This window comes from Acanthaster planci, linkage group LG04 (genome assembly GCF_054643075.1).
Source record: "Acanthaster planci isolate LZ-2023a linkage group LG04, COTS_SCS, whole genome shotgun sequence".
In the NCBI taxonomy this organism is placed as follows: domain Eukaryota; kingdom Metazoa; phylum Echinodermata; class Asteroidea; order Valvatida; family Acanthasteridae; genus Acanthaster; species Acanthaster planci.
Genome location: NC_141780.1, coordinates 14,767,990 through 14,912,168, shown reverse-complemented (window position 1 = coordinate 14,912,168; position 144,179 = coordinate 14,767,990). Strand labels below are relative to the sequence as shown.

At 43.2% G+C, this 144,179-nt stretch overlaps 5 protein-coding genes, 1 long non-coding RNA gene and 1 pseudogene across 11 annotated transcripts; 2 read left to right on the top strand and 5 right to left on the bottom strand.

Moving 5' to 3' along the window:
- Positions 1-1,852: 1,852 nt before the first annotated feature.
- On the bottom strand, positions 1,853-50,706 carry LOC147799415 (ATP-binding cassette sub-family C member 8-like). 3 transcript variants are annotated; one of them, XM_087135920.1, is made up of 32 exons: positions 50,500-50,706; positions 36,752-37,373; positions 32,468-32,704; positions 31,879-32,076; positions 30,390-30,539; positions 29,656-29,811; positions 27,178-27,312; positions 25,988-26,150; positions 25,629-25,669; positions 24,979-25,227; positions 23,876-24,028; positions 23,350-23,425; positions 22,641-22,746; positions 22,070-22,168; positions 18,608-18,773; positions 17,839-17,979; positions 17,017-17,236; positions 16,028-16,251; positions 15,669-15,829; positions 14,676-14,745; positions 14,000-14,157; positions 13,366-13,458; positions 12,880-12,982; positions 12,083-12,199; positions 11,065-11,176; positions 10,454-10,584; positions 9,906-9,984; positions 9,535-9,643; positions 8,740-8,843; positions 8,003-8,136; positions 7,561-7,623; positions 1,853-6,882 (listed from the first exon to the last, which is right to left on the bottom strand). In XM_087135920.1, exons 2-32 carry the CDS (start codon positions 37,364-37,366, stop codon positions 6,745-6,747), a joined length of 4,701 nt encoding a protein of 1,566 aa, XP_086992046.1. In that variant the 5' UTR covers positions 37,367-37,373; positions 50,500-50,706; the 3' UTR covers positions 1,853-6,744. The 3 variants fall into 3 exon arrangements, with proteins under 3 accessions (XP_086992046.1, XP_086992045.1, XP_086992044.1); XM_087135919.1 differs by lacking the exons at positions 29,656-29,811; positions 50,500-50,706 and adding exons at positions 29,428-29,583; positions 40,048-40,319; XM_087135918.1 differs by lacking the exon at positions 50,500-50,706 and adding an exon at positions 40,048-40,316.
- Positions 50,707-51,250: 544 nt separating this feature from the next.
- Positions 51,251-58,727, top strand: LOC147799414 (origin recognition complex subunit 5-like). 4 transcript variants are annotated; one of them, XM_087136244.1, is made up of 9 exons: positions 51,251-51,324; positions 52,004-52,115; positions 52,660-52,956; positions 53,391-53,583; positions 54,770-54,900; positions 55,076-55,215; positions 56,120-56,345; positions 56,937-57,047; positions 57,855-58,727. In XM_087136244.1, the coding sequence occupies exons 2-9, from the start codon at positions 52,023-52,025 to the stop codon at positions 58,014-58,016; spliced, it is 1,353 nt and encodes a 450-aa protein (XP_086992370.1). In that variant the 5' UTR covers positions 51,251-51,324; positions 52,004-52,022; the 3' UTR covers positions 58,017-58,727. The 4 variants fall into 4 exon arrangements, with proteins under 4 accessions (XP_086992370.1, XP_086992371.1, XP_086992368.1 ...); XM_087136245.1 differs by having other exon boundaries at positions 51,291-51,560; positions 52,744-52,956; XM_087136242.1 differs by having other exon boundaries at positions 51,292-51,560.
- A 36,409-nt stretch (positions 58,728-95,136) lies between these two features.
- On the bottom strand, positions 95,137-100,390 carry gpr61 (G protein-coupled receptor 61). Its single transcript, XM_022225481.2, has one exon. The coding sequence runs from the start codon at positions 99,441-99,443 to the stop codon at positions 98,016-98,018; it is 1,428 nt and encodes a 475-aa protein (XP_022081173.2). The 5' UTR covers positions 99,444-100,390; the 3' UTR covers positions 95,137-98,015.
- A 1,343-nt stretch (positions 100,391-101,733) lies between these two features.
- On the bottom strand, positions 101,734-143,830 carry slc6a1 (solute carrier family 6 member 1). The gene is made up of 14 exons (XM_022225330.2): positions 142,698-143,830; positions 128,557-128,688; positions 124,220-124,427; positions 123,182-123,314; positions 121,094-121,228; positions 119,687-119,790; positions 118,981-119,105; positions 118,512-118,624; positions 117,567-117,698; positions 117,337-117,439; positions 116,743-116,843; positions 116,235-116,402; positions 106,948-107,151; positions 101,734-106,505 (listed from the first exon to the last, which is right to left on the bottom strand). The coding sequence occupies exons 1-13, from the start codon at positions 143,002-143,004 to the stop codon at positions 106,990-106,992; spliced, it is 1,923 nt and encodes a 640-aa protein (XP_022081022.1). The 5' UTR covers positions 143,005-143,830; the 3' UTR covers positions 101,734-106,505; positions 106,948-106,989.
- Positions 108,857-109,871, bottom strand: LOC110974028 (histone H2A). Its single transcript, XM_022225331.2, has one exon. It carries the CDS (start codon positions 109,507-109,509, stop codon positions 109,132-109,134), a length of 378 nt encoding a protein of 125 aa, XP_022081023.1. The 5' UTR covers positions 109,510-109,871; the 3' UTR covers positions 108,857-109,131.
- On the top strand, positions 109,902-110,345 carry LOC110974029 (histone H2B, gonadal pseudogene; annotated as a pseudogene).
- LOC147799413 (uncharacterized) lies at positions 110,406-116,228 on the bottom strand. The gene is made up of 2 exons (XR_015425027.1): positions 112,787-116,228; positions 110,406-112,291 (listed from the first exon to the last, which is right to left on the bottom strand). It is a non-coding gene; the product is annotated as an uncharacterized LOC147799413 (long non-coding RNA).
- Positions 143,831-144,179: the final 349 nt, after the last annotated feature.

Below are 144,179 nucleotides of genomic sequence, written 5' to 3'. Positions count from 1 at the left end.
CGAGTTGGGGCATTCTACAGGCTGTCCCTGAATTCTGTCCTCCTGGTCCCGTATTTCTCATCAGGGGCTCTGGGACGCTGCCCCTGGCGACCATCTGCCTCATCTGAGGAGTCATCATCCCCAGACACATCACCTTGATAGGGTGCACTGTCTGCGCTGCGCGAGCCCAAGTTAAGAGGCTGTCGCTGTGGATGGTCCTGGACAGCATCCGATTCACTGCTGACATGTGGCCTCCGCCTCGGCCTGGCAGGCGGTCTTTCTACTGCCAGAGGCTCCTCCGGACGCATTTGGTGCTGTGGCTGACCGGCCAGGATGTCTTCCGCTGGTCTGTTGTTGATGATGAGGTTCAAAGCTGGCATTGGGGGTGGCGGTGCGACTTGGTCTTCCCTCCGAGCTGCAGCAAATCCAGATAATTAACGGGTGACATGCATAATGTTCATTCTTGCACAGCATCACATCGGCAAATATTTTAACCTGAAGTAGTTATCTCATGAATTACTGCTTTAGTGCCAGTATAAAACATACACTACTCAAAAGAATTAAAGGAACAAGAGAACAGTATGTTTCTGTTGTGGTCTATATGGGCTACCGTTAGAACAAGAGGCATTAAAGTTATGTGAAAATCATTCAGGTGTTGTCACATAAGTTTAATGCCTCTTGTTTTAACGGAAGACCATGACAAAAACATACTGTTCTCTTGTTCCTTTCATTCTTTTGAGTCGTGTATAACAATGCCATTATTTAAACTGTTACAAGTTGATGAAAAAGGCCTTAAAAATTGTTCCTTTCAGCTTTCCTGACAATTATCCGTCATACTGCACAAAATAACTGCAACAGTTCACACGATGAAACTGCACAGACTTTGATCCAGAGTGTTTGCTGTTTATCACACACTCTACAATTATCACCCAAAGGGGCTAACCTATCACAATCTGACAGGAGATATCGATGGAAACTTTGCACCCAATTTTCAAATAAGAAAAAAAAAGACGTTAAAGCCTGTTCAAGTTCAAAAGTTTGATCACGGTACATGTATCGCATGCCAAACAGAAAAAGGAAAAAATGTCTTTAACAGCAGCCCATCATTTTGTCAAGTTCTTTTTTAATGCATAAGTTTCTGAATCATGACACAGTTGACAATGTAGACTTAAATGCACACTACTTTTAAAAAAGGGTAAAAGCAATATGACCAAAATTCCTGTTACTATTCAAAAATTAAAACAATGCAGATTCTATGGTGACCTCTGATTTCCCGTGGCCTTAGTTTTTGCCTACCAGTGCTAAGTAGACTACACTGGCTTGTCAGCATAGCTGACAAATAATCCAGAGCGCTGAACAAATTTTCAGTAGCTACCAAACCACAAAGTAGTAGATACACCGCTGCTTGAAGTGAAATGAGAAGCAAAACCAGTCACCAACTGAAGGGGAACTTTTGGAAAACTTTGGCTGCCCATTAAAATAGTAGGCAATATGAGAAGGGTCTATCAGAAGAGGAGGAAGCTATATGTAGACCAGTTGCTGTGCCAAAAATTATAATTTCTACAAGGTGCTCATGCTGCATGAAATAAAACAATTTTTTATCAAAACTTAACATTAAACCAAAATGCCACACAAATTTTGCATTTATGTCATGAGTGCTCTGACTTGTAAATCTGGGTTCAAGTGAGCCATAACTTGATGCAATCCTTGAGTGTGAAATTCTTCCTGATGAAACAGTCAAAATTTCATGAATTTATTACAGAACTAGCAATTTTCTTTTCAACTACAGTACACTACAGTAGAAAAAAAAAGAAGAGAAAAAAGAGACTCAACAAAAAAGTACCGTCATCTACCACTCCGTTCAAAAACCATCTGAATGGCATTCAATACTTCACAACTCACTGGTATTATTCATGAAAATACTATTTCAATATACAATTCATCTGCAAACTACTTTCTGTTTAACATTAAGTAAATCGATATCAATCAAAAACCACACACATACCTAAGAAAGACGGACATTGCATATCTTTCACTAAAAAGTACAAAGTAACTATATTAGAGGAATATTTCCAAATGATATAACTTTCCTAAAGATATGAAGCATTTTGTACAAAACTGACAGTGAATAAAAGAGGCAGTGGAACAGAAGCTTACATTTTGGCACCGCCATGCAGTCTTAGAGACCGTCAAGATTGTCTACAGTCTACGCTGTCAGAAACCCACAACTTCAAAGGAAACTTAGAATACTGTAATTACCAATTCTCTTGTGCCTGAACCCAGATGTGTGGAAAATGTTCCCAAATCTGAATTTTTGAACGTATCTGAGCAGAAAATGACACTTGCCATGAATTGGAGAGGTGATAAAACTTAAGATGAGATGTGATGAATTCTGGTCTAGTATTACACATGTACATGCAAACACTGTGGTCCTGTCATTCTATTGCTACTATTCGTGTTTGGGATGGACGAGAAGACCGTTTATACTTAGTCCCAATTTTATGATGATTTACCATGTGACTGGCCTATGGCAGTGAATTCCACAGTGCTGCTGAGAAAAGAAATGTGTGTTAAGTAAATGATATATATGCTCAGCAGAAACAGGATACTAATCAAAACACAGTGCTAAGTCTATTACTTGAGACCGGTACTCTGCTTAGTCCTGCTTAGCACAAAAAATGTGCTGAGCAAGTTGAGCATTGGGCTGGGTACATAATCCCAAACACTTGAGCGTCTGCACATATTTTCTCAATGACCCGTCGGAGAGCTGAAGGGTCGACTGGCCTCATGCCTGAATGTGAGAAGACAATGTGAGATGTCTTCAGTCCAAAACATTGAGTAAACTCTTGGTTCTTTTCAGAACTACACATACTCATAAGTCATATATTCCTTCGCATGGTGCTACCGCAAGCCTTTCCACCTACTACAATGACACGCGAAACATTCTCTTGAAATCCGGGACAAGAAATATTTCAGCAAAATTGATTTTGTGCAAGCTAGCAATGTATGTATCCTGACACTTACCACTTGTTACAATAAATGCTCACTAACCCTAACAACCCTCAATCCTTCACCTGTTGGAGGATTGAGGACTGTTAGGGTTAAAGTAGCATAGTATAATTTGAAATGAAAGTTACACCGCTGAATATTGGCACACAGTTTACTGGAATGAAGAAAACAGACAAGTAAACGATAAAAAAGTATGTATGCAGAGGTAGCACATTATGTAAGATTAAAACAGAAAGAAAACAGGAAACAAGTCAAAAATTATTTTAAAATTATTTACTAAAAACAAAGAAGACAACCTGCATTGCATTGAAGACCTTCCCAACCATAAAACATGTAGGTCTTCAAAAAAAATCTAAACTGATAAAACTAAATAAAAAGGAGTTGTTGTATTAAACAATTTAGAAGAGATCATTTGGAGGTTCTTAAAAAGAAAAGACAAATCTCCTTCAATAACAAAACCAAAGTTGAGTCAAACCCTGTAGGTAGAGCGGATACCTGTGCTCACTGAGGAGAAATCTGTGCTGGCCTGTTGTTTGGCCGGCTGCTCATGCAACGCTGTTTACCCTGCTTCTACTTCTACCTCGCATGTGAAAGCAGACTCTTTGAAAAGTTAGAGCAATTGCTCCGAGGTACGAAATTGAATGTCAGTTTGACAAAGCTGCTAGAGATTTTTTTCTCACACAGTTTTTTCTTTCTTCAAAATCCATGCAGTCAAATCAGCATTTAGGACATCCCCCCAGAAGGACTGTTTCAGGAAGCCCTGTGTATTGATATCATTTCAGAGTGTTTACGCAGTGCATGGTAAGATGGAGTGGGGGTAAATCACGTGGTCTACACGGCCCCCTGCGTGTGCTGTGAGTAGGGCAAATGGCAGACATACAAGTGACATTCGATAGCAAGTAAGTTTGAGGTGCAATCTTTGACCAATTCTAGTTGTGGAAGATAATTCCTCGGACAGTTACAAAACTGCCTTTTGGAAAGTATCCATGTGCTTATAATAGCAGCGTGTTGGCAATAAATGCACCGATGTCTCATGGTCTATCCCATTCTGAATTGCAGTAAACACAGTAATACATCATCAATACAGAGGGCTTCTACGTGTTCAAACAATCTTTTGTTTTTTGAGGACTGTGGTACTTGATATATTTGACAAAATCAAAACTGAGCTGAAGATCTCAGGCTTGGAAACATTTCAAAGACACTTTCTTGGGCACAAAAACGTTGTTACCTGCAGTGGACACTGCTTGGCAGAAACAAGGTTGCCGGTCAAAAGTCACGAGGTGACATTAGTAGTGACTGGTATTTAGCACAGATATCAGCTAAGCAAATATTTAATCGTGTGCCAGGAAGGATGTAAGCGCTTGTGCCCTTTGGCCCGTAAGAATGATCACTTCCAAAAAAAAAAAAACTTTTTCCCTGCAAAAGGACATTTGTATGCAACTGTTTTATTTTAATGAATTATAAAGATTTCTTTGCTAAAAGTAAAAAAAATCCCTAGTCGCGTTATAAGTTGTTCCAAGGTTGTTTTTGGTACAGCCCGTGGTGATTTTGTGGTTCAATTTATCTGGTTTTTACTAAATAAAGAGAATGTGTTTCTTACGCCCTTTTGCCAGGAACATTTTTTTTTCCTGCTGTGATCATGTTTCCCGGCAAAAGGGTGTAAGCACGCTTGCACCCTTTTGCTGGGCAAACGACGATTTGCTGATTAACTTGCAACTGGGCCCGGGAACCCTGAAGGAGGTTGAGGATTTGTATTGGTTTTAATTTATACCAAAACCGCTACCATTCCGAAGATGACTGTATTGGTTGAACCAAGTACTGTAAGAATATTATAAACTCAAAGTATTGATGAGAGTGCTGCTTTCACACTCCACAAGAATTTGACCTATCATTTAGAAGACAATAACAAAGGCACCAATAAGTGATTTTTCCGTTTTGAAACTTGGGTTGTAATACATATTCTTAAGTTGATGTAAACTTTGTACTTTTGAAAATGTTTAAACTTTTCAAAAACACTACATAGAGGATTACAGTAAAAACCTAGGAATCAATGCAAGTATATACAAAATGCAAATCAAAATATCTATTATATGGTTCAAAAGACTGTCTGCAAAGAAAACTACCCTGCCTAAAGTCAACTGATTTTTAATGAGGACCCTTTCTATGAATAAACTACCTACCAAAACTAAACTCACTTTGTGATCTCAAAATATAAACTCAAAACTCAAAAACCACCTTCCCAAAATACTATAAAACCCTTTCATATTTCCAGTCCGGAACCCTGCTACATTTGAAGTCCTTACGACAAAAGACATCTTGAATAAGTGTTTTTCTTTGACCAAGCTGTGTTAAATTAGGACAGAAAAAACAAGGCAGCTACATGTATTTCAGCAAGTGCATGCCAGAACTTTCGTATCACAGGCCAATCGGTGAAATACACCTAGGGCGTATCACATCTCTGAGTGCATTTTTAACAACGAACTTGTAGATTTATCAAATGGCAGTGCAATGCTTGAATGTACACAACAACCCATAACAAAGCTGGACATTCTGTAAGGTGGGTGCACTGAACCAGTGACATTTCAGAAGCCAGCTCAATATCCCAACTACGTACCAGGTTGTCATTCTTCGATAATTCTCACTTCGGGGCAAACACTGCAGATGGATGTACACAATCCCACAATAATATGTTCTCATTGAAGTACCACTTGGCTGTGGAGTGAATCCTTAAGGGCCGTTTCAAGGATATTTATCCTTGGATGTTTAAAGGTCTCATACCAAACGGAAGTTTTTTCAGGGATTTTGAACAACTCCCAATTATTCACCAATGGGCAGGGTTACAGGCCTTTTTAAAGATTTCTCCACACCTAACCAGCAATAGGATCAGTGCTGGCAACAGTAGGTGAAGTAATCAGAGTTTTATGTAGAGCTCAGCAAAGGTCACCTTATCCTCAAATCTAAGGAAAAGGGTTACATCAATGGATTCTAAAGGATCCAGATGTTTACAGCGTCTATGTAGCAATGGTGGATAAATCTGCATTCAAAACAATAATTTGGATAATAGTTCTCACATAAATTGGGAGCACTGAAGCACAGAGCTGCCTACAATCGCAGTAAGTTTTGTACTTACTTCAGGAACAAGAACTTTGCTTCAATTTTGTTGGTAACCTCAGTAATTCTGAATACATGTCGTAGATCATTAATCTCCAAAGAGAAAATTATCGAATGATGTGCATAAGCGGGGTTGGAATACTGAACTAGCCAAGTCTCAATGACCAACCACAGAGTGCCAAACTTAAATCATACGAAAACCATATAAAAAAGGGAACTTAAAGCTGAGTGCTACTGTCCCTTAGCATGAGACATGACAATAGTTCTTGGAAAAATTGTCAAAAGACGAGGTATTTGGGGAAAATAGAATACTCTGTGGGTATTTTTTTCTATCTACTCAAGAACACAGATGTTTTAAGAAAATTTCAAGAAGCTGTAAAGACTTCATCAATAATCGTTAGTCAGAGATAACAACAAACAAATTAAGGCCTTAATAGGAACCAACAGTTTTAATTCTCCAAACCACACTGGCAATCCAAACATAATCATTTCCCCCTGGTTCTGACACTCACATAATGGTCACTTACGACACGGTCATTGCAAAGTTCTTTTCATACTTCCCCAGTGTTCTGAAATTGAGCCAGTTGTACTACTTTTGTGATGAGTGAGGTTTAAGTCAGTGTCTTCGCTTCAGGAACCACCTCCTTAACTTCCAGCCCTGACGAGAGAGGCAAAGATGCTGTCCTCTTGAGCCAGCAGATTCTGTGGCGTGTCATACTCGGCGATCCGACCCTCGTTCAGAACCAGGATGTGGTCCGAGTCCAGGATGGTTTGCACACGGTGCTGGAAAAGAAGGAAAGGATTTGTGTTAACGAGTACACTTTCCTGCACCAACGCCGGGACATCACGCAGGGGAACTGAATCAAAATCCACTCATGAGATATCAGAGAAACAGCCGACACATGTACAAAGTCCTTCTCTCTTGTAAGAATTGTTATTGGGATATTATAAATTCTCACATCACAGTTTTCAGAGACTAACACCACCTAAAATATGACGCATGCTCTTGGCTTTTGTTTCTTAAGAATTCAGCCCAAACTTTATTTCATATTGAAATAGTCCATCTGTAATGTTGTAAGGAACTGACTTTCAAGCAAACTAGAAATGGAAAGACTCTAAGGGTGGAGCCGCAATTCCAATTCTGAGTTTCCTCTGTGATTCTGAAAGGAAGCTGTCCAAGGCTGAGGGCTGGTTCACACCTGCTGCCAAAATGAAGCGGCACAGGATTTTGTGGCTTCAGATGAAAACAGTCACACTGCCATTTTCCACAAGTTGAACACACTTCAGCTTGAGTAAATTTTGCCGCAAATGCTTTGTGACTTCAAACTCGCTTCACTTTTTCAACTTGTCTGAAGTATGAACTGGCCTTAACGGGAGATAAGAGGATTAGAAGAAAACGATTCTGACTGTTCACAAAGGATTAATTTTGGAAAAGGAACTGCACAGATGGCTGGTCCTTACAGCTATGGTGAGTACGGTCCTCTCTTTAAAGGCAGAGGCTACAACGTCTTGGAGAATGGCATCCTAGGAGAAAAAACACAAATGCCATGAAATCAGTGAAAAGCAGTTTTTTAACAAGTTTTTCAGGGTTGGTTATATTAAACTCATAAAGTGCCATGCAATAATAAGAATCCATCCACATACTGCTGCATGATGGACAGCAGTTTCCTGATCCTATTTCAAAATTCTCAGACTTTTTGTGAGAAGAAATCAAACTGACAAAAAAAATCAATACGCAGCACCTCGACAACAAAATCTTTTATTGTAACTTTCAGGGAGTTTCTACCTTAGTCCTACACAGGAGCGTGAGAGAAAAATTCTGTTGTTTGTGCATTCTTGTAAAACCGATTGTAGCCTCAGCCACAAGTAATTAACGGTTGAGATCACTGTTTTCAAGACTCACCGTTTCCAAGTCGATGGAGGCAGTGGCCTCGTCCATGACAAGAATGCGAGTCTTCCTCAAGAAGGCACGAGCTAAACAGAACAGCTGACGCTGACCCACGCTGAAATTCTCACCTCCCTCTGTCACCATGGCATCTGTCAAAAGAGGAAAAAAAAGTATGGGGAGGGCGGATTATCCGTTAGATGAGGATGAAGAACCGACAGAGACAACGGTGAAGAAATTACACCTGGAGAAGACTGGAGATAATTAAACTTTCAGTAATACAGTCTTGGGGAGCATGATGAATTTGAGAGGCAGGGTCAAAATGGCTCTGACCTCCTATTTTAATATAATGGGATGCTTTCCAAAGACACATATGCAATAAAGACAGGAAATTAACAGGTTCAAAAACAAATTCCGTTACATGATTCTACAATCCACTTGACCCCTAGGGGCAGAAGCAAGAAAGGTCTCAACCCTTTCCCCAAATCTTTCATCTGTCCTTGGAGACAATACCAAGGGATTATGGAGTGTTGAACACGTCATGCGCACAATCATTTGCAAAAAAAAGGCATAAGCACGAGAACAAGCTCATGAACCAACACGCGCGTACTCCATTAATTTGCACTGCACTTCCTGCTTCAAAATGACCTTCAACACTCTGGAACTCTGTGCCATTTTCGGCTGATGAAACAGAAAAAGTTGAGAAGCAGTCAAGGGGGGCAAATGACAGTATCTGGGCAATACTTCCTACTTACCCAGTTTGAGGTCAAGATCTGACACCACATCTTTCAGCTGCGCGATCTTCAGGGCTTCCCACAATGCATTATCGTCGTGCTCACCCCGTGCATCCAGATTAAACCTGGAAAGAGGAACAATAAGCGTGAAAGTTCCAACGGAAAATCCAAAGTAATCGAGAATTTACAGTGACAACTTCTCCGAGAAAATGCAACTGAGGCCTTAGATTAATGCATTGCAATCTTTTTTTGGGGGGGAGGGGTATTTTAAATGGATGTGCTGAATGTTCTAGTCACGTTCAGGAAATGTTTGCAGAAGTGTGCAAGGAAACCACAGAAAACCATGGAAACGTCTTTGACGGGGAATGCCAATGAGAGCAAATCCGCCTGTCAAACTCACATCTCAATCTATGTGGCACTGTGCCCAGACCAATACTTCCATGCTTTGTAGAGCAGACACCTACCCCTTTATGACCCACCAGGCTTGTTGAGATCAGTCCACCAGTTTAAGTTAACAAAGCACTGAGCATTCATGTAACACGGAGTTGTTGATGGACAGGAACCAACTTTTAAAGTTAACTCTGCTCCACATTCCATCCAGCCAGGTATCCACAGAAATCGTGGACGTTAAGCAACAAGATGTCTGCTCTAGTCAGGTCATAGGTTATAAATTTGAGTCTCACCTGAGTGATCATGTGATTATTTTTCTCAAAGGTTCTTGGAAAGCATTACGCTTAAATGAATGTTAACCACTTCGGGCTGGGGGCATTTATAAATATTGATTCTGCTGGGCCAGAGTATTCTTATCCACTTTACCTGATGGTGCCTGTGAAAAGCACAGGGTCTTGTGGAATGATGGCCAGACGGCGGCGGACTTCAACCAACGGCAGGTGGGCTATGTTCATGCCATCTATCAAGATTTGCCCTGTCGCGGTCACAATAAAAGCAAAATGTCTTGACTCAAAGAGTTTGATTAGTATTAAGGAGAGGTCAGAGAGCACCGTTCCATGCAGGTTCCAAATCATAACGTCAGAGCAAACACTCAAATTATCCTTCTTCAAGAGTTTAAAGATAAGTTCGTTTTGAGAAATAGATTTTGGAATCCATGCACAACCGCATGGTCTTGCACTGGTTCAATCCTCTTTAGGGGGATGTGTCGTGTTTGGTCAGGTGGTGTCTGGGCTCACCTCTGAACGTCTGGATGATTCTGAAGAGGGTCAGAGTTAGGGATGATTTGCCGCTCCCAGTCCGACCGCAGATCCCGACCTATTTGTGAGGAAAAACAAAAATTTCAGGGTCTCTCTTGCACTTCAGGGCTCTGTCCACAGCGCAAATTAACTTGTTAACCCCTATATTAAATCCCTGGACATTTTCTGATGGCTGAAACACTTTTGAGAGTGCACTTGTGAGATCTGAGACATGGAAAGAAACCCTAGGAATGACTGAATGGTGGGGCATTCATCAACCCTTGCCCTCCATGAGCCATTAAAATCTAATGGCTGATTTCTTAGGACTTTGTAAGATTTAAAAAGAGCCCAGCCAGTAATCCTAATCCTCCATCGGTCCTTGAAAATCTACAAGGATGTTTTGGAGGATTTTGCAGGCTTCAGGTCGTGAGACAAGACCTCAGCAAATGTTTCTTGTCCTGCTGCTTGATGCCTTGAAAAACTGGAGTACAAAGAGTTGTTGGACGGTTCCTAGCGAATTAGGGGATAAAGGAGCATGTCAGCGTTACCTTTTCTCCAGCCCTGAAGTGGATGTCGATGTCGTGGAGCACGGGCTCGAGTTCAGTGGCGTAGCGGGCCGAGACACCCTTGTAGAGGATCTCACCCCTGTCGGGCCAATCGCTGCCTGGCTCTAGTAAGCCTGGTCATCAGTGACAAAAAGGAATAAAGTTACTCCTTCGACAGATGTTGAACACACAAGGTGGGCAAAATCTTTGGTTGCCGATAACGAGATCCGTGTAATAACTCTCTATAGGGGGTTTGCACATTGCGAGACCAGATCCACTGCAGCCTATGAGTAACAGACTGTCAAAGGTGAATACTACTTTACTGGAGTCCCTGTCATCACTCTTCTTGTAAAGGATTTGTTGGTTTGAGCACATTCGTCCCCTCAGCTCCAGTCATGGTCACGCCAGCCAATCACTGTCACTATCTTAGTCACTTTTCAAATTCTGTAATGAAGTCACCCTGTGCAAAACGTGCAGTTTTCAATTATTATAACCGTTTACATTCTCATGGCCAGATCTACCCATCGAAATAATCTCATACAGAACTTTCCAAGCTTGTCATTTGTCATAGTCTGTCGCTTGTCACAGTCACCTGTCGGTCACTTGTTGCTTACCGTCATAGTCCTCTTTCTTGACAGACTTGTAGTACTCCACTCGTTCCATTGCGTTCATCTGCATCTCTAGATTGGCCGACATGCGGATCACCCAGTTCAATTGGCTAGAGATCTGTGAGCCAAACACCCATGTCAGCGTTAAAATGTAACTGGGTAGAAGTTAGGCAATGTCTAAACTACATGGCTATGGCTAGAGATCACAAGCGTGCTATGCAAAATGCAGAAAGCCACTGGCAAGTGGCTTCGATAGGCGACTGTATTATTCTCAGCTGTAGCCAGGAAACTTGGACAGGGCCTCAATTACGAATCTGCAAAATACGATTGGCACATGAAGCCATAAGAAACACTTTGCCCACATCAGCAATAACACACAGAAATAAACATCAAAATGAGCATAATGCTAACAAAATTCAAAGTTTTACACAAAAAAGTAGAAATGCTTTCTACTACTAGGCTGTCATCGGCTGGATCAAAATCCACAATGTCACTTCAAAAATCCATAAATCTGCGTGCAGATTTATACAACAGCTGAACAAATCCTGTCATCAGACTGACGAGTTGTAGGTCAAGTGTCACCGACTTGCCTGGTATATTCAATTGTGTGACCAAACTCTACGTAGCGTACGATTGACTTATGCATGTGCATGAAAGGCACAGTCATGGCTCTCCACATAGCTACAGAGCGTTGTGCCACACAAGACACATGGGGTACCGTCAAAGCTTTACACAGAAAATTCCAGTCATCGCGTGCAAAATGAAATCTTCATGTTGGGGTTTTACACCAAGCCGAGAAATTAAGTGGTGGCTCCGGAACAAAGAGAAATCTATTCAGGCATTGTATATAAATGCAGAATAAATGTTTCACATTAATGCATTGGTAGGAATATTTTATGAGGTGACAGATACAATATTCCGTTCACCTCTGCCTCACTTCATGCAATAGGCCATTCGATCTGCTTCTCCAGGAAATCGCTGTTATCAATGCACTCATAAAAATTCCTTTCGTGTGATCGCTTACACTGAGAGCATAGGTGATTGCCAGGCCAACCAAGCTGGGTTGAAGACTTCCCCCAGTTAAGGCAGTGACCATGGTGGCCAGTCCAGCAAATAACACGATCGAAGCTCCGATCAAGTCCTGCAGTATTCCAAATTGGAATGAAAAAACCTAAGACTCGGGGAGAGTGTTCCCTGTTTCTTGAGTCCGCTCCACCAGTAGTAGTGTGTGAAATGGGACTTGTATAAATGTGCTGGATATGTTACATAAATGTGAAGTGTTTCTTTCAAAATTAGACATATCTGAGCATACGCCGTGATTGGAAGGAAAAACTGTAAAAACTCACCAAGGGAACCTTTTGTTTCAATATAAAATCTCATTATCATTATAATATGTTGAATAATAGAGGAGAAAAATAAAATATGGAATTTCAGAACCAAAAATGGTAACACTTTAGAAGCTTGTTACAAATACATAGAAATGTCAGTAGTAATTCAGATCACCCTCGAGATATTTAATGTCAGTCCTCCCTAAGAGTTGACCTGTAAATCATTATCTAAAACTAACTCTAGTCCATTGGAAAATTGGACCATGCAAAAATAACAACCAATTAATGTATCGAAATTTCACCATTACAAGGGACTGTAAATGTACCTTTTTGGCCAAAACCTTTCCAAAGATTCCAATTAAAAAAATGACTTTCCTGGTTTTTTGGGGCCATTCAACAGAGCTTTTGTGATATAACTGCATAAGAGCAATTTCTTTTTGGGGGAACAGGGAGGGGATTCCAGTTATAGGGCTGCTTGTCAAGTAACACTTACCAGTCGGCTACCCAGCCACCTATTTCCAGTGTTCAGATACAAGAAAGTCAAGTTACTGGACTCGATCTTTTTGACGAGGAGTTTCTGGAAACGCTGCTGCTGTCTGCGAATGTACAAAACGGTCAGGTGAACTTTTAAAACTGTGTGTCAAATATAACTTAAGATTCTCTTCCAGGCATTAAACATTTCAAACAAAAATCCTGAAATATTCAGAGCAACAAAGTCATCAGAACTGCAAATTTCATATATCAGAAAATTCCAAGTGCCTTTTAAAATTGTGACTCTACTTCAGCAGTTACATATTAGAACAGCTAACTTGAAGTAAAAACAAAGTTTTTCTGACAAAAAATTCCACATTCTCTGGGCTGAACTCACAACAGCATGTTAATTAAAGTGTAAAGGACTTTTTAAACAGACAACATCTGTTTGGCTGCCTTGGACAGGGTAACGGTTTCTGCTTTATGACTCGTCAATGTTTAGACTTACTTGTAGGCTCTGATGGTGGACAAGCCTCCCAGTGATTCCGAGAAGTGAGCGTAGACTGGTGACTTACTGATGCTGTCCAAACGTTGTAGCTCCCTGGTGGGGGACAGACGACATACACACACCATGGCTTTTAACCTCATTAGCCCCTCAACAATGATACTTTTAAACTTTGTTCACACCTCGGCAGATAAATGTATTTAGAAAGAACCTTCGATGTCTTTCTTGGTTTTTTTTTTTAATTATCTTGGTTAAAAGCTTTGTATCTTGAGCAGACTTCCCTGTTATCTCTAGCGGTACTAAATATATGTATAACTTACAAAGAGCGATTCACTGAAAAATTGTATGTACCCATCTGATACAAACCTTTGGTGGATTTTATAACAACAAAATTCAATAGTGGCACAGGTCGACCTAAGTTGACTACATAGCAATTTGCAAAGTACGAGAGAGAGCAAGGGCATTTGTGTTTGGGAACATCACAGAACTGGGGATTAGCCCTATGTGCATATATACTTGTGATCGAAGTATTCAATTCTGCTACGCTGGATTGTTCAAGGACTTCGCACCACCGGACAACGACCAACACACCTTCACCAAATTTGTGCCCAACTTTCAAAGGAGTCTTCATCGTTACCTGGATGTAGTGATGAAAACCTTCATCAGCAAGATGTACAAGAAAAAGATGGGGATCAGCGCAATGACAAAGTACCAGGTGACAATGGCGTCCACCAGCACAGCCGATATACAGTTCAAACTGAAGCTCAAGAAAGTAAGTAGAGTCCCTCCGAGTTGCTGCGGAATAACGTTGAACATAACAATATTAAAAAAGAGTTCATATCTGATGACAAAACTTAGCAAGTGAAGCCTGTCCCTTCAGTTTAACATGTTGTCTTGGAAGAAACAGAACATTTCAGAACTGCTTCTAAACTGTCCACTAAATTCTGTTGTATTGAGCACAAATGATCATTCCCCCCAGAAACAGATCAGACACCATATGGCCATATTTCCTTTTTCCAAGTTCTTTACTGCCCTGATGAAAGTTTTTCCCATTTTTTAAATTGGAGTCGTGAAGCAGGTTGTTAACCTTCCGCCAAATCCCAAGGGGGGAGGGAGGCACCTTCCACCTGAAAAGCCCTTGAAAGCTGATAGCTTTAACTTTCTGTTAGACGGCGAGGTGGTTCTATTGTGTTTTTTACAAATGGGACAGCACCCTCTAACTTTCTGATATTCGGCTAATTTGGCAAGTACAAATTACAAAACGACTCATCCTAATAAAGGACTTCAAAGAAATGTGCACTATGATGCATTACCATGTCAATGACAGCTGTGTCTGAAGAGAACCGATTGAGAACACGCCCAATTGGGGTAGTATCAAAGAATCTAATAACAGAAATGACAAAAATTAATACAAAGAAAAACAAAATGCACACCTCTCGCTCCAAAAAAGCCACTCTTGATACACTAAGCACAGTGCAGAATGAATAAATTAACACATACAATAAAATAAAATCAACACAAAGGAAAACAAATCTTAGAAAACAATAGCTAATGTAAAAATCGTAAATGTAAAGGTAGCTATTCTTATCACTGACACTCTGGGCTAAATCGCACTCAGTTTTTTTTTTTTTTTAAGAACTACCTGCTGCCCACCTTAACTGAGCAAGTCACCAACTAAATGAAATCCACTCCTGTGGGCAAATTCAATTGGCACGATTTTGTACTCAAGCTTTACAGGTGCCCTGAAGCCAATTGCGGATGGCTTTTATTTTGGCTACAGATTTTCACATTCAAAAAGGCACGACAGAATGGCCAACTTTGTCAGCAGATTCATCTCCTCCACACTGGCGAGCATTTCGAGAGCAGTATTAGTCCCAGAGAGAGATATGAAACATTGCTGTGGGCCAGAATGAAGGAGAAGAGCCTCTCCACCAAAATATTTGCCACTTAAAGAAGAGCAAACAACCCTTCCGACATCCCGCCAGATACAGCAAACACTGAGTTGCTATGGTTATCTGAATATTCTTCATATACAACATTTCTTGCAACAACCTCATATCTGCTACTACAGCAAGGCTGTACACAGTCACCCTCCACAAGATCCGTCAAATTTTGTCTTTGAGTACAAACCAAACAGAGGATCATCATTTTAGACATCAGGTGGAGGGGAGTCGAGCAGGCTTGGCATCTGACCCCGTCAGTTGTGTCTGCAGATAGCCAGATGGTACTTAACCATGTCCATCCTCAAGAACAAAGTGGTTGAGCCCCAAAAACTAAAGATTACAGAAACAAACTTGCTCCCTCACCTAAGCGGGGCACTTATGATGGTGTTCAACATGCTGTTGTGAAGCTTCTTTGCAGCTATCAGAGAGCCAATGTACAGGACCGTTGATGCGGCAGCTCCGATGATTATATTGGCCACAGAAAGACCTGCGTAGCCACCCAGGTAGTAACCAAGTAGAGGATCCTGCGACAGAGGATGAGATAATGAACTATGACTGCGTCCCAAGCAATTGGCTGTGGCTGAGAATAGCACACGAGTCTATGGTACTGACACCAGCCGCTTGTCAGAGGCTCCCATAGACCCAAGTATTGAAGCGAAGTGTTACAACGCAGGAAATTCCTTTGCCTTTACACACCATCCAGCGTGAGGTGCTTCATTTACCTCGGTTCCGTTCTGGGAGATGTTGAGAGTGTTGCCGTGTTCCGACCAGGCTGCCAGCCAGTAGTTGGTGCCTATACTCAAACCGTTTCGGCCCATCAGCAGCAGCAGTTGGAAGAAGAAGACCCCGAAGCCTAGATGCCTGATGTAGACTAGGTAGACGCGCCAGGACACTGAGCCTTCTGCCCGTTCTTCTTTCTCAACCAGTTTGCCGGCTGTTGATTTCGCTGACAAGACAAAAACACACAGACACCTGGAATAAGTGAATTAATTTTCAATACATCTGTGTGCTGATGATGTCATAACACATGCATGTTTTCCTAGAGGAGCCATGTGGAGAAAAGCATGCATTGAAATATGAAAGCATTCCCTGAACAAATATGCAAAACGTTTCTTCAGCATCACTGATAATGTCCAAGCTTTCACGCGACATTTCCTACTTTACAAGTGAATGTAATTTGTGTTGGTACACATGCACAACGCCCTTCCACACGCAGGCTCGTCACAGACGAGGCAGGCTCGTCACAGACGAGGCAGGCTCATCACAGACGAGGCAGGCTTGTCACAGACGAGGCAGACTGAAGATCCAGCCTGGGACCGTGGCTGATGAGATTTGGCCGCTGATCACAGCCGGTCAGTCCTGCCCCCACACGGGTACAGAATTCCTTCCAGTCAAAAACAACCCATTGCTAACTTTACCCTATGGGCAACTCCAAGCAAAAGAGGAACGTAGCATTGCCATTACCAAAGCTCATAACTTGCAAATGATAAGTTTTTATAAATTGAAAGTGAGGCAAAGTAGTAAGTACATTTGTTTATTTCTACCTTCGTTTTGGGGGAAAGATTGCTTCGCTTGCCAATTAGGATCAATAAGGTTGGGAAGGCTTAGCTTTCAACTTTCATGTGGGGTTTCCCTAACAGGCCTGGGCCCTGGGGGTGTCTCCCTCCATTGTGTATTACAACAATCATAATGAGAAGGTCCCCAGACTAACATCTGGCCAGCTCGGCTTTCTTCTCCTCTTCCATGATGCTGGAGACCTGCCGCACCAGCTTGGCTCGCTCTTCCTTGACCTGCTCTTCCCCTTCCGACTCTGACTCCTCCATCGCCTCATTGGCTGTGGCCGTCCAGTTGGCCACCAACTCTGGGTTCTCCTCCCGGATCTCCTCCAGCGTTCCCTGGTGCTGGATCTGGCCGTCCTTCATGTAAACGATCTGTGGCAGAGAGTACAAACCACAGAGCAAAACCTTGCCGAGATTACAGGAAGTCACACACCCTTATCTGCCCAAATTTGAAGGATACCCTCACTGGTCTCTGGTGAAGGAAATGGAGGGGGGGAGGGTTTTCAACTGAGCTCATGCACACTCCCAGTGCACGAGCAAGACGAGTAATTCAAACACAATACACCTCACTTCAAACGTTAATAAACCTGTGCACTAGCACGGTAAGTACCCATCAAAAGGACCGTCTCTTCCATGCTTAAACCTTCCCTTCTTTGTTCTAGGACTGCAGGACTGTGAAGGATCTGGTAGTCGCCTGGGGCGATTACAGAGGAGATAACAAAGTCTCTGTAATCTGCTTAGACAAAGCCATTGTGCCATTAAGGTACTGATGGGTTACAGCATAATGGTCAACGCATGGTAGAGCACTTGTACAAATCGTATCTAAATAACTTAAGTGCCTACCAGCCAGTGGCTTCATGCAGTTTCAGAGATAAAATCGCTATCTCCACCCACGACCAAATAATTCAGGCAAGGCTTTCCCAAGCGGTCACACCAATCTTTGGACCGTTTTGACCAAAGTCAAATAATCCGACCTTGTCCGCCTTGTCGGCATACTGCAGCTGGTGTGTGACCAGGATGACCGTGCGCTTGCTCTTCTTCATGAGGTAGTCCTCAATGCCTTCCTTAAAAAGGTGACTGCCCACATGCATGTCCAGGGCGGACAGGGGATCGTCCTGAGAGGAAGAACACCAATGAAAAGGCGGCATGAAAATAAAATCCACGGAGGAACAGAGTGAAAGATACCTCAGAGAGGCGCCGGATTCTATACTTCAAACTGGACGGTAGAAAAAAATTGGCAATCTAGGGACTAAGGCTGTATCCAAATCTGCTGTCTAGAGCTAGGACTAGATCTACACTCCACAGGAAATATGAGGAGACGTGCAGACAATAGACCTAGCCATAGCTCTGGAAGCCCGTTTGGGACACGTCCTCAGACACATCAAATGACAGCCTCTCAAACAATGATATATTTGTGTGCTACTGCACCTGTGTCATCACTACAACCAACTTAAATAGAGGGGGGGGGTGAGCGACCACTTTAGCAGGAAATTAAACACGCCAAGGGCAGAAATTTCTTTGAAATCTGCTGACTGTCAGAGATTTGAAATCATGCAACTCTGGCAAAGCCATCTGAAGTGGATGAAACTGGGTACCATCATCAACAGGCCGCCTCTTTTGTCAAGTTACACGAAGAAAATGCCCACGTTGCTGGCCCCCAAAAGGGCAATGAAGCACGTCACCCACCATCCCCCCAGTGCCCCTGATTACACCTCATGATTAATGACAGATGGACAGACTCACCAATATGACGACCTCATTGTAACTGTACATGGCCCTGCCTACGCTGACACGCTGCTTCTGCCCACCGCTCAGGTTGATTCCCTTCTCTCCGATCTCCGTCTTGTCTCCACCAGGGAGAATGTCGATGTCCGGCTGCAGCGAGCAGGCCGCTATCACCCTCTTGTACCTGGCCGAAATAAAATCAGGAGCTGCTATTGTTGCACTCCTCTGAGCTGTTCACTTTTACCAAATCTTTACAGGTATCGAGTGATTAGATATATCAAAGTACGTGAACATAGGACAAGTAACTCTGTTTGATATGTATTGCTATCTTAATATTCATAAAGACCACACCCCAACAAAATTGCTGAAGCAATCTGTCACAAAAGCAGCCCGCTAAATGTGGTTATCTGGATCCAAGTCAGTGTTTAGCTACACAATTTGGCATGCAACACAGTGTGACCTAACTCAAATGCAAATCCAAGGTGTGAATAACAATGGGTGAGAATCTCTCTTCACCAGTTGCACGCATACGCACTCGATCTAGATACAAGAAACTTGACCAATGCCACCGTGCTCACATGGACCCTGAGTAACCCTAACCCCTTAATAACCCGAGGGCTTCAGAAGGATATAGGGCAGGCTTTCCCCCGGGGCATTGATATGTGTGAGGGGGGTTAAACCAATTTTGACTGAATTCTAGTGCCTAAAGGAAAAGGGAGTATTTTAAAGTCTGATAGTAAATTTGCTACAAATTTCCCTCCTAAAATAAATTGATCTTGCATTCTGTGTCCCTCTTTACCATTCTGAATGATCCAAAGCTGATCTATTTCAAAATATCCATGCCTTTCCTTTCATCTTTGTGTAGTTTACATGTACATGCAAGGTGGTAAAATTCAACAGAACAGCCTGAGGTGGTCACTAAAATCACTGAGGTGGGCCACCTCACACTTCAATAAATGGGCAGAAGAAACCCTGACACAAGACCTCAAGGGTTAATGACAACATACACAACTTAAAGTATTTTGTTGAATTATTAATATATGCAGAGCATTCAAAAATTATATGATCCAATGACACTATGAAATTTAGATCAGTTAAAATAGGGTTAAATGTAGTTTCTCGGTTAAAATGTATTCCACCTTAATTTGAACCCTGTTTTCAACTGCATAGATCAAGCCAAAATGTTCACTCATTTTAACCGTGTTTCAACTGAACCCACCACACTTTGTTATTCAATCCTTCATCCTCTCCTGGTCCATCGACAGTCCAAATGGACAGTCACCCGTTTTAACCATGTTTTAATGGTGGAGAGATGGTGTGCTACAAACTGCAGTGTCCTGTTGGGTAAATCCACTTTTTACCTGATTAAAAAAAAAGGCGCGGTTTGGGGGATATGTATTTTGTTTACACAATAAATTTGCTGATTTTTTACATATAAAGCAATAAATTGATCAAATAAAGTGATACCTGTGTCCGGAGTAGTTTAAGTTATAATAAACAACTGAAGTTTTATTGGTATAGTTACCGTTCATTAGTCCTTAATGACAATTAATCAGAAGTGACTGTTTTCTGTGTGCACAAAATCAATAGCGCTAGCGCTAAAATTCAAGATGGCGGTGCCCATAGTCGATGTTAACCATTCGTCAAGAGCGCAGAAGCTTTTACTGATTAAAACTCCCCAAAGCACCTTGGTACCGCCGGCCCATAATCCCCAACAAATTGGCAAGAACCTGGTAATCCAAACCATACCGGAATCTGGAATAATTCATCCCAGTTTTGAGGACGAACTTCCTTGTTCCACAATTTCTCCAATGGACAGTGTCACGGCTAATGGGCCGACTGCTTGGTACAGCTGCAGTTCCACGCCCATGTGCTGAATCGCTGAGCTGGTCATGTCATGTGTATACACAGTTGACTGCCGTGTGACACGTAATATCGAAGGCAAGCTATTCTGCACGTGCACGGGCCGGGGCAGATAAAAAGGTGCACAGGGGCGGATGCAGACATGAACAGATATTGCGGCAGGTGACGATCACCTTGACCGGCTTGCGTTGGCCAGCCGTCAGTATATTTTTATTCAAGGAATAACTCATTCTCACCTTCTTCAAATTAAACCTTACATGGCACTTTTTGATCCACAGTCTACGGCGAATTCCTGGTTAGATCTCTCTCGATCCCCCCGGTCCCCAAGTTTAGAACATCCTTTTCATTATCGTGTCGGCCAATAGCAAGAATGAAAAAGACGTAACATGCAAATGGAACCGTACCTCTACGGAATGTGAAAAAATACATTTTCCTCTGGAGTTGCCATCAATCAAAATTCATTTTGAACGTCCATTTCTAATTTTATTGGCCAAGTATGGAGCGTAAGAGCGTGCATCTTGGAGATTTGCATGTATAATGCTTTTTGGAATATACATCAGCACAAATGTAATGAGAATTTAGTATTGTAATACGGCCAAAATGCCATACCTACATGTACATGTACATTGTAACTTTACATGATAAATTCACTGATTTTTGACATATAAAGCACTGAATTGATTGAATAAAAACGATACCCGTGTCTGGAGAGGTTGATTTTGAATTCTCACCATCCTGTGATGCGGGGCCATGTAAGTTTACTGTACATGTACATAATACATGTAAATGTACTTGCACGTGCGCATGTACAGTCCCGAGCTAGCGCTGGTATAACTTATTTTCCTGTTTCCGTTGTCTGTGTTTTCTCAATGTTTCTTGCAACTGCATGCATTTCGTTTGCTATCAGTGTCATGTCTTATCAAAGCTGACCATTCAAACCTAACAGTGTGGGGCGGTTCGGTTTGAAAGTGCCATGTTAGATGATTTTGGGTTCGGTTCTGCAGTTCGTTGCATTTAATGCATCGTTCGATGCATTAAATAAAATGTCTGTATCCTGAAATACATGGGATACATGAAGCCGGAAAACTGATACATTCAGGTACAGGATAGGCCTACGAAGAACTGAGTACCAGTGTAAAGAACCCACTTGTATCAATCAGTGGTGATTAAAAGTTATTTAGTATACCGTTAGGGATTAGGGCAGGGCGGCCTATTAATGCGATATGATCGCCAAGCACAAGGAACTCATCTGGCCTTGGGGATTATGCTCCACAAAACTGAGGGCAGAGTGGGATTCCCTAGAAGATCCCTGTTTAACCGGAATAGCCGGCCTTGCTATTCGACCACATAACTGACAGCAGAGTTAATGAGCAGGGCTCCTTACCAGTTTCCAGAAACAACCCCATTTTTACCCTTGTATTTTTGCTGCACCAAGTTTAACCGAAAATGAACACGGTTAAATCGAGTGATCAGACGGCATACACCAGTTTTAACCAAGAAACTGCAGTTTAACCGAGCGGAATTCATAGTGTGAACTTCCCTGGCTAATTATGCACTGTAACATCTCGAGTCTTGAAACTCTACGATGATGTGGTTACACTCCAGATGATGTTTTACCTGTCATTTTCCAGCTGGTTGCCAAAGAGTACATTCTCTTTGAGGGAAGCATTTAACAGCCAAGCCTTCTGTGCTCCGTAGGCCACGGAGTTGTACTTCCTGAATGGATGGGGAACAAGTTGGGAAAGCGTACCAGCTGACTCCAATTCCCATCAAAGTAAAATCATGTGATGTTATGTTCTGAACAAGTTGCATCCTCACTGCAGACAGACCATGATGTGAGGTTATCTTCTAAACTAAACTTGAATCCTCCCTGTAGGCAGACTGACTGTTTCTAGGCACACAATGGGCTTCTTGTCTTGTGCCACTTCAACTACTGTACTAGATGCACTATTCAAAACAATCCTGTGTGTACATTTGACAAGGATGACGTGGCTGGCTATGTTTGCTGGAATGAAAAGATTTATAGCTTCTTTTCCCTGCTCATGCTTGAAATTCAAAAAAAGGTCATCACTGGCGATCTGGCACGCAAGATAGGGACAACTGCTTAGAAAGGCTTTGTCCAAAGCACTTGACCGAGGAATGATTTGAGAAGAGCCAAGAATCTTTTGCATGTTTCAGGCCAGCATACCTGTTCCACTGGACGCGGCCCGAGACTGTGGTCATCTCCCCCAGGATGGCCGACAGTAAAGAGGACTTGCCTGAGCCGACCTGACCCACAACCATGGTCAGTTTTCCTGTGGCAGAAACAAAGAATTTGCTGACATAAAATGCCGTGACAAAGAAATAAAATCTTGCAGTTACAAGTGTCTGATGCATACGTCATGTGAAACGTTGTTTGACAAATCTGAAACACTAATAGTTTCCTAGAACACCTGAATAAAGTCCCCCTACTACATGCTGACATCACCTTGTGTTTAGAAATTCATGCAATCTTACACGTGCAATAGAAGGTTCTATTAACTAAACACTGTTGACTGGAACACACAATAGAACCCCCTGATTAGATGCTGCGGATACTAGGGGCGAGATTGGAGGAAAGTGAATTAGCCACAAAATAATCAGCAGAGGGATATTAAGTGCCCCACAGTAGAAGAGGATACATGGTATGCATTTGTGTTTGCCTGAAGGCACCCCGAAATACCCATGTCTTGGGTTCTGTATGTTTTATACATAAACCCTTGATGGTAAACTCAGGATTTTTCAGATTTGGAATAGAAGAGATTGGTTGAAAAATCCTGAAATCAGGAAAATCCTGATGAAAAAATCCTGAAATCAGGAAAAATCTCACACCTGGGGTACCGATTAGACAACAGGGCTTTGTGATGTAAACCACCTACCAACTGGGATATCCAAATCGATGTTTCTGATGGTGGGTGTACTGGCAGTCTGGTCCCATGTGTAGTCCCCTTGGATCTGCAAGGGCAATGAGGAAGGAAGGAAACCTGACCCAAGTTCCAATAAACAACCGGCTGATCTTCAAGTAACTTTTCTTGTACTGAGCTAAAATTGAAAGGGTTGCGCAGTGATTTATTGCAACTTTCAAAATGGACTTCTCAGCAAATGGTACATACATCCATGATTTCTACAAACTTTATGGTCAACTTATAAATTTTATGATCAATGTTAGTTGTAAATTTCCCAACACTACAAACAGCTATCGAGTCACAGAAGAGAGAAAGCTTGTTGTTCTTATGACCTCTGACACAGGGTCGACTCACATCACAAATGCACAAACAGGAAAAGCATTCCAAGCTATTGAATCGATTTGAACGCACAAGTCTACATTTGTGCATCGACCAACAGGCTATGGGTCGTTTAAGCTCGCCAATCAGCGACGGGGCCTTGGGCGAATGCATTTCTCACCCTTATTGCAAGGTTGTCCGGGATGCTGGGATGCACTGGCGAACGTGAGACGCTGTGGATACCCTCCATCACCCCGTCTTCCTCGTCCTCCATTGACGAGAGCAACCTCTGCCTGTCCTCTGCACGATGGCGTTTGGGTTGACGCACGGCAACCTGGGTGACAAACAGTGATGTCATCAGGTACTTTTCGAGTAATGATTTTACTACTGAATATTAACCAAGTAACTATAAACAAAGCTAGAAGAAATGCCAATTGGGCAGCAAATTTGGAAAGGTTTAATTATAAGAAGAAGTCGAAGACTTCAAACTGTCACAGCTGTTTAAAGTTTTCACGACCAAAGTACTCTCTACTCTGCTGAAACTACTGAGATTTTGTCCACTCAATAGCCATTTTTGAAATAAAAGAATGATCACAAGACAGATGTTTAACCCCTTCACGGCGGGATTATTTTGACTGCGACTGCTGGGCTGTGGTATGCCCTGAATGGAGGGCTTTGTCCAGCAGCAGGCCCCATTGAACCAGCAGCTGCATGGTGAATAGACTGTATGCGTGGTATGCACTAATCCTCGAAAACAATGGTGCGGTAGTAGCAGTCCTCCGTAGCAGGTGTTGAGACTGTGCATAATGAAATTGAATGTTAACCCTAACCCTCCCAAATCCTCCAAAATCCTCTTCCACAAACTGGAGGAATTTGGAGGATTCAGGGTGTGTGGAAAAATTGCATGGCTGATTTCGAAGGTCTTGAATTAGACCTTATCTTGTCTGTGCTTAGTCAAGCACAAATTTAGCTTGATATTTCTTTTGAATCAACCGCACTGCTCAAGAATGCCATTCGCACTGCTTCAACACAATGACAGGAATTGCCGGAGGATTTTGAAGGATTTGGTTTGTTAAGCACACCTCTAGGTAACATTTTCAAGAAATATCGGAGGATTTTTGAGGATTTGGGCTGAATGCAATTTTTTATGTTAAAAATTGGAGGATTTCGGAGGATTCAGGATGGTTCCTGGTAAAAAGCCGGGGGGGTTAGGGTTAAAACAACTTGATAGCAAACAATGCCTTCAGTGCAAGCCTGGCACGTTTTGGAGGACAAGACATCTACCTTTTCATTGATGAGTCCCTTGCCAGCCTCGATCTCGGTGTCCCCCTCGTCCAGCTCCAGTGTCTCGATCTCAGCGGCCTCAAAGAACGCCTGCAGCCGCTTGGTGCTGACCACGGCGTTGATGTGCATGACAAAGACCATGGGCATCAGGAAGAGGGGGAGGGACATCTGGTTGAAGACGGAGAGGGCGGCGAAGGCCACGCCCGAGGTCAGCGGCAGGCCGGTGAGCTTGGTGTACAGGCCGTAAGACTACAAGAGAGCAGAGTACAGTTTGTGTGTATCTGAGTAGTGGTTTTGAGACAAGTTTACGCTACGGCTCAAAATATGGATCCACAAACCCTTGAAGAGCCAAGTTATTTTGGACCATTTCACAGCCGGTTTGACTCAAGAGCAAGACCACGAACAGGATCAGTCAAAAGTAACAGGATGAACAATGGCAAACCAAAGCTTTTGTCGTAATTCATCAGCACAGCTGGTGACTTGACTTCAGACTGGAGGTCTTGTGATGGTATGGGGGGTCTTGTGATGGTCTCAAGAGATCTTGACTACAACACTGGATATCAATCAACGATGAATTGACTCTACCTTTCCCTAGAAATTTCTCTAAAAACCAATTCCAGCAGATGCTTTTTATTATAAGCACAACTTACCACAAGAGTCACCATGAGTGGGCTGGCGCTGGTAATGGTTGCTAGATTAGGCAATGGAATAAAAATGAAAACAGTTGTTTAGATGAACAAATTGGACAGCAAAATCCTGTACACAAGGTCTCTTATAAAAGGAATACTTGACAGCATAAATGACCATTGTCACTAAATTTTGGTCAACTCTGCTCGGGTATAGTAAGACTTGTAGCGATATCATCAAGAAAAGCTTGACGGGAAAAGTCTTTGGGCATTTTCGATGCACAGAGACTGGTTAGTGCCAAACATGAAGCCTATGAGACTGTATCACACAATTTCAGCCGACCGTTGAAACCAGTGAAACAAAAACTTCACTGCCAACTTACTCAACAGAATCCGCCAGCCCATTGCCTTCATCATGTTTAGGATCTCCAGGCCTCGGACCTTCTTGATGGCCGTGTAGAACATGTCCTCCCAGCCGTACAGCTTGATCAGCTTGATCCCCTGCAGCAACTCGTTGGTTCGCTTCAGACGCTCGTCCGATTTTTCCTGAGGGAACAAGAGTGCGTGTGTTGAATTCGCCTGGCCGACAACCTGGCCGAGGCCCCGGACCAATTTGAAGAACAAGAGCGATTCAGTTTCATAAAAAGGAGAGGGCTTGGGGAATTTTGTCTACATTTTGTGCTGTTTGGATGTCAAAAATGTCTCCATGCTTTGAACTGTCAATCTACCAAATCTCAGAGCCCCAACATTTTTTTTTCCCACATTTGGCAGTTTTGCAAAAAGGTGGGTGGTGGCCTGAACACAAGGGGGATCTAAGATCGGGAGGATGGGCCCAGAACTTTCACTATAATCAAAAAGGAAGAGCAGAGGGGTTCAATTTCCCATGTCTCCAAAATTCAGCGAAAGTTACATGAAGTGAACTGAATCAAACTTGGAGCTGACACTGAGGAATCTAAGCAACCACTCGAAATGCCAGGATCCATTTGCATGAAGGGGAGATCAGTTTCATTAAGCAGAAATTATCGTCTACAAAATCATTCATCTGTGACCTGCTCTGTGAAGATGAGCAAGAAATCTCCAGAGCCACTCGTGAGCTTTAGTCCGAATTGCAGAAGAGCAAACTGAGCTCTTTGTTTTGATGCGCCACTCAGTTTGGTGTCCTGATAACAACGGGCATTATGTGGATGAAAAATGTTGAGAGTTCCTACGAGCCTCCAGCTGGACCATGAGAGGGTGCAATTTTCCTAGCAATGAAGGCTCCTTTGGTCAGAAATTGCTGTTCCCAAACAATGAGATGCACTTGTTAGGGGCCCGTTGCCACCAGAAAAATGAACACTCCCGACCAACATGGCCCGTTTCAACCGACGAGGGGGTGCTCACTTTCGTAGAGCAGGCCAGATGTACCATATCTATGTACTATGCCAAAACCAGCAGGTTGCAGTCATGTATATCAACCATGAGTTTTGGGGTTTGGTTACCTTTTTCTCACTGAGCAAATATTTCCTATGCTTCGCAAACTTCCGAGCTCAGCAGCCCTACGAGAAAATTGGATACAGTTGGTAAAGCAGCTTACCATGATAGCCTTCTGGTATTTGGCCGTCTGCCTGGCTATGACAGCTTGGATCGGTATGGTGATGAAGAAGACGACGCAGCCAATCAGGGAAGCCACTCCCAGCTCAAAGTACAGAATCACCATGTAGCCGATGATCTGATGGCAAAAATACCGGTAGGGAACACCGACTTCAAGTGAGCGCAAAGCATGGAAGGCATGAGAGCCAATGTCAAGTTGAGGTACTTCACGGCTGAATCCCCCCAGGTACTTTTGTACCGTATTAGGCGGGATTTGGTCATGTCCAAATGTCTAGGGCTACGGCAGTGTCTTTTGTCAGCCTGTCACTTGTAGTGTACATCTCTAATCGGTGAAGACCTAAAAAGCTTGCCATAGACATCAGACTTGGATGCAACCTTAGTGTGGAACTCGCTCCATGAGCAAGTAAATCCCCTTGACACAGAGGATAAGGTAACAGTTGAATGCCAAGTAGACTGGTGCAGCATCTTCAAATACCCTAACAGCACTTCAAGAATTTATGTGCTAAGCAAAAAATCAGCTGCGAACCAGTCAAAAGACAAATAGAATGCACGACATTTTAGTTGGTAACCCGTTTCTGCTCAGCAGAAATTTTGCTCGCTCTACAGATTTCTGTGCTTCAGCGAGCTCTGAGAAGCAGACCCCAGGTGTGAGAAATTGTTCAGGCGTATTCTGCGCTGGACATGCATAAACAAGAACCCATGAGTGGTGGATCGCCAAACGGAAATCACTGCTTGGTAAAGCATTCCCCCGCGTTTATGAATACAAGCTATTCAGGAACATGGAGAGAGGTGCTCAAGACTAAAGCCAGTCAACATTCTTGTGAAGTTTTCTTCAGAGCTCAGTGACATTTGCATGCCCAGCAACTTACGAAAAAAAAGCAAGCATCTTATCAATTTCAAAGCATGTCAAGCATTATGGTTTCTGTTTACCAATAAGCTTTTGCAAGTTACATTTGAATAAAATCTGGTACACCAAACTCTTTAAACTCACGCAAACATTACACTCTGAATTCTCCATACTAAAGACACTGTTGCTATACCTTGTGATATGGGGCAAGCTTTTGCTTAGTTACATAAGAGACGCCTTGCAACAATACACTGTTCTCAATGGATAAGAAGGACACAAAGGGACCAGTCCATTCCAGAGATGATGGTCGCTATGGCTTGCCATAGGCTTGCCCCGAATCACAAGGCATAGCAACAGTGTCTTTAGACAGGGGAAGTCAAATTAGTATGTTTATGTGCAATAAAATGCCACAGTGTATCAGATTTTATTTAAATTGAACTCGCTAAAGGCTTATTGAGAAATGCCTCAGAGCCACTCCCAACATGTGCCAGAACTAGGATGTGCAAGTTCAGTTCAAAACTTCTTCTCTGCATTCGCTGCTTTTAAGATGCAAACCAGTGCACAAGTACATCCTGTGCTTTCTGTGGCTGTGTCCGAATTAATTGGCTGCGGCTTGAAAGTGCACCGGACTGTATGGGTAGCAGCTACAGCCGCTATCATAGACCTGTGTGTAATTTCAAGCCCTAGCCATCTAGTTGGGACACCGTCTTGGTCTCCCGTACAGGGTGCAATGTGGCTCCTTACATGTAACTACCATTTCGATACCATCTGATACGAACGAAAATCACATTAGGAGTGAAAAGTGACGGAAATGTGAAAGGACACCATGAGATTACCTGCTACCCACTTGCCGTTTAATGAAAATTTGGACTTTCAAAAAAAAGCGAGTTCTACATTGCAGCCAACCATTAATGTCAAGCCAATGCCACAAATACCAGTTCACTGGAGTCATTTGTACAGTATCTGTGCTATCTTTCCTACCGCAACCACAAATTTTGCCACATTCCGGGCATGCCCACAGAGTGATATCTGCTATCAGAGCCCGTGAGAGCAGCCAATTTCGAGTTCAATACACGGTCCACCTCTTCCACTTCCCGCGCATGTACAAAACAGAATGAGGGATTAGCGAATTCAGTTGCGGAGGTAAGTTGAGGCACACTTGATCTTTTGACCCAACAGCCGCGCCCGTGTATACAGATAGCCAGATCCTGTTTACATGTCCTCAAGCCGGAAGAGTACACCTTCAGAAAAACGATGAAAGCGGAAAAAAAAGCAACCTTCGTGAACTGTGAACAGCAAAGCAAGAGTCGACATGTTAAAAGCGGTCGAGTGAAGAGTGAGCTGGCACGTTATGTGTCGTATGCAGTCCCGGACACCCATACATACCAGAAAGGGTATGCCCCACACGTATTGGATGTACTGGATCGAGGTCTGGATATTTGTGGAGTCCACAGACATGTGATTGGTAATTTGGCCCATGGTCATAGCGCCCCCTGTCATCGTATGGCTGGACAGTCGCAGCGCCTTGTCATAAATAGCAGCCTGTTCGACAGATCAGAGGACAGTTTTTAAAAAGGAAGGCTCAAATGAAGGGAAAGGCCTTGCGGCACGTACCAGGAATGGAATGGACCAGATGTAGTGGACCCACTGTGTGGAGTTGAGGATGTTAGTGGTATCCACCGACATGTGGTTGGTGATCTGGCCCATGGTCATGGAGCCCCCGCTAATGGTGTAGCTGGAGAGACGCAGCGACTTGTCGTATATTGCAGCCTGCGTTTTACAGAAAAAAAAAATGTTACATGTATGTGCGCACAATGGGTCTGTGGTCTCTCGCCGAGAAATTGAACTTACCCAGTTTAAGAGTGGCCGTCTAGGAGAGACGCAAACACCTGCATACGGAGCTGCTGTGCAATGCAAAACCAAGTTCCGAGAAGAAACTCACAGTCTTATACATGCATCTCAATCTCCATGCAACAGGGTTATCAAAATAGCTTATCTTTCGGGGGGGGAGGGAGGCAAGAACAACAGGGAAAATACACCTGTTGGTTCTGACTTGAGCCAGTTTGCGCCCACACGTAACAATTTCTCTGAACTCTTTACAACATTATCAATTCTTCATATCATCGAAATATACTGTCCTAATATTTGCAGTGCATTGTGGGATACTTCCTAAGTAACCAGTTGGGTAGGTGTTTATTTGGGCTTACCCAAGCAAGCGTTGGAGAAGTAATCACGCGCGTTGTATGTCAAAACACACTATGTGTGATTCCCACACCAAAGGGACAGAGGGCATGGCTCTTAGCCTATGTTTAGCTTGGAAGGAGGGGAGGGCAGGCTCAATTCCCTACCTGCATGGAGGACTTCAGGTGAGCCGACTCCGTGATGACAATGTGGTAGTGACCCTGCTGAGACAGCAGCTTGACAATGTTGGACCAGAACATGATGATGATCAGCACAAAGCCGTTACTCAGAAACTCCTGCACCGAGACGTACTCGCCCTGAAAAAGTGTCCGGAACAGCACACTGAGGACGTTTCAGATATTTCAATGACGCCCAAATGTCTTCAGTTACAATTCCCATAATTATTGAGCCTCGTCTAGTATACAAGGGGTTTTTTTGGGGGGGGGGCAGACTTATGCACATATCTTCTAGTGGAGTTTTGAAGTTCCTTTGAAAGGTGACCAGAAGCTGGTGCAAAGCAACAGCGTGTACAAAACAACTTGTACATGTACCTGGGGTACAGCCTCCACAAGCAGGTGACATCTTGTGTCAACAAGCTCAAGAGGCCAGTGGTTTAATTCTTTTTCGATCTTAATTCTTATATTTCTGGGTGAGTTTTAACCAGCGATCAACTTCAAGAAATATGAGTTTGAACTGTAAAGAAACTACTAAGGTTTTGCGTCTTTTGTTACCACTTTTCAATTGCATGCTTCAGTGCTTGAAAGCAGAGGCAGGCAAACCCCTGTTTGTTGGTGTTTGATTATGGATTACCAGTTATTGATTGGTGAAGGGATTAACCACTTGCTGCCAGGTGGATTTTTCTTGAGCAAGACAAGATGCCAGCTCATTTTCAAGATTTTCCGTTTTCAAAATTCTTCAAAAATTCATCATTTCATTTAATGGCCGTTTATGCCAAAATGAAGGACTCTTTGGGCACTACTCTGAAGCTGACAGGTAAAATTCATCGACTCCTGAATATTTCAGCCAGGCCTGCAGCCTTGGGAAAAGAGCCCAGATTGTGCGGTGTTACGTAAGATTCTTTTGTTCCCGAAACCGGCACAGTGCACTGCTGACCTCTTTTCAATAGGGGCCAGATTGGCGTGCAGCGGTGCTGTGTGGCTCATCACTGCGGTGGTGGGAGTTTTTGTCCCTGGTGGTAATCCACTCGCTCTAAATGCCTCAAACCATGGTATACTGTTTAAAAACAAGACTGGATTATCTCCTCTATTGAGAGCGAAAAAATGACGCTAATGCCCAGCAGCTCAGTCTTTTGTGCTGAGCACGGTCTTTTGTTATAAGGCCCAATGCTTTTGTCCCAGTTCCGGGCTCCCCTGCTCTGCATATAAAGCCTATGTACATGTACTCGAAAATGGGTCGCCCCGCAAGGAGTGGTTAAGAAGATAACAAGCTGGGAAAGGTGTTGAACCTTCAACAACACAAAGGCAGTGGAAACCTTGCCTATCTAGTGGAGTGTTTCCCTCATGAATCATCAATGGTTTCTCACAGAGAATATTAGTCATTTGGACTACACTACAAGCCACAATGCTACTCTGAACCATCTGCTAAATGATATTTCTATCAAGCGAGCGGAGTTCAATAGCTTCATTCCAAACTTACCCGTATGTATTCCTCCTCCGGTGTTTTGTAGAATATTTTGGTGACGTAGTTGATGGCTCCTGCCAGTGCCAGGGGTGGTATGAAGGTGGCCGCATCGCCAAAGAACTTGACAAAGCCCCCGACAAGGATGCGGAAGCCGAAGGCTCGGGCATAGACGCGGTAGAGGCTGAGCGATGTCTTGTTTGCCTTGGCTCTCTCCTGGGGTCAACCAGTGGAAGAAGGTGAAAATCAAGACTTTGACTCACAGCAACTTCGTAAGGGGCTCTTTTGGTAAAACTATATCGCAGCTGAGAAGAAATTAACTCCGCCTGGAAGTTTCAAATACTGGGCTTTGCTCGGTGAGCAGTACACGTACACGTCTTCCTGGCATCTTCAATAAACTGCTAGGGTTTTTTTCCTCACATTTTTGACCATCTGAAAACTTACAGGGGCATACTCAACCATACGGTGCTCCACTAGTCCTGCTTCCGGAGCCACTTTACATATGAGGCACAAGTGCTATCCATGCCGATTCTAGAATTTTGGTATCTTTAGAGGCTTAGTGGTAGGAATTTGTCTACTTGACCCCTATCTGGCATGATGCTTATACCTGCTCTTTCCTGAGGGCTCTGGTGAAGGCGTCCCTCTGGTACTTGGTGGTGTGAATCTCGGACAGGCTGCCCAGGTCTGACATCTCTAGAGCTTGCTTGTAGCCCTTCTTGAAGATCCAGTTCAGCCACCAGTAGAATGCCGACGACAGCAGGCTGGTGTAGCCCTGCAGATAATGCATGTCGTCCTTCTTCAAGTCCTCTGGAAACTTCTCCTCTTCACAGCAACACTTGAAGATCTTGAAAAAGCAGCAGAAAGGAAAACTATTTACCGATTTGGACACTTCCATTGTATGAATGTACATGAACTATTTCCATAAGTTTTTGACCTTTGGCATCTAACACAGGCCATGCCATGTGCGTGTATTCACACGTACTTCTTCATGTACGTGTATTGTACATATACCAATATTGACAAGCACTGCAGAGCAATGATTAAGTAAGATTAACCCCAACACTCCTCAATCCTTCACCTGTTGGAGGACTGAGAAGTGTTAGGGTTAAAATATGACTTTAGTTTACTACTTGAACTGAGCCTGTACGGTACTGGAATTAAAGGCTAGTGGATTTACCAAGCATTAAAAAAAAACCCCACAAACTTTGGCATAACCGGCTTAGGGTTAACCCTAACCATCCTCAATCCTTCAAAATCCTCCAGGCGGTTTTGGAGGATTTTTGAGGAGTGAGACTGCACGGCAAAATTGCATTGTTGATTGTGAAGGATGCAATGCCACAAGATTATGTAGGTAAGGCCTTGTGTTGTTTATGTTCAGCCATGCATAAACTCATGCCCACATTATGTGAAAACTTCCCTAATGCTCCAGAATACCATTCGCACTGCCTCAACATAAAGAGAGGACTTGCCAGAGGATTTTGAAGGATTGAGGCCGTGGGCACCCTTCCACAGAACAAATTTAAGAAATATCGGAGGATTATGGAGAACTGAGGCGGTATCCAATTTTTTCATAGGGTTGTTGGAGGACTTTGGAGGAAAGAGGGTGTATCCTAGCCAAAAGAGCCAAGGCGGTCAGGGTTAATAGATGAGCCAATATGTCATTCAAATAAGTACCTGTACATGTACATGTATGGGTCACTCGTGTTAGGAGCTTTTTCATATTTTTTAAAATTTAGGTTCTATTCACCAAAAATACAAAGGCTAACAGAAAATCATATTGTGTTTTTATTCAATAAACAACCTTGTAACATTAAGTGAGAAATCCTTCTCGCAAGGATGTACCCAGTGTGAAGGTGTTGGACACGCCATTGTTTGTCTTTAACCAGCGATGCTGGGTGCGGCAGCCACAACAGATCTGACTGGCATGACTAAAGCAGTTTGCCTTGTTATTTTGGAACTTAATACAAACACATGTACCGGTACCAGGGTTGGCACCCCATCACAGCAGACAAAATTATGATGTATATCGATTGCTGAAATCACTGATGTCTTTTTGAACTTTCCAAGTCACTTCATGGAGTCCACCAGAGCTTCATTCCTTTTACCAACCACTCTCAAATTTCATACAATGTACATGTACATAAAATGCTCAAAAACAGAAAGTCCCAGAAGTGTATGGTAAGGCTTTATATAAAAGGTCAATTTGGTATTTACTTTGTCAGAATTCACTGTCCTGGATGCAAAACGTGTTTCCCTATTTAGACTCAAAGTTTCAACATTTGCTGTTGGCACAATCGTCACAACAGTTTGTTTTGTGAACTCAGACTTTGACACTTCGGCGTGACACACTAAAAAAGGGCGGGGTATGAATCTCTTGTCCGATGCAGAATAATATTCTGACACTTGACAAACATTCGAGAAACAGAGAGTTTGAGTTGTCTTTGCGTTAAAATGAAAATATAAAGACTTGCCATAGAAAAATCATTCCTTGTGCTAATGCCCACAGTAATACTATCATTTGCAATGTAGCCAACAGATTGCCTGTCCCCGATGTCCAAAACTACATGTACATGTACGGTCTTTAAGTGCTAAACTCTAGGCTTATGGACATAATGTATGTAAGTGTACCGGTACATGTATCTGCACATGAATGTCTCAGCAAACTGCGTACCAGTGCATTAGTTTTTCCATTGGCAACCAAATAAATGGCCAAAAATTCATCTGCAGGGTCTGTGGATAAAAGCAGATACACTCAAAATATACTACATGAACATTGATATTGGAGAGTTCTGAGAGCCATGGAATTGGAGACTTGAGAAATACATGTATGGCAATGGACCTCTGGCCTGGACGTAGGGCTTCCAATTCTGAGCAGTTTGGATGCAACTGGGTCCGAGAGTGGCACTAGCCATGTTGTGGAGGGATCTTTCATCAAAATGGCTGATTTCCAGTTTGGGACACACCATTCATTTTCGGGGTGGTCTGCTTCGGGAACTGGGAGAGAGAATCTCTCCAAAAAAGTCACAGGTCAACCTGCCAAATTTTGAAAGGAAAATGAAAGGTGACGTGTTTATCATCATATTTCCTTGTAGCCTGAACACCTGTGAGAGTTGAGAGTAATTTTTTCAAAGAGGAATGAATGCGGATTTATCACCAGTGACTTTGGAAATGTACATTTGCTTGGTGGCACCCTTATGCACAGGTCTGCCATCTTAAATAGTCAGGCAGCTACTGTGAATAGTTTCTTAAAGCTTCAAAATGTGAGAGAACAGAGATGACTTCATACGGGCAACTTATTGATCGTCTTCCTTGTGCTATAATAGTAACTTCAAATTGTTGCTTAAAAAATACACATGTAGATTCCAAACAGAAGCTATGTGCACATGTACCGTACCTTTAATTATAACAGAGGCTCCTTCCCATTTAAGAGAGTTCTACACGTATAAAGTAAAGGTGGACTCACAAAGCAAAATCTAAAATGCAGTCTCATTAGAAAAGACGATGGAGATGGCCATAAGACAGCTGCCTGGCCCACGTGGTCCAAATGACAGCTGCCTGGTCCATGTGTGCCAAAAGACACCTGCCTGGTTCAGTATGGGCCAAAAGACAACTGTCTGGCCCATGTGGCCAAAAGACAGCTGTCTAACTCATGTGGGCCAAGACAGCTGCCTGGTACAGGTGCATGTGGGCCCATGTACATGTAGGCCAATATACATGTACAGCTGCCTGGATCATGTGGTCCAATATACAGCAGTCTGGCCCATGTAGGCCAATATAGAGTTGCCTGGCATATGTACCAGCCCAAAAGACAGAGCTCTGCTTGGCCAACATGGGCCAGAAGACAACTCTAACTCTGAGAAAGCACTGCCTTTTCAGATTTTTTATTAGTTTCCACTGTTTATCTTGTGTCAACAAGATTCAGAGGCTAGTGGTTTACTTTGTTAATAGTAATTCTTTATCTTTCTGAGTAAGTTACCCACATAACCAGTGATCACCTTATGAGTTAAAATTGTAACGAAACTACATAAATCAGGGCTTTGCATTTTGTGATACCACTCTAGGAACTTCAACTCTGGGGGAAAAAGGCCACAGCAACACTGAGAAAGCTAGTTACAATTTTATGCTTCAATGACCGAAAGCAGTGGCAGGCAAACTCTAGTTTGTTTGTGTTTGACTACTGATTATCAGTAATTGTTTGGTAAAGGGATTAAAAAGATAAACTGGGAAAGGAGTTGAAATGTCCACAAGGAAAAGGCAGTGGAAACCTTGCCTCTCTCTCTTGTGGAGTGTTTCCCTCATTGGCCCTTATGAGCCAAGACTAGACAGCTGCCCGGTCCATGTGGGCCTACACAACTGTCTAGCCCATGTGGTCCAATATACATGTACAGATGCCTGGCTCATGTGGTCCAATATATATGGCTATCTGGTCCCTATGGGCCAAGACAACTGTCTACTCCATGTGGGCCAATATGACAATGTACAGCTGCCAGGCCTATGTGGGCCCAGGCTCATAGGCTTTCTTTTCCATTTTCATGCATCTTATCAATAATTTGATCACTAGGTGTCATCCAATACTTTTTGAGCTTGGGACTGAATTTCATGGAACTTAGGCAGAAAGCACAGACGAGAGCAAGCCAAAAACAACACACATGTACACGTACTGATACATGGCATTTTAGCTGGTAATCTTACATACCGGTACATCATGTACATTAATTTGCAACTTACATGTCCATACATGTAATTTCTATAATTTGCCCATACTTACTAAGGTAGCTTTTCCCAAAATTGAGTTCCAATACCAAGTTTAAGTCCTACAGGATGACAATTACTGAATTGCTCCCTGAAAGTACAATTTTCTAAATACAGCTTATATTGTACATGTATGTACCTTTACTCGGATGACATTTAGCTCCAGCAGAAGGAACAGGCTGTAAATGGCAATAGCTGCCAGGTTGAGATCAACCCGTAATATGGTGAGATCCACCCCCAGATCATGCAGGAAATTCAGGAGTCGTGTCACCTCGCCTCCCAGGGCCAGCGCCCAGTATACCAGCAGCAGCCAGGCCATGTGCCGGCGATTCCAGGTCTCCATCTGGTTGTAGTAGAACATGGCCAGGATGGTGCCCACGAAGACCAGCACTGCGGGGACGTACAGGTGTGGCCTGGTGGGCTGTCCGTTGTAGACCTCCAGCTCATTCAGGATGCCTTCGGCGATCTGGCAGAGTAGCAAGGAGAAGAAGATGAAGTTGATCACCCAGCGGCAGTTGTGGCCTGGGTACTGGATGAGGTACCAGTGGCGCTCCTTCCGGATGCGGGTGCAGCATCCCAGGATGAAGAGAACCAGGACGCCCAAGACGATGAAGATGAGGTGTGGCAGGGTGTAAGCCAGATCCACAAAGCAGGCATTGTACAGGGTGTGGTTCAGGTCAAAGGTCAAATTATCCAGGGTCTCGGTGTTGTTGACTCCGCAGTACCAGTTGAACTTTCCAAGCACCTGGTCCATGCCGACCCTGTGGATACATGTACAAGATGAGTTACTCAACCATGTCCTTCAACAAACGCAAACAAAAGACGATCAGGGCTGCACAGGTCTGAGAATTAAATATGGTCTTAAGAATTTTTTTATACGATTGCCAGGATAGTGAATGGGGAGGGAGATAGTGAAACTTCCCAGAGGGTTTGAAATACCGGTGTTTGATAGATGGAAGAAGGCACAAACCAGCAAATGTGAGCCCAAATGGTGCTGTACGGGGCTTCTTGCCACTTTTTGAGAGTTTAAACATGAAGAGTGTGTCACTGGTTTGCCCTGTAGTAAAGCGGACAACTTTTGAAGGATTCACACACGTTCCTTGCTAAAATACCTAGGGGGCTGATTGGACTGTGGCCTTTTCAGTCCACATGTAACTGCAACAGCAAATACATGTACGTAACCTTTTCATCATGAAAATATTGCTTGAAAGCATACGATAAATTTGACACAGCGTGCCCATACCATGTACACTTGCACACCATTCTTGGCTTTTTTGCAACTTTACGAAAAAGACATTCTTTTTGTCATATTTTTTTCCTTCCCTCTTCTTTTTCTGCGCAAAAGTCCATTTGGTTTGTGCACGTTTATTCTGTACACAACTTAAGTGCTTTTGCAACTTTGTATCTTCATCAAACTTGTACCAATGAAGGACCCTTATGCACAGACGCGTCAAGAAACATGACGTCATGACGACGTCATCAAGTAATTTATTCAAGTTATTTATTTCAGCCCATTGACTTTGTACACATTTTCAAGGCAACATTTTGGTTGTTCAGCAATATTCAAATGTCATCAAAGTTACAGCAAGGAAAAACCTCGAAGCAAAGATAATACTCAAATAATTACGTCATGATGACGTCATCAATTGATTTATTATTAAATTTTTTATATTTAGATATTACGTAAATTATTTTAAAATCCATATAAAATCAACCGTGGCTTATAGCAACATTCTGCTTGCGGCACATGCCAAGTTAAAATTGGGTCTTCATTTTATCTCGTGTGGGTCAAATCATGTGACCCTTCCTTCCGGTTGAAACCGGAAGTGGGCTTATTGTTTAAAAGTGATAATACATGTAGGTATCAACTTGCTTTCAACGATGTTAGTCGATGGGGATATAGTATTCTTCAAATCACCTACAGATGATATCATGTAATTGTCCAGCGCCCTCTAGCGACAGGTTGAAAATTCTGAAAAATGAATTTTGAGAAGATGTCTGAGCCGAAGTTTGTCCGAATCACCTGAAAATTGACGTATATGATGATCTTTACCAAGTCAACACATTGTGAAATTTAGGGCCAATGACGTCATCTGATCGGAAGTTATGATAAAAAGTTTTTATTCTTCAAAATTTGGTAAAAGATCAACCGTAACAGATTAAAGCATGAATTGTTCATTAGATGATAGCTAAAACATGGAAGTCAACTGCATGAAGTGCGTAAGTGGTGTACTTCTTCACACAGATGAAGCGCGAAAATCCCCTTACAATATTTGCGAACTCGAAAATCCGTTTCGCATACTGTACATTGGCTGCTGTGTGCGTGGACGTGCAATATCTGCCTGTAACGTGAGGCAGGCAGCGCACAGTGCGTAGGGCATACTCAAGACCTGGCAAAATGCCGAGCACATGGTGCGGAGAGCAGATCGCATTGTATGAAATGCCAAAAGAGACAAATGTTTAAAATCTCAGATCTGTGTTTTTCCGCGATAACAATGTTGTGTATTGTATTTCGTTTGTACATTTTATTGTAGGTGATGACAATGTCATCAGCAAACGAGTCACATGACGTTAAAGTGCACTGTTTAAAGCCCCATATCTCCTGGAGTCCACATCCCATCAATTTGAAACTTTGCAGATATCAAGGAAAGGACGAAAATTTACCTGATGTGATGATGACATGAAATGAGGAGTCAAATTACATTTTATTTAAAACAAGTTATTTCCTGTAGTGCATGCCTGATTGGGTTGAAACCTTGGACCCAAACAGTCATGATGAAATAATTATGCCATCAGGTTTGTGTAGTAGATTGGTAGTTCAAATTAACCAAGGAATGTGAAAAAGCCCTCTGTTCTGTTGGCCAACGGACAGCTGAGCTATAGTTGCTATTATTTTTCTTTTCTTCTTATTTCTGCCAAACCAAATACCGGTACAGACATGCACGTCCTCACATAACCTGTTTGTTTCAAACAGATCTGGATCTCGATCAGTGATCCTAACGCTGGTGCGCGCTGGTTCGCACCATCCACTATGCCGGTTTATGTGTACGTAAACTTATGATGGATCACTGATCGTGATCCGAATCCGTGTGAAACAAACATGGCCAAAAACAAACAAGATTGTACATGAGATAGGAAGCTGGTACAACCTGTAGAAAGCTGGCCTTGACACAAATGGGCCAGAAAACATGTACATGTACATGCATATGCAGTAACTTTACTGCTGAATGCTGATGCAGTGCCGCGGTACACACTACTGTACACTGTAGCAACACAAACTACATGTACATGCATGTACATGTACTGGTACACTGCACCAACACAAAACACAAAAGACTCCTGAATGCCCCTCTGATAATGGTGAAATGCTGAACTCCAAGCACAATTTTATGCACTGTCAGGCTAGAATAAAAAAAAAATGCACATGAAACCTACATGTTATTTTCACTTCTCAGCTGCTTTCAGTCAGGAGATGAGTCACAATTATTTTTTTCTGCATACATGAGCATATACTGTACATATATTACATGGAAAAACTAGAGGTGCATGACGGTGCGTAGTACAAGTACATGTACGGTACCTGTACCCTACGCATCCAATGATGTCAACCACTTGCAGTCAGTAAGGTACAGTATGCAGAGAGTCCCGGTGATGTTGTAAGGCAATTCTAATCCTGTTTCTTTAGATTACATAACCTCTCTTTCAAAGCTGCACACCTTTATTTACACAGCCACTTTCTGGCAATTTTGTTCCCCCCCCCCCCAAAAATGCTACCATCCCACCTGAAGGGCTTTACCACAAGTGGCAATGACTCTGTACTATGTGCACAACTGATTGTGGAGTGTTTGATCCCAGAATACTCCTTGCACTGCATATACATGTACCTTACAAGACTTGTGTGTGACAACACTCGAACAACAAACACACATACATGCCAGTGGTTGGTACATTTGCTTCACACCTGCATGTACAATATGACAATTGCACATTCCAATTTCCTGTCTGTCCCTGTTTATGTTGTACATGTACCTACCAGAACTACCCTAAATGTACATGTGTGTAAACCCTAACCAGAATAAATCTTTACTTGTAAATACATTCCTATTGGTCCAGAGCCCATGATACATGGCCAGTCTTAAATGCTAGGTAAAGCGCCGGCTCATAGGGGAGCGCATTCCGTAACGTGCCTTGAAGGGTGAAATGTAAGTAACATTGTTAAAACACTGGAAATTTACATGTAATATGTTTTACAAACTCTTTTTTGACTTTCTGACTTGGAAGGCATGATGAATGGGAATAAATGTGTTTGCCCGGTCTTAATACTAGTTTCAGTCAGGCTCAAGAGACTAGACACTGATAATTACCGGTACTTAGTACCTTGCCTTTGGCTCAGGTCATTATTAGTGAGTATCCATTTCCCTCGAGATTGGCCCACTCGGCAATTATAATAATTCCCTCAGTAATGTTTTTCAATGGGTTGGAAATTGAGACAGGCAAAAATTATGTACATGTACAAGTATCACAGCTGTACTTGCCATAAAATGTGACTAGACGGTTTGATAAATGGACATAAATGTATGGCATATTGTTTTTTCTGTGAGCCCAGACATGGGGCTAAAATTAATGTTATCCAGTCATATTTTTTAACAGTTTCTGTCAATGATATTGGAGAGTGTAATTTCACTTTTTTTCACTTACATGACAAGTGATATACATGTACATGTACGTACATGTGTTGTATTATTCGTATAATGCATATTTCCATAATGTTGCAAGATTCACAAATCACTTACATTCTTTTTAAAAGGCACAAGTTTTACTTGCAGATTCATAACAGATTTGCACATTCACTGAAACTCTCCATTATGCCCAGCAAAACATGGGACGGAGGGGTACCCCCCCCACATGTCCAAACCCGTAGACACTTTCGACTATTGTTACCTAACATGATACCTAACACATCCTATCTAGACGTCTGAAAAGAATTCTTGAGATTCCAGTCACACTGTCACACCAGGGGTCCGACTTTCCCCTCAGTGGACCAAAAAATAACTAACCAGTATGGTAGTAGGTACACAAGTTTTTGGAGGTCAAACAATCATACTTCAAAATCGATCAACCGTTTTTTTTTTTCCATTAGACAAGGAACATTTATTCTACCAACCCCCCCTACCAAATAAAAAACACTTGTACCCAAAACCAGTTTCTAATCGAATTAGTAAAATGTGTAAATACCTAATTATATCCCCCCTACGGCCATTTCGTGAAAATAAATAAACAAATCTTTACCACTAATTAGTTAATTATTCAAGCCCCACCAGGCCACCTTCATAACAGTCAACAGTTTGCATGGGTGGAAGAATGCCCACGCCCGTGTACCATGCAGTTCTCTGCAATATGTCTGCCAGCTCCTTGGAGTAAAGCTGTCTCCAGGTGGGTGCACGGATGAACATCAGCGCCTGGGCTGATCTTCCAGGAAGGTCGAAGGATGGTTCTCCCTGCTGGCCTGATGGTCGGCCTTAAACCTCTCTGTACTGTTTCACCTCGAGCTGGGTGGGGTGGCTAGTTCACTAAGAACTGTGGAGCGATACTGGTGCTCGTTTATTCATAAAGATGTTTGTTCACTCAGAACAAATATAATGATCCCTTCGGAGTGACGGTTGTTCACTCAGAACAAATGACTCCCTCAGAATGAAGTTGGTGCACTCCGAACAAATGGTTCACTCAGAACCAGCAAGGTTTTAAGTTCCCCTCAGGGAAAACCCTTTGAAAAAGAATCCAAATAACCTTCAATAATTTTTGGCCATTTAAACACATCTTTTAAATGAGCTTACAATTATCTTATACAAAATAAGCATAAACATAAATAGAAACCAAGTAAAATTAACTTACAGTTTGATTTCCAAACTGATTTTTCTTCAGGGCCACGCCCTATGTACAGTACATGCAGGACATGTACCTCACCACACAGGTGGACTACCCTTCCATACACCACTAAGGCTGCATTGGTAGTGCCTAATAGCACACACACAGGGGAGTGCCTTGGACTAAAGTTACTCAAGCATGATTAATTTGCATAACATTCCTTGCCACTATGTATTCTCTGACAAATTTGGTTTTGAATAGCCATCTACACTCTGCAGTAGGTGTGTGGGGACAAACTCAAATCTGAAAGTAACTCTTAGCCCAATAATTTTTCTTTCTACCAATATTTATATAACCACGGTTTTCACACATTTCCCAACTTGTGATGTTAATGTAATATAAACATGATTTATAAACTTCTCACATTGTGACAACAGCCCCCATCTTAAGATGATGACTAAGTGAAGTTTTATCATCAACTTTATAAATCTGTTATATAAATCAAAGTCTATACTAATTACTACAATTACAGAGTACATCTGCTGAGGTAGTCTGGGCCCATGTTTTGTGATCCTCTGATGGACCTGATGACAAACCTGTATGGCTGTAGGCTAAGGGCCCATCGCATGACACGATTATTAATCATCTTGGCCTTAGACAAATACGACAATGGGTGATGATCTGTCTCAAGGATGAACTCTGTTCCGTACAAATAAGTGTGGAATTTTGATATCGCCCAAACAAGCGCAAGACATTCTCTCTCAATAGCCGAAAAGGCACGCTCACGAGGCAGTAATTTCCTACTTGCATAGCAGACAGGATGATTTAGGCCATCTCGGTTCTGCATGAGAACTGCGCCAATTCCCACGTCCGACGCATCTGTTGCGAGAATGAACGGCTTTTGCGTATCGGGGAGAATCAAAATAGGTTCTGATTCCAACCGCGACTTGAGCGTCTTAAATGCCTGTTCTTGCACTGACTGCCATTTAACCACATTAGGTGCACCCTTTCTAGTGAGATCAGTAAGGGGTGCTGCAATTGCCGCAAAGTTGGGGACAAATCTTCGATAGTAACTTATCAACCCAACAAAGGATCTTACCTCCTTCTTGGTCAATGGTCTGACAGCATTGATGATTTGCTGGATTTTTTCTGGCCGAGGTTTCACTGTCCCTCTGCCCACCACGTGACCTAGAAATTCAAGAGACTCAAAAGCTACGAAACATTTAGAAGGTCTGGCTGTTAGCCCTGCCCTTCTCACTCTCTGTAGAACCTCCCTCAGGCGCTCTGTGTGTTCTTCCCAAGTCTCTGTAAAGATCAAAATGTCGTCAATGTAATTAATTACATGATCAAGTCCACTCAACAGTTTGCGCATCATCCTAGAAAAAACGGCCGGGGCATTGACCATCCCGAAGGGTAGTACTTTGAAGTGGTACAGGCCCTCCGCTGTGACAAAAGCAGTTTTCTGCTTGTCTTCATCTGCAATGGGAATTTGCCAATAACCCTTTGACAAATCTAACTTGGAGAAATATCTGCCTTGTCCAAGCTGGGCCATCAAACTCTCAGCATTTGGGATCGGCTCGGGGTCAAACACTGTGACGGCATTTAGCTTCCTGAAATCAATACAAAAGCGATTAGTTCCATCTGGTTTTCTTACTAAGACAATAGGAGATGCATATGAAGATTCAGAACGTTCAATCACTCCCAAACTCACCATATCTTCAATTTCCTTCTTGATGACTTCCTGAGTAGCTAGGGGTGTAGGATATGGTTTGGACCTGATAGGAAGATCCGTTGTGAGGTGAATGGTATGTTGGATAAGATTCGTCTTACCTGGAAGATCGGTGAATACACTGTCAAATTCCTGCAAGATGTCAACAACTTCTTGGCGCTGGTCTTCCTTTAGGGCCTCTCCTGTCTTGACATCTTTCCTACTTTCCTTTGCCTCGACTGGAGGAAGGACAACTTCCACAATCTCATCCATCTCCTCGGAATCCTCTACCACGAACCCAACTCCTGCCATATCAATAGCCCCCATGGCTGTGACACTATTTTCATTGCCACGGTCAACATACAACTTCAATAAATTTGCATGATAGGTTTTCTCCTTGCCTGCCACTTCAATGACGTAGTCATGCTTCGCTACCTGTTTAAGTACTGGAAAAGGTCCTGCCCACTGCAGTAGCAACTTATTGTGGTCAGTTGGTCGTAAGAGAAGGACTTTGTCTCCTACCTTAAACCTCCTGTCACTAGACTTGGCATTGTAGTATTTTCTATACCGTTTTGACGCCTTTGCCAACTCCTCTTGAGCCATCTCACAGGTAGACTGCAATCTCTCCCGCAAATCCACAACAAACTGGTATGTCGTCTTTACTTCCTCCTCTACTTGTTCATCTGACCAGATATCCTGCAGAATAGAGAGAGGTCCCTTAACAGATCTTCCATACATCAACTCAAAGGGAGAAAATCCCAAACTCTCTTGGGGTGCCTCTCGATAGGCGAACAATAACGCCGGAAGAAACCTGTCCCAATCCCGTGGTCTTTCAGCACACATCCGTCGCAACATCTTCTTCAACGTGGCATTAAACCTCTCCACAAGACCATTGCACATAGGGTGGTAAGGAGTCGTCGTGAGCTGCTTTATAGCCAGGAGCCTTCCCACTTCTCTCATCACCTCAGACGTGAACTGGGTGCCCATGTCTGTCAAGATCTCTTGTGGAATACCCAATCTAGAGTACACTTCCAACAAGGCCTCGGCCACTCGCTCACTCTCTATTCGAGGTAAAGCCACCGCCTCCGGGTAGCGGGTTGCGTAATCTACCACCACCAAGATATATCTGTTGCCCTGATCAGTTACAGGATGTATGGGACCCACTAAATCAACGGCTATCCGCTTGAAGGGGGTATCGATTAATGGCATCTCACCTAGTGTCGCCCTTCCAACTCTCCCCTTAGAAACCGTCCGCTGACATATGTCGCAAGACCTGCAGTATCTTTGCACATCACCCGAAACACCTGGCCAATAGAAACTTAAGCATAATTTGTCAGCCATCTTCTTGACACCAAGGTGACCTGCCAGGGGTGAATCATGAGCAAGTGACAAAACTTTATCCCTATACTTTTGGGGAACCACCAGCTGTCTTATAACTCTTCCCTTTTCAACTTTGGGAGACTGGAATTCCCTGTAAAGCAAACCTTTGTGTTTCACATATTTTGACACATTAGCCTTACCAGTCACACGTGCGGGATCATCATCATCAACATGCTTCCACAATTTTATTAGAGTCGGGTCTTCCTGCTGAGCCAATAATATCTCATCTCTGGACACTGACTTCTCATCAGACTCTGCAACAAGCAACGGCTTGAAAGACTTCTCTTTCTTGGCTTACATACCCCGAGTCTCCACAGCTCCACCTGGTTTCTCTTCTGTCCTAGGAAGTACCGGCACTTCTGTCACGCTCTGGGTTGCAAGAGGATGTCTTGATTCATCCGGACGGTGTGGTTCTCTCGCTCCTGAGACATTACCGATAATCAAGTCATACAAAGGATTATCCATGCAGAGAGCCTCAACCTTTCCTACAAAAAATGGAGTATCCACATCTATACTGGCCACCGGTACCCTTCGTACCGTACCATCTAACAGAATACAAGGCTGAATACGACCTGTCAACTTGTCTTCCTCTACAATATCCCTACGAACAACAACAGTGCTACATCCAGTATCTCTGAGGACTGTAACAGGTAATTTACCAACTACACCTTTTCTCACTGGCATTGATGGTTCAATAGTACAAGCAGCACTGATGAAGGGGAATGCTTTGTCACCAGTCACCTCTGCACATCTCGCTGGAACTTCCGGCGACACCTCCAGGCACGCAGCTCCAGTCTGTGATGATTTCTTTTCTTCCAATTCAACTTTCATACCTGCAGCTTGATTCGGTTTATTTGTCTGCTGAGTATTAGTAGGATTTGTCTTACAGTACTGCGCAATGTGACCACTCTTCCCACATTTATAACATCGTCTATTCATCTGAGAACTTCCTACTGGGTTCGTGCTTGGTTTTGGATTAACCTTGGGCAAAGGGGGAGTGGATCGGTAATAAGATTTAGGTCTCACCTGCTCTGGTTTTTTCTTTGGCCACTCGTGTGCTTCTAAGTACTGGTCAGCAATCTGAGTTAGGGTTTTTAGGTCCTTTGGCTTGCGTTCCTTCAAAAACAGGGCTAGATCTTTATCAGCAGCTTCTATAATCTGTTCAGACACAAACAAATCTATGACAGAGTTATAACACTTTTCCACGTCTGCCAACTCAATCCAACGTTCAGCATATCCCCTGAGTCGATCACCAAACTGAACATACCGTTCCCCTGTCTCTCTTGTTGCCGTTCTGAATTTCCGTCGGAATCCCTCGTCCGTCAACCTAAATCTATTCAAAAGAGCTTTCTTTATTTCAGAGAAATCTCTCGCCTTTTCAGCAGGCAACCTCGAGTATACCTCTAATGCTTTACCTTTGAGTAGGGCACTGAGTGCCATACCCCATTCACCTTCTGGCCATTCATTGAGTTCTGCGAATTGTTCAAACCTTCTTAAATAAGCATCTAAATCATCTGTTTGTTCATTGAACACGGGCAGCTTTGGAATCTTTGCACTATGAGATGATCTAAAAGTACTCTGTGCATTTGGGGAAGATCCTCCGTTGGCATGTTCCTGTTCTATACGCAACTCATATGCCTTCATTTCCTTTTCATGATCTCTTACCTTCTGTCTCTCTTCCCGCTCAATTCTCCGGTCTTCTCTCTCCAAATGTTCACGCCGCTGTTTTTCCTGAGCTGCCTCTCGTTCTTGAGCAAACCTAACTAAATCCAAACCTTCCAAGCCAATCTCCTGCCCAAGCTTCAAGAACTTTTCGAACTCCATCTCAATCTGAAACATGGAAATGGTTAGTAACAAAACACACAAACTTTGTACAAACATGGGCGATGCCACAACTAACATTCGTGCAATTGCTGCATAAGCTGAGGCAACAAGATCAGAGTTCGCGCCGCGAATCGACCCTAACACGAAAATGCCAACACCTACTTTCTCGAGAATTTATAAAAAAAAAAAAACAGGTAAGATGCGAAATCGACAGAGAATGTCTGTAACTCCAAATCTCTAATCACTCATGTGACACTGGAACAATGTCTAACTGATTGTCAACCAATTTTGCGCAATCACACTTTGTAGGGAATGCAAGGGTGAGGGGACCTATATCCCTCCTGGAGACAGATACTACTGTTAACCCAAAGTACCGTTTCTAATCTCCATTTGGCTGCATCCAATCTACAAACTAATAAATCATGAAGTGATTCCTACACTACCTGCTGATATAAAGACTTTACTATTTCAAAGTATCCGTTCTTTTTCCCGGACAAGCCCCCAATTGTCACACCAGGGGTCCGACTTTCCCCTCAGTGGACCAAAAAAATAACTAACCAGTATGGTAGTAGGTACACAAGTTTTTGGAGGTCAAACAATCATACTTCAAAATCGATCAACCGTGTTTTTTTTTTCATTAGACAAGGAACATTTATTCTACCAACCCCCCTACCAAAAAAAAAACACTTGTACCCAAAACCAGTTTCTAATCGAATTAGTAAAACGTGTAAATACCTAATTATATCCCCCCTACGGCCATTTCGTGAAAATAAATAAACAAATCTTTACCACTAATTAGTTAATTATTCAAGCCCCACCAGGCCACCTTCATAACAGTCAACAGTTTGCATGGGTGGAAGAATGCCCACGCCCGTGTACCATGCAGTTCTCTACAATATGTCTGCCAGCTCCTTGGAGTAAAGCTGTCTCCAGGTGGGTGCACGGATGAACATCAGCGCCTGGGCTGATCTTCCAGGAAGGTCGAAGGATGGTTCTCCCTGCTGGCCTGATGGTCGGCCTTAAACCTCTCTGTACTGTTTCACCTCGAGCTGGGTGGGGTGGCTAGTTCACTAAGAACTGTGGAGCGATACTGGTGCTCGTTTATTCATAAAGATGTTTGTTCACTCAGAACAAATATAATGATCCCTTCGGAGTGACGGTTGTTCACTCAGAACAAATGACTCCCTCAGAATGAAGTTGGTGCACTCCGAACAAATGGTTCACTCAGAACCAGCAAGGTTTTAAGTTCCCCTCAGGGAAAACCCTTTGAAAAAGAATCCAAATAACCTTCAATAATTTTTGGCCATTTAAACACATCTTTTAAATGAGCTTACAATTATCTTATACAAAATAAGCATAAACATAAATAGAAACCAAGTAAAATTAACTTACAGTTTGATTTCCAAACTGGCTTTTCTTCAGGGCCACGCCCTATGTACAGTACATGCAGGACATGTACCTCACCACACAGGTGGACTACCCTTCCATACACCACTAAGGCTGCATTGGTAGTGCCTAATAGCACACACACAGGGGAGTGCCTTGGACTAAAGTTACTCAAGCATGATTAATTTGCATAACATTCCTTGCCACTATGTATTCTCTGACAAATTTGGTTTTGAATAGCCATCTACACTCTGCAGTAGGTGTGTGGGGACAAACTCAAATCTGAAAGTAACTCTTAGCCCAATAATTTTTCTTTCTACCAATATTTATATAACCACGGTTTTCACACATTTCCCAACTTGTGATGTTAATGTAATATAAACATGATTTATAAACTTCTCACATTGTGACACACACAATGACTAACACAAATGGGGGGAGGGGTTCTCTCTGTCCCATATATATCTTGCATCAAATGCTCTCTGTGGAGTCCCCTTATGAATGAATCAATTCCTCCTTCTAGTCAGGGTAAAACTTGAAAAGTTGGAATATGAGTTTCTTTACACACCAAAAGTGGCCATCCTTACTTAAAGGACCCCACTATCATACATGTAACAGATATACAGTATCTTCAACCGCCATTATATGTAAGAATTCCACACATTTCCAACATGTATACATCTTCTCCCATAATGACTTACTCAATCCATCCGGGAAGGAAGCCTTCTAAATGCTGCAAAGATAACTTTGGTCTGTCAATATACACACACCTTGTGAGAAGTTTTTACAAAAAATTGTGCGAAACAAAAAATGTAGATGTCCTAAAAGTAAGAACTGCCCAAAACTTGTACTTGTACAATCACGAATACAGACTATTTGGGACAGGCCCCGGAAGGGGAAAAAGCATGCCTTTGCACGTCCAGGTAAAAGTTGATACCTCATTTTAAATTAAAAACACACACTCATGTGTAGCCATTACACCAAATGAAGATTTGCTTGTGGAGCAACAAAGCAAAAGAAAACAAAGCAAAGTTGAATTCAAAGCCAGGTATTCAAAGCAGCAAATTGTTATCGACCCATTGACTAGAGTGAAGTTTGGTCCCAAGGATTTACAGGTGCAAGAGAAAAATTTCAGTCAGTCAGTCTTTAATTTGTTACATATGTTAGCCATATACGAGTATATGTACAGACATGACAGAGGTAGGAACACATACTCTAAATTATACATGAAAATTTGCAGATAACTTTGCAGAGTAGAATTCTAAAATAGAACTTGAAGATACAAAGTAACCATGCTGACTGACTCCTGCAAAGTTTTTTCAAGTAATATGTAGGCTACCCTTAAAAATGCAAAAAATGTCTGACCTACCGGTACATACAGCGTACTCGGGCATTGTCAGGCATCGTCAGGTACTACTGACTGCCATTTATTGATGAAAACAATGCCTACTTTTTTTATTGACAACTTTCCAGCGCAGGAGACCATTTGTCTACCACTACATAGACTAGTACTAGTACATGTACACATCTAGCCTTGGTTGGACGACGTCTCGACTAACGTATACGTCGTCCAACCTGGGCTAGTACACATCCAGATACTGGTATGTAGGCCTACACTGGAACATGGTTTAATTTGAAGATACAGTCTCTAAAAATTAAACGTTTAAGCCTAGCCTATTAACGCCAGCACATCTGCCTATTTCTACCTCCATGGTTCTGCTCACCTTTCAACGGTCCGAAATTTTGTTGGCCAAAAACGCAAGAGAATCAACTTTCAGGCACGTTGGGCGCTCCACATGACTGTCACAACTTACACAATTTAATGTAGCATAGCGCGCCGCGCGCCTAGCCGGCACCGTGTCATCGGGATCGGCCAGGATCTCAGCGCAGCTCACATCCAGAGACCTTGAGCTCGCGCGCTCCAGAACTGTCCTGTGGTTAATGTCTGTCAGAAAGTTTCTCATGTCCCAATTAGAACATGCAGCCTGAAAGAGCGGAACCATTTAGACCATTTACGGAACTTGACCAATTCAAAGTGACATGGCATTTCGGGATATTTATATATTTTTTTACCTGAAACGATGACAAGTTGATTTATGAAGGAATAAATCCATCTACAGCTTGCTCCCAGATTTACGATTAACTTACTTATTTGTACCATATGACGGAGGAATAAAAAAAAATATTCCTCACGATACACCATGCATTTTAAACTAATAGTTCTGATATTACCGTAAATCCTAGCCCCTGTGAAGCAACTAGGGGAGGAAGCGTGAGCACTATGAACTATTTTGGGGGGTAAATCCCCCCCCCCAAATATCAGATCCCGGTTGCGCAACTATTCTACAAACTGGCTAAATGAACTGCGTTCACTGTCTCCCCATGTACATTCGCGAATGGGATTCATTTCGTATTTCGTCAAGTGAACAAAGGGGCAGGTGCAATGCACATGGTGTGCTGGGCGCGCGCATGATTATGCCGTCCGGACCCATCATGATCATGACTTGCAGAATTTCCTGCATTGTGGTGACGTAATTAACGCGCGCCGGGTATGAAAGCATCAGCTAAGCTTCATGATCGATCATTAGGAGCTAATAAAGAGTCACTCGTGTCCATTTATTATTTGAATTCTTCAGTCAGTTTCAAGTTAGAGAAATGAAGGCCACATACGATCGGTTGATCTGCATGGTTAATTGATTGCAGCTTGCATGCACTGTGCTTTTTGCTGTGGAGGAAACCTTGGACTACTGTTTTCCACAAGGCAGTCAGCAAAATCGTCAGATTGGTTGGCAGTGCGACTAATCATACAGTCTAACCAGTTACCCTTATATTATACATAGCAAACATGTATTTAGAATTTGCTCGTTGCTTGTGGTGTTTTGCATTTATAGAGTGCTTACATGTACTGGGACAGTTTGCTGTCATTTTGGGAGGGCAGTTTTTGTAATGTAAACTCATGACGACGAAAGCCACACTGCAGGAATAGTAGCTTCCCTACCGGCTGGCGGGCTGTGTAAACCTCAAATTACAACCACAAAGTTGGGCCCCACCTTCACAAAGGGACAGGCATTTGTTAGGAAACCTCTTTAGGAAAATTGGGAGAGTCTTTCAATGGCAGAATATGAATAGTTTTTCATCACTTGGTTATAAAATCATTGTGAATGATTTGCAGCCATGGACGTATTTCCTGTTCCATAACAAGTAAAAATCCTGTATCCACTTTTGCAGGTTTTGAAGAGAACTCACGATGGAGGGTACCACAGCGTCAGAAATGGAAGACCCACTCAGCATATTATGTCGGCAGAAACAGATAGCATTGCTACGTAGTCTTATGGGAGAGGTGGGTGTGGTCACTGGGATTCTTAAGGAGGCTATTTGTTAAGTATATATGCACGAAGTGTTGACTTTTTAGCCCCCGCCCCATGGTGTACAGTGGCTCCAACCCCCCATTCTTATACCCTTTGACCTATCAGACTGACCAGTGCTGGTAATGCTTAGCATGGGGTGCAAGATGACATATTATAACCATTTTCGATTCATAGAAGTTGGTCCCAGTTGATAGAAATAGGAGAAAGGGCATTTTTTTGTCAGTCAAAAACAACTTATTGCTCTGCATACTTGTATGTGTGCGTCACCTCAGATTCCCCTCAGATCAACCCTCCCCCCCTTCCATGTGTACATATTCTACGGCCATTCCGTAAGAGGTCTTTCTGTAGATCAGTTAGAGTTGAGCAGAAACTTCTGTTGGGTGTCACTGCTAGTTTTGTACTCTTCAGATCAAGGGCTTCAGCCTCTATTCAGAACTTATTTAGACAGGGAAAACAGTGTCTAAATTACCCTCAAAACGCCTTAGCTAGGTATTTTGATGTTTTAAATTTCTGCAGCCGTCCCATCCTACCTACCCGTCTGTGTTCATATACGGGCACGCCGCAACCGGTAAAACGCTTGTTGTTTCCACACTCCTCAAGACGTTGGCTCTCCCCCACGCCTTCGTCAACTGCATAGAGTGCCAGACGACACGGCAGCTATTGGACAGAATCCTGGACCGGGTGGCCAATCACGAGCCCAGTCCCGAGAACAACTACTGTAGCTTGAACCGTTGTGAGAACATGAACACGTTTGTGCGACTCTTGAAGAAGACCACCGAGGACAGGGGAATACAAAATCAAACTGTTTATATTGTGAGTCTTACCTTGATGTCTTTAGTGTCATATTTTTCAGCCGTGCAGTATCAGTTTTGCCTGAATTCGGCATCTGCGACACGTTCCCATGCTCAGTCAAATACAGCTTCATGATATCACTCACTGAACATGCAGACAATTTATAGTAAAAACATGTGCATGTGCGTTATGTCAACGTTTGTGAACATCTGATGGCAATTTTCATGCATCTTTAGACACATCGCTGGAAGTGGCCATCTCTCATTGTTATATTCTAAATGACAGCTTGCCAGAAAGACTTATTTCACAGGGAGATTAGTCCCATAGCCATCTATCAACCAAGTATGCTGTCATTTATAATTTTTGTCAGGTACTTTTGGGATAACTGCAAATGATAGACTCTATCTTTAAAATATGCGTAAGTTTGCTTGCACGAAATCTTGCCACCTTCCCAGGTACTGGACAAAGCTGAGCGTCTTCGCAACATGGACGGCAACATTCTGCCGGCCTTCCTCAACCTTTCCCAGTTGTCCGGGTGCAACGTGTGCGTTCTCCTCCTCAGCCAGATTGTCTGGGAGAAATTCCTCTTTGGGTTCGGCTCCAATCATGTGGAGCCCTTCATCATCCACTTCCCAGATTACACAAAGAGTGAGTAGAAAAAAGTGAGGAACATGCCTATCTAAAAGTCAAACCATATGAGTGTCATATGTGAGTGGTTACTTTAAGTCAGCCCGGGGGCGTGTTTTTAGACCCCTAACCAGAAACATGTTTATGACGTTACATAGTAACCTGGAAAATTTTTAAGAGCGTTTTCTAAATGAGTGGATTCGTCGTAGACTTCTGTATCGCTGGTTCAAGTCGGAGCTTGTGGTTCCGAACGCTTCTTCTAAATGGCTGGAACCAGCAAACCAAATCCACTTGTTTCGAAAACACTCTAAGATGGCGTGCAAAAATAAAGACTGTTAAACAGTGGCATATTTCAAGAGAAACAGGGTACAAGGTAGCAGACACCATTACTGGCTTACGTCATTTTCTCAATGTTGGGTACCCACTTTGGTTCGTTGCCTGCAGCAACAAATTCGGGGATATCTAATTCACTGATTTTGGAGACAACAGAAAATTGTCTTCTTATTTTCTGCCATTTTGAAAAGACAGTGAACTGATTCCATCCTTCAGTTCAGTTTGAGGCCACAGAGGCTGAGCTGAGGTCAGAAAGATGCTCAAACCAATGGCCAAAGCAGAAACGTGTTTCAGTACACTGTTGCGAAAACACTCCCCCGACCACTTTTGTTGTTTTTGTAATACAAATGTTGGGGCTCCCCGCCTGGTTCCTGCCTCCACATTACAAGTTGAGAGTAAGAAAGGCTATAGGAGGGATAAGGAGCAGCCTCTCTCCCCTCCCCCATATACACCATGGGTTCAATAGGAGCCCCAGCACAACTCATGTCAAAGGACTGAGTTTCCCTTTGGATGGCAAAGTGCAGTATAGTTCAGAGGCCCTGTCCTGGTAAATACAAAGAGTTACTTCGGCATGCACATCCCGTCCATTTTCATTTCAGAGTAGACTGTCAAACAAAGTGGGGTTTCATTTGGGTCCCCTCTCCCAACTTTATTCATGTCTGAGGTGAAGACAACCCATCATCCTATGTTAAGGAACAGGGAGAGATTTTAAACGTGTGAGATGAGGCAAATATTCGGAGGCAGATTTCTGTCCTGGTGACATTTAACATTTTTAAGGATGCATACATGCTGTGTAGTCCAAAAGGAACGTGGCAAGTGGGGGGGTTGGTTAATACCAACACTCAATTCCACCCATTTGTTTGATAAATTTCAGGTGAGTTGTTGGAGATTATTGCCACAGACTGCCCTGAGGGTTACTCCGTGGAGTTCTACTCGTCCTACGTCAACTTGCTCATGAGTATCTTCTACATGGTGTGCCGTGACCTGAACGAGATTAGACACTTGGTGAGTATTTCATCAGTGGATGGGCTTCCACTGGTTTTTCCACGTTGGACTTTGATTGATCTGGGAAGGTATTGACTAAATGGTAGTGATGGTGAACATTATGGAGTGCAAAGCTCAGACAAAGATTAATCATGCTGTTTGGGGATTACTGAATGAATCATGGTACGGTCAACAGGCTCAGCTGAACTTCCCAAAGTATGTTGAGCCCATCACCAAGGGGGAAGCATCCGAGAAGGACTCGCACAAGCTGTGGCGGAACATCGAGCCGCACCTGAAGAAAGCTCTGCAGACGGTCTATCTCAGGGAGGTCACAAGGTACTGCCGATCCAAAGTTGGAATGAACTCAAACGATCGGAGCCACCTGTCAGGAAAGGAAAGGAAATAATGCCTGGTGTTCGATTTTGGGAATTTTGTATGCACAGTTCTTTTTCTTGAGGGATCACTTGGATAACGTTTCCAAAAGGAGTTTTAGAACAGAACTAGTTTTGATTGAGTCTCTTTGTCATTAGTGATCTGAGATCCTTTCTTGTTAAAGAACCTGTAACCAGATTGTACAGAATGTTTTTCTTCACAGTCAAGTTTTATCAGATTATTAATGTAGTAACTTAGTTTTTATTCAAACTAAACACTGGTCTGTGATGCCTATTCTCTACTTGAACCGTCCCATCTGTCAGAACCTGACATGTGCCCTGACTTTGCGAACTTGTGTGATATAATAATTGCAGGCAGTACCAGTGTGACCATAGCTCTGATGAATAAGAAAGATTTGTCAGATATAAGACACCACAGTGGCGTATTTGTCAGCAATTTTAGTACCCAGTCATAGGGTTTGGGCTTCGAATCCAGCAGCCGGTTACATTTTACGATCTTTTGAAAGTCACTTCTCTCCTACGTGCCTCCCTCCACCCAGGAGTAGATTGGTACCTAATCCCTACCCATGAGGGCAGAAAAAGGTTATTAGGTTCAACCATTTGTGCCTGAAATGGCAGCATTGGGTTGTATACTCTGCAGCGAGGTGAAATGGTTTCAAGAATATTTGGTTGCTGTTAGCCCAATTAGCAGGCATACTTGATAATATATAGGCACTTTTACAAAACAGATTAGCGTTAGACACTGTGCGCCTCATAAATACTCTGATCCTATTACTTGACGTGTACTTAGAATATAAACTTCAAAATTCACAGCCTTTGAAAATGATCTTGCCCTTGCTTCTTGACAGCGAGCAATGGGAGAAGTTCCAGCGCGCCGAGACCGGCCAGCCCGGTCAGCAAACCTCCCAGCCAGGCATCCTGTCCGCCAGGGCCCAGATGGAGCTACCCTTCTACTCCAAGTACCTGCTGATTGCCGCCTATCTGGCCTCCTACAACCCGGCCCGCTACGACCGCAGGTTCTTCTCCAAGAACCATGGCAAGGTGAAGAAGAGCGCCGTGAATCGCAAGAAGGAAGTGAGTTTACAAAACACTGAAAGGTGCTACACAGCAGTGATAATGTTAAATTTTTCATTAACAATTCCAAACAGCGAAAGGGCACTGATTGGTGTTGTGCGTATATGTCTATATACATGCAAACTGAGTACCCTATTGAGATAAAACGTGGCTACCTGGGTACCCTTGAAATGAAATCTAACCCCATAATTCAAAGAAGAAAACATAACAAACTGTTAAGAAATGACTTCAAATTGCCAGTTCTGTCCCTGTCAAAATGTTCATCAGCAATCTTTGGACTTAAATCATTGGTTTCTGTTATAAAATATTCCCCAATCTTCGGAGGCCTTTCTTCTTCCTTGTCAGATAGAAAGTAATTTTCAACATTCAAATATTTCGACTTCACAAGCTGTTATGGTTTACTTTAATTCCACCCTGTGTCAGAATTCACAAATGTATGAGGTGTGTCTTGATACTGTGACAACTACCATGACTTGGCATCTGAGGTTCGAGGGGGTAGGGTTAGGAATGGATTCAAATGTCATGATGTTCCCAATCCTCGCACTCAGAGTGCTAGCAATTCAACCTCTGCATCTGTGATCTCCCTCACAGACCAGCCATCAGCTGCTTGGCCCCAGGGCATTCCCACTTGACAGACTGATGGCCATATTTTACAGCATAGTGGACTCCAGGGTTGCCCCTACAGCCAACATCTTCTCACAGGTAACAGTTATTGTTTTCCACAGAACCCCATCTTGCCTTCCGATGTCAGCCCCACTGTCCTGTCTATCTAATTGAATCTAATTCACTCCCATCTAGTTGCAACACTGCCAAAGCTTATCCAGTCTACTGAACCTGGTCCAGTGCAGTAAGTGGCCAACTTGGCCTGGCCATGTGGCCAGCCCCTTGGCCAGTTCAGTTAGCTGTGGTCAGCCAAGCTCTGCACAGCCCAACCCTGGTCCGTCTCGGCCTAGTCATGCTTATCAGCCATACCCAACCTTTCTTCACCCAGCCTAACCAAACCCAAACTTTCTCTACCCAGCCTACCCTGCCTAGCCAACCCCATCTGACCCAAAGCCCATCCTGTTCAACCAGTGCAAATTACACACAACCCAAGCCCAACCCATGTCAGTCTAAGCCAATCTAGCTCCAGCCAGCTCAACCAAATGCAATCCAACCAACCTGTGTTCAACTCTTCAAATACCAACCTTGAGCAGCACATCCCAAATCAACTCATCTTATATAACGGGTTTTGCCCTTACCCAACATATCTACTGATTAACACTATATGCTCAGTGCTAGTCCGGTTAAGGGTAAGGACAAAACCTGTTATATAATTTAACATCTCCCCAACGTAAAATTACATCTTGAAATCAACTCATCTTTCCTGACCTTGACAATCATCAATTTAAAACATACTTAAGATTTTTCCACTTGTGAACTTACCACTCTGTCATGTCTGTGCTGGTGAATTGCTGGACTAAGATAACTTATTAACATGGACCCTCTGTTCTGGTTTTCTCCCCGCAGATTTCTTCACTGGTAACCCTGCAGCTGTTAGCACAAGTAGGACATGAGGACCAGTTGGACACACCGAAATACAAGTGCACCGTGTCGCTGGAATTCATCCGTTCCATCGCAAGGACCGTGGGCTTTGATGTCATTAGATACTTGTATGACTTTGTAAAATGAAAGGCAGAATCGGTTACCATTATGTGTTTGGTTGAGTGAGGACATTTGGGTATTCTGTCCAACGAGTGACATCCTTACCTCATCAGAGCACCAAATATGGATTCAATATGGGCCTGACCAAATCAAACTGTACAAGAAGAGCCCAAAGTTGCTAGAGTTGGCATTGTCTCAGCTATTCATAAGCATCGAACCAAAGTCTGTTGCAGCTAGGAAATTACCTCTCGCACAAACTTAATCTGGCACATGTTAACAGTCATTCAGGTTTTGTTGTCAGACGAAAACTGACACGTATATGTCTGTTATCAGGTTTTTAGGGATACTTTTTCCAGTGAGAAATCTCGACCGCCCCTGGACCTGTAGTGAATTGATATACAGATATAACTGAATTTCCAGTTTTCCTGCAGTACAAATGGGAAGCAACTGTTGCACATGGCTTGTTTGTCCGATAATGAGGTAGTCAGGTACGCACTGATCAGGGCAGAAATATGGCAACGTTGCATTCCCTGCTCAGAGTAAATAAATGTTACATTGTTTTATTTTGTGCAACTGAAAATATGAATGACTGAATTGCTCGAGATTTGTCTCAATTCGGAGTTTGTGAGATCTCTGTTGTGCGATGAAATTCTTTCTTTGAACTGACACAAGAACAAGTTGTGGAAGATTGTTACATTTTCCACTCGCACGTCTTGAATATTAAATTTTGATATTGAAGTTTATTTTGTGGACTACATTTATTTTATAATCACGAATTTCTTTTAACTGGATGACCAGGTAGTCCAGTAGACTGGCCCCAGTCTGGGGCTAGGCTAGCAGTAGCATACATTTCAAATTAAACATTCTCTAACTTTTAGAGCCGCTTAGCAGTGGCGTAACCATAGGGGACAAAGGGGGCATGCAAGTGTCCACAGCGCATGTCCGTGTCCCCCCCCCGTTAAAACTTTGAGACGTACACAACGTATGTATAAGCCGCACTTCGCCGGTTGGCCCTCTGAAATAAGTGCGCCCCCAGGCTTCCATTGAAATCTGGAAATTTTCGACCCTAGTTATTACGCGTGTGCCAGTCAGTGCTGAATCCCCTTCTATAGAAATCATCGTTACATACTTAAGGCGCCTTTCCATATACGTGTATGTTTTTATGGTGCGTTGCGTAGACGATGCGTTTCACTTTCACGAACACAAAAATCAACTTCATCGACAAAACACACGAGTGCGTTGCTTTCGGCTGTCAAATCGCCCCGGGAGCGAATGACGGACACGCAACGCTTGGAGCAAGTGTTGACGTGCGTATGGCAAGGTACCTCAGAATTTCTAATTCTCCTGGGAACTTATAAATTACTTAATGGATTTACTGTGTAACGTCCACTTAGAATTTTCACGTTAAAGGAGTGCATCCCAGAAATGGTGTAGGCTTAGTTTCAATCCGGTTTTCCCGTCCTTTCATAAACATGCATAGGGGGCCGTCCATAAAGTACGTACCCACGAAATGCCCACTTTCCAGACCCCTTCCCTCCCTGTGCGCATGGCTTACGTAGTCACGGCTCCAACCCTGTACGCGTGGCTTACGCAGTCACGGCTCCAACCCTGTACGCACGGCTTACGCAGTCACGGCTCTAACCCTGTACGCGTGGCTTACGCAGTCACGGCTCCAACCCTGTGCGCATGGCTTACGCAGTCACGGCTCCAACCCTGTGCGCATGGCTTACGCAGTCACGGCTCCAACCCTGTACGCGCGGCTTACGCAGTCACGGCTCCAACCCTGTGCGCACGGCTTACGCAGTCACGGCTCCAACCCTGTACGCACACGCATTCCACAATCCCGGAAGACACTGCCGGTCTTTGTGTCATGAGTAATGTTGCGGTTTACTAATAATTAGCGTTGTCATGGGAGGATAAATGGTAGAGTTGACGATGGAGGATTCTGGTATTGAATGTGTATTGATATGACAAAGATTCATTACAAGCAAATTTTCGGTTTGCGTACGGTACGCCCTGGCTTGAACCCCCTTCCCCTCTGCACGCATGGTGTACGCAACGGCACCACCCCCCCTGCGTATATTGTAGGCCTTCTTTGTGGACGGCCCCTAAAAACACGTTGGATGTTTATAAAGATGAATTTAGTGAAGACGACATAAATCTTTAAGCGATATGCATCTGCAGATACCTGGCTATCATGCCGTCCACGGTATTTGGGACCTCTCATGTAGAATTCATCATCTTGCACGAGGAGAAAAGCATCCTCTAAAACGCCAAGTTAAACTGGGCGCTGTGCACTTGCGTGATAATCACCAAGGACCCAGAGGAAGTCAGTGTCCGTCTTCAAGGGCCGCGCTGCGGCCCGGGCTATTAGGAATGATCACGCAGCCTTGCCGCGGGATCATACCTCGCTTCCGCCCGACGATCAATCTAATAGCAAGCACAGAGAGTATACGTGTTATTTCCCGGCTCATTCATCTTTCATAATTTTGTCAGTATTGCAAGTACCCTTCGGTCGGTGCATGCATGCGCGAGGTCGCTCTGGAAGGCGCTGCCCTGGCTACACCTCGATCCTCGTCGCGGGGAACTTTGACGCATTTGGGAAAAGTCATTAAACGGACCCATCTACTTGAAGGAGGATATCAAGTATGCGTTTCTATGAATATATCACAGCAGGATGAGAATGGCCCCACTAGACTTGAATAGTTAGGCTGTGCTTGAAAGATATCTCAAGTTAAATGGTTAAAGACAGCATAGTCTAGATGAATGAAAGCCAGAATATCAATAGAGACGGACAACGAGCCGATTTCGGCGCGAGTGCGCGCGAATGTGAATTTGTAACGTCGAGTCGAAGGGGTCACTCAGCTATCAGCACGAAAAGTTAGTGATCACAAAAGGCTGACGTTGCGAATTCGCAAAAGTTGAAAATATGTCACCTCCTGCATTATTTTATTTGAAAATTGCGCTTGACGTTTTGCATTTGTGCCATTTATGGACCAGCTTTTATGTGGCATCTTTTTGATACACATTTTGTGCTCGTAACAAGGCCACCAGACCTTTCTTTTTTGCCTATATCTTTTGACTGGGCGGCCAAAATTGGCAGCAAGGGTTTGCCTCAGAATTGAAATTTACTCCCGTAATAATTGATTAAATATTTAGAAGAAGCATAGTTTTTGTTGGATGTGTTGACATAGCTGCGTGAGATTTTCAACACTTTATCATTTTTTAGCGTTTTCACTGACGGCAATCCGTGGTGTCTTACCACAGGTATAGGAAAAACTGCGAGTGTGACGTAAAAAGGGACGGATATAAAACTTCAAAACGACCAACAAACCCAGTGTCATGCTCCACTGTTAGATTTGTGGCGTAGACCCTGTTTGCCGTGTCCAGAGCACGCCCCGACATCCCCACAAAACTAACACAAAAACTTCAATCTAAAATTAAAGATTTTTAAGACAATCAAACGTACTCGAATCCTCCCTCCCCTTTATCAGCATATAGGCCGCATTCACTGTACCATTGTCCCTATGGGCACTAATATCACAGCGCTGACAGGAAACGCTGGAACTTCGCATGCCATGCTAAGTTCCAGTTAATTGTACTGAACCAGCTAATCTGAAGCTTTCCATGCATTGAAATTCAAGCGTTTTATTAATTTTTCGTAGGCCCTAGGCCGAGTGCTTACGGTGTCTGTTGGGTAGTCTGACCCTCCCCCATCACACGCACCCTCCCCTCCCGTTTACGTTGTCTGTTGGGTAGCCTGACCTTCCCCCATCACACGCACCCCTCCCCCCCGTTTACGTTGTCTGTTGGGTAACCTGACCCTCCCCCATCACACGCACCCCTCCCCTCCCGTTTACGTTGTCTATTGGGTAGTCTGACCCTCCCCCATCACACGCACCCCTCCCTCCCGTTTACGTTGTCTGTTGGGTAGCCTGACCTTCCCCCATCACACGCACCCCTCCCTCCCGTTTACGTTGTCTGTTGGGTAGTCGGACCCTCCCCCATCACACGCACCCCTCCCCTCCCGTTTACGTTGTCTATTGGGTAGTCTGACCCTCCCCCATCACACGCACCCCTCCCTCCCGTTTACGTTGTCTATTGGGTAGTCTGACCCTCCCCCATCACACGCACCCCTCCCCTCCCGTTTACGTTGTCTATTGGGTAGTCTGACCCTCCCCCATCACACGCACCCTCCCCTCCCGTTTACGTTGTCTGTTGGGTAGCCTGGCCTTCCCCCATCACACGCACCCCTCCCTCCCGTTTACGTTGTCTGTTGGGTAGTCGGACCCTCCCCCATCACACGCACCCCTCCCCTCTCCTAATAAAAGGAGACAGGTTCAACCATCGCCAGGTTGCTACGCAACCGTCATATGTCACCAGGAGGAAACGATGCCAATCAGCACACCTGCTGTTTGTTTTGATCTTCTCCGGCATGAGTGTCACGTATTTTTCCCGTCCTTTGCTTTGTCTCGATGGCCGCGGGCGCTGTAATTCATTGTGCGTGAGCGAGCGGTATACCATCAGACGCGCTGTGACGTGCGTCACGTCTCTGTCCTTTATCACCTGTCTGGTCCTTCGGGTAAAATGCACTCTGCATATGCACCCTAGGCGAGCATATACGAATTTCGTCAAACTATAAACACGTGCGTGAAACCTTTGCGAAATTGGTGTGGTTTTGAACACGGTTTCGTTGTGACTGGTCTTATGAAGTGGATTTTCCCTCGTGTTTTTGAAAGTTGGTCTTTGTTCTGAACTCATCGCGGTACATTCAGTGGCTTCAAGCAATGAAGAACCCAGCAGCAAAATGACAAACACACACCAGTGATGAATCCGTGATGTACCCAGATGGAGGGCATGTTACATTGATTTTAAGAAAATGAAAGTCTCGACAATTTAATTAGAAACGCCGTGCTGTAGGTTACATACAGCGTCTTCATACAGAGAGACAGAGAGAGTGAGTGTGTGTTCATTCCCGGATGAACAAAATAATAATCGTTTTCAGAAAATAATGCCCCATCCTCCCCGATTCAAAACTTAGACGCCATTGTGCGCTCTCGTGCCGACACAACACGGAAATGGTGTTAGTAGACAGCAGACACTCTCACTCAACTTCTTGGGGAGTATACGCGAAGAGCACGGTTGGAAGACAAGCTGCACATTTCGTCGGCTTCTTCGGACACTATAATCATCACGCCAGGAAACTGTGAATTTCAAACGACTTGGCTTTGCCGTAAGTTGTATTAACCACCACTGCAAGAGCTTGCTCAGTATATGTACTTGAGCCAATGACTTCCTGCCTCTTGATACAGACATCGAAACGACTCCACCACCAAGCCTGCCCAACTAATTTGAAGGCTGTGAGACTTTGGACTTCACTTCCGTAAACTGTTGAAGAGATTCAGTTTCAATTAACTTTTCCACGGCTGTCGTTTATTTTTCAGCATTGTGTCCGGTACCCTTCACAACAGAATCAAAGCCAAATCGACACTGATGCACCTGCCATATATTGCTATTACTAACAACGATGCCTAACCCCTATTTTTACGGATAGAATCGACCAATATAATGCGATTAATGGAGGATCCAGGGTGGGTAGGGCCTAAAGGGGGCCGGCCATAACCCCATCCCACAAAGAGGGTTTTGGGTTTTTTAGTCCTTAACAATAAGAAAAAGGCGATTTATGGGGGGGGGTTGTAACTTCGAAAAGCGTGTAAGAGTCCCTACATACGCTCGTCCCGCATTGGTTACATGAGGAAACTCTCAGTTTTGCCCCCCCCCCCGTGGAAAATTTGTTCGAGATCTACCTTTGATAGAATCATTTTGGAAAACCAACTGCACTCATTTGCTGCGACGTTTTTATTCCACAGAGACTCTCCTAAACAAATTCGGGATTTGGTGGATTTCAGTCTGATGAACATTTTGATCCTAGCTCCAAGGCTTGATTGGAGATGTAGGTAACCGGATTTGCGGTCATAGCGCGTGTTGACTCTTTCGAAATCCCAGACGTTGTTCATGTGCCGAGCAATTTCTCTTGACAGTGTCACGTTGCATGCGCAAATCGTGCGTTGAAGTTACTTCTGCTGTTCTTATACACGGTCTTTGTGGCTGCACAAGTTACAGGGCAGTGATTTAGTTCTATAGAGTATGCAAAAAGAACGTTTCCCTGGGAAACAAAAGAAGTGTCCTGCAAGATGGCTACCATGCAAAGCCTCTATGGTAAGTCATGCAGAAAATACCCACAAATCTAAATGAAAATAGCCATTTCCGTAAAGGAATTTTTTTAATCTATTGTTTAGTCTTATGTTCCCCTATTCTTTGAAGCAACACTTCCGAATAATCTTTTGCACAGAAAGTTCCTTTTTTGTATTTAAAGCACTTTCTTTGAACTGATGCAATATGATGGAGTGCCACGTGTTATTGTTTTAGGAAATATAACTGATAAGAATGTCCCCACATAGACAAATAAAGATATGGCCAGATTCGTGCGTCATGTGTGGAAGCTTGATGAGTCTTCTTAAAAGCCACTTTCCCCCCCTTTTTTCCGTCTTGCACGCATCACCGTCATTCGCGCAAGTGCACCCAAACATGCTATCGCATTGGCCTGCACGCACGTAATGAATCTGAATATAGCCGAAGTGATTGGCGGTTGCGTAAAAAATCAATGGCTAACGGGAGCTGGGTTTTTAAGCCGCCGATCAGCGAACCGTCCAGCAGAAGATCCCTCACGGTCCCGCTGACGGAATCGATTGAAATGCGAGATATTTGAAATGAAAATTGAGCTTCGGGGGGTCGTAAGAGCAAGTGAGAGGCTATTTACCGCTACCTTTGACGTCAACCGATCGTGCGTTCCGAATAATAAAGAAGCCGAGATATGAGGCGATAAAAGCTCCCCGACTTTCCATATGCACGAAAGAATTTTAGCAACTTAAGTGATCTACACAAAAATGGAACATGAAAGCAGCCCGCTATGGAAAGGCGCTTCTTGATAATTTGTGAAGAGCTACATAGTGTCGAAATTTTCCGAAGCGACGCAAGACGACTTCACCGGCACATCACAGACCATAGCTCCTCTCAATCTTGGTAGTGATTGCAAGTCGAAGAGCCCGTTTCCATGACAACCAATGCACTTTTTGGTATTGTTGGAAGCCCCAGGCAGAAGCTAATTGCTTGTCGTGCGTCTTTGCCTTTCGAGACATTTCACACGTTGTTTCAGGTTCAAAGTACCCGGAGTAAAAGCCTAGCGGTTGGATGTTGTTTTTGATCCCAGGGCTTTATCGACGCGTGTGCGATGCAGGCATGCGTGGAAAGTCTGGTTCAGATGTGAAATATGTGGGAGGCGTTTATATGTCTCGAACTGAAAAAAAATCACGTAATGACATCTGCTGTACACTGTAAGATTTGATCTTCTTCAGTTAATATCATTTGGATGACAACTGCTTCAACATTAATGAATATTATGGCCAGGTATCGCGGAGGTGCCGGAAAACGGTCAAACTATCTACTCGACCACCTCCATTTTGTAACTTGCGCACGCAAACACTCCTCTTTGAACATCAGATGACAATTTGTCAAAAATTTAGCTTCCAAACTACATTATGTAAAAAACGGTTTTAATTGTTCTCGTTTGATTTCTTGGTGTCCTTCCTCCCTTTGGTGCAGGTAGTTTTGAGCTGGAGGACCCCATTAATTAAAAAACAAATAAAAGTGTCAAAGGTGAAACATCTCTGGGAACGGGTGTCATGAGTTATGCACAAATGATAATGCCTGTATCAGAATGAATATAATTTTGCAACTGGCGGATTCAGGACCTGTTATTAACTCTGAAGTATTAAAGCAGTACCTTAGACATTATAATGCCGAATATTGCATTAATATTTAGATACCACAAAAGTTGAGGACCTAAACACAAATGGAACTACATTCTAGCTATTTTGGAAATATCAATGGTCCGTGTGCGCATCCACAAGAGCCCAAAATGTTGCCAGTGCACATAATAAGTCCTACATGACACTTTGGGATTGATCACTCTTTTCAACAAAACCTTTATATTTCTCAGTTGGAATCGTTAATTCGATTAAAAATTCACTTCAACTGAAGCAAGATAGTTCCAACTATTATCTCGCCGGCAGAATGTCTTCAAAGATGAGGGTTTTCTTTCTAGAATAATCACTGGCACTGAGGGCGTGGGCCATTGTTTACTTCGCATGCAGGGAAGAAAACAGTGCTTCTGTCCAACTCTCTCTTTTTTTTACTCCAAAGTCTTAATGGCTGACCGAGGTGATCACAGCTTGACAACGAAACACGTTTCTCACTTGAACGCCCCCTGTGGCCGATGAAATTTGACAATTTAATGAAGAATCGCCCGTGTTCGTTAAGTCGACGGTTTTCCGGGTACATATGAGATTGGAAAATCGAAGGGCACCGTGCACACCTGACCTAATCTCGTCAAGGAGAAATGACGCGTTTTGCACCCCTTCTTCCAATATCGGGAAAGAAAAAAGAAGCGGAAAGTAGGTCATCGTTCTAGCAGAGCCGTAAGGAAAAGAGAGGAGATCGCAGTGAAATGTGATGAGATAATCGACATGAGTGCTCGGCCGTCCACCATGGAAAACGGAAGACAGCTCAACAAGCTAGGCAGGAAAGATCTCCTCCTTTGGCCCGTCAGAATGGTATTCTTATGTCATTGGCCATGGAATTGGATGTATTTCGAACTTTGGGGGGTTTCGGTCATGCAGAAGTTTTGGTTGGTGGCGATATCGTGTGTCATTCAACGATGATGCGTCAATACGCCATTTGCATGTCACGAAAGCAAGTCATGTACTCCGTTGCGTTCCTGTCTCGGTGACATGGAATTCCTGCCGTCGCCCGTTAACGAGTAAAGTTACGTCTGGAGTAACTACAGTTATCAACTTAGCAATACAGTCTACCCCAATATAAATCTATTTTGTTAATTTCGTTATACGGTTATCTTTTCCCATACACGTTACTTTACCGATGTCATTCTTTAAAAAAAGAAAGGATATTGCCTCTTCCAAGTGGAGTGCGTCGCAACTGGAGAATCGAATACATAATCCTCTGGGCTAAATGAGGCATGGCGGATCGATCGAACAAGTACGTGAAAAGATCAAGGGTCAGAGTGGAAAATAGCAATGTGCAAGCGTGACCCCCCCCCAAAAAGCGCCAGACGACGGGCGAATGACAATCACTACCTGACCTCCAGCTCGTTGTGGCCCGCTTTTTAATTAATTAGTAAAAGCAGGCAGGTCAAATGGCGTGGTTTATGGGTATTCGCCCTGGGAAAGTCTCTGTTTACTGTGCGAACGTCTATTCCAATTCTCTAGCTGCATTCAAATTGGTTGTCTAGAGCTAGGTCTAGGTCTTCGCTCCATTGGAAAAACGCAAAGGCGTGCTGAAAGGAGACGCAGGCATATAGCTCCGACAGCCCGTTTCGGATACGGCCTATGAGTGCTTAACTAATCGCATTGAGCCGGACCAATCAGCGAGCGCCAGATCTACTGAGCAGCGCCTTAATTGGTCAGCCCACACGTCACTGAAAAACATGGCTTTGACACTCAACATATGGGTGTAAACAAAATGAAGATATTCGGTGTCAGTTTTTTCCCGTGGCATAGACAACACAACACAACACAATTAATGTGAACAAAATACCCCATCAACTTGTTTCAAAATGGAGCAGTTTATTATCACGTAAACAAACGCGAAGACACAGCGAGAGAGACTGATATCAAAAAGTTATTTTTACCGGAACAGTAAATTTGTTCACTTCCACAAGGTACACGCCAGAGGAACATGCCTGTGTTTGTGTTGCTGAAATAACTGGCAGAGAGACTTAATTACCTCCTACTTTTGAGTGTGGATTGGCCAACATCGTTTCAAAATTTACAAGGCTCGCGTGACGGTCGTTAGTCAATCTGAGTGTAATAGCTGACAGGTCGGTACTTGTAAATGAGTTACCTATGAAATTCACCGTAGAAAACTGATGGCAGGCACGACACGAAACGTCACGGTGTAATTTTAAATGCAGTTTTTGAAAGTACTCCTTAGTGTCCCATCTTCTGCTACTTTAAGTGCATTTGGTACCTTTTTTGATTTATGCTAATTTCCATAATTATACAAAAAAAGTTTGATGTCATCTAAGGCACAAACCTTAGTGTTGCAGCTATTTTTGCACTGAACTTTGCCAGACTGTACGACATTTTGCTACCTTATCTGTTGACACGTTATTCTATTACAGAACACCATTCAATTAATTTGTCAATAAACCAAATTTCGGGTTCACAGTCTTCTTGTAATGACGTCATAGCAACAGGATCTTCATTTTGTCAAAAAGTGAAATTCTAATGAGAATAACAGAAACAGATGTCAGATAGTCGTCCTTAACACTTGAGAGAAATTGAAATCTCCGAAAGCTTGTTCCCAAGGAAAATTTGTTTCGTGAACCCTTTAAACTTAAAATAAAACCGAGGGCGTATCCGCTGACAAAGAACATGCATAACGTTTTGAGTCTCAAGCTCACAGAGCGGACTGGCGTCTTTGCTGCATTTGTGATAGGATTGTCCTTAATCCTCGCATAATTGATTCCTATTTATTACATGAATCCCAACAAGGAGGCAAGTCAACATCTCTGGCGACAAGAACAGCCCGACATCAATCTGATCTTTTTTCGTTGGTTATAACAGGGAATATAAGCATTTAGAACAAAACCTACAGTAACTACTAAGAACCCCATTAATTAAAAGGGAAAAAGTTAATGAAATGAGGGGGTAATAACAGCATTGTGTATTTACTGAACAAAAAAGGAAATCCATGAAGAATAAAAGCTACAATAATAATAAGTATATGGTTAACCAGTGATATGTTCAATTCAAATAAGATGTGGATAAAGAGTTTGATTTTACATTGCGATAGGGTTGAAATTTCCCCAACAAGGAGGTCTTTGCACAAATTTAGGCATTCAAACAATTTCTTTTTGAAGCGATGCAAGGCTGTTTGTTCTGAGTGCACTGCAGTAGAAGCGTAGACAAAAACACCTGATGATAATCACCTGTGATCATTTCATCAATATCGTCGATCTTTTTTTTTTTTGAATTTGACCATGGGCGCGAATATTTGCTTTGCTCGACTAGTCAAGTACGAACCGTCTGCCCGTGCGGTGCAGACGAAGGCCGTGCCTACATTTTGCTCAATTTCATCATGAGGGACAGCTAATTCAACAGAGACAATAATATTGGGCGGCGATGAGAGGGGGCAGGCAGGTCGCGTCCACACACAGAGATTGAGAGAATTCTAAGCCCGGCGGGCGTCGGCGGGCTTCAAGATCTGTGAAGTTGATGCCGGGGATCAGGCGAACGGCTTACGCTATGTAGCCATGCACGCACCGCGTGACGTGCGGTGCATTTTGCGGCGCGTTATGACCGATGCATCCACAGTCCACTCAATAAAACCTAATCACATACTTGCTGGGGGCACTGAGGCGAGACTCGCTTTTAAAACACCGTTTGTCTTTTTTTAAAGTGAAATATTCATCATTTTGCAGTGTGCGTACGTGACATTTGATGCCCCTGTTCGTTGCAGCTGTTGAGGTGGGCACCCTTAATAATGCATGGACATTACATATGCACAGACGAGCAACCTGCAGGTATTTCTAGGTCTATGGTCTACCAAATGCTTTCCTGGACGTTCGCTCGAATATGCGATCCTACAATACATGAATGTCCTTTGCAAAGTCCAGTGTTAGCCTCAAGCGACATCTTCGTGAATCTCATTAAAGCCCATGAAGGACGTACCATTTGCACAGTGGCTGCGATTAATGGCGTTATAGAGTTGGTACTTAAGAATAACAACAGACGTTTTAATTTGATGACATTGAATTACTACATTTGCGATTGGAAATTGTCGTCTTCAAGGATGAATTGCCTTGTAAAACGAAGTAAAATAGGAGGGATGATTTTTATGAAGTCAAGTGACACAAAATCAAACTATGGGTCAGGACTCCATAGCTTGATTTCTATAAAATGGACTGGTTTTTGCACACAAACATTTGTGAACGGTGTGCGATTGGACGTTGAAAAGGTATTACTCCTCTGTTAAAAGTTGACTGTTTGACCGTGTACATTTAAAAGCTTGAAACCAGTATCAGATGATAATATTTTTGAACACATTACACCAGACTGCACTGTAAAAGTCTCGTTAATGTTTGGAAACCTCCTATCCCGACGGTTAGTGGGAAGCTAAACTAACTTTCAGGAAGAACTTTCTCTGAGTCCGTGGCTAACTGATATCAACTTGTTGACGCCTTTTTAGTGAAGATTCTGTGACAATAATTTTAGTGTTTATTTTTTGTTTATTTGTTTATTTTGATCAACTAGGTTAAATTCACTTAGACCGAAAGCATACGCTGGTCTTCAGGCCGGATTTAATTTAATCAAGCATGCACGAAGCACACGCTGAAACAGAAAGAAATTTGTCAAGGGCAGTGGAGAGTCAAACTGGGCTCTTTGGGATGCGTATTACCCTAATTCAGCGAGAGGACCATGGGTATGAGGGATACGCCATACGTTGGATAATATGTAAAAGGTGGTTTTCTTAGACGCACATTTAGTGCAACTGGGAATGGAATCAAAGTTTTGCTCATGAATATGGAAATTCACATAAGCGTCTAAAAACCAAAAAAGGCACCCAAGTACCTTTTGGTGTTACAAAAATGGGAAATAAGTTGAATTGAAGCACAACGATGCATTTTCGAGGGTTGTGGCAATAAATCAATCGCATTTTGTATATTATTTTTAAGATTACAATTTGAGGGCAAGGGTTGAATTTGGACGCTAGGCCCTGGTTGACAGTAGGCCTAAACTTCGCCAATCGGTTGTCCAATGCTGATGGAAATGCTTGGGTGGCAAACCAGGCCACTAATACGTCAAACCAAAGTTATTCTTGTTTACATAGCCTGTCTTCAAGTAACGCCAATGTGCTCCAAACTGCTCCACAGTCATTAAAGTTTTACGTCGTGGATCTGTTTGTGTTAACTTCAACGTCTCCCTCGGGCTCAAAATTCTGAATTCGCCACTATAATGACTTGAATTGCGTACATGCAACATGCATGCGATTTGGCGTAGAGTTCACACATCTAATTAAATCCAAGTGTTATACGAAATGAGGCGCGAACGCATATGATTTTTCCGCGATGAAAATGCGATAAGCTGTGTACAGAGGCGGATCCAATGAACCAGGCTACGGAGCCTTGACCCCTCTGTCTCTTTGTCATTCTGTCTTGTAATGAACCTAGCTCTGCCGCTGCATATGTTTGCGCATGTTGATTCTGACCTACGAATGCTTGAAGAGCTCAACGATACGTGAGGTATGTCAGCAGGTCAAATTCTTCTCGGTCTCCCCTCTCTGAGAAGACCGCTAGATTTCTGTAGGATAAATTAATATCTTGCCGAATTATTGCAAGTTCCTTGTGCACACGACATCTCAAAGCTGTGTGCATAGCAGGACTATTATTTTTATTGGCACATGATACATGCGTGGTGCACAAAAACTTGAAACCTTCCACATCAGATATCAGTATAAAGGCTTTGCGTGGTAGCCATTTTGCAGGGCAGTATTTTTGTTCCATACAGATTAGGGCCTATAGCACGGTCCTCGTTTCAGATGTCGACTGGATTTCTCATTGATCATAAATTCCCCAGTCAATAATTAAACGATGGACACATTTAAACTGAGCCATACCTATTTCGACTGATTTCCAGTTGCACCTAGCTCGCTGACACTAAATGCGCAGACAAGCTTAAGTTGGCCGTTTTCCAATTACGGCTACACTTTTTAAAGAGTGCATACAAAATTACATCACGATATTACGAACCGTCACTCCGATAACAATCTTATCCTTTAGATTTCAGCTTGTACCCTCAAGCCGATTAAAAATATACATCCTCGTTTTCTTTATGCATAGCCCCACGACCGGTAATTAATCTTCGAATGGGCACCCTACGTCCAACGTCATGTATAAAAACAAATAAATCGCACCCAGACGAAAACAACCAGGAATATGGACAGGGTAAACAAGGGTCCCGGCACGGTGACTCGTCAGTGACGTCACTCTTCCTTTCAAACCATATCGGTTCTCCCTCTTGACTCGTTCGTGGGTTCTGCCCCGCATAACAGCCCAGGGAACGACGTGCGCCATCTATCTGTCCCGAGAAAGTAAGGGGAGCAAGGATAGTCTGAAACCCAGACGTCCGGCGGTTTTCCACTTACGCGTTCCTGTGTCCAGATTGAAAAACCGGCCCCAGTTTGTCTGGCCGGCAAATCGAGTTAAGTCAACAAGGTCAAGTAGGACGGACCGACTTGTTCTTTGCATAAAGTTTCAAGCCTGCTCAACCGGGATAAAATACAACCACCACGCTGCACATTCTAGGCCGCTGCAACTGCGCGAATTGTGCCCCATCGACATTTGCCGCAGTTAAAGGTTACGGAGTCGGTCCGCCAGAGCGATTTCTTCAACCGCGTACGAAAATTTCGCGATGCGTATAGGCCAAAATTAGTTTGGCGGCAGACCAATCGGATCATGAGATGGCCGTTCGCTCACGAGAGTACCTTCTAAAGACGGAAGTGTTGGCAATAAAAAAAAGTAATGTTAAGGAGCGGCTGGCTGCGTCCGAAATTCTTACCTGAGCCCGGCAGTAACGCACGCGTCTATGGCAAATGGACGCTGCTGCGGACGTGCGTGTGCAATATTAAGCCTGGTTTCCATATCGACATACGAAGCACAGACAGCAACGCAATCAAGACACACACCTGCAACGCGGACATATGGACACATGTCAGACGGCAGTATCGCCGACAATCTAGACGTACGCAAACCAGCCCCAGAAGGATCGGCGTATTGACGTCTTGCGTGCCGTCGGCGTTTGTTACAATCATATGGAAACCAGACCTGCATGTAACTGACAGCCGTTTAGTTACGACTATAATATGACCCATAGACAGCCTTTTTACGTTACTTTTCACACACATCTACCGCCCTACGCGGTACTGCCCTCGAAGTGTACGGTTACCTTTCGATAGTCAGGAGGTTCATAAGGCCAAAGGTGGAGTAGCCCGATGGCTTATTAGTCGGACTTTAAAAGTGTTATTTTGGAAGTAAAAGTCAAGTGACACTATTGCCCCTTGGGTTCTCGGGTTTTTGAACTTCTGGACTTTCGAACATTTGAACAAAATAAATCATGACTATTGCACCTTCAGATTATACAACCTTCTAATTAAACGAACCTTTCCGCTATTGAACCATTGGACCATCGAACGGATCTATAGCGTGCATAGTATATAGCGTGTACAGTCATCGCAGTTACCAATTTAAAGGGCAGGTTAAACAGATTTTACAGAAAACCGTTAACCGCCGGTACAGTTTCGGAAATTGTCCGCACCCTTTGCTGCCAGGTAATTTCCAGTAAATTTCCACAGAATAAATCTCACAGTATACCAACCAAGACGTCCTGGTGCAATATTGGGCTGCTCTCGTGTTCACCTTAGATCTGCGAAAATAATTCGCTGATACAGTTGTATTGATGAAATGTATCAGTGAGATGGCTCTCAGCGCTCCGATGAAGAGGATATCAATGACTACAGATGCCTTACGGATCATGACGAGTCCTGAGCTTCAGATGGGCTTAGTGACCCGGTGACGCCAAATAGGCGGTCGCGGTGGTACCTTGCCGTTTCTATCGTCGATCTGAAAATGTGAGGCTTAGGACTGTACTGAAGAAAAACGTCACTCCGTCTTTTAGCTGTCAGCCGGTGGAATATGAGCTGAACGCCACGGGCTTTGTCGCAGTAATACAAACTTTTTTGTGGGTTACGTTGATTGCATGACGTTTTTCCGTTATGCAGTTGACGGCATGAAGTGGCACTTGTAATATTTGGCCTGAAATGTGTCATCTTTACAAAATGACGGACTTCAAAATGGTTGGAATTCTGCCTGACCTCTTCACTCCTTTCTATATGGGTGGATCCAGAACTGTTTTTTTTTCGAGGAGGGACCCCCCAAAATCACCCCTCTCTCAATATTACATTTATTTTACATTTCATTTCAAATTTATTTCATTTTTCGGGATGCATCCAAATTACAGCCAAGAAAGTTACGTATATGCAAATACAGACATTACAAAGGGACAAAATCAATAAACAAAAAACAATACACAATATCCACTTAGCTGCCGATGGATTGCCTAAAAGAAACAAGTTTCTGTCGAGAGGCAAACAATTCTTCCAAAAACTAAAAATAACTGTCCCTCCCCCCTGTCAAACTGTATAATTAACGTAATAGACATAAACGATGCCTGCGAATGCACTGTTCCCTAACTTTCTTTAATTGCGTAAAGTCTAATGTGAAAGTCGTGCGGGTACCTGTGAGTACAAGTTCACGCCATATGGTCTGATTTAATACGGCGATCCCTGCATTATCTTATACGCTGCAGTACGGGAACGAGTCTGTTCCCGAGTTTAGGGTCATTCAAGTGTAACTCAAGTGCACATGCGCATTGTTAAAAAGCAATTGACTACTGGTCGAATCATATAGTTCGCGCCTGAACTTGCCAAAAGGTTGCTGTCGAACTTCCCGAAGCTCTTCTGTCTCGTGCGCGTGCTAGCGGCAGAATGAGATGTCTCAAAGTGAGTATGGTATGCGGATATATCATCCTGTCATGTGATTGTTCTGGGCCAATGAGCAGACAGAATCCAAGACAGAGGGGTATGACAAAGTTAGTAAGCGAGTTCCTGTGACTCAAATTAAAAAAAAAGGAAATACCTGGCATGCCAAGTTTCTTGAATGCCGAACCCTTAAATTTATTTTGGTGTAGCTGCAATGAATTTTTATTATAGACATAATTTGTCTGCAGCTTTGTACGCTTCTCCAATGTCTGAAAATTCTTAGGCATTCCTGTTTGGTTAAATGCATTGAAAAGTGCACTTTTTAAACATTAAAAGTTATTCATACTCTCCAGGACAACTGAGGGCGCCGCTGCTGTGATGTCATCTAGGGAAGGCAGAGTTCATTGCATAGGTTTTCTGTTCAAACTGTGAACCCAAAAACCCAGAAAGAGATAGATGGTTCCATAATGCTACATAACCAACAGTGAATCAGCAAAGAAGAGAAAATGTAGTCCAACATAATCTACACAAATGCAGGACTTTTGTGTACAAACCCATGTAACACCGAGGTTTTCTTCCAGGGATGACATCTGAGTATTGCTCATGAATACGGAAATAAGGCAGTAAAGTACCCTTTGGAACAGTGAAAAAAAACAGTTGAAAATAAGGTTTACTGAGACACTAAGGTACATTTTGAAGGTTTTGAAAACAAACTGACTACATCTACCCTTTAAGGGAAACCTAACTCTGTACATTAACACCAGACTCCGATGTTTACGACTGGCGTTGCCAACGCCAAAGAGATACCAGACCAACTAGAGCAAAAGTTGTTAGCTCTAGCCTTGCCTTAAATCACATGACATAGCAACAAGGTTGTTTGGCTGCATGGGGGGGATTCAGATGGGATGTAATAAAAAAAAAATTAAAGTCAAGGATTCGAGACTTCGTTGGTTTTACACTCAAAATACCTGAGTTGTCCATTTGTCCTGATCAGCAACAGTTGAGACATATTCCCTGATGGGCTCGATTGACTTATACAACAACCAGCGCATTTTAAACGGTATGTATTCGCGGCATCAATTGGAGACAAATCGATTGCAGGTGGTTTCGTTTTTTGTACCAAGATTAAGTGAGATATTTCTCCATTTACTTGATCTTCCGTGAACAACCTGATCCCTTGCAGATACCAAAAGCCTGATAATCGTGCAGCTCGGTCACAAAACAAGGCCTTATTGGTAATAAAGTACTATACTTATAATGATACAAACTACGTTTTGTTTTTTTTAATTTCCGGTTGTATATAATTTGCTCTGAACAAAAAAGGACCTGTCCACGTTATATTCTGAAGGAAGACAATTATTACTGTGGCCTTTGGATAAAGTAAGAAGGGACCCGCGGTAGATGCTGATGAAAGATATACCAGACCAATGCTTCAGATTGATATACCAAGTGCCCAAGAAAGAGAAAAATATGAACATCTCCCTAGAGTAGTACACAGGCGGCCATCGATTTGGGGCTTCGGCGTGCCGCCAGGGGCGGCTCGAGCCCAGCGGTGAACCGTCTGTCGTCATTCGAGGAGACAAAAGCGGAGCGGACGACGTTGTGGGCCACTCTCCGCTGCTGCGGCGGCGGAAACAACAGCGCAGGATACCGGGGCCATCAATACGTGAAAAGAGGTGCTCGGAGGGAAATCGAAGCCTCAATTTCCTGCCTGATGAAGAGCGTGCTGGATACTCGTTGTTTGGCGGACGCCCATCAACGTCGTTGTTGTTCTGTCGTATACAGACACGCTCTGCATTAGGCTGCCTTTAAAAATAGCACCATGGATATGCGTAGCTAAACTTTTCGGGTTACTTTATGCTACAGAAATCATAAAATTTGATACATCTGAAGAGACGTCTGTCGTGTTGTAAATAATCTGTGTGCAAAGTCGACGTATTTCCTTGGGCTTACCTTAAAACCCGGGGGGAAACCAAGCAAAGGTAAGCTTTATGTCTCCCTGGACGGATGGTATTTGTGCCTTTCTTGTTTTTGACAAACACGCTGTCGACCAAACACGAGCGAATAACGCGCCAAAACACGCGGTTGCACTTTTCGGCCTTTCCCCGAAGGACCGTCGTATCGTGATTTTTTCGTTTTGTCTCCATCCCTTTTGCAAAACCCCGGTGTTATTCAGGAATTGGAATCCAGTCCTACGCGTCACATTAGGGACATGTTGACTCGCTTCGTGATTGCCCATGAGGACGGGGCCGGACAGCCAACGTATTCAGCGGCACAGACTTTAAACGTTCCGCCACCGGTGCCATCAAAGAATCGACTGTAATTTTTGTGTTGATAAATTCACGATCACGGCTGGTGCGCGGCGCACGGGCGTTAAGCCCAGCGTTTCCTGTTGCTAGGGAGAACCATAATTTTGCAAAGAGTACCCCAGACCGGCGGCGTGGTAAAACGCTCCGGCCTCGTGCTGTTAAGAAACAAACAGTCTTGTGTTTCACTAGTGCACGATGGGGTTAACATACAAAAGGGTCACCGGGTAAGTTCTTTGCAAAGAGGATTTATATGTATATCGAGCTTGACATTAGCGTGTTATACTGTTTCTTTTAGCTACAATAAGGATAACAATTAACTGTTGAAATGGTGTTCTATGAAATCCTGACTGTAAGGTACGGATTCATCGAGCCTACTGCGCATTACTAAAGTATACAGAACATTGGCAACTAGGCAGACGGAAGGCTGTGAGTCCACACGAAAAAAAGACGAAGAGCACTAAATAACAATGGGGTGTTTTAAAATCTGTAGTCTACTGCTTGCAACAGCATGAGTAATAATATTTTTTTAAAAATGGACTAAAACATGAACCAGGCTGCCTTTCCAACCTTTGCAGCAAAGTGATCACTGGGCCATCTCCACCATTATCACAATGCGATGACACATGCAGCTGTCTCGGGGCATTATTTAAAATTCATAAAGCGCAGGTGCGCGGCGTGTGAGGATGGTTCTCTTCAGCTGCAACCTCCATCCCAGGGGTATCATTCCGAGGAACGGGTCTGATAAAAGTAGACATTCTTCCGTCAACGCAAAAGGGCTCTGTAGGCCTATTCGTTGCATTCCGAACAGTGCTCGAGATAGCTTTCAAGAGGTTTGATGTTCGATGTAGTTTTGCTTAATATTGCAAAGGTTGGAAGTCTCTTAAACAAGGCTTCTTAAACGAGGACTTAGAAACACTGAAACGTTTCGACTCCCTGGTAGATAACATTTACAATGTTACACAAAATTATAGGGTACACCTGAAGTTGATTCCTTTTCTATCTTCCAGATTTAGTTAAACGAAAATATACAATGTCGCGTAACTATCCAAGTTCAAGGTCAAGTTGACTAGCTGTCTTGGCCTGGTCACAGCAAGGCAAACAGTCCCTCATACGACTACCCACTGCCATTAATCAATGACGTTTTCTCAGCAAAGTGACTGAATTTGTTAAGATAGTACAAGGTGTATTGTGTGGTATATATGTCAAAAGCTATTAAGCAGGCCTGCAAACCTCGACAGCACGCGTTGAAGTTAGGGTAATTTCACTAAAATAAAAGAAACATTAACACCACAAATTTAATTTGGGAATTAAATATCAATTTAAAACTAATCTGACCAAGAGGGGAAAAATGAAATTGGAAACGTGCTACCCAGGATTTGAAACACCGACGTCCTCAAATTCGATCTGTTTACCTTACCCACTAATCAACACTAATCGGATTGTAAAGAAATCCCGCAGTCTATTATAATGTATTACCGGCACGCTCCCTACCGTGACAGTATGCTGTAGAAGCCTCGCTTGTTAATCAGGATGAGTGGTCAGATCGCGAGAAAAAAGTACAAAATGGTTGCAAAGGGGCTCAAACTGGAGTCGAAGTCCTAAAGTTTTGTAGTACGTCTCATCGCCCTGTTATCGTTTGCGCCTTGCAAATCTTTGACAGCAAACATCCTCCAAACTGAACATTACTTTGTGGTCACGGCTCAATTTAATTTCACTTTTGCTGTTTTTCATTTCATTTTATCCAGCCGTGCTGACGTGAGCAGCCGTAGCGGTGCACAGCGACCCTACTTTTTTTCGGCGAGACTGACATCAAGCGCGACGAAGAGGCTCTTGAGATATGTATGACGTCTTTGTGCAAACGATATAGTCTTAATGGCGGTTCACACTTCAGGCAAACGAGAAGGCTAAGCGAATTTTGACGCCTCGAAAAGTTTGCACCGATGTTTGCTTGAGTTGCAATGTGTTCGAAATTTTGCCAACTTGCAACGCGAATATTTGATCTGACGTCACAAAATCGTCACCGTATGGGCCAGCGTTAGGACCGCTTTCGGCATACTTGTTTTGCCATATTTGCTGAATTTGTTAAACAAATCCAAAAGCATAAAAATGCCAGTTTAAGGAATGGGATAATATCAAATAAATAGAATTGATGTACAGAATATTGATTAATAAAAAAGACAAATTACAATGACAAACTAACAACATGAAACCAGACAGTTTAAAACAGCAGACTCTGGTACCGGCCAAATAACATGGGGGTCAAATAACATGGGGGTCAAATAACATGGGGGCCAAATAACATGTAGGTCAAGTAACATGGGGGCCAAATAACATGGAGGCCAAATAACATGGGGGCCAAATAACATGGGGGTCAAACAAATGGGGGTCAAATAACATGGAGGCCAAATAACATGGGAGTCAAATAACATGGGAGTCAAATAACTTGTGGGTCAAATAACATTGGGGCCAAATAACATGGAGGCCAAATAACTTGAGGGTCAAATAACATGGGGGCCAAATAACATGGAGGCCAAATGACTTGAGGGTCAAATAACATGGGGGCCAAATAACATGCAGGCCAAATGACATGGGGGCCAAACAACATGGGGGCCAAATAACATGGAGGACAAATAACTTGAGGGTCAAATAACATGGGGGCCAAATAACATGAAGGCCAAATAACATGGGAGTCAAATAACATGGGGGTCGAATCCTGTAACATGGGAAAGAAACTACATGTAGGCAATAATTGTTGGAAAGAGCTGTCACTTGTGAAGAGAAAGAAGACCCCCGTATACTGCAGTAAGGAATAAACATCTGGATTTAATTGAGATGTCTGTAAAAGAGAACTGTTATAAAACTGAAGTAGCAATCTTCACTTGTAATTCATTTACTGGCACGCTCATGTTCAGAACAGGCGTTTCAAAATGGGGCGCCTCCAAGAGTTTGCAACGGGTTGGCCAATCACGATGCGCATAATCTGTCGACACAGTGCGCTTTTGGAAAGGGTCGACAGATTTCGCACGTTTCGGTTGGCAAACGCTTTGCAAACTCTCATAGGTGCACTATGGTGACACCCCCGAGATCTATACTGAGGTCAGAACAAAAAAAACCAAATACTCCCATATACACGTACAGTTCAAACTGCAAGGTTTCAGGAATTATTATGCAAATCACGAAGGGCATTGACTCGCTCATCAGTTCATGGATTAAGTCGAAGCTCATGCACTGCGCAGCCAATAAGGAATCACAGAACACGGCATAATTAAGTTACCTACCGTCTTTCTGAAAAATTGAGGCTTTATAAAGTGCGACAAAGGAATAAGTAAACGTCTTTGAATTGGAAACGTATGGCAGAGGAAATTAATCAATGCGTGTACTGCAAAATATAATCTGCCAATTTAAAAATTGCACCTGCGGTTCGTTAGAAATATCGCTCGTGAAAAGGGCTTCTCTTGCGACAGTCATCCCTTAACGTGCAATAATCCACCGCTGTGAAATGCATTCAGACTGACAGTTCTTTGGAGTTAGACGATCTAACAACGCAATTTTTGTGTGAAAAAGTGGAAGCCTGGGGTTATTTTTCACAAGAAGTAATTTTTGTCTGTTAGGTTTCTAATGGAGCACTTTACGACTGAGTTTAACTTGGTTGGGCCTGCAGGTCTCAGTCAGTCAAAGGGACGAATCCACATTGCAATATATATATATATAAGGAGGTTTACTCGAAAAGTATATGTTCTTTTAAAAATTAATGCAGCCACACTGTGCATTTGCCAAGGCAGCGAAAAGCCTGATGCAGCAAAAAAAGATGCCGAATGCTTTTTAGTAAGACCTTGGTTTCAATTAATTTAGGAGTCACGCTTCGCTGAGCGGCGCCGTTATCTTTTACATTAAAAAGTGCGTTGCAGAATTTGGGTTTGAACCTTTGGTTTTGGCATTGGCGCTTCGTATTGTCCTTGGCTTATCTAAATGTGTCTTTCTGAGGGGTCATTTCGAGAAAGAAAATGTCAGCACCTCAACCCGGAACATCAAGCATTTGAGTCTCGGGATCCAGCGTGACGTGGACATTTTGCCGAGAAGATCTTGACTGGCCGTAGCGCACAGACATGCCAAATTCCTATGGAATTTATTATCGATGCAAGACTAAAGATGTACTTTTGCATTCATGGAATTCATTAAAGTGAAGTGGTTAATTCTCCTCCAGACATGCTGTTATGTTTCTGACCAGTGAACACAAATTTTCAAAGATGAATATCGAATCACAGGATGAAATTACATGCTGCCTTGAATGAGAGGTATTGATAAATACATATGCATGTAGGGGATACTTTATGAATGTAAAATCGGGTACTTGGCTCTGGCAATAACAGGAGTAATGTCACGATCGATCATTTAAACTCACGAACACTTGTTCGGTGCTCTAACTGATGAATTATTAAAAGCTTCGTCAAATCGGTGGTAAAACGCGTCAAACGCAGGTGACACAAACGAAAAACGTGTAATTGATGTAAAAAAAAACCTGCAGGGGTACTTTATTCGACGATATATTATGTGTGATTGTATGTGGTTGGTGTACGCGAATGAATATTCTGGCAGAGTGGTTTCGCCTTCAGGTGCTTCATTATTTGACGGGACGCATCTTCATTTGAAGCGCGTGTAATGTTCTAACAGCGGGGTACGGAACGATGGAATCTTGTTTTTTTCCCCCGTCTGGTGGATCAGTCATGTGTGTCTGCTTGTTTTGCTTGGACAGACAACTCGAGATGTCCGCAAGATCGAAAACAACCTCTCAAGCTGCGTCAGCAAGTTTGGCGTGACATATGAAAGAAAAAAAAATTCACTGTTTTTTCCCTCATAATGCATTCGAACTTATTTACACACCGACGCTTAATCAACAGATTTTCCCCAGCGATCTAGCGCGCTGTTCCAAGGCTTTGATTGCATTTCTTTTACAAAACAGAGGCAGCCATGTTTTTCTTACATTTTTGAACCAGCTAAGGCTTTCCCTTTGAGGCGACGCCAAGGCACTGCACTTCACTGATCGACGCGTGGTGCTCTTTTTTTTTTTAATGCACTTGGATCAAGACAGGTGGGTAGACTGTCCCTGCTGTTTTTTGTGTCCAGTTCTATTCTGATTGATTGCGGGACAAAGGCGGATCCAGAATATGGGTTTTTTGGAAGGCATAATTTTTGAATTAGTTTTCATGCTACCTTTTATGGCCTTTCTAGGGGCGAGACAATAATTTGGGGCTTTTTAGACAGTGTGGGGAGAACAAAGATAGCAAAAAACAGCTTTCTATTTTTTTATTTAAAAGTGTTTGGCTCTGGGATGTTTTTTGCGGGGGGGGGAGTGGCCCCCAAACCCTCCCCTCCTCCGATCAGCCTTTTGTAGTAACGAGCAGCTGGCCCAACTTTTCTGTTGCTAAAGGTGATGGGGTTACTTGAAAGTAAGCTGTAGACAAAAAGTCATTTCGATTTTTACATGAAATAAAAAGTACCAGCGAGTGGATTTTCAAGGCATCTTAGCGAGCCATAGGCCTACTCTGGTGGTGACGGTACAGGTTTGAGTTGGGGGGGGGTAACTTTACATAGTACCACTTAGCTATGCATACTCTCACCGTTGAAAACATCCGGACAAACATGTCAGCGTCCTGGAATAAGTTCAGTCATCCTGTCACTCGTTTAAATGTCAATGAGTTATCGTTTGAATCGCAAGTATGATGTCTAATGAACTGAACGGCCGTATGCAGTTCACTGCTTTGTACAGTTTCGAGCTCAGTGGTGAATCTAGCCCCGGTATCACCCTGGTTTCGGTTTGGATATTGATATCGTGTGCAGACATCGCCACTGTCAAGGGGACATCCGACGAGTTGAAGTTAATGTCGAAATTGCTATGCACTCCCACTCCTTAATAGCCGTCCTCTGCAGTGCCGACAATTTTCCCCGTCCAGACGCACGCGATGGATTTAGGCACTACTAAAAACCATCGTTTTGCTCTGTTTCAAGGGCTGACAATACAAAGTCAGAGAAATCTGGTTTAGGACATTTGATATTGGCATAACTTGGGTCTGACATGCAAGTAGGAGGGCGGGGACAGTACTTCCTGGGGGCGTTTTGTCATAGATTCATTCATCGCTAAATTCGTTTAAGTTTGTCTTCTCCAAATTTTGCAGAGCAGCTTGGCACATCTCTTAAACGGGTGGGGGGGGGGACTGTAACCCCCCTGCGACCCTTTCATCATACATTATGCTTGTTAGGAATGTCGTAGTTTTGCTCTACACTCAAATGTACCATTACATAATGTACAAATACATGTAGTGACTGTAAAGCTCGCAGAGACTTCAGTCGTTAATACGTTTTCAAAAACCCTCTTAAACCCAGCATTATTTTGTTCAGTGCTTGTGGCGGTTTCCCTCCTCGTAATGTAATTATAACCTAGTGCCATGGCATAAAGTCGTATAATGGATTACTCGCTACATTAGCCGAGGGTGCCCCGAATCCACTATTAGTGACAGGGCTGAGCCACGTCCAATAACAGCAAGTGTTTGTGCAGAGCCTTCGGCTCATATTGTAGATATCGGGTGATACGCGTGCATGCAGATATCGCATCCGTGTGTCTAGTCTGGCCCGGGAGCCACTGGCTGGTCAAAGTCCGAGCTGGAGACAGATAAATATACAGCTTTTCTACGGCATATGTCTGACAAGGGAAAAAAGAGGTTGACGCGGAGATGATGCGGCTTCAGAGACGAATAATCAGATAAATTTGACGGGCCATCAATCACGATCGATTTCATTCAGGTCTGTCTCTCTCTCTTTCTCTCTATCTTCTACCGAGGGAAATACAAACAAATCGATCGCAGAGGGTCTTCATGGACATCTGAAAGCTCCATATTTTTGTGAGAATCACTTTTAGAGGGAGAAATTGGCCACGGAGTTTCTTAGGTTAGATTATTCACATCCTCGGCTTCTGAGGCTGTACTTGATTCCTTAGTCCAACTCGTGTCAGAGAAATGGAGCACAAATCACATTTATTTTTGTGTATACCCACTACGCGCGGCGCAGATCAATGACAGAGCCCCATACATCTGTTCTTTATGCACCTCCTCATGTTCTGTACTTCTACTGACTTGATAACAGTGGCTCAGTAAAAATACTTCGAAAGTGCAACTACCTCTCGGGCCGAAGCTGAAGAAACGTCGAATGAAGATGCCGCTAATTCCACCGTCAGGACTACGGAGAAGTGCAAGCTGACGCATTGTTTTTCTTCCTGACGTCAGAATTGCGTCACTTCATTACATCTTTTTTTCTCTCTTTTGCGGCGAGTTTATTGGCGAGGAATAATAGCATAAAACCCAGACGTTATGTATTGATCGGAAGACAAGTAAATCTTGTTAGGGGGTCTAGGGGGAGATGTTCTTAGGGGGGGAAGGCTCTGAGGAGGAGGGGTGGGGTGATTAACGGTAGTCGAGTCCATCACAAGTGATTTCGAGTCCAAATAACAGTCAATCACAACTTAGTGCGGGCTTAGGGGATGAGCAATCATCCCGTTCAGTATTTCAAAAAGGAAAAGTGGTTCGAGAAGAAAGCTTGCGAGCGAGTCGGCATATGTATGGCCGCGGTGGTGGGGCAGTCCTCGCACGTACGTATTGATGCTCCCGAATGACCTCGGACGTACTTCATTTTGGGCATGCGCTACTGGAATAGTGCTCTGAATGCGCTGCCGAAGTGTGGCGTCATTTCCTCTACAATGACGCATTACATGTACATTTGTGTAAACCCCTTGCTCGTAGACGGCAATTTACATCTCCTAATGTAGAGATTTTGACTATACAGACCTGCAAACCGACAGACGACAAAGCGTGTCGAAGAATATTATCACCATGATTTTGTGGGAACTTCAAAATAAAAGAGTATTTGTTTCCGTGATCCGAATGACGACAGCTAATTACAAAACTTGCAAACGATCTTTATGTAGTGAAACAAACCGTTCACGTGGACGTGGAATGACGATTGCCTCACATAATATACGGTAAGCCTGCAATCGTTGGTGTGCGCAGAGTTGACCGTTGAGTGACGTCATGACTTCGCTAACTCATACCAAATAAAGGAACACCTTGTCAAAGTTATTTTTAGATAGCTTTTCACTTGATTTGAGATGGAGTGTCTTGTGCAAGTGGACTCATTACGAGGACTGGTTAGAACTTGACTAGACGTTAGGCACTCCTTGACTTCGAACTCACTCGTTTTTGGCATGTCAACACCACTAGCCCTCTGTTTAAAACTGCGAGTTTTCACAGTGTGTGCATGTTGGTTGACAGTATGGAGTAATTAAACCGATCTTGTGACGTCACCCTTTTCAGAAATTTGTCGATTATTCTTAATAATGTACGGTTTACTGTATATTCTTTAAAAATAGACAGATCAAAATCGACTTCATAGATGCAGAAAAAGCGAATTGTTAAACAGTCAAACACAACCCTAACAGTCCCAAATCCTCCGATTTCAATAGGATTTTTACATACACCTTAGGGGGTTAGGGTTAAGAAACGCTCATAAGAGTTTACAACACCGTTTTACACGTTCTGTGAATCAATATTCTCTCTGCATGAATTTGATGTGGAAAAAATCTCTGTTGTGATTACAGATTTTCACTTAAAGTGAAACACTCCTTTTGACGTGTCTTGTTCATTTGTATGCATACTTCTTATTTTAAATTTTATTTCATCTTTTTTCGTCATTTTACTTATTTATGTTTAAATATTAATTGTAACATATAATTTTTATTATTTCTTTAGTGTTTTTCTTATTAAAATTCGCATTTAGTCAATTCGCCTTCAGTTAAAACTCAAGTTTTAACTCTTCCTCCCTTATTAAACAATTTTTCCAACGACAATTCATGTATAATTACACAGAACAGATTAATCGTTCAAAAACTTACCTATGAATATTTTCCGGATGATATTCCAACTGCATGTTTTTACCGAACGAAACAATTTCCTTCGGTGGCCGTGGGATTTTGATGAGTAAGCACGTAACTCCAAAGCTGCAAACATGGTCTTCATTTGAAGAGGCAGTGGGAATGGTTCCCACATCAGCCGCTCGATAAACGTGCTTGTTAGTGGTGTAAAATGCCCCAAACTCCGTACAGTCATATTGATAGCATTTGTTTACTTGAATCTTACTAGCATATTTCCGCAGCTCACTTGCACATAATCATAAATCCTTATGCACCCTGCAGTTTGTGCACCCTACGATCCATTGACGGTGCTGAGACTGCATGTCTTTGCGTACGTGTGTGACTGTGGCGTGACTTTAAATATACCAGGCACGAAATGGGACAGAGGGGTACCCTCCAACATGTCCAATCCCATACACACTCCAGCCTAATGTTACTAACACATCCCCCCATCCCCGATGTCTGAAAAGAATTCCTGAGATCCCAGTATAACAATGACCAGCACAGCTTCTGTCCCATAGTTTGCGTCAAATGTCGTCATAAGCATGCACTGTGCACGTGAATTGAAAAAAATAGTTGTGCACTCAGCCGAAGAGTTACTTAATTAACGGCTTGGGCCGGGAGTCCAGCTTTTATGTTCATGCTGATGTGCGTAGATAGTCAACGCTGAGCAATGGACGGAATCATCTCACAGATCAAGGCGTCACGCCGTCAGTAAAACCTGTATTTTCATTGGCCTAAAACGATCAAGTGAACGGGCGATAAAAACGCATGTAACCCTCGAATGTTGGACATTGTACATGATTAACATATAATTGACCAGTCACCACCCAACCGTCCAAACCATAAGGCATGGGACCACTAACCAGACTGTTCATTGGTAACTCTGGTACTTCCAGTGGTTTCCTTCCACAGGGAATACACAAAAGAGGTTTCCCTGTGGAGCAAAAGAACTGCCATGCAAGATGGCTACCACGCAAAGCCTCTTTACATCATAGCCCACATCAGATCAGTCACATCTTAAACTTTGCAATTACATTAGTCGCACGGTCGCCCATGTTAACGACGAACGCCATCCCCACCTTGCCCCGAGTAGACGCCCACACGTAGATTTCAGACGGTTCCAAACATTTATCCCATCACCTGGATAAATCTCACCATTATCGCTTCCATGACAGACCCCAATTGGCCTGACTGAACAAAATGCAGCGTCCGTGGAGCGATGTTACCACACCTCCACCCGCCCAACCACCGATAACCAAAATGGATTAAGAAAACATATATTAAAAGAATTAAAACAGAATGTAATATGAACGGAATAAGGGTCGCCCCTGTCTGGAGATGTGACTAGCCACCTCAATCTTTCTGCTAATGCCAGCGCCGTTGATTGTTCGTTTTACTCATGCAGCGGGCCGGAACTCGACCTACACGAGGCCCCTTCACGGCCGCGCGCCGGCACGAAGCCTCAATGTCTCACGTTGCCGACCCTCGCACTTCTGTCTGTCAAATAATTCCTCCTCATTCACACCTCCTAGAATTCAGTATGAACTCCCCAAACGCCTCCACATTTTGCCTTTTCTCATCGTCTCGTGTCCCCCCAGCAGAGGTATCTGATGAGCGCAACTGAGGGTTATTCGAGTCGACAGTTAGCCGTCGGCCAGACAGATAATTCGCCTCCAGTTGTCACCTTGTTTGCTCATTGACTATCTCACGTTGGGGTGTTATCAAAGAGGTTTCTTCTCTAAAATCCACTTTGTTTGCTGCATTCTCTATCAAAAGGAATTTCTTATAATTCTCTCACAGTTTGAAAACATCACATCAGTGTCAAAGTAAAATGGTAAGCCGAAAGCCGGTTTATATACTAGGCAAGAAAGCAAACACGAACGCAATTTTGCGACGTCAGGTTAAATTTTCAGGCTTCGAATTCGCAAAAATTGAGCACATTTTGAACTCAAGCGAAATTCGTTGCAGCGTAGCAGTGGCATGACGTCCAAGTTTGCCTCACTTTTCGTGGTTGCCGTCTGATGAACCGGTCTCAATTAAATTCAACCTTTTCGCACTGAGCCACTGCGCACAGAATCTATGCGTGTACATAATATACGTGAAGACCTGTAGTTACTCTCCGATGCTCCAGTTTCCGTTACAACTTCGCGTCAAAGAGGCCTCGTCTGAATTAAGACCTACGTTGTATCTGAATCTATTGTCTATGGCTAGGTCTAAATCTCCATTAGAAATACGCGGAGACACGCTGAAAATTGATAGCCGTATAGAAGGCCGTTCCAAACACGGCTTCGGCTACTGCTGCAACGCATACATCTATGTGAAATTCATCCAGCCGCTACTTACTTACAATGAGAGTCGAAGGCATACAAGAGTGCCTCATAGGCAGCCTCCAAATGACTCACATCTGGAGAGAGGAGACTAGCACGAGAAACAGTAACCGTTTTAGAGGTGGGTTTAGGGGAATATTCGAGGTAAAACCCACGGAATCAGGTAGGGACTGAAAACCCTATCCACACGTGGACCGAGTCAGGAATCGAACCCGTCGAAAGCCACGTCGAAAGCGAGGCAAAGTCGGGGGTTTTTTTTGGTAAACGGACTGGAATGGCAATAAGCAAATTAATGATTAACCTCATTGTGACCAATAAGAAATCTGAATTAAAGACGGGTCATTTCATATATTCTACCCAAAAGTAGAAATATCAGTACTTTTGAAAGCTCGCAAAACTATCAATTGTCGGTAATTAACAAACATAGTCGCGGTGTTCGACTGAAAAAAAGACCATCACAAAAACAAGTGCCCCTGGCGTCCAAAACATCTCCAAGAGCCATTAGATATTTATTTCCAATCAGCGGTCAATTTGTTCTTCGAAATAATGTGTTTTCTCCACGGCCTTGTACCGCGCGCTAGTGATGAGGAGAGAGCCCGCTCCAATTCTATTCGCCTACGCCCAGCAGGTCACCAAGCCAGGTTCACAGAATGTAGCCTGTCTGCCGTTGCAGTCATTGTGGCGTGGTCCTGTCCCCCCGGGACGCTGTTCGCCACGAGTCGATCTCCCTGCGGATTCTGTCCCCCGATGATTGCTGCTCTCTGTCTTGTGATGCAGATCGACCCAGGGTGTAAAGGCGTAGCACGCAAGTATTAATTTCCCTTGCAGTGTCACCGTCGTAGTTTCGCCCACCAGCGGTTGGCAAACCAGGAGCAAGTTCGACGACGGATCATTTTGTCAACTAATGGTCAATTCGGACTGGTAGCCTTCAACGGACACCAGGTAAAACCGACCAGTGGTTGACAAACGGTCGCCAATAGGGGCGATTCACAATAGTGCGCCACCGCAGCGCGCAAAATTTGTCGACCCTTTCTGAACGCGCATTGGGTCGACTAATTTGCGCATTTGTGATTGGTCAACGCGTTGCAATCTCTTGGTGGCGCACTATTGTGAAACGCCAGTATTGAACTTGCCCATGGCTGGCCATCAGTACAAAGGTGAACGAATAATTCACGAAGTCACATGTCACACAGCTATATATCACCACATCAAATAGTAAAACACTTTGACACTTATGGGGCAAATGTACATGTATTTTGAAGCCAAACCCGGTAGCAATCAAGAGTGAACTTTCTGTAAACTTTGCCAACGGTACAGGCAATAAGAGAAACTTCGATAGGCATCGTTGTTAAGAAAACTTCAACCGGAGTACGGGAGACGACGACACAAACGAATGCTAATTTAGAGGTTACGATTCTCGATCATGTGCAATATGTCAGGTATAAAAGAGCGTTGGTCCAACACATACAAGCCTGGTTCCAACACTTGTACTTTGTGTACAACTGAGGAAGAATGCCTAATTTATCTTTTCTGTAGCTGTACTTATTCAGGAAACTTCTGGTCCTCTTTAGTTTCGTTGATTAAGGAGAAAACATGTATAAGTTTGCACTTGGACAATCAGACTATGCATGCTATTTGGTAATATTAATGTTACATTATATGTAATACTTAATACTTCTATGTGCTAGATTCCATATCTATAAAGCGAAGATGAACAATAGGCTCCCCTCTATCATAGTTTTTAAAAAGGAGGTTAGGCTGTACCATCTCTGTGAAAAACATTTATCAATTGCAAACAGTGATAATCGAAGATTTAGTTCAAAGTGGGACTTATACTCTAGACTTTTCCAAGAGTGAGGTTACCGCGACACCAACTTTTTGTGATTACTTTTCCATATCTACTTTTAATAATGTTCAGAGCAAATCTAGTGTATCTTGTGTTGTGTGAATGTGAACTGAAGAAAGAGAAATAAATGAGTTACCCGGAAAAGAAAAAAGAGCGTTGTCAGTTTGATTTTGATTAACACGGGAAATGTGTGCCCGCGTGGGATGATGGTGACCAGGCTCTACCATTGGACCTTTTTTCTCTCCAATCAAAAAAGAAGATGAATTGTGGCACGCAACGTGGAGCGTGGTGAATTCTATTCCGACTTTTTATTTCGGGCTCTTTGTTGTAGAAACCCTGCAAGAAGTTCTCGTCAATTTAGTTGGTGCCCATACGCAAGACTTGTTTATCCAAATGACTAGAAGTCAAATCTGGGGATGCTCACGCGATGGAATAGTGCCTTGAATAAGCCAATTGAGAGTTAAATTTGAATAAAATCTGGTACACAGAGTTATCTGATTGCACATAAATGTAACAATTTGAATTCCCCAGACTAAAGACACTGTTGCTTTACCTCGTGATTCGGGGCAAGCTTTTGCTTAGCGACCACCATCTCTGGAATGGACTGGTTCCTTTGTGCCCTTCTTTTCCATTGAGAACAGTGTATTGTTGCAAGGCGTCTCTTATGTAACTAAGGGAAAGCTTGCCCCAAATCACGAGGTATAGCAACAGTGGCTTTAGTATGGAGAATTCCAATCGTTATGTTCACGCGAATTTAAAGAAATCAGTGTACAAGTTTTTTTTCAAATTTAACTCGCAAAAGGCTTATTACTTGTATCTCGTTGAAGTCTACCTTAGCCAGCATGTCAACGTGCGATCGATTTGACCGAACTTGGAAATATGTACACGCTAAAATGTCGGTTAAGTATTTTCCTCAAGAATCAGCACTTTGGATGAAGAGGTCGGCGGTCTACTCCCACGTCCGTCATGATTGTCGAGAACCCAAGAACTGAATGGCCCTGGTGGACACGACAAAACATCACCAAAGCTCGCGGGGGGGGGAGGGTTGAGGTCGGCGAATAGCCTCCGGTATCAGCCGTAAACAGTCGAACTGGCAGCCCTTTGCGAAAACACTTGAAGTCTGCCAATTGAAAAGTATACGCGCCATTACAGACGAGAGCGCGCGACAGGCAGTTGAACTTAATGTATTCTGTCTTCATCTGACAACCGTGGAATGACTTCAGAGGCAGAAAATCGATGCTGACAAGCTGTTTTGGGGAGGATATAGCTTTCAGGCGACATAGAATTGTGGTTTCCAAAAACAATACGCTGGTCGCCGCGTTTCAGAAAAAGTAGCATTTTCCAGTCTGCGTACATGGATTCTGTAACTAAAGGTCGCTTTGTGTACTCAGCGCACGAAGTCAGTGTGCTACTGCGTCATGACAGCTATCTCATTACATTAGATCTAATTAAGGTAATGATTGTCATCTTCTTACAGCGTTGTTAAATATACTGCACTGATGTCAATTTATCAACCACTTCATGTGCCTGTGCCATTCCCACACGGTATCAGGGAAAATACTCTATTAAAAAGGTGGTTTAGAAAGTGTTGCAAGGTGTGTTTGGCAAATTTTTGCGCGAGGTTGTCTCGACTGCTGGTAACTTTGGGTGGCATTTGACCGATAGTTGAAAGGAAATTTGTCTCAAAGTGAAGGCAGCTGATATATTGACCGACGCGACGCTGGAGGAGACTCCAATTGTGTGGAGAAACGACTATCCCGATGAGTTAAGAGGCTGTAAACAAATAATAATTATTTGAATTCCTCCTTTGGTTGACTGACATCATTTCGGTACCGCGCGGCTCAGAATCTTCTTTCAACATTATTTTTCCTGTTTTGCCGAACAAATTTTGTCCCTATAGGAAAGATTTAACCTGAATAGAAACTTCAACATACACCCGAATTCAAGTTTTAGATTACCGTGTAGTACATGCACAAGGCCACTTTGTCATTCCGGTCGGCAGACTGCATAAGCTCTCTACAATTTATTCTTTTATTTATCCAGTTTTATTCTGTGAATCATTTCCTAGTTAATATAAGACAAAATTAAGTGAAACTCAATAGTGACAGAATGCTCCCAAAATATAATATAAATATAGGTTGGGTAAACAGCTGGTAAGATAACGGCACAGCACGCCGTTGGAATGGAGCTTAAAGCAACGTAGCTTTTTCAGTTAAATTTGATTCTAAACCCACGCAATAATCAAACACACAATGTCGACATCAGCTCCTTATCGAGCAAACACGGCATAGACCGTAATGAAAGTATATGTATATAACAGTCGTGTATAAATGCCTTTGAATAAGGCTTTGGAGTGATGTAGCTTTATTCTTTTTTCTAGTAAAATACCTTTCTTTTGTAATTTTAGTTTGTTAGATATTTTCATCTGGACAAGGGCATTGCGGAAGAGAAAGTGCACGAGGGAACCAGAAAAATTGAAAAATTTAAAAAATGTGAGAAAAGAAAAGGTGAAAGTAATAGGAAAGAGGGATAAAATCAATGAACCATTTGCTTGAAAATACTTTGGAATCGACCCCTCTGGCCTTGATACCCTGCCAGGTTGCTGCTCAGTGTCCCCCCCCCCCGGAAAACAAACCTTAGATCCAGATTCCATGCATTTGGAATTTATTTTTTACTCTTATTTATTTATTCCGCTGAATATCAATCAGGTTGAACCCTCACGGGTTGCAGGTCTGTAGAATGTGGTGAACTCTTTAAAGGAACCAGGAAATGAATGTTTAGAGTCATTTTTGTGTATCTCTGCACACGTCTTCCATGTATAAAGACTGTTTGACATCTGTTTTGAGTTACGTGAACTGAACGGTGCACTTTTTCAAACATTAAGAATTGACCAAGCATTTCTGAACAAGTGAGGGCGCTTTTGATTTGATGTAAATCTAGGAAGACATGGTTCAGATTGCATGTTTTCATGTTCAAATTGTGAATTCCAAATTTGTTATCTGGGAACATTTTTGTGAGAGATTTTTTCAGGATTTTTGCCATATATGTACACAGCAATAAATTGCCAAAGAAAATAAAATCTGCTATAGCAGCGGTTAAAAAAATCTAGACTTTTTCTGTGCACAAATCAGTGCAACATTGAGATTCAGTGCCTTGATGACATCATAGTTCTGCTCATGAATATGCGAATAGTATTAGCATAAAACAAAAAAGCATCAAAATATGGGTTAAAATTGCAAAACAAAAAAATTAAAATCAGGTTAATTGAATCCCAAAGATGCAATTTCTAGGGTTTTTAGTAAAATTTATAAAAAATACTCTATTTCCTGGTTCCTTTCAGAGTAGAAGCAAAAGTCTTCGAATGTGTACTTTTGATGTCCGTGCACTTTTAATTTAGGAGAATATAATAAAATATGCAAAGAAGTACATTCCCTGAAGTAGGCCTATCGTGAATTCGTTGGAATGGCCCTTTCATCGATTCGGAGGAGCACTGCAAATGAAAGCACGTAGAACACTCGGGATTCAATTTTCCTCTTGTCAAAGGGTCTTTTGTTTGGTTGCAAATGCCCATTCTTTTGCAGTTGTCTTGCTATTTGGCGCACAAAGGTGCGCCCCCTTAGGCTTCATGCATTTTAAATCCTACACACCGAATCTGCCGTTCAGCAACTGTACTTGACCAACGTTTCGCAAACAGCTCATCGCAGACGTGACCAGTTAAATTGCTCTAAATGACGATTCTGGCGATGATTAATGAGCATTATCGGTCGGTTATGCCGCAAATTTCCCTCCACTAATCATAAACAGCACGAACACTTATTACCTTTATTGCGTGTTCTACGCACAAAGTGGCAATTTAAAGCGATTTAATGGGGCGCAGGCTAAAAATAGCCTCCTTACCGGAAACACAATGATAGCATCTATAATTGATGAATTAATTTCACCTGTCTGACTTTTTCTTCGTTAAAAATTCACGGGTTTTCATCAGCCACATTGCAGTCCAATAATGAAATTAGCAAGAAAGGTTTACAGTGAAACAATTGAGCCCCTTCCCCAACATTCTTGCAGACGTATACATGTCATAAAAATACCAGCATCAGACAATGCATCGATGTCAGTGACAAATGTAGCAGCGTGCTATGCACAACTGTGTAGATTTGTCTTCATCGCGCGCGTTTGTACCGAATATCGAGGCTCAGCCAAAACGCCAGAAGATACCAACACTCGACTTCGCTCGGGCTTTGACGGAAGCTTCCGTCGGAGACATGCAGGATTAATGCTGGATTTCGGTCCTTCATTGACTTCATTTTAATTCGCATTTCACTATACTGCGCAAGCAGTGCTCCAACCAGCAATTGAATCGGGACTGTGTCTTTTGGCCTTCAAGTAAAAGAAACGGTACCATTGTCGCTACACGCTCTTATCTTATGTACGCCTGCTCAGCATAATGAGGGTATCCAAAAAAAAAAGCAGTTCCAATGTCCCTTCAGACTCCCGACCACTCTAAGACGCCCCTGGATGAGAGCTCGTAGAAAAAATATTATTGATTTCAAGTTCAGTTTGAACATGTGGCCTCGTTTGTATTGATAGAACTAAGCTTAATTACGCACCAACTCAGCCTATGGACACTGGGCCGATTTATGTGTTAAATGAAGATTCGCACGCCAGATTACCAGAAGCGCATCTCAGCTCAAGAAGTATACTCACAGCCACGACGCAGACACTCGTCTCTGGAAGACGCATGCGCGCTGCACACTGCGGGGTTACCAGTCAAAACTGGTTCGCGACCGATTTAGCCCTTGAACGATCGTTTTCCTCAGAAGATCAATCGAAGTATGTCCCGATGGTATCGATTTAACAGGCTAAATCGTGTGTTGTTGGCCAGCTTGCATTTGAAATGCGACCACTGGAGATTTGTCATCCAAATTCTCGCCAGTCAGGGCCGGCGTAATGTTCAGCTTCTCCAATAGTTCCTCCAGTCCAATGGCTGCACACGAAACAAACAATCATTCAACACACAGGGAGATGAGGTGGATGATTATCTACAGCATTGTTAAACTTGCATTTATTTGGTTTGGCAGTTTTCGATCGATTGAAATATTCAATAAATATAACATATTTACATCTACAGTCGGTTACATTTTCTTCTTCAGTAAATTTGACGAGATAATAGGTGAGATATGGACCTAAATATTCAGCTTATTCTGACCATTTACTACCGCGTGAAAGGCCTTTCAGAGAGCCATTTAACTTTCTTCTGCACGGGCGCAATTCAATAGAGCTGCCGAGCAGAAAATGTTGCACAAGTCTTCTTTTCCAGAGCAAAAGCCAGTCTGGGGGCCAGTTACAAAAAAATAGATTGAATGACCATGACACACTAGCATATGTCTGTTTTCGCAAAAAAAAAGGAAAAAAATATTTTCAGTGCTTATCGTACGTTTGTGACCGCAGCTCTATCAAATTGGCCCCGGAGGTTGATAGCGTCGAATTAGATTATTAATTACGAGTAGATTACATTCGATACTCATCAGGAATCCTTATAAACACGTCTCACACACACTTCAGACCGGCGTACTCAGAGTACCGCAGAACCAATGGTATTAAAGGCGACTGAGTCAGTCCAAATTGATTTTAATTTTAGACAAACGTATCCATGCCACTTCTCCTTACGTCATCACTCATTGCAAAATTTGTAAACATCATTTGACTGACAGGCAAAATTTTGTCCATTCTGATGAAACGCAATAATTCTTTGTGACAAAGAATAAAAAGGACGGGCTGTATGAAGATGTATCGTGAACTTTACCTTTTGGATCAAAGTGACTGCCTACAAGCCACTTATGTGTCAGTCCATTTCTGTCAATATATCAGTATGTCACGGCTCAATTTACATCCTTGCATGATTCACAGGGGCTATATTCACGATTGTTTGCCACATAATCCCTCACAGCACGGATGCCGGTGGAAATGTGGGACTCTCGAGGTCAAATTTCCTTCTTGTCTTACATTTACATAAATTGGCACTGAGTTCAGCACAAGAAAGAGAGCTGCGTCTGCAACGAAAGCGTTCTGTCGTCTTTCCGAGCGACTGCAGCAATCGATTTCTCCACCTCTTGGGAAAGCGGTCGCCCCTGTTTCTGCGTCGAACCTTCTTAATGTACTTGATTCAAATCTCAGGAATGATTTGGTTCCCTCGTGACTCTGGTGCACGTCAGTCGGAACCGAATGTTACATTGTTACTTCCCATTCTGAAAAGTACGCTACCATTTTTTTAAAAATGATTCTCAACTTCCATTTAATATGGATTAGCGTGCATCGTCATAAGCCCAGCCATAAATGACATTTGATTGATAGTCTGAATAATATTAGGTATCCAAAAGGAGGATGCTAAACGTTAAATCATTCGCAATTAACTACTTCGCCAGGACTTGTACACCCTGGATAACGACAGCCAGTGACAGGACGGGTTTTCACGCACCAACCGTATCTTAATTTAATGCATGGCGGATCTAGAAGCCATTGGGGGGGGGTTAAACGTCTTTTTGTGGGGGGAGGGCAAAAAAATTTGATTTATTTTCATTCAACCTTTTCTGATGACCTTTCTGGGAATGGGGCTACATTCTGTGGCTTTTTACTCGTTTCTTGAAAGAAGGGAATGAAAAAATGCCTTTCTTTTATACTTTTTCAAAAGACGCCTGTTTTACGTTGGGCATGGCCCCTGTTGGCTCCCTGGATCGCCCCTGCGTCAGTTACGACACAATTACTCGTCTTAGATGTCTCTTCATAGCTCGCAGTCGTGTTGATTTATTGAGAAAACGCAACTTGAACATTTTTATGGAAATTTCAACACTCCTTCAGAATCTGAGTTTTGATATTAGCCTTTGTAGGAATTTCAAGGTTGCTAAAAAGACTGGGGGATATTACCATGGGGATTTCTGGAGGATTTAGGATTAGGATTTATCCTGGAAAATGAAGTTGGGCAACGATCACGTTAAAAACTGGTTGGGAAGGATCATTTTCAAACTAGCAGAATAGATCTGTAGAAGGTGGGTAAAAGTCAAATTGTAGCTCTCAAGAAGATGCTTTTGACCGGAAGGGTGAAAAATTGTAGATTGCAATTGGACAGGGATTTCAAAAAGCAAAATTGGGACATGAAAATGCATTAAAAGGGACAAAAATTCCGTTTCGCCACGAGCAAGTAAAACTCTCGCAAGTCACGCGCCTGCTTTCAAGCTGAAATAGGATCTTCTCATGAACAATATGCCAATGAGTTTCTTAACAGTTTTCTGACAATCTGTGACCCAGATTTGACTCATTTTCATCTGAAAACCGAAATGAACGAGTTCTATTAACATTCTAGGAGAGCGATTCACTGACTCGTTTATAACAAGAACTGATAAACTTTGTATGGTGATTAAATTCTTTGCATTCGAAATTCAATGTTATCAGATCATGTTAAACGTTTTAATGGCAGTGCTGAAAATGTGATGTGGCTATGTATATTAAAGGTGGGTGTGTGCTTGGCCAGTACTGGTGTGCATAAAGGTGTGCGCTTTACTTAATGGACAAAGGACTTTCAGCTATACTACGTCCAAACTTACCATGCACTGACCGTTTGAACCAACTGGTCTGGCCGGTGTGGTTACGACAATAAAAGTTTAAGCGACAATGGTTCAATGCCGGCTGTGTCACGATTTTTTTCAACGGGGAGGAGGGATTCCAGCGTCAAGAGTTGCGTTTTTAACATCTTTGCTGAGTTGTGTGGTGGACAGTTGGGTGAATTTGCCTATTTGTGAAACAGGTAAACAACGAGTCGGGCAACCATCCTCTTTAAGTTGAAGACAATTTCAGAATAAGGTAAGATTTGCGTGGTTTTTTTGGGGGGGGTATGGCTTTCCCATACCACGGCCTGGTTTACTGAGTGGGATCACCTTCCGATATTTCTGGAATCTGCCCAGGTATCCGGACGGTTTCGTCTTTACCGTTCTCTGCCTTGGTGTTTAGGCCCGAGGTGACAGAGGTGGACTTGGTGAACATGCTAGTCCGCTCCAAGAACTGGAAGAAGTCTTCAGCCCCTCCAGGGTCCATCGCGTCGTCCAGAGCCGCCTCGGGCTGCCGGTAGCACTTAAAACGGTTCCACAGTCTCTGGAATATGTCCGCCATCTCTTGCCGAATCTGGCGGTTTAGCACGCCATAAATGATCGGGTTGACGGCCGACGAGGAGTAGGCAACCCAGGTCGTCAGTCGTTCCCACACCGGGGTGTTGCCTCTCTGGTGGCCCGCAAACACACCGTAGAGGTGCAGCGCAAAATAGGGGGTCCACAGAATGAGGAATGTCAACACAATGAACAGGATCGTCTTGGCGGCTTTCAGGTCGCTGCTGGTGATATTGAAGAAAGATTTGGGGGAGAAGAGCCTTTTCTTGCCAACGTAGTTCTGGACCTGAGGCGGCCTTCTCTGGTAGCTGTCCTGCTCGTCAGACGAACTATGTGCTTGACTGCTGGTTCTAGGGGAGCTAGAGGTGCCGTTCGGCAAGCAGGTGCCCGACACCATGCTGGATACGGTCGAGCTAGCTCCTATTCCGGCGTTACCCCGTGAAGCTGTTGCGCCGTAGCTGCCGAACGTGTAACTTGGCTTTACTTGGCGGGCCGCCTGGCGGGCCACTCGGAAAACGTTACAGTACGTTACGACGAGAATCGTCGCCGGTAGCAAGAAGCACACGCTGCCAATCAGCACCACGTAGGCTACGTGAGTCGGAGAGTGGCCCCAAACAAACGTGCAGTGGCCCCGGTGTTGGTTGTACTCGTAAGTGTTGAGTCCCACTAGAGGCGGCAGGGCGAGCAGGCCACTTTGCAGCCAGACGTACACCACCAAGATGACGCCTTTGGTGGGTGTCATATTCGCCGCGTGATCCATGGGGCTGGCGATGGAATAGTACCTTTCCACACTGATAAAGGACAGCGTCAGAATCGAGGAGAAGGCAAAAAATGCATTGAAGAACCCGTTGGCTTTGCAGTAAGCGTCCCCTAGTCTCCAATTGACGGTTATGGTGGATAAGATAGATATGGGCATCACGACGAAAGCGCACAGCAGGTCCAAAATGCAAAGGTTTAGTACGAAGCCGTGGGTGAGATTACGGAGTTGTGGCGTCTTGGCAATGATGGTGATTACCAGGAGATTACCAACCACGGCAACAACATCCACTAGAATCATCCCCAAGACAGAGACGATCTCCCCTGCTGACAAATCGACGTTGTCCTCGGTATCGTTGGCCATGTTATGGCCGGCCGAGCTGTAGAAATATGCTGCTGCAGACTCGACAATGCTATCGATGTCCTTCATGCTATAATTTCAGTATCTCCACACCACCTGTGGTAAAAATTTAGTTCGTCGACGCATCACTTTCTTCTCCAAAAACCCTCATCGGGGACGGCAGGCCAAAATGCTGATGCAGCCCGCTCGCAGCTCTTGTTTTTGATCGACCGCGATCTTGCGCGTGACCAACTGGAATCGGCAAGCGATGCACCGACCGAACAATGCAGAGATATCAAAAGCACGCGCGTCACGTCGTGCATTCAGCTGTGACACTATCGGTCGCAGAGAGGTAAACTCCGTGCTTGTAAAACAGTTGTAGCTGCCGAGGCACGTCGCCTTGAGCACGTCGCTTCCTCGTATGGCTCCCCGGGCAGAACGACAGAGGGGAAAACAGAGCAGATTTTCTCGGCAGGCAGATACTCACTTCGAACCGGGGACCTGATCACGGGGCGAGCTGCTGATTTAGTATTCTGCGCATTCCCCCCCTCGCCCGCGCATTTTATGTCGATTCACCAGACACACGGTACACACACTGACCTCCCCCTTGATATTGGCTCCGTTCTGTACTCCCACGCCGTCCTCGAGGGCCGGGACATTGAGTGTCTGCCAGTCTCTCTCTCCTTCCGCACCGGTTATGTAAACAAAAGTCTGCGGCAAGAAGTCTCTTATCCTGGACTTGATGGCACAATTAGACATGAATTAGATGCACTTTTATCGCAGGTGTCATCGCAATTTGTGTCCGACGACAGGCGCCGGCATGACATTATTTACCCCAAGTTACAAAATAATGGGGCCTTATTGGTTTGGACTAAAACTAAAATGCTTGTACTTTCCTCCTTGATGCGAAATTTATCACAAAAGAAACGGGCCAACGTTATAAATCTCGATGCTGTTTAGCACAAGGATTTCGATACAGCATTTTTCGGACCACGTTTTCACATCTGATTTTCTACGAGAAATATACAAGCCACATTAATTATGATTTTGTACAGGTATATTTTTATGTTCTGGGTCTGATTGGTCACAAGTCGTACGACGCGCCACGCGCACGCCAGTTTCATTGAAGGGGATTCTATTGAACAACTTCCAAAAGGAATAGCCTTTACCATAAAAAAACCCTGGGTGTTCGGTAAATTAATTAAGTAAAATTTGAGAACAAAATCGTTGCAAATCCACCACATGTTGACTTCTTTTGAGTCTCTGAATAAACAGGTATTTATGGATGGAAACCTTTAAGACTTTGCTCAGGAGAACAAACGCTCATGATGCAGGAGAACGAATTCAATCGTGTCCATTGTCCTAAGCCGGCCTTAAACGTACGTTTAAGACCAGCTAAGCACATCCCTTATTTAAACCTGTGCTGAAAATCGCAGCGTTCACCACATGACATCGGGACCAAAGTGCCATAACGTACATTTTGTCGTTATAACCCCGACTAAACTCGTGCGAACACCGATCAATACCTGGAAATGTGGCGCTCATTTAGCTTTGTGAAGAGGAGAACTACTTCGAAGACTGGAGGCCCTTTTTAAAAATGTAGAACGATGCACAATGCAATATCACCACGGAAAGTTTGACCTCTGTGCGTGGTATAGTACCACTTCAAAACACATCTGATTTTCTACGAGAAATATACAAGCCACATTAATTATGATTTTGTACAGGTATATTTTTATGTTTTACATAGTCCATCTGATCGACGTGTTTGACCAGCTGCGCTGTGAAAGATTGATTTGTTGCGCAGGCAACCGCGTCCGTTAAATTTCGATACCCTTTAAAGGTATAGACTCATGAGGGCGTTGCGAATCAGGACTGGTAACAAAAATTATTTTCGTCACCAGTCATCATTAGCAACGCCCTCACGGCCTATCTCAAGTAAAGCGGCCGAATTATCCCAGAACAATTTTACTGGAAAATAAAAAAACGAAGCAATAGGCCAATTACAGTTTGGTGGGCCAAGAAAGTTTAGAGCCTTAACTAAAGGTGAATGTCCTTCTGGTGATAAAGGGGATTTGGGGGATCTTGTCACATTGTTTTAATTTCCCTCCTTGCACTTCTTGGTGTTAGCTGCTTGTTCTATATATAGGTCATGTGTTAACGCGTCCTCAGAGCGCAAGAGCTTTGCATCACCGGGATAGGCTTGAGTAGACCTGTTGTGCAATCGTTGTAACTACATTAAAAATAACAAAAACAGCCTCTGAGACACCATGGAGACGCAGCGTATAACGTCTATCCTTTTGTTGTTGGGGCCCGTTTTTTAGTGATACATGTATTAGTATTGACACAGTGACAAAAGGCAGGATGCAAAACGCAGAAATCTGTATAATACACTGGTAATTATATTTATTTATAGCACTTGGTAATATCACGCTGAATATTCACCACACTATGTATGATTGTGAAAAGGGGAATGAAGGAATAACCCCGACCTTTGATTTAAATTTTGGCAAAAATTATTCTTTGAGCAGGGCAACCGAATCAATATGACTCAAAGAATTATTTCATGTTTCTCACCTAAAAATCACTTAATGGTAATGGTATACATTTCGTGCGTAGGTGAGCTAGGCCAGGATACCAGACCCGATGATTTCGACAATTTTCGTGGAATCAAATGTCCGGTGTTACCTGATGTCCACGTGACAAAAACCGAGGAAAATCCTCCAGTTTCCGGTATTTCCGGCCGTTAATGTACGCTTGATACGATGTATTTAATCTTTTGCTTGGTGCCTACATGCAACACAATTATGCTCCCTACCTACTCATTTTTGGGATTTTCTTGCATGTTTTCAAAGTGACCACCAACATTAACAGCCTACATGTACATGTAGGACTACATCTAAACGTAGGATCCACCCAGAGCTTTCCTTGTGACCCTTGACATGTTGCGTTATGATCTATTTATATCCCTGGGAGACATCTGACTTCAGATTTCATTAATCTTTGGCCAGTGAACCAAACTATGCATGAGCAGGCAACCAAGGAATGTCCCGGCAAAAACAGGATTCCTAAATACCCAGGACTGTTTTCTTTATTCCTATTGGTCAAAACGCGTCACGTGACCATGTATGTATTCACATTTGTGCCTGCTGAGAAGTGATAAGGTCTGCTGCGTAAATTACACGCTGGTACATGGATACCAGACAGTTTAATCGGGTCTGATTGGTCACAAGTCGTACGACGCGCCACGCGCACGCCAGTTTCATTGAAGGGGATTCTATTGAACAACTTTCAAAAGGAATAGCCTTTACCATAAAAAAAACCTGGGTGTTCGGTAAATTAATTAAGTAAAATTTGAGAACAAAATCGTTGCAAATCCACCACATGTTGACTTCTTTTGAGTCTCTGAATAAACAGGTATTTATGGATGGAAACCTTTAAGACTTTGCTCAGGAGAACAAACGCTCATGATGCAGGAGAACGAATTCAATCGTGTCCATTGTCCTAAGCCGGTCTTAAACGTACGTTTAAGACCAGCTAAGCACATCCCTTATTTAAACCTGTGCTGAAAATCGCAGCGTTCACCACATGACATCGGGACCAAAGTGCCATAACGTACATTTTGTCGTTATAACCCCGACTAAACTCGTGCGAACACCGATCAATACCTGGAAATGTGGCGCTCATTAAACTTTGTGAAGAGGAGAACTACTTCGAAGACTGGAGGCCCTTTTTAAAAATGTAGAACGATGCACAATGCAATATCACCACGGAAAGTTTGACCTCTGTGCGTGGTATAGTACCACTTCAAAACAACGAGCCGCTCTGCATGCAGAAAATCATGTTGACAAATATATTTCAAAAATCTATGAATAAATTAACAGTGAATGCATGCTTGAAAAGGGTGGGGGTGTACAACTGCGAAGTACGAGCAAGAGCCGACGCAGGCAATCAGTATCACCGCTGTGAAGGAACCCATGGTAATGTATTGCGTGCTATGGGGAGTTTTGAGCGACCGAACAAGGGTATCTGTTGTTGTCACAGCCATGGTATCTGGATCAAGATACCGGGCACTCTCTCGCCATCGCCATTTTCTCGTGAATGTTACATTTACGGTGTTATAAACGCACATCGCAATCGCGTGATAGAAATAATTCTTAATCCACTTAGATCGTCTCACGAATGAGACACGTTAAAGCTTAATTCAACAAAACTATTATCCCCCCCCCAAAAAAAAACACGGAAATGTGGTGGTGACTCGCACTCACCACCTTTTTGCCCGGAGGGGGGTGTGGGCTGCGTCAAGCCGAAAGTACCTTAGCGGGTCGCAAGGGGGCGGTATCACTGAAACACGAGTAACTCTTTATGACCACTACCTACCGTGTAGTTTTTTTTTCGTGACAGTCTTGAAACATCTACAGTACGTAACGGATACAGAATGCATAGTAATTTATACATTATAACAATGAATATCAGTATAGGTAAATACAATATTCACAGAAATATTAAGTTAAACACAAGGGTTACATAATTGATTAGGAATTACGTGTATATAATGGTTATAGTACAAAACTGTAAAAATGCCAGGATGTTTTTAACCACATTTTTATCAGTTAACGTGTCTTCGTCCATTTTGTTTGAAACATGCACGAGTATCACAAGCACTGTTCACAAGCTTGGACGAATTCTTATACAAAGAACAAATTGAAAATCGAAGTCAAACGGCAGTCTACTGAAGCTATGGTGAGATTACACAACACACCAAAAGTAGCAGTAAAATCGATGTTCATTCCACACGTTGCTTTTTCACTTTTGTTAACGACTTTCTCCCGGTGGCAGCTTTACAGTGACAGTTAACGGTGCCTACAACCGTTTCCAGCACAGCATAGGCTGTTACCAGCTAACTACAATTCTTTAGCAGTGACTTTTAAAATCTAACCCCTTTGCCTATGATATTCTAGTCTGCATGAATTCAGAAAGCTCTTCAGAAAGACTTGACTGGTATAATGTAAGGCCTAGGCAGATGGCGCTTTGGACGCACTGTCGCTTACCAAAGCTTAATCTTTTTCAAATTGGAAACAAGTTCATTGAAGCCTTTATTTCATAGAGTATCTAATAAATCCACAATGTGCAATGCACGGCACACAAAGTGTTCAATTTTTTCGAGTACAACGCGGAGTAACAACAGCGCTACATTTCACGCAGGTTTATGGCTTACGGAAACAAAGGGTCCAAGAATTTGAGGGTTAAAAACAGGACACGTTCATACCACATTCCGGTGTTTTTAACTCATATTATGCAAGATATGGGGCGGAGACCCCCCCCTTGTGTTGGTCATTGTTTGATCGGAATCTCAGGAATTCTGCACAGACTTCTAGGGGGGATGTGTTAGGTAACAATAGTCTAGTTAAAGTGTGTATAGGGATTGGACATGTGGGGGGTACCCATCGGCCCCCATATCGTGCACGGTATCGTTTAACTTATCTTACAGACGAAACTGCTCCAGCTACCAGAGGATGACGCAGCCCGTGTGCAGAACAAAGTGCTTTACTTTTAATTGATCCGTAACTAGGGGCTTCAAAATCGAAGTCTTAACCTTATCCAGTTGGAAGCAAGCAAAAAAAAAAACAAAATCGCCAGAAGTATGCACACCTCAACGTAGCTCATACAAAGAGTACAACTACTCACATAAAATTGAAATGAAGCTCATTCAACTAACAGCTGATTTAGACATCAGTAACTCCATACCACCACATGCACGAGGATATAATTAAGACGTTGCCGTTGATTAACATGTACATATAAACGGGAAAATTCGAAATAACTTTGGTTCTGCATTGTTGCATTGTGACCCTTTGTACATTACAGTTTGATCGGCTCTCTGACACAAGACCCGAAACTTATTGTGCCCTAATTGGATGCTAAACAAGGACAGCATGCACACAAATTTGATATTACGAATGAGGTTTCCAAATTCCTGCTTGTGGACGGAGAAAACTTCCTCACATTGAAATGGGACCGTGGGTTTATCCGGAGAAAAAGATATTTTCACTCAGGAGAATGTTTGCTCCGCCACATACACGACCTCTTTTTTGATACAGACAGTCGCAGCTTCATCTACATTGCAAGAATGTACATTAATTGCGTTGTTACTTCGAATGTATACGTTTTCCTCCGGTGCCACTCACTCCAAACCACCTTCATGCACGTTGAATACTCCCAACGTGTTCGCAAATGCGCAGCTACAGTGGCGAGCCGCATTTTTTGATTAGTCGAACACAGGCGTCCAGAACGATTCCGAAATGATAACAACTACCCTGAATTGAAAATGGGGTGGGATGACCCCCCCCCTCAGTTCACACTTTTGTCAACTGAGAATAGAGCGCCCAAAATGAAAATGGCCCGCATTAATGTGAGGTGCGATATAGGCAGCGCCCTCATGCGGCCACAATAACTTACTTTACTCCCGGGGGCGGAGTCTGACCCCCACCCTCCACATAATTGAAATCTTGTATCTGTCGAAAAGACTGATAAAATGTTTTAACACAGTAAGAAATTGTTTCAGGATGCTGCCATTTTAAGAAGACTAAAATTGTAAGGTCAGGTCAGACATAGCGATATCAGTACCTCCCCCTGGTACGTGAGTACTTCCAGGTTGTACATAATACATCCATAATACAAGCGTTTGAAGTAGAGCTAAAATTGCGGGAAATTTCTTGAAGAAAGTAGCACTGCCAAGAAGTTGCCTCCTTTGCCCGAGCAGAACTCTCTCCCCGAAAAGTGTAGTTAACGCCGAATTCAAATTAATTTTCAGTCTTTTTTTAACATTCTCTGTAAAATGTCAAGTTACCATTTTAAATCATCTTTTTTTTCGTCAAAGGACACAGCTTGATATAAATACACAACTTTCAACCTCATCACTTAAAAAACAGATCATAAAAACTGAAATCCAAGAAGAAAGATTGACAGCACACTTCCGTAGAACCCACAAGCTTATGCATAAAACTCGTGGACACAGCTCGCATAATGATCCCACTACCAGGCTGATGCACTTTTCTCCCAGTGAAGCATACTTACACCTTTCTCTTTGTGGAGGGGGTTAAGAAAGGAACGTTTCAGAGGATTCCATCCAAGTGAATGACCTCAGCAAACCTGGTAGAAAGAGTGGCCGGACAACAAATATTCTAGTTAAAAAGGTGGACTCCGGTTTGGGCATGAACATTCTTGAAAGATTGTCCCTTGAAAGTGCCTTATTATCCTTTTGACTTCAAAACTTCAAGTACACTATACATTCATTCCAACCTGATTAAAACAAGTCATATCGATAAACAATTATGGGCTGCAACAATTAACCTTCCGATAAAAAATCTTATTAGAAATGACACAGCGTCTAAGCTTATGGTACATTGGTAATCTTGATTCAATACGCTAGTGATCGATATTGGATCGTGCATTGTAGAGTAATGCTGCAGCAGGGAGAGAGATGTAGTGTGAGAGCAATGGACGGCAAGACCTATCGACCACTGACGTCTTGGACCAAGACTATGCTGATAGTTGAAGGCAGTAAGCGAAGAGCCCTCATGTCGACACTAACCGCTTTGGCTGCTCCGCCAATTCGTGCTGTTCACTGCGTTCTCTAGACGGGTGTTGGGCCTCCCTCGGCCACTGCCGTAGCGTACGAAGGAGGCAAGTAGTCCTGATAGGGCCCCTGAATCTTTTGGTTGGCATCCCGGGGGAGGGGAATCCCCTTTCGGTAGTCCTCCTCTGACCAGTTCGGCGTGATGCACTTCGTGAAACGCTGTAAAATTTAACAGTGGAGAGGGTGGTGTTGAAGACGTTTTCCATAGACTTTCCCTGTGCTTCACAAACGAAATTCATAATCTCTAAAGTACACAGTCCACTAGTCTTGTACAATGTACATGTACAGTGTACTAACTCCGAGAAACACCACATCGGCATCTCCACGAAGTTTTGTTGAGGGCGCACTTTCCTTTCTGAGATGTGCGCACCACTAGACATGGGTTATTTATGTCTGTGGTGCGCACACGACAAAACGGCTCACACGGGTTTACCGTTTTGCATGAGAAAGATAAACTGAATTCAGCCTTGACTCATTTACAAATGACGGCTTCAGGAATTAGTTGGATTTCCAGACCGAAGTCACATCTCTCTGTCCATACACTACGCACACCCAGCTATTAAACCTGACCCCTTATTATTAAATTTTGAAGTGGGTAAAAGTTTTAGCAAACAGAAAAGATTTAATCCAACCCAAATAACCGTACTTGGGTGGGTCGTCTCACAGTGCGTATACAATTATTCAGATAGTCGAGTTTCCACAAGAACGTCACATCAAGAACATAACATTATATTGCGGGGTATACCGGTAGAAAATTCCTTGCCTTGTGAACTCAAGTCACAAGCTATTCTAACCTGAGTGTTGTCTTATGTCCCTGTTTAAACTTGTGACTGAACTTAAGATTGACTGTTCAGTTGTCCAAAATGTAATGCTGCAACGCCACGTTGGGGTTTCGATCATGTTACACAAAGTCTGGAAACTAAAGATACTTAAGTGGATGATGCATAATTGATGCTTCTGCATCTCTTCCAGCTCCAGCCTCCAGGACAACGTACCATGCATCATTGCATGGTTGAATCGCGCCAACCACTCCATCAAAGAAGATTCATTAAACTATCTTTTCTTTAAAGCAACACATGTAGTCACTTTGATCTGTGATTCTCTTCTTCGTGAAAATACTCAACCTTTCCTTCTAATATGAACGTTGGAAATAAAAATATGAAAATCAACACACCATTGTACAGGTACATATTCGTCTGTACTACAGTACATGTAAACAGTAGGAATGCTTTGCTGATTGGGGCCATGGTCCCTCCAAGCATAAGTTTTAAAACGGGAAAGGTGGGGTGTAATTTAATAAGAGACGGACGATTTTCAAAGACTGTTCCATTCCTTTTACAATCCTGTAACGATCTAAAAAGGTCCCAAATCGAGTATCATTCCTTGGAAATGCCATAAAATGCACTACACATATCAGGGGCGGATCCAGGAATTTTCCGGGGGGAGGGGCAGGCCAGATATATTGCTTAACAACTCATTATTTGCGGCCAAGCGGAAACAATGATGAATCAATACATGACTTTTTTATGGGGGGGGGGAGTTTGACCCCCTACCCGGATCCGCACCTGGATGCATGGAGAAGTGTCATTTTGAATCTGATGAAACAAGGCGAATTTTAGGATTGAAAAAAAAATTGAAGTAAGCCTACTCTTTGAAAGTAATTCAGACTTTTTTACGCGAGTTCGAAGTTGCGGGCCGGATATGGAACACTACTTCGGAACACTAAATTGGAGGTGTATCCTTGCATATTCAAGATTTGGACCCGAGCTGTTTCAATAAGTCAATCTTTCCCGCAACACCATTCGCTTGACCCATCCTGAAACATTTGACCACAAGGTTTACCCCAAAGAACTAGTATTTTTAACGTCACGCTGTATGCATGGCCCTCCTATCGCAATTACCACTTCTGAAGTTAAGAAATTAAATAGGCCTAGGCCCTACTGGTCCACTGTCGAAAACAAGGACAAAACTTAAAATCAGCCTAAAAAGTAACATGTCTAACAAAACAAAACCTAAGCGAAAAAATCCAAAATGCAACGTGCATATGCAACACATGCAGACAGTGAAAACCATCTCCTTTTTGAAATTGTGGTGGCTCTGAAAAGAGCCGATGTGGTTCATAATGGAGCAAGTCGCCGTTTACTTGGCAGGCTTGCTGGTCTTCTTGGGCAGCAGAACAGCCTGAATGTTTGGGAGTACACCACCCTGGGCGATGGTCACGCCGCTGAGAAGCTTGTTCAGCTCTTCGTCGTTGCGGATGGCCAGCTGCAAGTGACGGGGGTTGATTCTCGTCTTCTTGTTGTCGCGGGCAGCGTTGCCGGCCAACTCCAGGATCTCAGCGGCCAGGTACTCCATGACAGCCGCCAAGTAGACAGGGGCACCGGCACCCACACGCTCGGCATAGTTGCCTTTGCGCAGGAAGCGGTGAACGCGGCCCACGGGGAACTGCAGACCAGCTCTTGCGGATCGGCTCTTGGCCTTGGCGCGTTGTTTTCCTCCCTTACCACGTCCAGACATGATGATGTTGATAGTTTACTACCTTTTCGGTGTATATTCAAAGAATTTGAAAATTTACCAACAATTCACTTATCGCTATTTATATGTTCTCGGCGGATTTCGTACAGCCAATGAAATACCGAACAGGAATATTGATCCGCCTGTTGGGAAATCTGGTAGCTTATACAACGTCCGCAAACACTCTTGGGCGGGTCAACAGCACAGACGTTTTAGTGCCGTGTGCAACAAGTAGCCAATCACTAGTCGTAGTTGTTGCGCGGTAAATTTTAGCGGGCACCGTCCAGAATCCTGATTTGCATACCGTATACGGTATAAATTACAGAGGAAGTAGCAAAGAAGTCATTCTATTTTCTCGCAGTCTAGCAAGAGTACGGAAGCTTACGAGTTTCATCATGCCACCTAAGCCAAGCGGAAAGGGACAGAAGAAGGCCGGCAAGGCCAAGGGTGCTCCCCGCACCGACAAGAAGAAGAAGCGCAAGAGAAAGGAGACCTACGGCATCTACATCTACAAGGTGATGAAGCAGGTGCACCCCGACACCGGCATCTCCAGCCGTGCCATGAGCATCATGAACAGCTTCGTCAACGACATCTTTGAGCGCATCGCTGCTGAAGCTTCTCGTCTGGCCCACTACAACAAGAAGTCCACCATCACCAGCCGTGAGGTGCAGACCGCAGTCCGTCTGCTCCTGCCCGGTGAGCTGGCCAAGCACGCCGTCAGCGAAGGCACAAAGGCCGTCACCAAGTATACCACATCTAAATAAGCAGTGTGGCCCGTGACAAAAACCAACCGGCTCTTTTCAGAGCCACCACATTTTCCAAAAAGAGATTGCCTCTTCTATGTCTGTGTCATTAAACTCGAGTCTTACATTGTCTTTAATTTTAAAATGACGGAACACTTGTCCGGTAAGATACTATTTATTTTTAAGGACCGCCGAGACAATGACAAGCAAGTGGCACAAGTGGAGTGACCACAAGTGTTAAAATACACATGAATACATGTAGGCCCACTCCAAATTAGGGCTAGGTTACAAGAATTCTATCGGTACAATAGTACAGAATCATTCCCAACGCAGCTGTCGCAACACCTGACAATAATTTCAGTGCCTTTTACTTTCGTGGCCTAAGGAAAAATGACAATACCCATTAGAATCATAATTAAACTTATTTCACATTGAACATGAAAGTATACGAAAATATACATCAACATGAAAATTGCACTTTGATTAACAGAAAAATGGCAGCAACAAGTAAACCCATGGCGTACATGTATCATAATTTTTCTGATAAATACGTGCACAGGGATGGTCAGTAGTTTTGTGGGTGTTGGACATTTACATATAACCCCATGATTTCATATAACCCCATGATTTTTATCTGTCCTACATTAGCATTCATGTTAGCTTGTTGAAAATAAAAAGAACCCCCCAAGAAAAGAGCTGGCAGTGGACCAGACTGCTTTACTTCTCTTCACACGCTTATGCGTAACATGCAGAACGTATTCCAGCTGCCATCAGTAAAAAGCGTCATGTTCATTGATAACACTCAAACTCTACCAAGGCACAACACCTGAGGGAGTGCTGTTTGGGTAGGGTTTAATAACTTCTTTATTACTCTATCTGTTCATAATTTCAATGGGAGCATGCAACTTTAGTGAGGATATGATATCTTCATATACATACATCATGTGTTTATGCCTTGGGAGTACCTGCTCTCACCGGTTCTTTCAGAACCACACCTTTTCACAAAAGAGATATTCCCCACATGGTGTACCTGCAAACCTTTTTTTGTGTAACACTCCCACCATGCAAAGCTTCAAATCTTACTTAAGTTTAGAAGCCCCATATAGTTGTTGACAACATAAAAAGGATTTCTTGAAAGTTACAATTAAGAATTACTTCACAGCCTACTTCCTTCCCTGCCTCACTACAAGCTGTAACAAGTACCAATTGTCCAGTGTCATTCTTAATCTCTGCAACCTGTCCATGTACATGTGATGGAATGAGCATGCTACAAGATGTAACAGGATCACAGGCTGTTCAACTTTGAAATCAGTGGGATTCAACCCCACAGGATGATCACAGGCTGTTCAACTTTGAAATCAGTGGGATTCAACCCCACAAGATGATCACAGGCTGTTCAACTTTGGAATCTGTGCGATTCAACCCCACATGACAGCAGTTCCATATTATATGGCTTTTTGTAGACTTCCTTCCCTGCCTCACTACAAGCTGTAACAAGTACCAATTGTCCAGTGTCATTCTTAATCTCTGCAACCTGTCCATGTACATGTGATGGAATGAGCATGCTACAAGATGTAACAGGATCACAGGCTGTTCAACTTTGAAATCGGTGGGATTCAACCCCACAGGATGATCACAGGCTGTTCAACTTTGAAATCGGTGGGATTCAACCCCACAGGATGATCACAGGCTGTTCAACTTTGAAATCGGTGGGATTCAACCCCACAGGATGATTGCAGGCTGTTCAACTTTGAAATCGGTGGGATTCAACCCCACAGGATGATCACAGGCTGTTCAACTTTGAAATCGGTGGGATTCAACCCCACAGGATGATCACAGGCTGTTCAACTTTGAAATCGGTGGGATTCAACCCCACAGGATGATTGCAGGCTGTTCAACTTTGGAATCTGTGGGATTCAACCCCACATGACAGCAGTTCCATATTATATGGCTTTTTGTAGACTGCTCAATCACACTACCGATGGCATTTCATTCACGAAACCACTATTGTCTCACTGTAAGGCACACTGCTTCATCAGCATCTAGCAAGTTAACAAGATGGAAAATGTGGACATCATTAGGACATGCATGTACAATCAACGTTCGCCTGAAAGACTTCCTCTCCATGCTCCCCAAATGTAATTTAGGTACAGAAAAGCAAAAGCTTTCAAAACATGCCCAAGTCATGTAAATCGGAAAGTATGATTCCATAAGTGACGAAGTCAAAAGGGGAACATGAATATCTATAAACCACAAACCAATGAAAATTACCATACAAATGGGCAATTTCAATTTCATTATATTTTTCGATTACATAATCATGGCGACTTTTCACACATGTCAAGACATGAAGTCTTTTAACTTAAGTCATCATACATACAGGTACTCAAGTTCACGTTGAGAAGGAACACCCCCCCTTTGTGTGTGCACGTACAGTATACCAGTTTGCCATGCCAGAGCCATTATCATTGTTGTACATGCCGCCTAGGCATAGGCCTACGAACAGGAATTTAAAGTAAACAAACGTGTCCTCGTACCTTGTTGTGTGCCATTGTGTCCCACCGATCCTACCACTCCATCATTCGCAGGTTTGGGACGCCAAGTCAAAGGCTATAGATATGTCGTCGTTGTTGCCAAGGAAATGGAAAATTACGTTGAATTTTGCCAACGGGAATATTCCACCGTCAGCACGGTTGTCGAGCCAAGTTCGGCGAACAAGCGCAAGCGCAACTGCACTGGCACAGCGCTTCACACGCCCCCAACGTTAAGAGTTGGTCAGTCTTTTTATGATAATTTTGTTTGGCGAGAATTTTGTTTGGCGAGTTACAGTTTTGTTTTGCGAGTTACATATTTGTTTTGCCATTTTCAAATTCGCTCACTTTTTTTCAAACAATAATAACAGTTTGTAATGTCATATTAGTGGTGGATTTCTCTTTTGTTTTTATTAACTGTTTTCTTAACTTTTTTCTATTTTTATTTTTTCATTTATCTTTTGATTTTTGAATATCTATTTTTCGGGCTCATTCTTATTTTTCTGTTTTATTTCTTATTCGCTTTCCATTTTAGATATTTTTTCTGTTTTTATTTTTTCCATTTTAATTCATTTATTTAATTTGGTTTTTCATTGTTTCATTTGTAATTATTTTTTATCTTATTTTAATTCATTGTTCTTAAGTTTATTTGTTCTCTCTTTATTTTTAATTTCTTTCTTTATTTTATTTTGTTTATTTTTAAAACCTAATTTTGGTTTATTTTTCGTGCTGTCTTTTTTGCTCCGATGGCCGCCCATACTAATCCCCCTCCGATAAAAGTCAAAGCTGCATTCACGTAGACTCCAATCCGCCGCGCCTTGTCACTTATAAGTCCAGCGCTCTTCTAACTGAGCTACACGGTGCAACTCGGCCGAGAAAGCAATTTAGTTTTATTTTATACTTAAAAATTCCTTCACCCCATTTATGATAATAATGCCCCAACCTTCCTATGAAAAAGACGCATGCGCAACGGTGCAGAAACGCACATAAACCCCCGCTGCACCAAATAAGCGCCCATAGAAAACAGTGCAAAATCGGACCGATATAGCGCCGCCTGTTGACTCTCGGGAAGAGGTTGGCCTCCGTGTTTTCACTGGAAATTCAAGATTATGGCCAGAAGAACACTTTTCCTTTCAATTTCATGGGGGTTAGCCCTAAAGACGAATTTTTTTATTTGCCTTTCGAAGAAGATACCCCCAAAATATCAGTAAAACTAAGCGCTCATTTCTGAATGTAGCCGCCCGCCTCTATCCAAAATAGGCCTGCAATTCGGGGAAATACCTCGAACTGGAAACTATCAGTCCCAAATTCGGGATTTATAGAAATGTTTCTATGATCCTTCTGATTATGGTCTGTCTTTTTGGAAAAATCCCGTGGGATAACAAAATATTAATGAGGTCGCGCGCGGAAATCAGATTTGGTGGAATGCACCCTTAAAGTTTATGGGGTGGCTTCCAATAACTCGTATTTCCCCGCGCGAGCTTTATTAATATTTTGTGATCCCACGGGATTTTTCCAATAAGCCTGAACGCCACACGGCCACCATTCTTATTTGGGCCACGACCAGACTGGCCTAATTCGTAATCAGCATATTCAGACATTAACAATGCACGAACGCACGCATACGCGTGTAGCCATGACCGGCGTGCATGAGTAACACAGTCCCTAGAGCTCTCTGTTTGATGAAACCACACATTCCATGAGTTCAGGCACCCGTTAATCTGTGTTTTGAGGGTCGAGGGGGGTCTTGGGGGTTTTAGAACAACCTCACTATCCGGTTCGTACATGTAAGTGACTTCGTCAGACACGCGTGCGCACCACGAATTATACGCTCCAACTGGATGAGTGCAGGTTGCGCGTTAACTTCCGGTTCCTTGTAACTCTATGTGCAGGGGGCGTGGTTTAAACTGAAGTGACGTCACACTTTCGAACCGGATAAGCCGTGAAAAAGCGCGCAGTAATAAGCGCCGGAGCACGAACTAATTTAGAAAGTTCCCCTGGATATAACACATTGCTTGCTCGTGTACATGAAAAAAACCCTAATACTCTAATGCTAATGACCCAGCGCATCGGCCTCTCGATGTAAAGCACTATTAATACTGTTATTACCGAGTAAATTTTGTGGGGTTTTTTCTTACTGTTTCCTGTGTATTTCCACTCCCTTTATAACAAAGTCCTAGTTACGACAAAGCAATTTGTCTGGTCCCTACAACTTTGTTGGACATTTTCAAAATGTTTCCTTGTCCGATAGGTGAAAGCAAGTGATAAGAACAACAACAGCTGAAAGAAGAACTACTTGGGGGGGGGTAGGCCTATATGACTATACTCGTATGCTGAAGGTCAAAATAATAAAATTATTCGGAGGAAAACACCTATACCTGGGGAAAATACAAACGCTGGACATCAGTCTTACTACATGTTGACACAAATATTGTACATGTAAAGCTTCTTATGCCCATTTCAAACGTCGTGCTTATGTCGTGTCGAATACTGAAATGAGCACGGCGCAAGCACGGCAGTGGTTTCAAACGTCGAACTTAATTTAAAAAGCCCAGTCGAACTTAAACAAATCATTAAAATCCAACATGGCGGACCAGCACAACTCGACACGTGATATTTTACAATCTTTCAACCTGAGTCACAAAGAAATGGGTTTAACTTAAGCCAGTAGGTCCTACTTTAATTCGCGTTTGGCGAATTTGCCATTTTAGTCGCCGTAATTTCTTGATGTGTTTGTTTGTCGATGACTTGCGAATTAAACTCTACTTTACGTTGTGAACATGCGCATTCCTAATAATAAACGAAGTTTAGGACCAACTTTGAATAGAAATGTAATCGCACGGCATAAGCGCGTTTTAAACTACACTGTGCTTTTGCTGCACTTCATGACATAAGCACGGCAGACCCTGTCGAGCAAAAATCCTCTACCATGCCGAAATCAATTTGCTGAGCCTAATTGGTTTCAAACGTCGTACTTATGCAGTTCCGGATACAAAAATGGACATGAATTGTATTCGACACGACATAAGGACGACGTTTGAAACGGGTCTTACTCTCTTTTCGAGTAAACCAATATGGCAGCCGCTGCTGGCATTACGCGTGATGGGGCAACCAACGTATGAACAGCAATCGCCGTCTCTACGGAAATCAGTGACTATGGAACGCGAGCTCTTTAATGTACATATCCACAAGCCACCTGTACGGAATTCCTTCACAGGTACTCTATAAAGGGCATATTTGCCCTCCCTACCGCCAAATTCTTGTGTTTTTACTGCTGAGGGGACTGCAAAGACCTGTGCTCATGCATGAAGAGCCGGGCCTTTTCTGAATTACGTGGGTGTGTCCAATTACAAACACGCCTATGGTCGTGGCTGCAGCCGTGTCACAGAGCCATAATGTACTTTCAAGCTGCAGGCAAGTATAAGACACAGCCTCAGGTTTAATCACAGCTTACCTCTCTGATAGAGCCTGGTGTGACGACCAGCAGATATAACATATAGCCAGGTATGCATAGCATGGAGCTGAGAGCTAGTAGAATACCGAAAGCAATGGCCCATGGTGGGTATTCGTAGTTGTCTAGCGTGAGTGGTTTGAACTGAATGAGGTTGAATATGAAGACGCCCTGGATGGACATGCACAGATTCAAGGTGTGGGGAGAAATCGTCAGGAAGTCTTATGCAAATGAACATTGCCAGTGGAATGAACGTCTGTTTCTTCCAATTATAATTTTTTTAAAAATATAAATTACAGCCTTTATAAAATCTCGTTGGTTGACGGCATTCATACAAAAACCCACAGAAAAAAACTCTTCTGGTCTCTTAGTGCTTGTATCAATCTGTGTAGAAGTTATAACATGCTCTTTTCATGCATAATTTCCCCAGAACGAAAATACTTCGTAATGTGACGTTCCAACGTACACCCCAAGTAGCACAACATTAATTACTGGTTTTCCATATACTTACGAAACAAAGCAAGGGAACCAGACCAACCCAGCAGATCTTCCACCAGATGAACGGCTTGTAGCCGATCATTTGCTCGATGTTACGATAGAAACGATCCACGCCTGCGCCGTGCCGCGAAAGAAGCAAGAACCAGTAAAGGAAACGGAATCAGACTATATGCAAAGTACATGTATCTTGTTCTGATCTTGGTGCCAAGTTAAATAATTTAAAGGTTCCCTACTGTGTTCAGATTGCACGATGAAATCCTGTACATATAGAAAGTTTATATAATGCAAATTGTAATCCATTCTGCCAAGCATTGGGAAAGTGTAATAAATGAAGCTACCTCGAGACATTTGTCCATGCTCGAGACATATAAAATAAACTTGACTAATGTCACTCGTCACTCTCCAAAGATCCAAGCCTTTCGGATACACTTCATGTGTGCATGAGTTCTCAGGAGGATCTCGGGAGGATCATCACCAAATCCAAAGTGTTCAAATGCACATGTAATTACAATTTACTGTAAAAGGCCGACCCTATCCACGGTCATGCATCACTTTGGTAAACTTTTTACAACAATACGTCTACGAGATGACAAGAAACGAACCCTACCATAGAACCAGCTGACTGCTGTGGTTTGAAAGAACATGAGAAATAACAGACTTATCCCGCTGGCGGCATAGTTGTTGAAGATTTCAAAGACGAAGATGCCTCCCTATAAGAGGGAAAATGGTCATGGTTGGAATCGTTTTATATCTGGTCGTGGTTTATGACTGGTTTGTAACTTGGGCGTCGCCAAGATTTTTTGGGGGGAAGGAATGGGAAAAAACGGGTGGACTCACTTGTGTCACCATGCTGAGACCGATGAAATAGGAGATGACACAGGTGATACCGATGAAGATCTCTTTGTACCGGCGGAGATACTTCGGCCACTCGTCCATGGCTGCCGTGAAGAACCCTTCCATGGTACAAAACTGTTGGCCATAATTACAACGAATTAGATCAGCGACGTACTGCGAGTTCTCTTTTTGCGGATTTTTCCCAATAAAGGCGGCTCCTCTTAAAATGTTGCAGTGCACGAGAAACCTTTCGTGGCCATTTGAGATACATCCAAAATATCAACTGTCGCTGCGGATCGGCCCTTTTTCACGCTGCCGACGTACCGTATCACCACAAACACCATTTCTTTGAATAATTTAAGGGTGTTTAAAGCCTTTTTTTATTCGGTAATCATGTGTAAAACAGAAGATATCGTATCATATTGAAGTACCGCGGCCAAAACACGAGGGCGCTCTTCGGTTTGCTTTGATGAGTAAGTGTTCATGTTTGTTGTCATATGAAACTTACTTTTGTCGTCTCAATTATAATAAGTAGTCTATTTGGGTTTAAGAGGCACATCAGTTTCAAGGGAAGAAACTCGTTCGTTTGAATCAGCTGGAATAAAATACTGTGTCCTTGTTCATGGCGTCAGTATGGTCGTATCCGAATGCCATAGCTACGGCAGGATATAACACACGTGTCTAAATGCACTGAGGCCGTTAGATGGCTTCTTCCATTGGCCGTATAGTCGAGGTAGCCGTATTTATTTTTTCAGGTTAGCATTTTAAAAGAAGGCCTTCCCTGCCCGTATGAAGTTTGTCCACCAAATTCCCCCTCCGTTCAAAGACAGACAAGTTTAAGCCGGTGGTCCTCGGAAAAATGGGGCCCACGGTTATCAACTTTAATCCACTGTTAAAATAAGGGAGAACATGAAGTCACTATCCTAAGGAAAAAACATGGTTTCCTACCTGGCTGTCCAGACCGACCATGAAAATCATCGAGAAGAAAAAGCAGGACCACAGAGGGGAAATGGGCAGCTGCGCAAGGGCTGCTGGGTAGGTTCGGAAAGCAAGGCCCGGACCTGGGGATTGTAAGCAACATCAACCAACATTCAAAGTTCAAAGGAGTGAGTGGAAAATAATAAAGACCTTATAAAGCCATACTATCACCCCAGACATTGCATCGATTTTGGCCAAAGGTTTATGATACGCCTCACAAAAACTCGATTTTTCAAAAAGGTTTGTGGTCCAGACTAGCTAATTCGCACGCAACACACCAAGTCCCAGTGTGAGAGAATAATAAATGACGTTGGAGTGAGTGGCAATCAGTCCAGTGATTGCTTCGAGTGAGGTACAATGAGTGGTTGATTATGTGCGCACAAGCAGAGCTATCCTTCAAATGTTCCAGAGGTTCCCATCATCCCAACTGCCCTCTTACCCGACGCCGTGACATTAGCCACGTCGACGTGCTGCACGTGTGCCATGTGACCCAGCGTAGAAAAGATGACAAAACCCGCGAAGAAGCTGGTTCCACTGTTGATGCACGACACGATCAGGGCATCCCTGCCGACCAATGAAACACGGAAGTAAACATGGCAAGAAAATTTCATCCCGTTTGAGAAGGACTTTTTGAATCCGCAGAACGAGTCCAGCTTGACTAGGTGTTTCACGCAGTGGGAAGTGTCTTCGGACGAAGCTGCGTTGAAAATATCTTTGACAGAAAGTGGTTGACAGTGCCAAAAAATAATTGTGGTATGTTGGAATAATCTATGAACAAAAGCAAACGCAAAAGCAAGAAACCTTCTTTCAACCTGTCCAATCTTTCTCTCTTATCCCACTACACGAACTGGCCCACCGCTGTCTTGACGATTTTTTTTGTTGTTGGAACCTGTGATAAGCACAAACGGCGATTTCTGAGTTGAACAACCCTTGCAGTTGAAAGGAAATTAAGCCACCGCCAAAAGTCAAATCACGCCTGGTTTTAATACTGCTTCCTAATCGTCCACCAAAATCAATCCGATCACCCTACGCCTTTACACTTTACACCGCTGGTCAAATTTGGAGTTTACCTGCATGGTACACTCGCAAATCTTGACAAATATCACATTTCAATATTCACGAATCCTACTGCTAGATTGACTTACTTGTAGACGTTGTTTTTGAACGTATTGTAGCTGCCGAGAGCTATCAGGCTCCCAAGCCCCGTGCCGTAGGAGAAGAATATCTGAGTCACGGCATCCAACCAAACCTTGGAAGAGCAAGTAAACCAAACGATTCTTAGCAGTTACAGGTGAACGTATGAAATGTGTGTATATGGGGACACTCATTAACAACATTCGTTATATCACTTCAAAACTATTTAAAAAAAATGGAAGTAAGTACTTCTACATATCATTTGAATTAACAACATGTAAACAGATACCCCATCACTATTACGTTGTTCGCTCTCTATTATTTGTGGTCCAAAGCCGACACTTTTTGAGCAATCTTCGACCTTTGGTTCTTATGGTATAGTAATTCAAAATGAGCGTCCGAGCCGACATAGTCGCATAAGAACAGGAGTTTATCGTTACCGTCATTTTGGTTCCAGCCGGCTCAGTAACTAGACAAAATTTCAAATTGCTTATCTGTGCACCTGAGGATTTCCCGCGTACAAGGGATGCAAGGACGCCTGAAATGCCTTTAGTGTATACGTGTCATGGGTTTGCATTCATGCAGTGGGAAATTTTGGAATGTTATAAATGCACGCGCGCTGGATGTTCGTGGGGAGGGGGCGGAACATCTTAACAAAACGGCTCGTGCGCACTCTCGGATGTAGTGTTCAGAACACATATTTATCACGGTGGGTAAACCCAGGATGTGATGCCACGAGCTTACGAATCAGTCCAGCTCGTCGCCGCAAATCGATGGGTGTGAGAAGGATTCCATCCATCCCGTTTCTTCCTCGAGGTCGCGCAATGTGAACGGCCGGCCGTGCCGAGCCTTTCACCAGGGCGAGCCGTCAATGCGGTTGAGTAGATCTCCTTGTGTCGGAGCGGTTAAGTGGCTTTGGCTGATTGAATTTCGTCAGTCCCACATGGGGCATCAATGAAGCATTTATACACAGCGCCGGCCGTTCTCCGGGAGTTTACAAAGTCTAAAATTGCACTCCAGATTTATCCACAATTCTATAATACGCTCAGACTCGCCCGCTTCTTTGAAAATTCGTGTCCCTGAGAAAGGAAGCGCGAAAGAGTGAGGTGCAGACAGAAAAAAAGAGATTACGCCCGGAAGCGGGGAAATTTGTGCCAATGAAGGAATAAAGGTAAAAGTTTTAAAAATCGGTCAACTCCAACAAGGACCCTGCACACAATGCCGCATTCTACATCCCCCCACCTCAACTCTGTACTCCAAGTTCCCTGTTGTCTGTCAGAAAGGGCGTGATATCAAGCCACCTCTGATAGTGTATAGTGGTGTGAAAAAAAATGTTCAAATGCCCTTCTCCCAGGCACAAGGCGAAGTAAACATTTTACGAGTAGCAAACGTCTTTCATGCCGCAGATTGGGATATACCTCCGAATCTCCCAGCCGTGCGAAGTTGGGTTTAAGGTAGTAGATTATTCCGTCCACGGCACCCTCTAACGTTACGCCCCTGAAGAACAAGACAATGAGCATGACGTAAGGGTACATCGAGGTGAAGTACACAACCTATTGTGAGAAGCAAAGGATACAAAAAAATTAGTACACTCAGAAGCAAATGAGCTCTAATAACGGCTGCCTTCGAATTAATGACGTGGCAACTTCCGACAGAAGCAAATGTATCCGTGCAAGCCCATGGCTGGTAGTCGCTACCACTTTCCATTTACGATTACCCACGGCTGCTGCAAGTGGCAACCAAGACGTTTGGGACACAGGCAATCACTAGGACTTCTTGGTGAAAGTTATGCTGAACTTGTGTTCTTATTCTTCCATGACATAACTAAGCTGAAACTAATGAAAAGTGCTGCCATGAACTGAGTGATGTCATGGTGGTACGTACGGGCGTCGCTAGACCATTTTAAATGGTGGGTACCACATGAAACGAAGGACCGTCACGCATAACGAGCGTACTGAATCCCCCTTCCTTTCATCTCCACTCTCCGTTTTTCGTTTTTTATTTTGCCTACATACTATGAGTTTGCCGATGCTCGTGGTAGTACGATGAAGATCCAGACTGAAACCAAATCACAGCACGAGTTCTCAGCATTAATGTGCCGCAGTTTTTAAAAATCTTATATCAGATTTCGCCATTTTTTTCAAGACACATCATGGCTACATTAGTTAGACCACTGGCTCTGTCGACAACAAGTGGTTTGTTGTGTCACTCGTCAGTCGCTAGCGCAATGTTATGGAGGCCCATGAGGGACGTAAACTTAATTTGGACTCCTAAAAATTGAATATAGCTGAAAAAGTGGCAGAAGCTCAAGCTGTCACAAAATAAATGCCAACAACATAAGGAAGTGATACTGAAAAACATCCGGATTTTTTTTCCAGGTTTGTAAAGCTCCCATAATACTGACTATGCATTGGCAATTGACTAGTCGGCGCAGATCGATCAACGCCGCCAGATAGTAATGGTACCAGGGGCCATTAGTGCTGGCAATCTGTTTGGGGAGAGCGTAAACACAGCCGTGACACGGGTCAAACTAATTGCCCTGTGGGTCGCGAGGATCATAACCTTTCCTGCCGATCCCGCAAAAGTGCGAAAAACCGACAAAGTCATAGCCTGATGAGCCTAAGGGTTTTTTCGGTGAAAGGGAATTCCTCGCACGCTGTCCGGAGAACTTCTCGTTTTGGCAAAGCTAAGTGGTCAATTTTGAAGGGATAACAGAGGTCAGAATTTTCAGAAATTACCTGGAGGAATTCGGAAACAACCGCCTCTGGGTGTAATTCCTGCTTAAATTGTCCGGACACTGCCGTCCTTGTTCGCGCAAAGGCCGTCTGCCAGTGTTTGCCACATAAACAAGACGATCTATTACAGATTTGTCTTAATCGAAGGAGCAGAACAACTCCAGCGACTTAAATTCCTTGTTTGACCGCCGGCATAGTCCGATATTATCTTGACAGCTTGTGTTACAAATTATATTCGCCAATAAATCACACGATATCGGTCACTGTATTTCCATTGCATTTTCTAAGGCACTGTGAGCACTTCCGGAAATGTGTATACAAAATTGTGTGCATCCAACGCGCATTATGTCAATAGTTTTGGTACATTTCTTTGTAAGAGCCGCACGTATATATATAGGCCTAGGCCTATACTTTTGATCGCATTTTCAGCAAGATTAAAACTACAGCGGTTATAGAAAAAGGCCTGATATAACCTTGTCCTTTTTGTGCTCAAACTATAAAATGCTCAAGTTGTTAATTGCTGTTGTGTCAGGCTAGCTCATGTCCGCGCACCAACGCGGATCCACAATAGTTGCATAAGCGGAAATGAGGACTCACGAAAGTCTTTTAAAAGGTTTAGTTTTAATGCTCATATTTATTTTAAAAAATGCAATATGGACCGAATATACTTTTTCCTAAATTTGGTGCATCTTGTGTGGTTCATCAGATCTAGACTAAGCTAAGTTAGCGGCCTACACCCATTCCGTCCTCTCCCATCGGTGACCAATTTACCTTGCCCGTCCACTTGACACCCTTCCAGATACAGAAGTAGCAAGTGATCCATACCACCAGCAGTGTCAACGCCAGTTGCCAGCGAATGCTTCCTGATTCCTCGATCTTTTCGGTCTTTTCCAGCACGTACAGGCTGAAAGATTAAATTTGGACGGGGAAAAATAGAGATTGGAGTTCGTGGAGCTGCTTTGGGCTGACAGGGCCACACTGCAGTGGTGTAATCGTGAAGCTACGTTGGAAGGTATGATTGAGTCCACTAACATTTATCCCCGCTGGTCCCCTTCAATGGTGGTAGGCACTTTGTTGGTTTTCGTATGAAGCGACTGCCACGGAACAGCGGCTCCGTGCCATAGCCATAACAGTACTTACCGCCATTAAAGGGGGCCGCTGCAAATGACCTGAGATGGCGTTACCATGGTCACTGGATTCGTTCATACTTCAGTTTGAAGCCGTGAAGGCCATGCGAGAACAAGACATTTCGTGTTACGGCAACTCAGTCGACTACAAAATCAGTCGACTTATGAGGCCCACAGTCGTGCGCGTATTAAAAACTATGAATGTTCTCGAATTACTCCTCTGAAAAGTGTCATATTCTGCCGAAATGTCATTATAGTTTTGCTTATGAATATGGAAATTCCCTTCAGCATAAGAAGACACCAAATTACATCTAATAACGTGGCTGAAAGGTAAAAATAGTTTTCATGGATAGCACTAGCTGCAGATTTATTTATAAAGGCGTTTAAAAATTCTTAAGTTGTCAGTGAGAGATCAACAATGAACCCTAGTAACCCACGTGAAAATTCCAGTTGCAATCAGATAAGTTATCAAAATGGTCTCAGCTGTTTTTAAACTGGAATCGACTGGTGTCTAAATGGTACTGAAAAAACTGGTTATCATCTGCCTGCTCCACTGGTTTCACTAGGAACCAGTCCAAACCAGTCGAAGGAAACAGGAGATCACCTTTACGGCAACACCAAAAATAAAAACCAGCTGAAAGAACCAAACATCTAACGACGTCTGGTTTTGAAGACTACTCACTTCCAGAACTCATCGGTCGGAGTGGTGGAGACGTTGTCGGACACGGAGTAGTTGGCCACGCAGTTGTCTGAGTTCCACGTGTTGTCGCAGTCCTCCCAGGGCAAGCTGGTGGTGAACGAGTTGACGAGGTACAGCAAGGCCCACGCCATAGGCATCACGTACCAGACATTGAGCCAGAAGGACATGACGAGCCCCGCGTAGCCAACGCCTGCAAGTAAACCGTACCATCGTTATGACCTCCAACTAAGCATAACATGAGCTAATTTCTAGCAGACGCAGTGTTCCGTATGGCTCTCTGGTGTATGGGCTACGTCTTACAGCTTTTGGCTGTGGCTTGCAATAACACTTGCGACTGTGAAAGACATTGGCTAAAGGCTGAAGTCGTTTTCGGACACGCGTGTGTATTTCGCCGCCCGAAACCAACACTGTCGAACGGCGTAGGCACAAAAGCGATTCATATAACACCAGTACGCCAACGAAAAGATTAGACATAGGCCTTTTTCGTAGTTTGATATCCAGACCTATTGATTTCGACAATTGAGGCACGTGGTAATCACTGTCACATGACCAATCTAGGTTTCATCCTGTCCTATTCCGAAAATATGCGAATATTTTAGAGTTGGTATAAATATATTTGCTTCAGTACATGTAGTTACTGAATACGCTTTTGCCGTTAACGTTCATGAATATCTGGCGTCTAGAAATCCAGAAAAATTCTCACATATACAGAGTCGTTTTGCGCACTAATTGCTTCTTATCTTCTGCACGGTACAATTTGAAAACACCGCAGTTACAACATTGGAAATTTGGAACATTGGCACATGGGAAACATTGGTTAACAGCCAAGGACGATAGTTTGCCATCGTTGCAAGCGTTCCTATACACAGTCAGTCCAACATGGCACAAAATGTTGCGACCTTTGGCAAACTTCACACTTTTAGCGTATTGTGGACGCACCCCTGAATAACCGAGAAAAGGTAGCTCACAAGAGCTGCATTCACCATGTAGCAAAGTTCAATAAACTCCGCTGGTTTGGAACTTTGGCGGTCTACCGCAACACAAGCCTGGCCGGGAGGGTCCAATGCAATCCGCTTATAACCTTCAGGCAGCACCGAGGGATCCTCTTTTTGCCAACGACGAACCAATAAGAAGTCCGTGTGCAGACCAACATTTCCAGGGTAGGGAGTTGGCTTTCCCGCCCGAACCACCCATGGTGAGAACGAACTGAGCCAACGTGCATTTGTAGAATTCATCGGCTCAGAATACCTCAAACTTAGTAGGAGGTCACCCTCAAACTGTTGGAAACATTCTATTTAATTTAAAAGGTATCACAATATCGCAAAGGGAATCACAATAATGAATTATAACACAAATGTATTCATGTCAATTGTGCCAATGCTTTAAAAGACATAAACAGTATCCGTAGAGGTATTTATATTCCCATGTTTAGGGTGCCTATAAAAGTAAGTAATTATTACAGAATTAAAGACGGTCCTGGTTTGGGGTGTTTTGCAACGTTAAAGGTATACCAAAAAACCCAATGAAGCAACAGAAATCTTTTGTTTTCAAGATTTGACGAAAACTACATTTACAGGTGTTTTTACATTTCAATAGTAAGCTACCAACGAATAAACACTCCTATACCTTTATAGTGAAATAGACTTATTTCATGCGATCAACTTCAAATTCCATTTAACTCTGAAAAGAATGGGATTACTGGGCACAAATTTCTCAAAATTGTTCTGCATTAATTGATTAATATTTAAAACATTTTCTGACTGGACTATTTTTCTAATCACTTAAGCAGGCTTCTTCAATAGCTGCACCACGGGTCTGCACTTTCGTTCAGCTTGTAATTGGTCGTAAACGTCCTGAAAATATGATTTAATATGCACAGGTCTCGCAATAAATCTGCTCCAAGACGGTCCGCATAACAATGGAATAATACCATTACAAATTAACAATACTGGCCACATCCTGATTCCTTCATTTTTCCTGAACATGCTGCAGATAAGAATATTGAATGATACAATCTAACCTAGCCAGCAATAATTGCATTAAGCTGTCAAAGACAGCTGCCACGCCGCCCGGTGAGATCAGTGAGCTCTCCGAGTGCCATTCCCATTCACACAGATTGGACCACACGAGGCATTTTGCAAACCTGAACATCGTTCAGTTTTATAAAGAGCAAGAAAAGAGGAGCCACTTGTTTCTTTGTTTTTTTTTAATCTAATTTTAAGAAAGTGAAATTACATCGAAGAGATTATTACTAGCAAGAGTTGCACTTGATTAAATACACACGAAACGGAAAATGCAAACTTGGGTGGATAACCGTGCAGTGGTAACTTTAAACAATATAGGCCTAGAGGCATGTTACAATTATGGCACTATTTCAAAATTATTTCTACTGTAATGTACAGTTACACTACAATTAACCAAGTTAAACAGTTAACATAATTCTTATGTTGTACTCTCTAAAAACTTCCGGGTCAGATTGACCCAGAATTGGGTCCCATTCGGCATGACCCTTTGCCGGGTCAAATTATGACCCAGAAAGGGTCAAATATGACCCAAAAGGGAATCATATTTTGACCCAGAAAAGGGTCACGCCGAATGAGACCCAATTCTTGGTCAATCTGACCCGGGAGTTTATACTGAAAGTGTAATGCTCTACGGAAACATTAATAATTCATGTTAATAGACGAAAGTCTAAACTTCCCTCTTCGGTTCAGAATTGCCCAATGTTTGTCAAATTTTAACCTTATTAGCCAAGAAATAATAAGGTCATTTTATCCTTATTTCCCATTAAAATATGCGCATCATTTTTAATCGACCCTTCTCGGCCCTTTTGAAGTGCATAATTATGTGAGTATACTGATCTTTGAAAAACATAATTTGTACGTATGTTTCGTTGTGAAAGTGTTCGCACAATGGTTTCACGCTCAGTTCAAGCGCTTTTGACATTCATTATTTTCATTGAAGTTATCTTATCACGATGGCATTATAAAGCGCAACTTAGCGATTGGTTTATCATTCAGCTGATAAAAACGAGCTCTTTAAATGAACCTGATGTCACAGAATCACTAGCAGGACTCTCAAGTATTCATGGCTTTGTGCCACGGAACATGTTCACAGTGGGAAAAAAAGGTTTAACGAACTCTGTGCTTTGGATTTCTGGGGGGATGGAATCCGCCAGCCCTGATGTGATTTGGAAATTCGTCTCTCGCTTCGCTGCTACCCCTGTACCCTAGAATGCGGCGAACTGCGAGGGATCGACGCTGGAACGTTTTGTAAAGGAACATAGCGCGCAGGACATTCACAGCGCCCGAAAAATGTGCACTTGCCCCGTCCATGTACGCGCCAATTACGGGCAATTTACTTGTGCTGCCTTTGACAGCAAGCAGTTGTTGCATGCATTCAGTCGGTGTGTTTGCAAGGAAGCTGTTACTTTGGCCGGAGCACGATGTGGTAAAAACTGGGCAACTTCCAAGTGCTTAACAACTGGAGCGCAAACAGTACACCGTGGCAATTTCAATTCAATTCATGTTGCGAACATGTGTCGCGCAGCGGCGTGACTGCGTGACTATTCAATACCCCCGTGGCTTCGGATATTGCTAGCCTCTGCCCAAACCGGTCGTAATTCACGCGTAAACAATCTGCGTTTTCTGGACCATAACATCAACCCCATTTTCTGAAATTGGTAACTTCACGTGAAGTTCATATCAACTTGACCTCTGGGTCAAAATTGGATGTACTTTCCGGGGGGAAATGTCACTTTCAATGTTCTAACCTTCCGACGGTGAAGTTCATATCATGAATCTTGTGCACCTTCCTCAAGTAGATTTATTAGCTGTTGGGCGTTGCACTGGCAGATTGATCGATGGCCAGCGTTTGTTGAGAGGGTAAAATTCTGGTCTGCAAAGCATCATTTCGGGACAATCAAAGTACCGAAAAAAGCCTACGTAACTCTACTATAATATTCCGGTAATCAAAGTTCAAGACGAGTCCGTGGGCCCCTATTCTTTGAAACAAAAAAGAACCAAAGAAACGAACACAACGACACCAAAATATTCCAAATTCCAACAAATCTTGTTCCTGATATGATATAATTTTTTAAATACTTTTTTCAATGAATGTACACATTTTGCCTTATACAAAAACCCCCGAAAGCACCAGAATGTCCGGGAAATGAGAAAATGAACACTGAAAATGGGTCTATGAATGTAAACATATTAAAGTGTATTGCATGTCCCTTTGCGTTCACTCCAACATCTTGAATGCAGCGTACCAACTCAACACAGTGAAACTTTGGACAGTTTATACAAAGTCAAGCTTACCTTTGAAGAGTGGGCATATCTTCCATATGCTCAGCCCACCAAGGCTGAGAAACTGGCCAATGGCCACCTCGAAGAAGAAGACCGGTATCCCGGCGATCAGAAGGGCTATTGCGTAGGGCAGCAAAAAGGCACCTGGAGAAAGAACAGGATTAGAATTTCAACATGTCAAATTCTTCTCGTTTGGAAACAGACCGATATGCACAAGACTCGTCGAAGTCCGGTACCCATCTAATTTCCATGTACTTTTGTACATGTATAGTTCTGTCTTATCAACGTGTAATACTAATGGATGAAACCCGAAGGCTACCAAAATAACGCTGGCTGTTTTTAACTCTTATTTTTATTCTTGGACAAGGAAAAGACAAAGAAGCAAAGGTTGGGGAAAACTAAGTTCATTTTGGAGGGTCAACTGTGGTATGAGCCTAGTCACTTTGGTATACTTTATAGCACCCTGACAGACATACACATCAGTATCAAAACAAAGCTGCTTCTCCAATCCATCAATCAACCCTTTTGATTATGTACAGCGCCCTCAATAATGAATGCACGTCTTGAATAGGATGTTCAATTTGTACCGAATACCTCGTCGCTTACAAGGTCTGCCTATACGGAGGTTTTATTAGATAACGATTCCAACATTCGTTGGCGGGGTGCTATCCCGTATAGTACCAAAGACCCACAACCCCCCCCCCAAAAATGAATTGAGGGCCGACAAAAAATAGCAGGTGTGCCCTGAATGCATGCTTTTATTCATAACTGAACAGTTGGTTTTGGTACCCATGAGTGGAATTGGCCCGGGTAACGCTGGCGCATAGGGCTTACGGGTTTCCTACCTCCATGTGGGTAAATGCATGTAGTTAATCTTGCCCTGGGTGTAACATTATGCGAGGTTAAAGTTCATCGTCATACATCCTGATCGTCGGTATGAAAACAAAAGCCTGCTACTATCTAGTCTGGTAAATCGAACGGGCATGTCCAACAAGCAGTCTCAAGCGGAAGCACTCAGCGCACGACAAGACAAGAGAGATAATCTCAAAAAAAAAAAAACTTCAAGTACTTCCAGTCGATCGGCGGTCGGCTCGCCCATCCATTGCCGATCGAATCCCATTCCACTGCGGGGCCGAGGGCCGGTAGGTATGGCGTGCCATTGCGGCGTGCGCGGGTTGGCCGGGGCAGCGATCTACAAGCCAACTGTTTGGACAGACTATGCGTGCATCACTAACGCGGATTAAACAGGCGAAATGTTTCGCTGATTGTTTAACCAGCTTGGGAGCGGAAACCCCGCTTCGATTGGGCGGTGGTTGGAGCGAGCGAAGACCGCCAGCGTAATTTGTCCCCAGACTGGCCCACCTTACTCGGCCGTCTGATGCGGGAACAGAACGGCTCACAACGAGGGGTCTGTTGCAACGCAACACAGCCGGACCGTGACCTGTCGGCCCTGGTCAAGTTGTCACTTAACTGTACCTCATCATGCGATCCGGGGGAAGTGATTAAGGGAAAGGAAACGGTCATTAACCATCCCAGCAGAAGCCAAGGCTCACTCTCTAGAGTTGGACAAACCTACAAAGCGGAATGGTAAATCAATGCAACGCCACCTAAGAAATCTAGATTACTTGTAGCTCTGCGATGAATTATTGGTACCTGGATTCAGCTAAGACACTCATGCTTACCATAAACCACTTAGGGGACTTGAATTTTCGATTTTTTTTCTTTAGAGAAGCCGTGTCCTGATATATGCGGCCTTATTATTCATTCTGTCGGTAGCACCTTGGCCAGGAACACACAGCTGCGGTACTATCCAAATGGAAAGTAATGGACTCTCAGTGTAACCTTTCCTAAAAACGCCCAAGAATCTCCCAACGATTCTTCGTTGCAAAATAAATGTTTGTTTTTTTTCAGAATTAATTGTTGAGGCGAAATTCAGAAACCGCTAGCGGAATCTTTAATTACTAAGACTTAGGCCTATGTCAAGATTTGACAGTCGTACTGTACAAAAAATTTAGAGTCAATCACAGAAATTATGTTTCGATTTTGGCAAGCTTCAAAATATTTCACCGAAGCCATATTAATGATAAAATGTAGAAGTCAGGGTCCTTTTGAAATGGCGCTATACAGTTGAACAATATGTTGTGTCCATAAACAAGCAGTTACATACTTTGTTTTCAGTCAGGCTGAATAACTTAAATACTAATATTTAGCAGTAAATGAGGTAATATATTAATTCAATGAAGATAATTTCCAGGGAGGGACAGATCATTATTCGGAGCGCCGTAGCTTCACCGCGGCCCATTCTGAACGATAGTGTAATAACGTTTACGTGTAAGGAAAGATTCGTCTGACAATCGGAGCTGTTGGGAAGAAAAGAAAGAGACTCTGACTGCTGATTGGTTGATAAGTGTCTGCTGATTGTATCGCCTTTAAGGTAGATGACCGCTGATTCGTCACAGTCTGGAGGTGAAGATGCGGATGTCTTGCATAATTATACTTAATGATGCAGCGACCTGCGTATCATTGGGCGAAGTTTGTTCTTCCGACTATAATCAAAATGCGTGCAAGAAATAATTCTGATGTACCAAGCGGATACTCTCGTGGCAGGGGATTTATTTTATGCGGCTGGAAAGGAGATGCGGGAAGAAACCGCTCCTCCAAGACCATATTCGACCAGGAAGTACAATAAACTAGGTTTCGACGAAATCCTTTCATCGAACGCATTCTAAGTCCAATGAACTGTTCACTACCATACTCTTCAGGCAACAGTGCAGCGGTTGGTAAAGCTTGTCGCAGATGTCAGAGCTTTTTAATGTGCGAGACAGTTGTCGACAGGCTATCAAAAAGGGGAAATGGTAACGGTCAAGATAGCGTGCATGAGCATGGGCACAAAACACTCAGTGTCAGCTCTACTATTCATATTTCCGGCGTTCTCAAACTGCCAAACATTGTCACTGCAGGCCAAAGGATGACAATCACCTCGTTTCTGCCATGCTCTTTTAACACCCCCCCCTTCTCTCATAAGGGAGGCTTACGTGTACATTACACACCGAGGCAAACATCTCGATAGATCAACCCTTGTCTCGGGTCATCCAAAGGTCTGGAAAGACATCACCCTCCTCTCGTGAGAAGGAATCTCTCGGATAAGATGCATTTTTCCCCGATACCGGTAAACACACAGCCCGGGCTTGTGCATCGCACTGTTCGATACAAATTGAGGCAGGATGCCTCCGTAATGCAATCACAGGTTAATTCCAGGGTCGACGTGCATGCACTCTGCCTCGGTGTAGCCGGAACCACCACCCCAACCCCCCCCCCTTTCCCTTGCCAGATGAGCTTGAATAATTTCATTAGACTGTCCGGCCCGGCAGTGGTGGTGCATGGACGGATGGACGGCAGGGCATGGGTAGAGCATGCACCGGGAACGCAACTGCATGTATTTCGAACGGGAGCGGGTAACAGAAGCAGTGACGCATCGTTGACGGTGGTTCGTCTTGTGAATCTTTGGCAGATGGTCTTCCTCAACGGGAGAGCTTCCATCCAGAGTGAGGATGCCAGCTACAAGCACCAGAACTGCAGTGGATGGATGGATGTCTTTCTCCTTTGAATGTCATCAACCACGAATGATCTGACACTCACTGTGTCAGGACAAGGTGGTTCTTTCTCAGCTATAAGCAAAGTTAAGTAGAACCTTGCATATGATCAGTTTGAAATCCTGATTAAATACAACTACATCAACATTACTACATTGGACAAGTAGGGATTAAGGAGTGATGTGACAGAGAAATGAGGTCACAATGTGATTTTTATATGTGATATGATTTCATTGTAATCCCTTTAAGTATTTAAACACGATGCAACGATACAGGAATAAAACAGAACAAAATTTTGGAACTACCACAGAGGGAAAGGCAAAGGGAAACTAATATTCTAACGGCTCTCCGGAGAAGTAGACAACGACTGTTTCCTGCAATAAAGATTCAAACGAACAGTTCAGCCGAATTAGGCATATCGCAGTAGACCGATTGCGCCCAGTAAGTCACGTGACCCATATCAAACACCAACAAACATGAGTATCTCCCATAGCAAAGGGGGTCATAAATGTCATTCACCAACAATGAAACTGGCAGCCTGCAGAGTATACTACTGATGTGCTGAGTGCTATACCGAAAATCGGCTTTGGTTTTGGTATAAACAACGCTTAAAAACACACATTGCTATGAGAGGACGCCGTGCATGGTTATTGACAGTTTATAACCACTATAGGCCAAGTGACGGGCGCAATCTGTCTATTAAATCCGTTCATTTCTCATTTGGGTTCTCTCGAAGAAATATTGTGAACAGAAACTGCATCACATTTAATTCGATTTTGAGTGCAGGGCTTTGGCATGTTTTTCACATGTCGTATCTTTGTGAGAATGCTGCCAAATCTGGAAAGGGAACAGAAAACCAACCAACACACATCCTTTTTTCTTCCAAGATGGAAATCAATCCGTTTGAAAACGACTGCCAGATCTTAAACCGCCGTTCTCTGAAAAGTGCTCGAATCAAGGTGAAGATAACGCGTCTCGATCAAAGCAAGCTGAGAGATGGAGCATTAGATGATTCGTCAGGTCTCTCGGCAGAGCGGATTTTTTTTTATATCCGAAAATGGATCCACAAGCACACTCGGAAGTGGCTTTCGTTTAGAACGTCCTCAAGCACCAATCTGCTAATTGCCTCTACCCACAGTCTTGGCGAATCCTTCGGTGTCGCAGCTCGTGGCCTTTCCAAGATTATCTGTGTAATCGGCTCTCGAGCGCTGTCTTGCCATTTGGCACGCGCCTCTTATAAGGATTTTACGAAGTCTTCCTTTCCATGGTATTTTTCGGGGGGGGGCGCGGTGGCTTTTAACTTCTCCCGATCCATCATGTTATCTTGTCGTCTGCAATGTATTCTACTCAGTGCTGACAATATTGCGGTTACTGTCTTGTGATTCACCCAAAATTACAGATGCAATTGGTAAACGAGCGGGTTTTTGCAGTATAAGGCATTCTAAGAGCACTTAGAAAGACTGTCACACTTTTTTTCAAGGGGACATCGAAAGGACCAAGCTGTTTGGTGAAGCCAGCGTTCGTTCTAACTATTTTAAATCATGTACACTCTCAATGTTCATTCTACGCTCTACAATGTGCAAACAAGTATTGTTTCGATTATGTTGTGTTGATTTCCCGACGTCGGTCAGAATATCAACACTTTACAGGGGCAAATCTTTTCAACGTGAATGTCAATTTTAACCCCCGGTTGTCGTAACTTTACGCCATCCATTAATTTTTTTCTGCCGACGGAATTTCATCCATAGGAATTGTGATTAAAAAATGTTTGATGTTTGAAGGTAAACAAAGGTTCCACGCACAGTTCTTGACAATCAGTCTCTTGCAATTGGTATATATATTTATAAACAAACTTCTGTGCTCGTGTAACCCAGAAGTTATTTGTCTTTGGCACAGGTCAATAAAATAAGGCCAAAAAGTCTCCGGTTCCTGGTCAGCGTTCGCGTTGCCGTAGAACCTGTGCGTCGGCAAAATAATAAAAAAAACTTATTTAGTATAAAACGACGCCCAAAAGCTGCCAAACTTGCTTAATCGACTGGAATGCTTTTACTGCGTAATTTTAATGTGTTTTCATGGGGTACCACAAAGTAATAAATGTACAGTAAAGGAATCCCTCTGGTTCCCCACACATTTCGTAGGGACTCTTTTTCACATGACGTCTTTTGCGTATTATACATTTACATCTTGGAACGAGATGGTCAAACGAGATGGTCTTATGTCTCGTGTACATAAACAAGCTGAAAATGCTTTTAACAGTTAAAAAGTGTGGGGGCCAGTCTATTTTAGTGTTGGTAGCGGCCGGCGTTAGACGCGTATGCAGTCGCGATGGATATCGCGCGTTATACGTACCCCGGTATATCGTTTCCAGAAGAAAAGTGAGGGGGAAAAGCCGTGTGGCCGCACTACTTTTGGCGCCAGTTCCTGACCAGACACTGGAGACTTCTTCTTTGGCCTAAAGTTAGGGAAGTTCGCCATAACCTATTTGCCAATACAGATGAAGTCAGTTGTCCAGGTGTTTGGACCAATAAACTCGAGGAGCTTATAAAGAAGTGAAAAATGTCAACAACTTAAGAAAGTGAGACCACTGTACTTTCTCGCTTATTTAGTGTCTATCTACGCGTAAACATTAAACACGTTATTCTGTACATTCTTAATTTATAAAAGCGCCCATGCTGGTATTGTGAAGAATGGTCTGGTGTTTAGTACAAGTGTCAGAAAAAGCTCAATAACTTCACATTATAAATAAACTTTATTCATCCATTAATCACTTTTGCCAATAATCTTTAACCTTAAGTGCTGCCTGATATCTTGATTTTATTTGGAGACTGCGGTGTCTACACATTTTCATGAATACCACACTGCAAAAACTCTGGCGATAAAAACTACAAGTTTGGGTGTTACCAGATAACCAAACCAAAATGTGTTACTTTAACACCGCACCGCTTGTGTTACTTTATACGCCTACAAGTGTTACAATGCAATGGAGTATGTTAAAAGTAACACCAACAGCTTTGAAATGACACCAAAAATTTCAACACTGGTTAAAAGGGTTGGCATGGTCCTCTGATAACACCCATTTTTTGTTAAGAAACCCGACCCCCATGACCCCCCCCCCGAAACTGCATTTCGTGTGCTACACAGTCTGCATAATCGGCAAGTTGTTAACATTGACAAAAGACTAAAGTATTAATTTCCAACATACCTCAACAACTTCCGCCCAAAGGTTGGTCAAAATTGACCAAACTTTTTCTTTTCATTGTCTACAACCGACATTTTAACATTTTGGCAGCGAATTAAAGCAAATATGTGACCAACTTTTACATACGAGACGATTTAGATGTCAGATTGGCGAAAGCAGTAACACGCGTGTTGAGTTTGCCCCTGTCCGCAATTCGATACCAACAGACAACTCTTGTAGTAATCGATGAACGACTGCATTTAAGATACACTTCTGAAGAGGTGGTGTGATTTAATTCTGCTCTTCCACAGTATAGCAATTTCACTTGTGTGATTGTGATGGTAACTGCACGGGAACATGCCTCTTTGTTCTACTCTCAATTCCGTGATAAAAGCCGGCGGCACTGCCTTTTTCTTTAGCACGATTCTGGAATGTATAGGGCACTACTGTGATTGTATGGCCCCAAAGGGTATCGATCACTGTATGTCTGGAATCGTATTTCACAAAAGAGTCGATAGCAGAAAATACTATACACTTAAGCTGAAACTGCGGGAGCGTGTGTTTTACTCAGGGCGACAGCGAGTAACTTTCGTTATAAGGAGTTTCCAATATCTTTTAAAGAGGAATTGTAAATTACATGCAAATCAGGTTTATACGCCATGTAGTCTTTTACTGCTACATACGTTTCATTTTGGGGTGCAATGGACTTTATAATATAATTAAACAAGATCAAAGCGACAGTTTTATCCATTAATAAGCCATATTAATCGGAATTAACAGAGCAATAAGTACACCCACGAAGTATTGATCGATTCCTTTTGTAAGCAATGAATCAAATAAGAATAAATATACATTAACATTGTGTTAATATGATACGCTAAAGTAAATTATATTGCTTTTTGTAAATGAGTCTTTTAATTGTTTACATTGCTGTATGTGCAACCTGTGCATTGCCCTTCTAGCGCAGGACTCTCATTCTATTGCGGTAATTGTTTAAGTTTATTAAATTACGCCAAATGGCGTCTGCAACGACCTCAGTCATTTTTCCACCAGCGAAAAACTAGGCCGAGTGCAAAAGAGACCGATTTGCAACAGACGACTTGGCGGCATGGGTCAACAAGCCCGTGTATAGGTCAGGGGCGGATCCGGAGGGGGCTACGAGAGCTGTCCCCATCCCCATTCCTCCAAAACCGTGAGCGTTTTTTTTTTTAAGAATGAGAGACAGGTGATTTGTGGCCTATTTCTTTTCCCTTCCTTCCAAAAAGCGTGTAAAAAGCCCCCCAAATGTAGCCTCACCCCTTAGAAGGCCAAAAAATGTTACATGTGAAAAAAATGATCCAAATTGTTTGCCCCCCCCAGAAAGAAGCCCCCCCGGAAACTTTGGTTCAGGATCTGCCCAGTTGATCGACGTACAAGAACTTTACGAAACTGTACACAATAAAACCTTCCACTAATAAATTTTGATTTATGTGCGCATGCACATAAATGAAATGTAGAGGCAAAAGCCTTGGGCAGCCCATTGAAAATGTACAGGGGAACAAATTTACACGTCATTTTCTCTCAGTTTCTGCACTTTTTTCACTTTCGTCTTCAGAAAACCCTCTGAAATTATTGTAGCTATTAATTTCTGGTGTGAAAGGAATTTTGGGAGAGCAAAAAAACTTGAAAAGTTTCGTTCGTTTGAAGCGCACGATAGCGGAAGATATCAGTAGGGTTCCATTCCGTGTGAGCTATAAAACACTTTGTGCTATACGTCAGGGTACCATCGACCATTCTCGGTCGACGACGACCGTGGACAGCCTGGCACGGGGGAACAAACCCAACCCAGTCTGAAGCTAGCCCACAATTAACCCTGCATCCAGCCCGTGATTCAGCGTAGTACGAGTGGTGCATGCATAGTACCCTGACGTACCAATTATTGAATTGGACATGGTCGGAAAGGAGCCCTGTTAATTTCAGCTGACCTCGTGCGCACGGGGAGAAAGCAAAGACCTTTTTTCTTTAAATATTTATCTAGTCCAGTTTAAAATCCTTTTAGACCAGAAAGTAATAACTATAATGATTTCAGAGGGTTTTCCGAGGACGAAAGTGAAAAAAAGTGCAGAGGCTGAGAGAAAATGACGTTGAAATCTTTGCCCCTGTACATTTTCAGGGGGCCGCTGAAGTTTGTTGCCTCCAAGCGCCATTTATGCGCATGCGCACATAAATTAGAATTATTAGTGGAAGGGCTATGCATATGCATTGTCATGATCAACTTCAGAGACACGTACAATAAACCATACATAGTGTATAGAATTACAGGAAATTATTGTTCAGATATTAATAAATACTACTTGAAACCTGGCACTTTCATAATTGTCGATACACAACTTGATCTTTTAAAATGTTTTAATGGGGGGGGGTATCAAAAATACGTTCACGAAAAGCACTTTGCCGACGATACACACAAACTTCCCTGTGTTCGTGAATGACGACTGCTATTTTGGGCGTGTGAGCCCAATGGTTTCACCGAATTCTATTGAATTGCGTGTGTAGGGTTTATCTACAGGCCATCAACCATCAGCAACATTTTGTGTAAGCGCCAAATTTTCCCTCATGTTCGGAGAGTATAGCTTTTTAATAAGATCCAACACCGCCGATGGATGTTGATAACGGGGCACCCAGTTCTTTTTCTCCTTTCTTCAGACGGTGAGCAAATTAAAATGCACAGCGGTTTGGCGCGATATACTAAGTCTAGTGCGAACTGTCCGCCAGTCCGTCAGTATGCACAGCGTCGGTGACTTCGTTGAATACGCTTATGCGTGGCTGGTTCCCGCTGAGTTTTGCACTGCAGGTCCACCCACTGTTAAAAGGGGAACAGGAATAGACCGCAACATCTTTTCAACGGAGTTCTCTCGTCTTTATTTTCCTTTCTTTTTCAACATGGCGCACCAATAGTGGCCGTGACTCCGCAGAATCACAACGACGAAATTCGACTGGTTCACGATAGCAGTCGATCATCTTGCATTTTGCCATAAAATGAAAGCCCCCTCGAAAATGTTTACTCTCATTAAAAAAATGCCAAACTTTTGTACAAAGAGAAGTTGTGTGATTCTGTGCAGAACTCCAGTCAGAGTCTGACGCAAGACCAGTAAAACAAAAGCGAACCCACTAGGAATCGGTTATCACAGGGATGGACACGGCACAGCACAGATTGTCAAAAAGGGATTACGGGCGACAGTGAATCTGGTGCAAACCCGGGTTGTCACCAGGGAAATATTGGTCTTCTGGGGAGGTAAATATTTATGCCAAAATGTCTCCAACTGTGTGCTCGCCGAGTTATTTATTGGCGCTGGGTTTTTTAAGTACGAGCTAGGTGGGCCATGAACTAAGGGGCACGTATTAGCTCTATGGTATAACAAATTTAAATAGAGTAATTGTAAAAGCAGCCTTTTATTCCCTTCTTTTAAAAATATTTTTATATTTAAACTTTTTAAAGATAAACTTACCGCCAGTTGGGTTTGTCTACTGAGAACAACTTTGTAACGAGTATACAAAATTTAGTGTGAATACAGCTACAACGCCCTCACTTGTCCGGAAAGGCATGGGAACTAAAAAATGTACTCCTCGCGGTTAATGTAAGCATGTTTTCATATATTACAGAGTGGCAGAGAGGTGCACAAATAATTATGTTCCCTTTAAATTCATCTCATATGGAAGTTCTTTAAGAGGGTTATTTTCAATAAAGGGAAAACTGAAGTGGACCCAAGCCAATTGGAGCCTCTGCAACTCCCCCGAAGAAGTCAAATCTCTTCTAATTGGAGACCTGCTGGTGAGCAACATGATAACACGGGGAGAGAGATGCGGGCGAAAGGTTGTGGAGAGGACACAACCTCCTCAACGCCCACCCTGACCCCGTGTTTCGCTTCCTCGTGCTCAAATCAATCAATTATTCGGTGTGCAAGTATTTTAAGTGCCTGACAAGTGGGTTATGGTGCACACCGACGAGGAGGCGTATCAATCGCTTGCAACAATAGTTCTTTTCTTTTTAATGAATGTTTGGGCGCTTTAGAGAACATTAAATACATGCAACACAGAGCACAACTTGTCATAATCGTCAACGACATGTGGCATCTTGATGGAATGCTTCAGGTTGACACAAAGTGATGCAGCCAAGTTTCTGAAGCCGAGGTTTGGGAACCAGTCTAATTTGGCAAAAGAATGTTTGAGAGCATAGCGTCTGCTCTTTTGGCGACACAGTCGTGTTTTTCGCACAAGTGACTACTAAAACTATGGTTGGCCGTCAGGAAAAAAGTAAAAAAAAATCATAAAGTGTTAAAAAATCCCACACAGCTATCACAATTCCAGATAATAATACACATACTACTAAATACTAAGTGAAAATACAACCCTATTTAAAATTAATGGGACAATTGTCCAATTTGAACGAATTGGAGGTAAAATCAGAAACCAACCAAAAGATGATAATTAATCTGCAAACTTTGGCCGCCCATACAAGTTGTTGGCAAAATGGAAGTGGTATATTGGCACTTACCCGTTTAAACAACCGTGTTTTGATCACAGTTTTGACAAAAACACTCTAATTCAACTCGCAGGTCATAGACACGCTGAAACTTCTGGACAAATTAACTCATCTCGCGACCGAGCAAAAGAAAGCTTTGGCGGTTGCTTTGAAAATTGGCGGTGCTCAGTCGATCCATTGTAATGTAAGAATGAACGCTGATTTAAAAAAAAGCCTTTGTTGCGCAAATCAAAGCTCATAATTTCTCCTTTCAGATTACCATTGCTCCAATACACCCAGCAGACGCACTGAAGTTAAACCTGCAACACTGCATGGAGGTTCCAGCAAAACATCAGCTTTTAAGCACTCAATTATGTGCACATGAAATGTGAGGGTCGCCATTTAAATTAAAGCCGGTGTTCCCGATTGTGAGAGCGGGGTTTTATGTTCCCAGGCTTTTTGACAAATAAGCATACAATCCCCGTATTAAGCACGGGCTCTTGGCCAGACTCAAGGCTTGGAAGGCTGCATCATTGAGACGAGGTAATGAACCGATGCAAAGTCGTAGAACAGTTTCTGTGAGGGAAAGTGAGCCAGATACAACATGTTCTAATGCACTCCCTGAGAGGTAAATCCGCAAGAAATTAAATTTGAGGATTATAAATAAAGACACCGAATTCACAACGGGTCGTTTCCTCCTTAGAAAACTGTGAAAGGATGCGAGTACTTTGCAGACTGCATGGACAGATTAGCAAACAAGACGCAAAATTGGAAAAACCATGGCGGGAACTTAACAAAAGTAATCGACAACAGTACATCGACCACCATTTGCCAAGTTTTTTTGTACCAAACGTGTTGCTTCAGCGAGTCAGACAGAAAATGAACAACTTGCCGTAAAAGCCTGCATGGATTTTGTGCCTCAAAGGCAACTTCCGTTCAAAACACTAAATCCTTCTTTGATCCAGCCACTTACCCGAGCATTTATCCACCTGTGAGGGAAAAACTCACCCCTTTCTGACAAGCAAGGGTATTTCACACAAATCCAGGGACGTGAGGTAAATGGAATTCCCGGTAAACGTGAAGTGTACTGTGCTTTCCGTGACTATTACTTGAGTTTGTCGTGTCTCACACCATAATATTGCGTTCATCGTGGAGACTTTGCCAAGCGATCAAATATCTAGAATTTAATGTCGGTGGTTCAATTTCCCAGTCAGGCGTGAAGTATGTTATATGAATGATGAAAAAACAGGCTTGCAGGTATGAAGGCCTATCAACCCCGTTTTGCGCCGTTCGAAATCGACGCGAATGTGAAAAGTGCCGGCGCGCCAATTTTCTTGGCCCGTGCCGCCCGGGGCGGGATATCGATCGGATTTACAGGGGGCGATGGCTGTGTCTGCACCTTTGGCTCTGCCAGTATGTGTGGTGTACATGAATATATATATAATGTAGGTCTGTGCCGATCACGGTCGTTTGAACGACTACATGCAGGTACTTTTATCAAACAGGTGTATAATATATTATTCACCTGTACGGTACAGCACAAGCTGCCGCGTGTGTATCGTAACCGAGGTGAGAAAATGATAACGAGGCACATATTTCTACCCCCCAACATCGGCGTCGGCCGTCAGGTTTTTGTTTACATCAACCACAGTGACCAATGATCTCTGGCGGCCGAAAATTCCGGAGCTAGGAAAGGAAAAATACACACATCGCCAACTTGAACAAACCACTTGTTGGATAACTACATAATTCTCCCCGTTGTTTATTTGTTTTGGAATATGATGGCACAATTTTTGTATATACCCGTTATGCACACAATATGCCCATATTGTTCACTGGGTGCAGTCAATGCATTGTGGGATTAACGTTCCTGTTTTCTTTTGCCTGTTTTTGATGACATGCAAAACACCCTTACAGAGTGTATCATCAACAGAGATTGCCAATTCGTGCGTTGAAACAAAATATTATTCCAATTTCCAGTGACCACCTGTGGACAAAAACCCGATGAGCAGTCATCGACAATACTATCGATTATCCTTGACCTATCACCTATTGTTTATATGTACCTCTCTATTGCATGCTTTTGCGTGTGTTACCTAAGAGTCACTGGTGCACTGTAATTTGTTTCAGCAGACTGATGTTTTCTTGCGCAGGCGTACAGTCCTCCAGCGAATTGCACCGTAGATAGTCCACTGAACTATAGAGATGGGAACTATCCATGGGTGATTTCTTTAGGTGAAAATGGAGCCTCTGCGGTGTAAAGATACCATCTTGGGGGTTGAAAATTTTCGACAGGGAAAACATTTTCCAAACTGCAAGTTACAGTGTCTTTCTCCAGTGTGTTTTTTTTAAATATCTCTTTTGAGTGTGCTACAGGCTTTGCTTTTGATTGATGGGTCCGGTTGCGTTACTACGGTCACGTAGTCATGGTGTTGTGTTGGCATTCATGATTAGTGGGTTTTCAATGTGGCTAATGCGGCCTGTCGGTTTGTGTACATGGGAGAACTTCGAATGACGGTCGCGTGTCCATGGGCAAGCACTTTACTGCTCAATTATTTTGTTCCGTGAGCAAATATTTATTTTTAATGACATATACAATTTTGTACACGCCCATCGACAATGCTTGAGGTTCAGGATTTTAATTACACCTCCAACGTAGTAGAAACTTGAAAAATGGACGGCCATTAGACGTGACGGAAGGTGGAGCATAATTATTAGGTGTCAGCACGTCGACTACTGAAAACAACAAAACAAAACTCAGCCATCTTCTAAACAACACAGGTCCACCTGTCAGTGTCAAGCTTGCTGTACCTGTCATGCGGGCTGTGATGACTGTTGCACAAACAGTAACATGGCTAGTAATTTCTACTTTTCTACTTACCTCCTCCGTTCTTGTAGCAGAGATAGGGGAAGCGCCACACGTTGCCCAGACCGATGGCGTAGCCAATGCAGGCGAACACGAAGTCCACGTTGTGGGACCACGTCTCCCGCTTGCCACCAGGTGGGTCGGGGGCCTCCGCCTCCTGTACCTCTTCCAGGGCATCCCGCGTTCCCGGCTCCTTGCCGTCCCCTAAGACGTGATCCACGGCGTTGCAGTTGCCGTCCTTGTCTTTGAGGGGCACGCTCTCGCCGCGGTCCTGGCCGCTTCGGCCCAGCGAGTTCTGGTGCGGGTCCGCCACGACCGACATGTTGCTTGCGCGTTTGTTAGTAAAGTTTTTTGATTGGGAAATTAAGGTTTCTCTTGTCCCGATGATGTCCCTTCTCACAAGCTTCAAACAGTGAGTGACAGCGGAACCAAGAAATAATTTCTGTTCAAAGCGCGGCCTCCCAGTAGGCCTCTGCGGGTACGCAAGGCCTGGCAAACGCACGGCCGATGTACGGTACTACAGTGGCAACACTGTGTAAACACCGCAGGTGGATTTACGAGAACCCGGCGAGGTTGTGGATGAAAAGTACTCTAAACCCCTCCTGGGGTACTGGTCATTACCTCCCAGGCTCGGCACACATTCACTGACAACTGCGACACCAACGGGCTGCTTCCACTGCGATTTTGGGCTCCCCTCGACACGCCCAGTCCTTGGGGCTTATAACAGTTGCTTGCTTGCTAGTTACTCCCGGTGGTCGCTCGATCAGAGCAGATGAAGACCTTTCGGCTTTACTGACAGCTTGGGGAGCTAGAGGACATGTCATCAACTGAGATACACGCTACTCGTCACCGCTCACTGCTGTCGACTCGATCTTTTTACTCGTGGAGCGTTGATGAGGCGATACGATATACCATTGGTAACCGATTTAGGTGTACGTACGTACATCATGTACCGGTACATCAATTGCCAAGAGGACATGTGTCCACGCGCGCCTGACTAGCCTGGCAGCCAACACTGATTGGACAGCGTCAAAATGGAAACACCTCCAGCAATATCAGACTATCGGTGCGAACAGCATTCACCACACACCACGTAACGACGGCCACTATGCAGTATGCCGTGCTACAAAGATGCACCACTGAGCCGTGCATGCGCTGCGTGCAAACTCCGAGGTAACTGTTTCAAAATGTGACTGCGCCGAAGCCTCGCAGCTGGCCACGGGACCACTACCGGAATCTCGCTCACCAATAACTACGCTTGGTTGGGTGCCTTGACATGAACGGGCATAATCACCGAAGAAGGGAATTAGTCGAAATTCTTCCTGCGCCCGGACCTTTTTTCCCCAAGTGAGGAGGAGGGGGTCGTTGTCACACTTCTTTGGTGAATTTTCAAGGCAATGAACCCCAGATTTTTGCAGGAATGACCTTGAATGAACAAAAGGCAAACTGTGCAAACACGAAAGGCCTTTGGGCACATGTGACGACATTGTCGTGGGC

What these genes read in the sequence shown, in the direction of transcription:
- LOC147799415 (XM_087135919.1), bottom strand. An exon ending in TAAATGTCATCCGAGTAAAG is followed by an intron (nt 32,705 to 36,751) that starts GTACATACATGT and finishes TGCTTTTTCAAG; the next exon opens with ATCTTCAAGTGTTGCTGTGA. An exon ending in CAATCACCTATGCTCTCAGT is followed by an intron (nt 11,177 to 12,082) that starts GTAAGCGATCAC and finishes TTTGGCTCACAG; the next exon opens with ATCTCTAGCCAATTGAACTG.
- LOC147799414 (XM_087136244.1), top strand. Translation starts at nt 52,023, where the DNA reads ATGGAGGGTACCACAGCGTCAGAAATGGAAGACCCACTCAGCATATTA. An exon ending in TGAACGAGATTAGACACTTG is followed by an intron (nt 54,901 to 55,075) that starts GTGAGTATTTCA and finishes TACGGTCAACAG; the next exon opens with GCTCAGCTGAACTTCCCAAA. An exon ending in TATCTCAGGGAGGTCACAAG is followed by an intron (nt 55,216 to 56,119) that starts GTACTGCCGATC and finishes GCTTCTTGACAG; the next exon opens with CGAGCAATGGGAGAAGTTCC.
- gpr61 (XM_022225481.2), bottom strand. Translation starts at nt 99,443, where the DNA reads ATGAAGGACATCGATAGCATTGTCGAGTCTGCAGCAGCATATTTCTAC.
- LOC110974028 (XM_022225331.2), bottom strand. Translation starts at nt 109,509, where the DNA reads ATGTCTGGACGTGGTAAGGGAGGAAAACAACGCGCCAAGGCCAAGAGC.
- slc6a1 (XM_022225330.2), bottom strand. Translation starts at nt 143,004, where the DNA reads ATGTCGGTCGTGGCGGACCCGCACCAGAACTCGCTGGGCCGAAGCGGC. An exon ending in CTGCTACAAGAACGGAGGAG is followed by an intron (nt 128,689 to 142,697) that starts GTAAGTAGAAAA and finishes TTCTTTCTCCAG; the next exon opens with GTGCCTTTTTGCTGCCCTAC. An exon ending in GATATGCCCACTCTTCAAAG is followed by an intron (nt 124,428 to 128,556) that starts GTAAGCTTGACT and finishes GTTTACTTGCAG; the next exon opens with GCGTTGGCTACGCGGGGCTC.